Below are 142,512 nucleotides of genomic sequence, written 5' to 3'. Positions count from 1 at the left end.
TCAAGTTACAGATTGGAGAGTCATTTGGCATAAGATGGTTATTCAAACCACAAGAATGGGTGAAATAACCCAGAGAAGATTTCAGAACAGAAAAAGACTAACGGTGGGCTCTGGAAAAGCATCAAAGACACAAAAGGGCAGTTGGATGCAAGGGGACCAGGAGGAGCCACGGTAGGAGGAAATTGTGGGTGAGCTACCACCAAAGCTAAGGGGAGAAAAGGGTTTCAGGAAAGAAAAACTGGTCAATTCTGACATAAAATAAAATTTGGGAAGTGTTCATACATTTGAGATGAAGAAGTTGTGGTTGGCCCTGGGGGAAACTAAAGGAGCAGTGGGGATGGAAGCCAGATCAAAGTGTAGGTTAGGAGCATGTGGGAGGAAGGAGATGAAGATGGCACTTCTCAAGAAGCTTGGTTTTGGTGGAAGGCAAAGAATACAGGACCACGGGCTTTGTCTTGTGTTGTTGTTTTTTATTATTTTTCTCCATCACCATTTATCTCCCATTTACCATGTTCCACCTCCACGTGCCATCCCCCCCCCCCACAATCACCACACTGTTGTCTGTGTCTGTGAGTTCTTTCTCTTTCTTTTCTCTTTTGCTTAATCCCTTCATCTCCCTCCCTGCCACCCAACACCCAGCCTCCTACCACCAGAGCTGTCTGCCTGCTCTCTATGAATCTTTCTCTACTTTGCTTGTTATTTCGGTTTTTTCATTAGATTCCACATATGCGTGAAATCATATGGTACTTGTCTTTCCCTGACTGGCTTACTTCATGTAGTATAATGTGGTGTGTATGCTGTTGTTGTTTTTTGTTTGTTTTAATTTTTTTATTGATTTCAGAGAGGGAGAGAGAAAAACATCAATGATGAGAGAGAATCATTGATCAACTGCCTCCTGCACGCCCCCTACTGGGGATCGAGCCCACAACCAAGGTACATACCCTTGACCAGAATCGAACCCAGGACCCTGCTCCATCCACTGAGCCAAACCAGCTAGGGCTGCTGTTGTTTTTTTAATAAGAGAGACTTAGCATGATGTATTAGTTTCCTATTGCTGCTCTAACAAATTACCACAAAGTGAGTGACTTAACACAAATTTATTATTTTACAGTTCTGGAGATCAGAGGTCTTAAATGGGTTGTTAAGGCTGCATTCTCGTTGGGGGTTCTAGGGGAAAATCTATTTTCATGCCCTTCCTAGTTTCTAGAAGCTGCCTGTATTCATTGGATTGTGGCCCCTTCCTGATCTTCAAAATCAGCAATGTAGTACCTTCCAATCTCTCTCTCTCTTTCCCTCTGATGTTGTCACATTGCCTTCTGTCTGACTCATCGAAGTATCCTTCTGATTACATGTGGCCTATTCAGATAATCAAGTATAATATCCCCACTTAAAAATTCTTAATCATATCTGCAAAGTCCCTTTTACCATGTTAGATATATCCACAGATTTTGTGGATTAGGATGGAACATCAGTGGGGAGCCATTACACAGCCTACCACATATGGTATCTGTCTTGTCACAAAGTAAGTGTTCAATATGTTATTGCTACTAATAATATTAATATCTCTGTACTGAAGAGAAAGGGCTATTAATAGACATTACAAACACAGGAATTGGGGGAGAGAGAGAGTGACAGACAGACTGAGACTCTGAAGGAAAGCAAGTACTCTTGGGTCATAAGGGATGTGCCCAGAACACAGCATGAGGGAGGAACAATGTGGCTCCTGGTCATTAAGTGAGGTGCTATACACCTGTACACATGCCCCCAAATAATTTTTGAATCTAGCACTTGATACATATTTGATTTACTACCTTATTCCTTCCAGTGTGCCTACACTCCTGAAGGCCCATGGTATTGTCACTGCCTCAGCCTGACAACCCCACCATATGCTATCATATAACTCCCCAAATTTCACTCTCTTTTATCATTGCTTCTTCCAGAGCTCCTGACTCAGTTTCTTTTGCAAAATAGATGCTTAATAAATGTTGGGGAGGCATATATAAGTGAATAAATGAAACAATAAATGAACAAATTTAAAGGACTGAAAAATACTGATTTAAGGTGATCAGAATATAGCAGCTCCCATTGGTGAATAGATAATTCCTGCAGAAAGGCTTCAGCTGAGTGGAAAGGAGAAGGCATAAAGAACAGAAAGGGAGGCCCTAGCTGGTTTGGCTCAGTGGATAAAGTGTTGGCCTGTGGACTGAAGGGTCCCAGGTTCAATTCCGGTCAAGGGCACATGCCTGGGTTGCAGGCTGGGTCCCCAGTGGGGGGTGTAGGAGGTGGCCAATCGGTGATTCTCTTTCATCATTGATGCTTCTATCTCTCTCTCCCTCTCCCTTCCTCTCTGAAATCAATGGAAAATATATTTCAAAGAAAAAGAACAGAAAGGGAGGTATTACAAGTGGAAGGAATTCTTCAGTGGTAGGAACGGGAAAGATAGCAGTGTTATTTGGAAGTCAAGTTAAACCCCCTCGTGTAAACACTTGCTGGAGTAATTGAGGAGCTAATCAGTAAAGGGAGTTACAAGCCCCTACGAATAGTTTGTATTGATAAAAAATAAATTCATAATTACTCGAGGTTTCTGAAAGATATAACAGTACTACATTGGAATAAAAAGAGCACTGGGTTGATTTTTTTTTAATCTAAAGTTAGATACCTGGTTCTATAACCAACGTCTGTATGACCTTCTTATTCAGTCTCTTTGAGGCTTAGTTGCCTGAGAGGATTAAGCCAGCTGATGCAGGTGTAGCTCTTAGCCCAGTAGCTGATGTAAAGAAAGAAAGAATGCAATAAATTATTGCTGTTACTGTCTCGAGTTATTTTTTTTAGAGAAACATTTATTTGTTCCACTTATTTATGCGTTCATTGGTTGTTTCGTATATGTGCTCTGACCCAGGATCACACCCACAACCTTGGTGTATCATGACGAAACTCTAACCAACTGAGCTACTAGCCAGGATTTGAATTATTGTTTTAAATAAAATAACATGTCAAAGCACGAAGGATGGTGCCTTAACAAAGGCTCATTAAATTTTAATTTCCTCTTTTCCATATTAGAAATTTAAACTAAATGCTCTCCATAAACAAGGCAGGAGAGATGCTGAAAGCTGGGAGGCTCTTGAGACCCTGCTACAGTAATCTAGGTGAGAACATGCATGTAGTAGTCAGGGTTCTCCAGAGAAACAGACCCAGTAGTACACATATGAGTGTGCATATGTGTGTTTTACAAGAATTGGCTCATGCAATAATGGAGGCTCAGAAGTCTCATGACCTGCAATCTTCAAGCTGGAGATTCAGGAAAGCCAGTGATATAATTCAGCCCAAGTCTGAAGGCCTGAGAACCATGAGCACTGATGTCCAAGGGCAGGAGAAGATGGACGTCCCAACTCAGGCAGAGAACAGATTCATCCTTCTTCCACCTTTCTATACTATTAAGACCCTCAACAGATTGGGGGATGCCCACCCTCAGTGGTGAGGGTTACCTTTTTTTATTCAGTCTACTGACTCAGATGCTGATCTTTTGTGGAAATATCCTCATAGACGCACTCAGAAATAATGTTTACTGAGAGATCAACCAAAGGACTTTGTATGCATGCAAATAAGCCTAACCAATGGACACAGACAACAGTGAGGTGAGGGTATGTGGGGGGGGATGGGGGATAGTGGAAGAAGGACACATATGTAACACCTTAATCAATAAAGAAATTTAAAAAAAAAGAAAGAAAGAAAGACTGTTTACCAGCTTCTGGGCACCCCTTAGTCCAGTCAAGGTGACACATAAAGGCAGCCATCATAACTCGGGACTCCCAGAGTTTATGGAGGACTCATGTGTTTGGGATTTACGTGGTCAGTACATAACACCTCCTGTTTTCCCACCTGAGTACATATAGGTCTCTTTTCCTCATCCAAGTTCTGAACAGTGATTATGAGAAATGAGGCAAATGGCAAAACTCACCTTTGTAACTGATGAAGACCATATTGGCCTACAGGGCTTGGGTTTGCAGCCACAACGTGCTTCCTAACAGGGAAATTCAGAAGTAGACTGACTCACCTTCCCACCCTAATTATCAATGGAAAGCCACAGGCCTCTCACTCATGGGGATGTGCCCCTGTAAAACTTAGAGAAAGCAGATCCAAGTAGATGCTCTCTGTACCTGGCCGGGGTGGGGGGGGGGGACGGTGTGAAGGGATTGAAAGCCAGAGTGGAGAAAGTCCAGGAGTGTTAGTATGGTTTCTGCCCCCCAAAAGAAAGCATCAGAAATGTGGAGAAAGTCTTCTTCCAATACCATGTCCTATTTCTGTTTCTCTCCCTAGGCTTTCAGACGCCACCATCGGGGACATACAGAGATGCTGGCCCCAGCCAGTGGTAAACTTTACCTCAACAGTGTAGTGGCTAAGCTCTAGCTGTTTTGGCTCAGTACATAATAGTGTCAGCCTGTGGACTGAAGGGTCCCAGGTTCTATTCTGGTCAAGGATACTTACTTCAGTTGCAGGCTCCATCCCTGGCCCTGGACAGGGCATGGTGCGGGAGGCAACCAATTGATTTATCTCACATCAAGGTTTCTCTCAGTCTCTTCTCCTTCCCTCTCACTCACTCTAAAATGGAAACATATTCTCGGGTGAGGATTAATAAGAACAAAAACACAGTGGTGAGTCAGTGGATTTCTCCTGGGCACTGGAGGGAGCTCAAACTGTTCAGCTATTCAGCGTGACTGTTTTGGGGCCCTGCCTCTCAAGGAACAAAGGGAGAACAGTTCCGTCTGGTTCAGGGAATGGTGAGTTGTTTGTATCCAACAGGTCCACAACCTAACCAGGAGCACTAAGGAAACTACCAAGTCCAGTGCTCTCCCAGACTCCTCAGTACCGCATCTAACAGGAGTGAGGGGGACCCAATCAGCCACAGCCCCAAGGGAAGATCAGGATAGGGACTCAGAGAAGAGCACTAAAGATAAGGGGTTGAGATGGATATGCCTGATATAAGGAGCCATAAGGGATAGAAACAGGAATGCTAATGGGTACAAAGTTTCTTCTGAGGGGAGATGAAAATATCCTCAAATTAGATTCTGATGATGTTTGAACAACCCTGTTAATATACCAAAAAAAAAAAAAAAAAAAAAAAAATGAAGCTGTACACTCTAAAGGAAGGAATTTGTGGTATCTGTCCTGGGCATTTGGTTGTGCCCTGAGGGGTCCAGAAAAAAAGGGAAGTTACTAGTTACCCTGACATTTCAACAATATGTTATCATAGAGCAAAAAGACAATAGCCTCAGTTAAGGTAAAGATTGACCTTGTCAGGGAAGATGCCAGCCTAGGACGTGACTACCCACCATAACTGCGTTTAGTTAAAATTTAATTTCAGACCATCCTTTGTGGTTACTTTAGGTCTTTGAGTTTGCAAGACCGCCATGCAGGCCTTCCCTGAGCTTGTCAGGTCAGCATGTGGCCCCTTTCGTCCACACTATAGATCTAAAATTTCTATTTTGGAATACAAGCTGAATTTCCTTGTGTAGATACAGCCTAGTAGAGTGGAATGAGGAAACAATAAAAATCTAGCCCTGGCCAAAAGAAAAAATAAAATTATTTCAAAATGAGAAATAAAAAACATAACAGAGTATTGCAGGGGCATTTTCACAGGGTAGCAGTTTCTGAACTAGAACCTTCCCTTCAGATCCTAGCCTCACCTTCAAGTGACATCATAAAGCCTCAGAAGCCCCACCCACCACCCCGCAGTTTGGCCAATTGGACTGTTGTCTCAGGACTCTGATTGCATTGGAAGCAGTTGTTCAACCTTGCTGAACGGATGTCTCTGCCTGCTGTGTGAGCAACGGGATCCATAGATGCATGGCCACGGCTCCACAGCCATTCCTGGGATATAACAAAGCAAGTCCAGTTCTCTTGGTATTTCCTTCATTGTTAGGGCAGTCTGCTTATACCACACATCCCTTTTTGAGAAACCTATGTCTTTCCCACAATTTCCAGCCATCTTATGGGGCAAGAGTTCACTCACCACGTCCACATCTGATCCTGTTTACATAGTAAAAGTTCTCTTCTTCATTACACTCCTGATGACCCTGGTCACGCTCTTCATCCTAGCCTATAGAGTATTCAGAAGCAAAAGCTATTGAACAAGAACCTAGAGCCAGACGCAAGAAAGGGGTCAACACTGCTGCCATGAAAGTCTCCAGTTCTTGGTGGAGACAGCACTGAGGTGAAGAGTTGGAGACCCAAGAGGCCGGGCCACCTTGGAGCCATCTTAGAGCTAGAGCCTGGGAAGGAAGAACAGCTTTAGCCACCCAGTTCCCCCAGTGACAGATGCTTCCCCCGGCGTCATTTCCTTCTCTACCATGTCCTCCAGTATAATTCATACTCATGCTGCTGTTCTTTGACTTGTTCAGGCTCCTTGAGTTTGAATGTCCTTTCTCTGTGGATCTTCTAGAATGAAATTAGAAATGACTATCTGCAGTAACAGAGGAACAAATATGGAGAATTAAAAATTGGTTACAATGCTCAAATATTGTTTCTAATTGGGCATGTGTTGACTCTGGGATATTGAAATTATTGGAAGTTCACGACATCTCAGACTTTAACAAACCTGTACTAAAAGCTCAGTTTCAGAAGTTTCTTGGAATGGAACAGCTCACCTTTTCTGAATTCTGGGTTAAAAACAAATCTCTCTCCTGTTCATCTAATTCGGGAAATAGAGAGTACTATCTCTCCAAAAATTATTTCAAGCACCAACTTTGTGGGTTAGCAAATTTTTAAAAATATATTCTAAAATGATAATTTTATTTTGTCTTTTCTGAGTTTATAACAAGTTAACTCCCTTTTGAAATGAAATCTAAATTAAAGAGACAATGGTTTGAAAATCCATACTCATCCAATTAGGCCCGGGGTACCCTAAGGAGCATTTGACTATTTGTTAACTCTTCCTTCTAGTACCATCTATCAGGTATCCCTTTGTCTCCCTCTCACATGCACTTGACTCTGGAGTCTCAAGCCAAGAGCCCCTTCCTCAAAACTTTTCCCATTGTTTAGAATCCTGGGGCTGTGTACAGCCTCTCTACAAATAATCTTCCCTCCACCCTGCCACAGTATCTGGGCTATGGACTCTGCATTTCAACCCACGAGTCTTTCATTCACAGTGGTATATTGACATGAGCGAGTGTGGTTTCAAAGCATCTTTGTTGAGTTCCACAAAGGACCTGTGTATGCCTCAGAGTTGGCTGGAAGATCCTCAACTTCTAACATCTCCAGGTCTTTCTCTCCTATCCTGTAAGCACCTCTGTTCAACACGTTTACGGAGCTCTTGCTATGTAACAGGCTCTGTCCTTGGTGCTGGAGACACAAGAGAAAGGGGCCCATCTTCTCTCTCCCAGAGCCTATAGAGCATAGTGAGAGGTGGATGTTAATGAACATCACATAGATGAATACAGAAAAGTGCTCTGAATTTTATTTTTATTTTTTGCTTTATGAGGATATGTATCAAAGGAACCTGACCTAGACTGAAGAGGGCTTACTACCTGAGGATGTCATGCTTGGGCTAAGAGCTGAGGAACCCGTGGAAGTTAAACAGGTGAGGGGTGGGGACAGAAGGTCAGTCATTCTAGATAGAGATTAGTATGTGCAAAGGCTTGTAATGGAAGGAGTATTAATGGGATAGAAAGACTGGTTCTGGAGCCCAGAATGTGAGTATGAGACTGGAACATGAAGCTGGAGACATAGGTGGGTCTGGATCTCACAAGATCCTGGTTGACAATACTAATTGGAGGTGGTGATGGAGATGGGGTGGGGGCAGTCTCCAAGGTGCCTCCCTGCTAGGACAATCATTTATTTAACAGCTTTGTGCAGGTATTATAAAACTCCCAGCCTGGTGGGTCCATGCTTCCCAGGGATCTGAGTCACTCTCCTCCTATTGTCTTGTATCCTCCAGAATCTTCCCACTCCCCAGACTCCTCACACACCCCAATTCTATGCGTTATCCTTATTTGGAACTGACAAATCAGCCAGACTGCACTGTAAGCGTATGACCAGCTGGTGGTAGCAAAGGGTCAACAAACTTAGTCCCTGCAGTGACTGACTGTAAGGCAAAGGAATGCTCCCTCCCATACACTCTTGAGAGCTGGATAGTTCATCCATAAAGAGCTGTATCTATGTTATCCGGAATAATGAAAATCTCTTTACCAGAAGATGGGTTGGAAATTTCATAAATTTGAGAGCATATACTATATATTGAGCATCAATTATATGCTGGTTGTTAACATACAGTACCTCTATTCTGCCTAAGTACCCTATAAAAAGAACATTATTCCTCCTACAGATGGGAAGTTGAGGCTCAAAGGCTCAAACAGAGAGCTGTTATCGGCCAAAGTCTCACAGCAGAGCCAGCTTATCTTTCCCCTTCCAGGCTACCTCTGGCCTTTGCTGTGGAATGAGACATCCCCCGCTCCGAGGCAGGTCCTCTTTCCCTCTCAGAAGTCTTTGCTCTAAATGCCACTAGTATGAGTTTGTGTTCTCTTGTTATGGGGTGCCTGGGTCTTCCTTTGTTGCCTCCTGCTCTGGCTTCTCTCGGCATCTTTAGGGAGGTCTGTCTGTGGCCCCGAGTCCTGCACCTGTGGGGATCAAACCAACAAGTACCAGCCGCCATAATCCATCCGGTGGTAACAGAAACCAGAAGGAGAAGGCAGTGAAAAAAAGCCACTGCTCCTGTTGTGGCAGAATGCACGGGAGAACAATCCGCCAGCGCTCTGAGGGAGGAAAGTTGAACCTTTATTTCGCAGATCTGCTAGGCCAGGGGAATTCCAGATCTAAAGCCTGAACTGAACGCGTGGGGAGGCTCTGACCTATATATCTCCTCCTGTGGGGGGCCGCTGAGGGTCCCCACAGCTTTGCCCAGGTCAGTCTTGGCGGGGCCTTGGGGTCATGCTCCGCAGCTCCATCCAAGTCAGCTGTGGTGGGGCCCTGGATTTAGGCTCTGCAGCTCTGCCCAAGTCAGTTAGAGTGGGGAAGTAAGACTACAGTTTTAACCAGATACTGAGCTAGGCTGCAAGCCCACCCACCCCCCATTTTCCTTTTCACTCCCCCCTTCAGGGAGCTTCTGGTTCAGATGAGGCTGAGGGTTCCTCTTGGGCCAGTAACAATGCCAGGCAGTTTCTGGAAAAGGCCAAGGATGAAGTGCATATTGAAGCTTGGGGGTCCCCTCCGGGCTACATTAGTCAGCGAGGGCTTCCTGAAGCGGGAGGAATGTTTGGAAACAGACCGCCTGGATTTAGGACTGGAAGGGAGCATGTGTCGGGGATGACAAGGGACAGAGCCAGCCACATGCTGCATGTAGGGGAACAGTGGGGAATCAGGTTAAGAGAAGAGCACCAGCCAGTGGTAAAGGGCCTTGAATGCCAGACTGTGGTGTTCGGTTTCAACCCAGAAGGACCCAGGGGAGGTTTTTGACAAGGGGGGGCAACATGTGGAATAAATATTCAGAATTAATATGCAGTCAGTGTGTAGGACGAATGTGAGTGGGGCGAGACTAGTCAAGAAGGCCAGCTAGGTGCTCGTTGAATAACAAAACTTTCCAGAGTTCCTGGTACCTTTCTGTTTCAGCGACTGCCTGTTCTGTCTTCCACCTGAAATGCCCTTTTGTAAACATTTCTCTGCCCAGTAGTTTTTTCAAGGGTGTATGTGCGGAGGAAAGGAAAGTGGAACTTAGAGGGGTCTATCCTCAGGCTTTTGTCTAAAAGCAGGGATGGGGACGTGGCTCATTCCCATTCTGGCCTGAGGGCAGAGTGACAGTGTCAGGAGCTGAAACGGGTCTGACTCAGGTTGGGGGTGGGATGGGACACTTCTTTTCCTCTCTTTTTAAAATTTATTGATTTGAGAGAGAGAGAGAGAGAGAGAGAGAGAGAGAGAGATCCATTTGAGGATCTAAAGAGAGAGATACAAAGGACATTTGTGAAGTCTATAGTGCCCTTTAAGAATTTAACGCCTTAGGCAGGAAAAGCAAAGTAGGTTAGTCCTTATATACATATCTTCATTCATCTCATTAGTATGCAGAAAAACATATGTGTCTTGCTTGGGTCAGAAAGGAGCAGTGATTGAATAAGATCAAGTTCCTTGGAGTTTGCGAATCTCTGGGTTTAATTAACTCTTCCTCTCGTCACAAAAGAGATGGCTCTAGAGGAGAACCATAAATCTGTGGCCTCGGGAAAGGGGACTTTCTGGTAACAATAATGAGCACTTACTTAACATCTTAGAGTTTACAGAGCAGCTTTGTCCACATTACCCCCTGACTCCTGAGACCAGAAAAGACTCCCTTAGGAGTTGTCTTGAACAGTCGAGACAATGGTTCTAAGGAGTCAGGGAGCTTGCCCAAGCTCTCAAAGCAAATCAGGAGTGCAGGCTGATCCTGAGTCTCGGGCCGGCATTCTTTCGGTGGTGTGGCTCCCGGGGGCGTTACGTGGGCAGCGCCATTGCCAAAGGCCCAGTTTACCCAGCTGCCAGCCGAGAGCCAAGCGGGCTCCGGACCCCACTGCCTCACACCCGGTGAATGCCGGCAGCTTTGCCTTATCCCGCCTGAATGAGGAACCAGCCTTCCTGCCAGCTGGGAGGAGCTGCTGCCATTTCTCTGAGCCCGGCTCCCTCCTACCACCCAGACAGACCCTCCCAAGCCAAGCGGGATTCCTCACAGCTGTGCAGCAGTGAGCCACAGCCACTGAGCCATAGCCACCGGGGCTGGGGCACAGCGGTGAGGCCTGGGGAGCAGAGCTCAGCAGGGGAGAGCATGAGAAGGCTGACACGGTGAGGTGGAAACCGCCCAGCAGCGGAGTGGGGCTTTGGAAGTTTGAGCTGGCTTCTCTCTCCCTGGGGCTCTCCGGAGGTCACTTCACTGCCCCATTTGGGAAAATACCTTGACTTGTGTTCCAGAAAGGCCTCCTGGGCAGACCCAAGCCAAAGGAAGACCCGTATTCCGTCAAACCTCCTCTCTCCGAAGGGAGGTCTTATTTCATTACCCCAGTTGCCTACCTCTAAATTGCACTTTCTAATTCACATTAACAGTTTTAACCAATTTCTCCCACTCTAACCTGGGATTCATGGATGGATGCTGGCGGTCTGAGAACTTGGAGGAGGAGGGTGGGTACATTTCTGCTGCGGGTCTGCTGAAATTCCACCTACGCTCAGCCTCCCTGTGTGATGGGGCAAGCCCCCTCCTCCGTCTGAGGCCTCATCTCTACAGTGAGGATGAAAACACCGTGCCCCGGGGTTTTGTTGTGAGAATCAATGAAAAAAAAAAAACGTGTATAAAGCTTAGCATGGTGCCTGGTCCCCACAGGCTGTATCTTAAAACGTGGCTGCCTTCACTGTTCCAGAGAAGGGACTCGGGACATTGCATTTGTAGCTGCATGACAGTCTCTCCTTTGGAAGTGGTAGGCAACTCTTCCTCCGTCAGAAATGGCCACGAAATTTGTGTTTCTTTCCATCTCCTCATCCATGATCTCCTGGAGGCCGAAGTGGACCTCCCCACTCCTCCCCACGAGGAACTCGGGCTGAAAAGGGAAAGCACACGTGTGAGGGCCCGGGGAGAGCAGGGCGGGGGCCACAGTGAAGGCAGCCGCAGTCCTGGGCTCGCCCTAGCAGAGCTTTCCTTCCCGGAGCCGAGCCCGCCGGGGACGGAGGGCAAGACGGCACGGGTATCTCTGCGCATGTGTGTAGCTTATCTTCTTGCCTGCGGGGGGGGGGGGGGGGGGGGGGAGGGGTGCAGCCGGGTGTGGGGGGGCCTGGCGGGGGAGTTAAGGGGGAGGTGACTGGGGTTTCACAAGTTGTACCTGACAGATAATTACATAAAGATAAATTGGGCAACCTCCAGATTCTGTGTAAGGAGCAGGAGGGAGGGTGGAGGGCTGCAGGGTGCGGAACATCTGGAGGGGGAAGCACTGGGCCACGCTGGCCCATTAGTCATCCACCGGCTGGGTGGACAGTGGAGCCGGGAAGAGCTGGGGCGGACTCGGGCTGAGGCGGACTCTCCGGACTGGGCACTGGCTCTCTTAAAAGATGACAGAGGCAGAGAGAGTGGGGGCGCCCCGGGTGCCTGGTCCATACCCAGCTGCTCTAGGGAAGGTCAGACGCCAGACCTCCAGGGACCGCGCTGACCAGGCACAGAACTCTCTGCTGCGCCCCCTGGAGGAGGAGCCGCCCAGAGCCCCCAGCGGCCCCCACTGGAGCCCCTGGTTCTGCTCTGGGAGCTGATGGGAATTCCAGATTCTCAAGGGGGTTCCCCCTCCTCTCCTGGATTCCTGACCCCACTTTCTCCACTCTCGCTATCTTCTCCTTTTTCCTTCCCCGCTGATCAAAAGATTTTCTGTTGCATAACAGGATATGTTTAACGTTCCCAGGAGGACACGCAGAAGACATATAGCCTGCACATTGTTTTTTCAATTAAAATGGTAGCGATTTTCACTGTAATCTTGAATTTATAATTATTTTATGTTGACCAGCATGGAGGCTAATGAAAATAAATCAAACCTACAGACCTATTAAGCTTTTTTTGTTGTTGTTAAGAAAAACACAGACTGCTTAAGCCCAGGGATTCTGAGACTTTAGTATTAAATCCTCCCAAAGCTGAGAGGCCCCACTTCCTCATCAATAAAATGGGAAAAACGTCATCTTCCACAGAGAGTTACTGCTTGGTGCAAGGCACGCGGCTTCATTCCGTTACTTACTCCGGGAGCAAGTGCTGAGAACCAACGGATGTCTGGCACTGAACATGACATAGCCCGGTCCGTGCCATAAGCGAAAAGAGCCGAGCTGTAAGGATCCGTGGAGCCGCCGCTGAGGATAACTTACCTCTTCTCTCCAGGTTCAGTTCTGAAGAAAGAGAACATAATAATCTGGCCACTCAGTGTATGTTAAAGCATGCACCCCACATGCATGAGTACAGCCCTTCAAGCTGGTGGGGGCAGTGTTATGGTTTGAGGCATGTTTTCCTGGCATGATTTGGGCCCTTTAATTCATGTGGAACAACGTCTGAATAGCACAACATACCTAAGTATCATTGCTGATCAAGTTCACCCTATCATGTTGATGGCATGTTATTATTATTGACCAGAGAGGAAAGGAGAGGGAGAGAGAGATAGACACATCCATAATGAGAGAGAATCCTTCATCGGCTGCCTCCTGCACACCCCCTACTGGGGATCAGCCTGCAACCCGGGCATGTGCCCTGACCAGGAATTGAACCGTGTCCTCCTGGTATACATTGGTCAACGCGGAAACACTGAGCCACACCGGCCAGACAAGGCCATGTTCTTTAGCACAGAGCTTGACTCCTTGGTCCCTCAAAACAGATTGCTCCCTGCCACCCTGTCCCTCACTATATCTATACTACACACTGCACCTCAGTCAGTCCTCTGAACACCCAGGTGACATTAACCACTCCCCCCTTCATCTAGGTTCCCAGCGCCCCAGGCACTGGCTTTTAGCTCATAGTGAAATGACCTGTCCTTGTATCCGCTTCCCCACTGCAGGGGCCAGCACCACGCCTTCCCTCCCCAGCCACAGGCCCCACAGAGCAGGCACACACCATTACTGAGTGGATTCTTCCTGGATCAATCTCCATCTGGCTCTGTCATCCTCCTGCTTTTTCTCCCTCCTCCGTTCTCCTCCTCCATTTGGCTTCGGCTCCCCCTCCTCTCTGTTTACCTGCAGGCACTGCTCCTTCTCCTTTGTTCTCTTTCTTCAGAACTGTACCTGAAGAGAAGAGGTAAGTTATCCACATGAATTAAAGGGCCCAAATCATGCCAGGAAAACATGCCTCAAACCATAACACTGCCCCCACCAGCTTGAAGGGCTGTACTCATGCATGTGGGGTGCATGCTTTCATGCTGTTTCCGTGAAATTCTCACTCTGCCATCTGCATGATACAACTGGAAACATGATTCATTGGACCACATGACTTTTTTCCAATGCTCGACTGTCCAATCCTTGTGTTCCTGTGCGAATTGGTAACTGCAGACAGCAAAGGTGTTCGAACAGGCCTTCGGCTTCCATATCCCATCGATGCAGTGGATGGCTACTTTGCCTACAAACGTCAGGTAACCATAATAATCTGGCCACTCTGTAGTTTATAGAGCCTCAGAGTTCATCCAATGCAACCTCCTTATTTTACATGAGAGAACTGAACCTGGAGAGAAGAGGTAAGTTATCAAGAGCACACAGCATTACATTTATCTGAATATGATTGTAACTGAGATGCAGGTTCAGCTGCCTGCCTCAACAAAAGCCAAACTCGAGAGACAGCTGCTGGTGCAAAAGAAAGGAGGTTCGTTCAGGCGCTGTGGACTGGAAGAATGGTGGGCTCTGCCTCAAAGACCATCCTCCTTTTCCTGTGGTTCTTATAGGGATAGGGGAGGGAGGAATATTTTTTCTATCCAATTATTTTGCTAGCTTTGGGTGTGCTCAAGCCTATCCAATTCATCTTTCTAGTTTTTGGCATGCTCAGTGTAAGAACTTCCCCCCTGTGCCATCTTGGCCATGGGGGGAACTCCCCAGCGCTCCCTGACTGTCTAGTATCAGTGTCAGTGGGGCAGTGGGTGGCTGCAGGACCTACGTCAGGAAGCCTGGAGATGCTGCAACCCTCAGCCCACCCCCAGACACTGGCTATGGTGCCCATACATCCAGAGAAGCCAATTGGAGTCTGCAGGGCATGCCTGGATCCTGGCATGCCCACATTCTCTGCACATCCCCCTCACACCCATCCCTCCAGAGTGGCCAGCCAGCCCACATTCACCGTGCCCCCAGCTGCCCATGCTCTAACTCAGTGGTCGGCAAACTGCTGCTCGGGAGCCACATGCGGCTCTTTGGCCCCTTGAGTATGGCTCTTCCACAAAATACCACGTGCGGGCGCGCATGTACAGTGCGATTGAAACTTCATGGCCCATGTGCAGAAGTCGGTTTTCGGCTCTCAAAAGAAATTTCAGTCATTGTACTATTGATATTTGGCTCTGTTGACTAATGAATTTACCGACCACTGCTCTAACTGATTGTCTATGGCAGGGGTCCTCAAACTTTTAAACAGGGGGCCAGTTCACTGTCCCTCAGACCGTTGGAGGGCCGGACTATAGTTTAAAAAAAAAAAACTATGAACAAATTCCTATGCGCACTGCGGGCCCGGGACGAGTCGGCTGCTAAGCAGGACAGGCAGCGGCACCCGGCGGGCCGGATAAATGTCCTCGGCGGGCCGCATGTGGCCCGGGGGCCATAGTTTGAGGACGCCTGGTCTATGGTAACATGAATAGCATGCACCACTTGGGTTGTTCTAGTCAAGAATGAGACTGAGGCCATTGCAAGGTAGTTTGATTAACTTGGGGCAAGTAAAGGAGAGACAGGATTCACATCAAACTGAGCTCTGCTCACAAAGCTCTGTTTGCCTGACAGAGGCTTAGCCATTACTTATATACATTACTAGAGGCCCAGTGCACGGATTCATGTACTGCTGGGGTCCCTCAGCCTGGCCTGTGCCCTCTCACAATCAGGACCCCTCAGGGGATACCGGCAGTCTGACATCCCCCAAGGAATGTAACAGTGCGTGAAGCGGCAGGCGGTGCCTGCTGCCACCACTCAGTAGCGCTGCTGTGGAGGTGGGAGGGGCTGATGCCACCACAGCTGCACTCGCCAGCCCTGAGCCCAGCTTCTGGCTGAACGGTGCTCCTGCTGTGGAAGCACACTGACCACCAGGGGAAGCTCCTGCATTAAGCATCTGCCCCCTGGTGGTCAGTGCAAGTCATAGCTACTGATCAACAGGTCGCTTAGGCTTTTATATATATAGATTTGGTCAATTACACCATGATTTTCTCTTTGCAGTTGGCTACACTCACCTGCTTGAGTTACCTGCTTGAGTTCCACCCAGTGGGGCTTGACGGGGGACCTGAGACTGCACCGCCTCCCTCCTGGCGGGGCTTGACGGGGGACCTCAGGCCATGCCCCCCACCCTGGCACCAGGCCGAGGGACCTCAGACTGCACCCCCCTGCCTGGCTGGGCTTGACAAGGGACCTCGAGTCGTGCCCCCCACCCAGCGGGGCTTGACAGGGGACCTCAAGGTGCACCCCCAGTGCTTGGTTGGGGGAACTCAGGCCGTGTTCCTGCCCAGCGGGACTTGACAGGGGACCTGAGACTGTACTCCCCTGCCAGTGCTGGGCCGGGGGACCTGAGGTTGCGCCTCCCCGCCTGGCGGGGCTTGACGGGGGACCTCAGGCCATGCCCCCCACCCAGCAGGGCTTGATAGGGGATCTCAGGCCATGTCCCCCACCTGGTGGGGCTTGATGGAGGACCTCAAGGCATGCCCCCGCCCTGGTCTGGGCTGGGGGACCTCAGGCCATGCCCCCCGTCCTGAGGCTACACCCCCTGCCCAGCAGGGCTTGACAAGGGTGGGACTGACCAGGTCTGGATCTAGCCCAATTTAGGGGGGGCCGGCTGGGTCTGGGTCTCATGTGATTTTGAGGTGCATGTTGGTGGGCAGGGACTTGACTCTCGGTCCCATGGTGAGCCCAGAGTCTGACAGGGGGAAGGTTTTCATATACATTTTACTAATTTTCTTTCATCTCTGACACTTCTATTATAGAGAAAGGGCAAATAGCAATATTAAATTATTTTCTCTAATTAATCCCCTTTTAATGTGCATGAATTTCATGCACCGGGTCACTAGTGTGTATATAATATTATATAAATCCTATATAATAAAAGGCTAATATACAAATTGTCCCCTCCACCAGGAGTTTGAACAGTAGGCAGGCCGGCCAACTGCCCATGTCCCCACCCCCTGGCTAGGCTGGCTGGACCCTACCCATGCACAAATTTATGCACCGGGCCTCTAATATATATATATATATATATATATATATATATATATATATATATATACACACACTGAGTGGCCAGATTATTATGCGTTCAGAGATCATAATAATCTGGTCATTCAATGTATATAAAAGGGAGACAGGGAGTTCAATCACTTGCTATGACGTGTGCTGACCACCAGGGGGGCGGCGTAGAACATGGCAGGTGACCAGCTGCAGCTGAGGGAGCAAGGGAAGGAGGAGATGGGGAGGCTGGGAGGCAGGGAACTTAATGACCCTGATCACTGGCCAGGCCTAGGGACCCTACCCATGCATGAATTTCATGCACGGGGCCTGTAGTGTGTATAAATATATATATATATATATATATATATATATATATATATATATATATATATATATATTTATACACACACACACACACACACACACACACACACACTACAGGCCCCGTGCATGAATTCGTGCATGTGTGGGGTCCGGCCAGCCTGGGGAGGGGACATGGGCAGGTGGCTGGCCTGCCTGCTGATCAAACTCCTGGTCGAGGGGACAATTTGCATATTAGCCTTTTATTATATAGGATATACACTGAGTGGCCAGATTATTATGCATTCAGAGATCATAATAATCTGGCCACTCAGTGTATAGACATAGTAAGTCCCCACCCCTGGTCCCTGATTGCTACATCTTCATGCAAATGAGTACTCCACATCTTTGCAGTTTTGTTATTGGAAAGGGGACCTGGCCCTGGACCGGTCTGCCTAGGGCCAGCCAGTAGTGTGAGGGTTCTTGCCTTCTTGCAGGAAAATTTTCATAAGATGAGTCCAGGTGACTTTCAGAGGACGTTTATAAAGCTGGGGACAGTGAAGCAGGAAGGGCTGGGGAAATGAGTCCAGGCTGGACTGCTTTGGCTCACTAAGACGTCAGAGAAAAAGAGCCTTGGGACAGTTCAGGGGGGTTGTCTAGGATGAACTGCTGCCACCCATTGCTGCCCTGGTTGCAAGCCTTGTGGAATCCCTTAAAGTTCGGGCGATGCACATCTGTGGGGGAAGAAGGAGGAGAGGGGAGGCACAGGTGTGCTCCTGGGAGGAAGAACAGGAGCTGGGCCTTCGTTTTGAGGAGTTTTAAAGGGGTTTGGGGCATTTAGGGGAGATCTTACTGGAAGATCTCGATAGAATATTCACCACTTTTACACTGATGTACCAAAATGAGGTTTATTCTCTTAACTTCATCTGTCCTTGGGTGTGGTTGGCAAATGGCACTAATTGGATTTCTGATGTCTTCCTGAATAAGGTGGTTTAAGCTGTTTACCCTCTGGTTGGGGAGGAGAACTGAAAACCATTTACTCTTAAGTGTCCCTGGTTTGGGGAAGACAGGATTTACAGGGTGGCTGAAACTGCCTGGCATCTAGGTTTTCTAGATGGCTGCAAACTATTGTTTAACCACGTGTCTCAGTTTCCCTATTCTGTTTGCCTGCTTACCAGCCCTCTCAGTTTGCTTGACCCAAAAGGCACTTTCCTGATTGGTCAGAATGGAGCTTCCCTGATTGGTCAGTGAAGAAGCTAGCTGTGCAGCTCCAATTGGGCGGGAAGAGCCTCAGTCCCATTGGTTGAAATAGGATTCCAGGAACTCCTTTATAAGGGCTGGCTCAGATGGCAGAACCACAGTGCAGGCAGGCAGTTCAGTACAGACTTCTTCCTGAAGTGCAATTTGCATGGAAGGCCCCTGTGTAGAAATGGCTGCTAGTACCTGCAAGGGCTCCTGGTGGCTCAGTGGGCTCAAATTACACACACACACACACACACACACACACACACACACACACACACACAGCCTAGCAGCCATTTCTACACAGAGGCTTCAGGGTCCCAACAAGAGCTGAGAAACCCTCAACCAACTTGTTAGTGGGCTTAACTTTGACCCAATCTTGACAGGGGGCCGTGAAAGATTTCAGGGACACGAGTATCACATCAGATATGCATTTTAGAAGAATGATTTCAGCAACAGAGTCCAGTATGGATTAGAGCCGTTAGGCTAAAGGCAGGGAGGTCAGAGAGGAGGCTCTCGTTAACCCAGACGAGAAGTGCGGAAAGCCTGTACCTACGCAGCACAGTGGAAACGGAGGGGAGCAGCCCGGCTGGAGTGCGAGCAAGAGGCAGCACAGCAGGTCTTGGTGGCTGGCTGTGAGAGGTGCGAAGGCCAGAGAGACACGCCTGTCTCCCAGGGTTTAGATTGAGCATCTGGGTGAAAGGTGACACAATCCAAGGCAGAAAGGTGGGTTTGCAGGCAGAGCATGTTGTATCCGAGGTGCTGGGGAACATAAACACCTGCAGCCCGCAGCTGAGAAGGAGGCTGCGCGGGGGAGATGGAGGCTGAGAGTCACCAACATGACCGTGGTGGCTTAGAGAGAAAACAGTAGATGAGGTCACCCTTAAAGGAAGGGGCAGAGGGAGAAGGCCCGGGACAAACACCGAAGAATAGCTACACTTTTAAAACAATAGAAGAGGGGCCCACTTCTGCTGAGGCTGAATGTCAGGGAGGGGGAGGGAAATCCAAGGTGACAAAGCAAAACAACAGGAGGAGTCTCAGGAATGGTCCTGTGGACAAAAGGGGCAGCGTGACAAGCTCAGGGGAGGCCTGCATGGCAGCCTTGCAGACTCAGAGACTTACAGTAACCACATAGGATGGTCTGAAATTAAAACTTTTGAACGGCCCTGGCCAGTTTGGCACAGTGGATAGAGCGTCGGCCTACTGACCAAAGGGTCCCGGGTTCGATTCCGGTCAAGGGCACGTACCTTGGTTGCAGGGTCCTCCCCGGGCCGGGACTCATGTGGGAGGCAACCAATCAATGTGTTTCTCTCACATGGATGTGTCTCTCTGTCTTTACCTCTCTCTTCCACACTTCCTAAAAACATAAAATAAAAAATAAAATGGAAAAATATCCTTGGGTGAGGATTAACAAAAAATAAATAAATAAAAATTAGAATAAAAAAAAAAAAAACTTTTAAACTAAAAGCAGTTCATGGAGATTAGCCATGTCCTAAGGCAGTAATTTTCCCCAGGGGAGGTCAATCTTCACCTTAGTTAAGACTATCTGTTGTCTTTTTGCATCTAGGATAACATACCCGATAAACATGCCTTTGCAAAAAACAAAGGAGTTTCCCCTTTTCAGATCCCTCCCAGCACAGGCAGCGTACCAGAGTGGAGACCACAAATGCACTCCTTGTCATTGCTGTGTTCGTTGTTGACTGTTAACTGTCCTGTACCCACCTGTGTAAAGAAGGTCTGTGTCTATCATTTTGCTTTTTAGCCAACCCCAGAGGTTTCCCCACTTGGCTTCCTCCCGCCTCCCTCATCTATCACCAGTGGAGGTCACGTAACCCACTGGCAGCTTCTCTTTTGATTGTAATGTATAACGCAGAGTGCAGAGCTGCCATTTTCCGAGCATTGTCTCAATCCTTTCAGGTTTTGCTTTCCAGCAGTTGTGGTCAGTGTGGCTCACAGGAACTCATAAAGATTCTCTGCAGACAGGCTCGAGCATTCTTAGGCTGACAATCGTTGGTGTTAAATGCTGCAGAAAAGTCCAGGAAGTGTCAGGAAAGACTTTAAAGGGGGCGGAAAAAAAATAGATGTTCTGTCTAACTTTCCCATTGATTCCTGCCTTGGTCTATCAGCTATTTTGCAATCCTGTAAGTTGTAAAAAACTGATCATGAAAAAGGATTCTTGTCCATAGACATGCAAATTAGTTGTTTGTGGTAGAGGGCAATTGATTAGTGCCTTGTGGACAGATCACTTTCCATTTCCTGGCAAATTCATTTCAGAATTCCTTCTTGGCCCCTATCAGTGTGGTGTTCAGAATTTTTCTTTGAAACCATTAAAACATTGTACTGGATCTCTCCTTAATTAGATGATTAAACACCAGTTTTGATGCATGTTCACTTTATATTTGCATGAAAGTCATGATTTAAGTTTTGTTTGAAAAATGATTCGGTAACAGAAGAAAATCATCAAAAGGTGCCCATTGGATTTGGCAACTGGAGCAAGACCTGTTTGGAGGTTTGGCAGGAGCAGAAGACAGATTGTAGTGCGCTCGGGTGGGGCAGCAGAGGTGCGAGAGGCAGAGGCCGTGGGTCTAAAGATGCTTTGCTGCGAGTGGACAGGAGATTGGATATTAGTTGATGGCCATACTGTGGGAAGAAGGAAGGATTCCCTTTACAGCTGGCATCTCGATTCCTGTTTAAACTCTCAGTACCTTGGTAAGCTACCCTGGGCACATGGAGAGGGAGAGGGGCCGAGAAGGGGCCCTATGAGATGACAAGGGATGATGGACGGAGGACTTCCCTGAGGAGGTAACTGCTAATTGACTGTTTTCAAAATATTTTTTTGTAAATTTATTTGAGTGTGTGTGTGTGTGAGAGAGAGAGAGAGAGAGAGAAACATCGATTGTTTGCCTCCCAAACATGCCCTGACCAGGGATCTAACCCACAACCTGGGTATGTGACCTGACCAGCAATCAAACCTTTTGGTATACGGGATGACGCTCCAACCAACTGAGCCACATCAGCCAAGTTGATTGGTTCTTTAAACGAGGTGAGTCAAGTCTTGTTTGCTGTGATTATGGAGTCCCAGAGGAGTCAGAGATGTAACGAGTCAGTGCCAGAAGGAAGGAAACAAGCTGCAGTGGAACAGCCTTGGGGTCAGAAGCCTAGATCCTCCCTCTGGCCATTGATCTGCCGTGGGCATGTGAGAAGAAGGAGCCACGTGTTCTGAATGAAAAAATGGTGTAGAACATTGGAAGTGTATTCTCCTAAAAATCCAAGTTGCTTCGTTTCCACCAGTTTGGCACCCCTAAAATGCATCAATATCATGGACCCCAGGGGTCTAATCTCCTGCCTTTGACAATACCATTCTGGCCCTAGAACTTCTCTGATTTATGACAGATAGAAACGTGAATGCGCTTTCCCGCCCTCTGGGAACTTCAGCATTATTGACACACCGCCGACCCCTGAAGCAGACCAGCACAAGCAGCCCGTGTGCCTGAACCCAACACCAGGCTTTTCTCCTCAATTCACCAGGTTTGCACTGTTTCCTGAGATTCTTTTACCTGGATGGAGACTTTAATCCACGAGGAACCTGTGCCCACCACGGGAGAGCTGTGTCTCCCCATAAGATAGGGACAGCTCATTAGCCCTGAGGTCTGTCTTTTCCTACCTTGTTGAGGGGGCACTTTCAAAGGGGAATCTGGACTCCAGTTTCTTTTTGTGACATGTAGCCAGGACCAAAGAGCCAGGCATGAAAAAATGTGTTTTAATAAGTGAAGAGATCCCGGCTGGTGTGGCTCAGTGGTTGAGTGTCAACCTAGGGACCAAGAGGTCACGGTTCCATTCCCTGTTTGGGCACCTGCCCAGGTTGCAGACTCAATTCCCAGTTGGAGGCCTACAGGAGGCAGCCGATCGATGATTCTCTCTCATCACTGATGTTTCTATCTTTCTCCCTCTCCCTTCCTCTCTGAAATCAATAATTTTTTTTTTAATTCCGAGAAGGCCCACCACACAGAGCACTCCAAGTTTTTGGACGTACACAAAGAGAGCTAGGTTGTGGTGCCAGCATGGCCATAGCCAAGCTTCTGGACCTGGGAACCCCTCTTATTCTACCTCCAGGAATTTATGTCTGAAAATCTGGCACCACCGCCCATTGCCATGGAGGGAATGGCTCTCAGGGCCATTGGGAGGTTAAGGGGCCGCCACTCCCTCCTGGGGAAGAGCCAGAAGACAGTGTCTATACTTACTGAAGGTTAGGAGCACAGAGAATTGTGGACCCTGAGAAAAAAGGTGCCTCCTAAACAGGGATCCTGGTGGCTTAGCTGGGCTCAAATTTCAAAACAAAACAAAAAGTCAGAACCTGGCAGCCATTTCTGCACAGGTGCCTCTCACGCAAACTGCACGTCATGAATGAGCCTGCACTGGACCACCAGCCTCTGCACTGCCCTTTCTGCCTGCAGTTTCTGCCATCTGAGCCAGCCCTTATAAGGGAGTTCCTGGGATCCTATTTTAAGGACTAAGACTGAGGTTTTCCCCATCCAATTAGAGTTGTGCAGCTATATCCCCATTAGCTTCTTCACCAACCAATCAAAGCAGCTCCATTCTGACCAATCAGGAAAGTGCTTTTTGGACCAATCAAAGTGTGAGGATTTGGAGTCCTCATTTGCATGGCAGCAGCCCAATCAGGGATGGGTTTGGCAAGGGGGTGGGTAGGGACTTTTGTCTATATTAAGCCAGCTCCCATCTGGCTCTGGCAGCCACTTTCCCTTTTCACTGAAGACGGTGTTTCCCTGGCTGCGTTGAAACATCAAAGATGTCTCAGAGGAGCAGAGTGGAATAGGCCAACGCAGGCCACAGCAGACTGGCACAGAATGGACCAGACCAGAGCACAGTACAAAGCAGACCTGCATGGACCAGAGAAGAACAGTACAGCAGTGCTGTCTACCCTTAGAGGCCCCTGGCCCTTGGCTCCAGGGCCACCTCAGAGCCGAGCTATAAAAATTGAGCTGATTAAAGTTTCCTTCCTCACTGTACCCCAAGTCTGGATTCCTGTTGCAATGACCATTGGTTGACAGAACCTTAGTGGGTTGAGGTGGGGAGTTCTTATTGGGACCTGGGCACAGTGGAAAACACTGCCACGTCCTACCAATTGATTGAAACTCACTCAGAAGGCAGGGTGTGCACGATGAGGATTAGCCAGGAAACCGTATCATAAAATAAATGAAGACTCAGAAATATTTCACTCCGAAGAGACATGGCATCATGCCAACTCTGTTTCGTTATGAAAAGAGCTGCTTGGGGCAGGTTCTTCCCTCCACTCCTCGGTATTGCCCTGAAAACAGAGTGATAGCCATTGGGTGGAAATTGCAGGGAGACAGGGTTATACTCAATAGAAGAAATGTATTCCAATTAATCCTGACACGTAATAGGAAGTGGCAACAGCAAATCAGCAATACGGCATGTTTCCATCCATTAGGCTGAACCACATAAAATTTCTGATGTTCAAACATATCTGACCTACAAAACAGCAATTTCATGTGGCTTAACTTACTACATTTTGCCATTCCGGAATTATTTTCCAAGTTCTTTTCTTGTAAATTTTTTAAGAAGACACATTTATTCAGCATTCTGATCAGTCTATTACATTCAGCAATCAACAGCATGGTGCAAAAAAAAAAAAAAAAAAAAAAAAAAAAAAAAAAAGCCTCCATTAAGACCCTTTGTTGGAATGTGTTACATTTTCTTCAGAACAGAAACGAAAATAACCTGTTACACAATTAGTCACAAATACAGTCCTTGAGGCTTTCGCTCATTCACGTGAGTGTTGTCTAAACCGTGTCTGCTTTGTGGCAGGTAGGCCCTGCCCCCTCTGAGCTGGGCTGCGTTCACAAATCGCTGTAAGCTGTGGCTGCCCTGGCCCTTCGCCGGCTCTCCTCTCCTGCTAAGCGTTGTTTCTGGCAGCAATTCAAACCTTCGGCCACGGCCACGGCCACGGACACTGCTGCTGCCGGCACCGCCCAGCCACCTCGGTTGCGGGTTTGGCCAAGTGCGGCCTCCACCACCACAGGGGTCAGCGCTTCTGCCTCCCAGGTTTCCTCCTTTCATGGGTCCAACATTTGAAGTTTAATTGTAATTGCCGAAATCATTGTAGCCTCTGCCCCCTTCCAAACCACTTCCCTCGTTACCAAATCCGTTACAGCCATCCCCATGCCGCCACCACCATATCCACCACCACCCGCTGCCACCTCTGAAGTTTCCTCCACGGCCAGAGTTGTCATTCCCACCAAAACCACCCCCACGAGCAACACCGAAGTTTCCAGAACCGCTTTGGCTGGAGGAAGCACTGGCCGTCTCTGCTTAGACGGGTCTCTGCGTACTCCACGGCGGTGGCATTCGCAGTGTGGTGCTTCCGAACGGCAGCCTTGTCTAGAGTCACAGTCATCAAAGGTCACCCAAGCAAAGCCTCCTTCCTGCCACTGCCTCGGTCAGCCGTGATTTCAGTCACTTCAGTCTTCCCACGCTGTTCAAACAACCTCTCGGCGATGTTCTTCAGTTAAGCGGGCACCGGGTCTTTGAGAATTCTGTCTTGAGACAGCCCTCTCGGTCCCTCACTCTTCCGTCCACCCCGTGTGGCCCTCACTCATGGCTGCATCCACCTCCCCCACAGTGGCATCGTGACAAACCAGAGCTCCTGGAGCCCTTGGTGTTTGGGTCTCTCGACCCCACAGCCTGTGAGCGTCCCCATGGCTCAGGATGGCTCCTCGGCGCCCATCGGCTGTTTTCAAAGCTCAGAGCTCCTCAGCTGTTCCAGCTCTTTGGGGGACTGACTTAGACATGAGCACCGCGGGAGGAGAGACTCCCACAATGCTTACTCAGCAGCGTCCGCCAACAGAAAGGAGCCCCAAAGTTCTTTTAATGGCCTACAAATTACCCCCATCTCTTTAACAGGATTTCCTGCCACCTCTTCCCAGTTCCCCAGACAGACTCCTTGCTGGTCCTCAGCCCTCTAAACCCATTTCTGCCTCAGGGTTTTGCACTTGCTGTTCTCTCTACCTAGAATCCTTTCCCCAAGCTTCCCTGCCCTCCTGTCTGAGAGGCTTTTTCTGACCATCCAACGTAAAATAGCACACCCCTTTCCCACCATCCCCCACCATCTGCCTTACCTGCCCAGTGTCTCTCCACAACTCTTACCACTATCTGACACACTATTTGTTTACTGTTGGTGGTGAAAAGAGCTGGGTTTAGCAACTTTGGTACTTGAGTTCTGGCTAAGAAAGAATTCTGGGCCAAGACTCAAACTATAAGAGGAAGTTTATTTAGAAAGTCCCAGAGGTAGAAGAAGTGAACTGTAGAAGAAACTCGCTCAGGAAACAAGTTACAGAAGCAAAAGAAGGGCAGTTAGAGCTTGGGGGAAAGAGAGGCGGGGAAACATGCCGGGGTGGGGAGGGGGAGAGGCGCAGGCGTGCTCCATAGAAAGCTGTGTTGTCTTCTCCATCTTGAGCGTATTTGTCTGGAGGTCTCAGGGGAGGGTCCCAACAGAATATCCATCAGCTTTTCAGGTGTGTCCTTTTGGGGTCTCGGTCTCTGCTGATTGAGGCACCAGGGCAGAGGTCATGAGTCAATGCAGCTGGTCCTGAGGTCAGCCATGGGGTCACTTGGCCGGTTTTGCTGCTTTTCTGGGCCTGAAGCTGAAACACAACTGAGGCCTAGGTGTTGTCCGGAGGGGTTAATCCTCAAGGGCTATTCTCAGGCCCTCTTGCTTGTTCCCCCTCTGTGGGGGTTTCACCCACACGACTAGCAACAAGCCAAAGGAGGAAAGGGCAGGGGAGGGTCCAAGCCGCGTGACCAATGATAGCAAAGGTCAGAGGGTCTAAACCACATGACCAGCGATATGCTAGGGGAGGAAAGGTCACCTAGGGGTGAGGTCCTAGTTTTCCTCATTGTTAGGCACCTGGGGCTTTCTGCCTTGGTGACCTTCTGTACCTGGCCCACCCTCCCTGTTCTGCTCAGGCCTGCCTAACTGCCAGCACACCACCACTGTAGTGTTAAGTGCCTTTTGAGCAGGGACTTTGCGCTGTTTTCTGTTGTAACCCCAGGGCATGGAATAGTACTAGACCAGGGGTGGGCAAACTTTTTGACTCGAGGGCCACAATGGGTTCTTAAACTGGACCGGAGGGCCGGAACAAAAGCATGGATGGAGTGTTTGTGTGAACTAATATAAATTCAAAGTAAACATCATTACATAAAAGGGTACAGTCTTTTTTTTATTATTTCAATAGTTTTATTCATTTCAAACATTTTAACAAGAAGAATGTAAACACTAATTATTATAATTTGAAACTTCAAAAAATGGAGGAATCATAGCACAATAACATACCTTATATTGAAGATGGCAAAGGCAAAATAAAATTGCCTAACAAAGGAAAGGTACAAAAGCCTTTCAAATTAAACTTAAATATAATAAAATAATTTAAAACTAAAACAAATAGAAAAGAACAAAATGTGTAAACAGTAAATTAAACATTTTCTTTAGTGCAACTTCCAAATTATGCCCGGGACGTAGATGTAGATGGCAATGTAGACTGGGTTGAAAGGTTTTTGGTCTTGAAAACATCAACTTCAGTGGGAACAGTGTTGTTGGTCTCCTTTTTAGCTAATGCTCTGATACTGTGCTCTCCAGGGGCGTGTCTCCCTACATCACCACGATAACGTGTCTCCGCATTCCCGGGATGATGTCGGGGGACGTGTCCGTGGGCATTACCAGGAGCCTCTGGAAGATTGAGAGGTTGTTCCTTCTACTGAATGGGCGGATATAAATCCGCCCACTCAGAAGAAGGAGCTGCGGCCGTGTTTCCCGACGTTGCCATGTTAACACTGCTGCTGGTGAAGGAGCGGAGGGGAGAGCAAGAGAACCCTCCGCTCTTTCAGCTCCGTGGGCCGGATAGAACAGCCGAACAGGCCAGATCCGGCCCGCGGGCGTAGTTTGCCCAAGGCTGTACTAGACACATGGTAAATAGTCAATAAATACTTTTTGCGTGAACGAAGAAATGGTCTCCATAAATGAGGAGGCTGAGTCCCAAAGAGCTCAGGTCCTTTTCCCGAAGGCACAGAGACGGCGCCTGAAGAAGCTGGAGAGAAGCCCAGACACTCAGGCTCCCAAGTCCAAACTCCATAGACAGCTGCCCTGCTGTCCGCGTCCCCGATGGTCCCGATGCAGAGCCCGTCTGTCTCTGAGGCAGCAGAAGGGCTCCTGCATTGGGTCCAGGGTGCGGCCAGATGGCCCCTGAGGTGCCTTGCACTTTTGAGATTGCTGAGCATCCACAGTTGAGCATCTCTTCTCGTGAGGGCTCTGAGAAGACAAGGGTTGGTCATCCGTCAGGCTACAGCATGGCTGGGGTGCCAGACCAGGATATTGGCATGATACTGTTTAAAAAGAAGTCCCAACCACTGCCCTTTGGGGAGGTAAAGCATTCATGTGAGCCTCAAAATATGCACTATTCCCCTGTTTGCCAATGAACGCAGAATGTGTTTGCATAGCGACCATCAAGAGAGCAGTACTGTGTGGGGAGGAAAAACAGACAAAGCTCCTGGGTTCGATTCTGGGAGTGGATGGCTCTGATCTCCCCAGGAGACCGCTCTGCAGCTAATTACATGAGGAAGGAAATGGGAAAGTGAGTGTCCATGAAGTGATCCTTCTTCTCCTCCAGAAGCTTGCTTTGCAAAGAGCTGGTCTTTTGGTTTTCAAACCCTGGGGGCTGATAAGACAGGCTCTTGTGCTCATCTGGATTGCACATTCTCCTCCTACCAGGTCAGAGCTGGAGCTGCCAGCACACAGTGGGCGTGTGCAGGGGTGAGAGTGTTGGCGGCCGTGAGCTGTGTGGTGTGGGACGCTGCAGCGTGGGGATGGGCTGGGGTTGGGGTGATGCAAAGTGTTAATAGACCAAAGTAACCAACTCCCATTTGAGTAGCACTTAGTCGTTGGCAAAGGGTGCTTGTATATCTCATCTCCCTGAGTGCTCGAAACGTTTACAAATAAGGAAAAGCTCAGAAAGGTGTGCTGACCTGCCGTTCCATGAGGCGCTGCTGGGATTTTAACCAGAGTTCATGCCCTTTTCACAATCCCTGGACAACTGTTGACATCTTTCAGATGTCTCTAAGAAAAGGAGCACGGGGGAAGGGGGAAATACCCACCGCCCCCTCCCCCTTCCAGGCTAACAGAAGCTAATGTGTACGGAGTACTTCTGTGCTAGGAAATCAGCTAAGCACTGTACATGGGATAGGAGCTATTAGTCCATTTCACAGAGGAGAAAAGTGAGACGCAGAGAGGTAACGTAACTTGCCTAAGGTCAGGTAGGAGCAGACGGTGGCGCTCTGTATTGGTCAGGATATGTTACGTTGCAATATCAAACAACTCCAAAATGTCGGTACGTTAACGAAACAAAGATGCATTGCTATCTCAAAGGACATGTTCACCACGGGTTGGCATCATCTCTGCTTCACTCAGTCCCAGGCAGAGAGGGACCCACCATCATGGAGCTGCAGCGCCTGGAATAATGTGCTCCCGTTGCTATGGCGAACAGCCGGCAGGTCTCGCACTAGTGATTACATGCTTTGGTTTGGAAGTAACATGGAACTTCTCTTTATAGTGCATTGGCCCAGGTTAGTCAGGTAGGCCTTGCCAGGGGCCTCAGAGAGGGGGAACCCGATATTAGTAAGTCCTGCAAAGCCTATCAGTGTGGCTGAACGGCTTCATCAAGCATGGGACCCCTGGGTTAAACGGCCTGGATGCATTGCATGTATGAGTCTGTTCCCCCACCCCCCTTTTTTTCTCTCCCTCCATCCCCACATTCCTCTAGCACCATGGTCAGCAAACTGCGGCTCGCGAGCCACATGCGGCTCTTTGGCCCCTCGAGTGTGGCTCTTCCACAAAATACCACGGCCTGGGCGAGCCTATTTTGAAGAAGTGGCTTTAGAAGAAGTTTAAAAAATGTGGCTCTCCAAAGACATTTCCATCGTTGTACTGTTGATATTTGGCTCTGTTGACGAATGAGTTTGCCGACCACTGCTCTAGCACATATTGAGCAGCTATATGCCACTCGGTTGGATGATGAGGATACTAAAATAAATGATGCATGCTCTCTGCCTTTAAATGCCCTTATTTTAAGAAGTAAGTGCTAATGCTAATGTGTCATACACAGACCCCTGTGATGCAATCAGACAAGTTTAAGTGAGGTAAGCAGGAGACAGCCCACCTGTCCTGGGACTTGGGCAGGAGAGAGATGGCCTTTGAGTAAAGCAAGTCAAATGTGGACATGAAAAGGCAGAGGGGCCTGGGCATTCCAGGCTGGGGCAAGAGCTTGGCCAGAAGCACAGAGGGGCAGGCAAGGGCAAGGCTTACTCCAGACAAAGCACAACTCCATCGACTGTGTTGAGATGTGAGTAGCTGAAAGGGAAGGTAGAATGAGTGGATCCTTTGGGAATTAAGTTTCTTGGGGACCTTGAACTTGCACACTTTGGTGAAAAAGCGCAGACAGGAGCATGTCTGTGCTTAGGGCAGACTAACTACTAATGGGGTGGTTTTTAAAGCTGCAAAGAATGGTGACAAAGGGGTTGTTGGTGTCATTACTTATGCTCAGTCCAGGGTGACATAAAGGAGGGGCTTGGGGCCCTGGCACAGGAAGAGGCCTGATACAGGGCACACGCTCCTGTGGCCTGTCTTGCGCCTCGAGAAGAGAGTGGGTCTGGTTCCTGGGAGCCTCCTGTGGGGCCTACATAGCTCACAAACTTGTCCTCAAGTGCCTGCTGGCCCTGTCCTGGGCTTGGGGATGCAGCGAGGAATAAAACACGTCCTAGGTGGACACAGCCAGCATCCTAGCTAACACTCCTTGGCCTAACAGAATTCACCTGGGCCTCCATGTTTGCATAAACTGGCTTATTCTCCTGTTTGTCCCTCCCCGCCCCCGCCCCCGCACCACCACCATTCTGTTTGCTTTCAGATTCCAACTACCATGCCTTGTATTACCTGTGCCAGTTCAACTTACCTGGCTGCAGCCTCAGATTCACCCTGTACCTGGGCCTCTTTCCCAACCAGGTTGGACTTGCCTTGGGCTACCTACAGGCTCTTGGTCCTGGACACAGGCCTCCAAATTGCAGCCCCACAGCTCCCTGTTCCTCCCTCAGCAGTAGCTCGGGGCTATGAACACCAACCTTCTTGGAAATGGGTTGCATTACCTCAGAAGTATTTTTTCAGCTTTCACCCCCCTGTCTCCACGTCCCATGTCCTGTACGCACAAAGAAGCTACTGTGTAACAGCTCTAGTTTGGTGCTTGTTAACTGGATGAGAAAAACAACAAACCCTTTGTATCTCTCTAGTGATTTATAGCTTTCAAAAACATTATCTGCCATCGCCGGTCTTGCTCAATGGATAGAGCATTGGCCTGCCACTGATGGGTCCCAGGTTTGATTCCGGTCAAGGGCATGAATCTTGGTTGCAGGCTGGATCACCGGTTGGGGTGTGTGCTGGAGGCAACCAATCAATATGTCTCTCTCACATCGATGTGTCTGTCTCTCCCCGTCCCTTCCACTCTCTCTAAAAATCAATGGAAAAATCCCCTCCAGTGAGGATTAACAAAAACAAACAAAGAAAACAACTTGTAAAAAAATTATCCTGTAAAATGAGCAAAGAGAAATCCTTACAATCTCTACCAAAATAGAATTTGGAATTTCTCAGCAGAATGGCTTTTGTGTGTACACCATTTTTTTGTGTTGTTGTTTTTGTTTTCATTTTGTTTCACTACAAGTTCAAAGGTTGAGACCTGGTAACTTTGCTTTTTACCAAACCACTGCATTTTAATAAACGAACCCAATCCTGCCCCACCCCTACTCTCAAATCCTTTGGAATCTGGATCCCTGACTCAGCTTCCCCCTTTCCAATCCCATAATCAGACCTGGCATAGAACATTTGGATGCTGTGTCCCCAGAGCACGGGGCTGCAGCTGTTTGTCCCTGAGCTGCCATAGTCGGCCTCAGGGCTCTGCAGGTCACAAACCGCTGAGTAAAACGTGCTTGCCCAGCGCCTGGAGGTGACACAAATACGACATCTGCGATCTCAATCCAAAAATCTCCTCTCTCTCCCCAAAGTTTGGACCATTTCACCCCAAATCAGGCAAGCTTTTACATCTGGAACTGTTCATGCATGAATAACACAAAACATGGTGCTTTTTAGAACATTTATATTTATATATAAAAATTAAATATATATAATATATAGTGTGTTTGAGACTAAAAATATAGTACATAATATTTTTTAAAAAAGGAAAATGAAAAAAAGGCAGAATAGGAAAAGTTGTGAAGGACACACAGATACACATTGCTAAAAATCTACGATGGTCTGTCCTAACAAAAATATTTTTCTCTCTTCTTTTAATTATCATGGATCCATTTAGTATTGGGGTTCGCGTGGGGAAAATTCTTTTGGAGCCAGAAATGGAGGTTGTAATCCCAAGAACGGTTGGGGTAGAATGGGACTACAGGGAGCCCTGGGTCCCTTCCTGGTGACATTGGAAGCAGCCAAATCTTCTGAGTCACTATTGGTAGCAAGAGTGAGCGGAGTTTGACTGTACTGCACCGTGGCTGCTCTCGGCCCAGTTGGGGGTGTTCACGGGGGGCAGCATCTCAAGATCAGAAGTTCCCAGAGGAGCCATGGCCCACCCACACTTGCAAGACCCCTGGCTGGGGCCCTCAAAAAGCCAGCAGGGGCGGGAGACTGGTAAGAATGAGCGAGTTACATGCGAACGGGGTTGTTTTTAAGAGCAGGCTTGTACCGGTACCCCCATTATGCACAACAAATATTTCTCTGGGAGCAGGACCTGGCCTCACAGTGATGCAGGAAAATGGGATTCTGCTCCCCTCCGTCTCCCAAGCCGCGTCTTTCTGTCCTCTCCTCGAGGCCAGAGGTGAAAGGTCAGGACAAGCTGATCAAGGCGAGGCCTTTCAGGAGGCTGGCCTCCAGGAGACGAGAGAAAGGGGGGTTGGAGGAGCTGGGTAGGGAGAGGCAGAGAGAAGGGAATGAGATATTTAAATGCCAATTTTATAGCCTTTTCACAAAAATAAATGCCTTCCCAATGGCATTCCTGGGCCTGAGCACTTCAGTTCCGTGATCACTTCCTCGCTGGCCCCCCCGTGGCCAGGGGCTTCCCCGATACCTTCCGGGTGAGTCCCCAGCACGCGTGGCCTGCAGAGGCAGGGCGGTCACCTGGCTGGCACACTGAAGTGGCAGAGAAGCCAGGGGCTCTGAGGCTGGGCTGACCTTGGCAGTGTAGCAGTGGGGACAATGTCCACACAGCAGAGAGGCAGTGACTAAGCCAGGTCAGTCCAGCTGGGGTCTTGGTTTTAACATCATTTTCTTCAAACCCTATAGTGACAGACCACCTGATTCCATTTTAAGGAGCCCAGGACTTGCGGCCCCTGACAGAGTGCCAACTGGGTAATGAGAGGGCCCGGGCACAGAGACCCGGGGGTGGTGTGCTCCACCCTGGGAAGCAGAGGGGCTGCCTCATGGTGCTGGGTGAGGAGACACAGCGCTTGGAGACCTGGAGATGGTGGTCAAACCAACCATTTCATCCCGAGCAAAACAACAGCACTGCTCTAACCCCTGGCACTTTCCTCCCTGGCCTAAGGTTTTTGCTTAATGCCAACTCTGTGGGTGGGCTGAGGGGTCCCGGATTTAGGATGCAGGCGAGGTCCTCTGCAAAGGAACCGTGGCTCACCCAGCAGCACAAGAACCGCTTCCAGATCCAGAATTTGTCAGAAGTGCCGGACCACATGCCCTTCCTACAGGCCCCGTCACAGAGGGGTCAGCTGTCCTCTGGCCTTGCCCCCTGCACACACACCTCAGCCTACAGCCTTCACCTTGTAAGTGGTTGCTGGGCAGGAAAATGCCTCACTCACTTGGTACCCAGGAGGCCCCAGGGAAGGTTAAGGGACAGAGAACAGTGCAGCAGCTCCGTATCAGGCCTCAGAGGATGAATGGTCCCTCAACGTCAGCTGAGTGACCTAGTGACCTTGGCCCCCTCCTCTCCATCGTTTCAACAGAATGGACCCAACACTTCAACCAAAAAGAGGGAAAGAGGAGAATCTGACCAAACCCCAAACAAAAACGCCTTTTGGAATATTCCCGTTGTTTAACAGATTACCCATGACTTTTGGATTCTGTGAAAATAATCAATAGGCATGAATTTGCAGAGGAACCCGCATCCTTAAAGGCCTTCTCACTGAGCTCACATACAAGGACTGTGCAGGGAGGTGTCAGCTTCCAGGGGTGGATGTGAGTAGGAGCCTGGGGTTTTCAGAAGGGCAGGTCACTAGGGCTCTGGCCCCTCCTGGAGGACAGAGGTAGCTGTGAGGCCAGGAATGTCACTCCACAGACCCATCCAAAGGGTGCCGATGGCCCATGGCCGAGGAGCATGTAACTCGTTAAAGCGAACTTGATAATGAATGGCGACCACGAGAAAGGCCGATGCGCAGTCTGGGCATCACACAGGAGGCCCCACCTGTGTCGTCAGGGCTGAGCGAGTTGGGGGTGCACTCCAGACCCTGCTCTTGGGCGGGGGAGGTCCACACGGGTTTTCTTTGGAGTGCTGGTTCTCTTTGGTTAGCAGGTGGTGGCTGAGAGCCATGTGTGCGTGCATGTGTGGGTGTCAGCATGGGCCACGCCGCCTGCAGTGCCCTCTGGACCACCTTACCCAGTCTGCCCTTCCTTTTACCAGGACCCTTGACCCCTCTGTCCCCTAAAATCTGCAACACCTGACAGTGTCTGGGGCTCAGGATACACACTCCCTGCAAGTCTCCCACACAGGGCCGGCCAACCTGAGCTCAAGGCACTGCAAAGCGGAGGAATAGGATTGATCCAAGAGGGGGAAAAAGACGCTTAAGCAAAACCCGTGTAAAGAGCACATCTTCCCCGACCCCCCGGAAGGTGGCCTCTAGGCAGCTGTGGGCTTGGGGTGGTACAGGGTGTCCGAGAGCCAGGTCCCCTCCCTAAGCCTGTCAGAGCCCATCCACAGACAGGTCTCACCACCGGACGTTTAAAGATAGATTCAGAGTGCTCGGAGACAGAGTAATGGATGGTGCCAGGAAGCTGGTGCAGAAGAGCAGGTGCCCTCTGCTTCCCACCTGGGACTTGTATTTGGGTGGGGGAATCCCTACAGCTTTATTACTACCTTTTTTTTCCCCCAAATGAGATGTTTATTGTTGTTGGGGAGGGTGTTTTGTTTTTTCTTTGAAAAAATAGCCTATAGTACTCCTACCCTCTCACCCACATCTCCCCAGGCAGGAATTCAAACCAGGAAGTGGGGCAGATGGGAGAGAAAGGGGCTTGGGTGGGCTCCCCTAGCCTGGGTTCTGGAAACTGCTAGGTCACACACAGTTGTCTTGCTGGTGAGTCAGGACATGGTTCCTGGCCTTTCCTTCTTCCACCGTGACCTCTGACATGTCTGGCTAGCCCCGCACAGAGAAGGAAAGGGGGCGGCTAGGGGGACACCCGGATCCCTCTGTAGACTGACAGACGGGCGTCCGCCGCGGGCAGCCAGGATGGCGGGCATTTTCATCTCACCGGATGAGGGCTGGGTTTGAACTCGGGGCCAGGGCTGTTCTCTAGACAGAGGTAAAATCAATCCCAGGACCTTCTGCAGTCCCGAGGAAGGGGGTACACGGGGTATAAATGCAGATGACAGAGGACCGGCCACGCCACCCTGTTTCCACCTCTATGTGCCAGCGCCACTCACCCTAGACTGCATGTCCCCTAGGCCAGAGCCGACTCACTCCCACACGAACCCCCATCCACTCCTGGGAGACCAGAGGGGCGGGATAGGAAGGGACAAAAATGCCAAAAAGTGCCCCCTCTGCTCTCCACAACCTTCACCTTCCCAGCCCCACGCAGGGGCAGGTGCCAGAGACACACCCACCCTCCCGCGGCAGAGGGAAGGGCAGGCCCAGGAGGCTGGGCGGCACAGAGCACCTCGGGTGGGTGTTTCGGGGGAGACCTGTCCCCCACCTGCCACGGCGGAAGGAGTTAGGTTGGTTGGGGACAGGAGCGACGAGCAACGCCCCTGAATATCAGGGACCCGCTTCTCCTCTGCCCGCAGAGCGCTGCCCGCCGCCGGGGCTACACGTGCGTCTGCATGCGCTGCTGGAAGCGCTGCCCGTAGTCCGAGTGCTGCGACGTGTAGGAGAACCGCGTGGCCGTGGCGTACTTGCCGATGGGGTCATAGGCCTCGAAGGGGGTCCGCTCCAGGCCGGAGGGGGGCGCCTGGGGGTAGCCCAGTCGGTAGGTGGGGTACCCCGTCGCCCCGGGGAAGGGGTGGGAGCTGAACTTGTCGTAGTTGTCGTAGGACAGCTGGCTGGCCGTGTCGGTGCCCGCGGGCGTGGCGGGGCCGGGGGCTGCGGGCTCGGGGTAGTCGGCGGCGGGCGCCCGGCTGTAGGTGTTGAGCTGCGCGTAGCCGCTGGAGTGCGAGAGGCGGGAGGACGGGCGGCCGTCGAAGCGGGCGGGGCCGGGGGCGCGGTAGTCCGCGTAGAGCACTGCGCGGGAGGACGGCCGGTCCTCGTGGGCGCGTACGTTGTAGTAGCCATTGGTGGGGTCCTGGGCAGTGAGAGAGGCGGATGGAGGGCGCTCCCCCTGGTGGCGGGGTGTCGCCCCTCTCCGTGGCCCTCGGGGCTTCCTCGGTTCGCCCCTGTGTTCCCAGCAAATACCTCCTTCGCTCCTTCAGACCTCCTGGCCTTCCCTTCCTAGCCTGCCCTGCCCTTTCCCATCCTCAGCCCCCAGGACCCTCCCCCCCCCCCGCCCCCGTAACCGCCTCTGCCCCCAGCCCTCGGGCCCGGCCCCCTCCCCCTTCCCACCTTCATTTCATACTCCTCCCGGGTGTCGATGGTATCACAGCGCAGGTCCTGCTTCAAGTCCACGTCGTCCTTGAAGGACTGCAAAGCAGCAGGAGTGACCCTTAGGAGTCCCCTCTGTCCCCCCACGCACCCCATCCCCACACCCAGAGGCCATCCTTAACGGGAAAGGCCGGGGTCCTGGGTGGGCTTGAGGCTGGTACCCCCTCCCAGCGAAGACTTGAGATGTGGTGGGAAGAAGCCAGGGACCTGGCTCTAGCACAGTTCTGTCACTAACACACAACGTGCCCAGCGCTAGGTCATTGCCCCTCTCAGGATCCAGCCATGAGGCAGTTGGATGTGAAAAATTCTAGGGGTTTCCAATTCTGACACTGCAGGGAAAGGATGGGGCAAAGGAAGTCTGGGGGACCCGCCTGCCTATCCTCTGGTGGCAGGAAATCCGCCTGGAGGGTGTGTGAGCATGTGTGCATATGCGTGTGTGTGGACCAAGGCCAGCTGACCGAAGGAGGAGCGAGGGACAGTGGTTATTAGAGAACTAAGGGGGGAGGCAGTCCCTGGAGAGTGACGAGGGGAGTGGGCCAGAGCAGGGCAGGCCCCTTACTGAGTAGATGGCTTTCATGACGCGGGTTGCTGTGGAGACGCTGGCAGTGTCGTCCTCCCGGTCAGAATGCATGGTGAGTGGCTCCCGGTTCACTGTCTCCACCTTGATGTCCAGTTTCCTTAGGGTCACGTCCTTGCGACCTGGGACAGGGGAGACGGCCTGGACGCTCGCTGCCAGCCTCGCAGGGCTGATTTCTGGACCTGCCTTGACTGGGAAGTGCAATTGCCACACCCCGGGCCCCTCGGAGCAAGGCCCCGCCGCTGGAGGCCTGGGGTGGGCGGGGAGGGCCGTGCCCACGGGCCATACTCACTGCCTTTGCGCCGCCGGTAGAGGAAGAACACCAGGGCAATGAAGGAGAAGGTGAGCAGGATGCCCGCCCCGATGGTGGCTCCAGCGATGATGCCCACAGGTAGCACCTCTTCAGATAAGAAAGGAAAGGAGGTAAGGACGGAGCCCGACCTCCCTGGGGCTCTGAGCTCAGTGCTGGCCGAGGACCAGGCTGGCCACAGCCGCAGGCCCCCCAGCATCCCTGGATTGGGCTGGGGTTGCTTTACGTCAAGGTGGGATTTTAGAGGAAGGCCTGCATTGTGTTTGGGTTTGGGCCAGAGCTGAAGCTCTGGCCCAGAGTGGAGGGCGTGGTGAGACCTTATCCTAGCTGCTGGGGCATCCCCTTGACCCTGCCCTTGGTGGTCCATCTGTCCTGTCCCACCTTCCTATTAGCCTTGGTCTCTCCCTCCTGGCTGGGCTGTGTGAGGTCAGCTGTCTCCAAACTCTCCCATCTGCCACGTGTGTTCCGACCTCCTTCACCACCTCAGCATCGTGAAGGCCCCCTTTGCACCCACCCACCAGAACTCCAACAGCCCACGTTGGTTCCCCTGCCCCCCAGAGCTGAGAAGCACCTGGGACTCCGACTCCAGCTTTCTCTCCCCTTCCGAAGTCCTGGGCAGGTCAAGACCCCTCCCTGCAGAGCCTGGCCTGCTGAGCGCTGCCTTCCTCTCTGCTCTCTTCCTCCACCGCCTCCTTGCTGGCACCCTCAGCTGAGAGCTGATGAACCCCCAGTTACTCCCATCTCCCATGTCAAATGGCTAGTTATACATATGTATGTATCTGTGTGTGTGTGTGTGTGTGTGTGTGTATGTATATATATAAAAAAATAATAACAGAGTAATATGCTAATTAGACCAGACTACTTTCCGGACAAAGCTTCGGCAGCGGGGGCCGAGGCAGAGGCCTGCACTGGGGACCAAGCCCCTTGAACAGCATCGGGCCTCTGGTATATATATAAAAGCCTTTTCCCTCTTCAGACATGGAAACTTCCAAAGAAGTCAAAGGTCATGCCTGTTGTTGTTACACTAAAAGTGCCTCAGGGGAGGGGATGTGTCTCCCATCACACTAAGGATCCTTGAAGAGGTGGGGAACCCGAAATCCCTGGCATCTGTCATGCCAGGTATTTTATGAATACTCTCAGGTGACCCTCACACCAACCCAGGGAGGCAGGCGTTCCCTTTCACCGGTCACTCGCCGTTTCTCCCGCTGCAGTCATTTGCTGCCACCGTGTAAGCTCCTCCACTAACGTGCCTGAGGGCAGGGACCACGTGCACATTGGTCCCTGCAGCCCCGAGCACAGGGCCTGGCATATAACAGATGCACAACAAACGTTTCAAAAAGTGAGTGGATTTCCCCCGCTGAGCAATAAGCCAGGTTCCAGTGGGGAGGCCCAAGCCAGTGATCGCCCTCTGAGCCCAGCCCCGGAGAGAGGAGGGAGCAGGACCCCCAGGCTGTCCTGCGCCCCGGCCACCAGCCAGCACCGCTGTCACCTCGCTCCTCCAGCTGGATGATGGCGGTGCCCGGCCCGAAGCTGTTCCAGGCAGTGCAGTTATAGTGGGTCTGAAAGTCGGCCTCCATGACGTTGTTGATGGTGAGTGTGGACAGCACCCCGCTGCCGGAGTTGGTCCTCTCCACTGTGTAGCGTTCCAGGGTCCCCACCTCCAGGAAGTTCTCCTTCCATGCCCAAGCCTGTGGTGGGGAGGGGAGGGCAGGGGGGTGAGAGAGGGGCAGGAGGTAGGAACACCTCACCCTTCCGCAAGGCCTGTCTTGTGTGCCACTCAGCCCAGCCCACACACCCTGCAACAAGCCTAAGTCACTCTTACACCCACCGCCTCAGACCTTGGCATTGAACCTCCAGTCCTGGAGAAGCAGTGGCTCCCACACATGACTGAGACGTATGCCAGAGACATTCAGACGTATCTAGGGCCGTTCTTTAAAATGTCCATTCCTGGGACTTATCTCCTAAATAGGAGCCCCCCCTTTTTTTATCCTCACCCAGGAATATGTTCATTGATTTTTAGAGAGGGAGGAAGAGAGAGAGAAACGTTGGTGTAAGAGAGAAACTTCGGTCGGTTGCCTCCCATATGTATCCCTACCAAGGATCAAACCCGTAAACCAGCCGTGGGCAAACTATGGCCCGCGGGCCGGATCCGGCCCGTTCGGCTGTTCTATCCGGCCCGCGGAGCCGAAAGAGCGGAGGGTTCTCTTGCTCTCCCCTCCGCTCCTTTACTTTGAATTTATATTAGTTCACACAAACACTCCATCCATGCTTTTGTTCCAGCCCTCCGGTCCAGTTTAAGAACCCATTGTGGCCCTCGAGTCAAAAAGTTTGCCCACCCCTGCCGTAAACTCTTGGTGTGCGGGCCAACGCTCCACCCAACTGAGCCAGCAGCAAGGGCGGAATCTGTGTTTTTATAAGGGTCCCATGTGATGTATGTGACGTGAGTGCACCATTTGGGAACCCCTGATGTTCTAGAAAAAGCCCTGGGTGGGGGATGGGGAGGAGTCAAGAACACGGTGCTCCCTTCGAGTTCCCGTGTGGCCTCCCTTCCTCTCCAGGCTGTTTCCTCACCTGTGGAGTGAGAGGACCAGACTGGACAACAAGGTTTCTTCCACATAAGCCAGTCTTCAGTCCTGCCCTAACCCGGAGCCAGCTGCACGCAAACCTGCCACTGCCTCGGGAGACCCAGCCCCAGATGCTCATAATGGCAAAGAGCTACCACAGGAGAGGGGGTCCCAGGCTCTTTCACCCCCGAGCTCCCGGAGGGCGGCCCCCGTGTGTCCCCTCCCGGCGAGGAGAGCGTGAGGGGTGGTGATGGCTGAGAACTGGCTCCTGTCCAGGATCAGCTGTCCCCGCTCAGAAGCAAAGCCCCCGGGAGCGGAGCCACTCCCGGTTCGGCAGCCGTGGTAATGAAGTGTCCCTGGGCAGCCCTGCAGGCAGCCAAATGGTTATTAAATGTGATGAGGGGTTTGACGGTTAATGGCCACGGAAGGAATTAATGGCTCGTGGTGTGGGGAAGCGGAGAGAGGAGGGGGATGGTGCGGGAGCCGGTGGAGAGCAAGGAGAAGGGAGGGGAGTGGCTGTGGGACGGGGTGGGAAGGAGAGCTGCTGGGCAGGGCTGAGGGGAGAGGAAGAGGAGGGAGCAAGGAAAGATCAGGAGGAAAGGAAGGAGATGAGGGAGGAGAGCAAGAGTGGCTTAGTGGTTGAGCATCGACCTATGAACCAGCAGGTTATAGGTTCAATTCCCAGTCAGGGCGCATGCCGGTTGCGGGCTCGATCCCTAGTGTGGGGTGGGCAGGAGGCAACTGATCAATGATTCTCTCCCATCATTGATGTTTCTATCTCCTCCTCCCTTTCTGAAATCAATTTAAAAAAAAGAGAGAGACTGGTACCGTGGGAACTGACAGTGAACCTCGAGAGGACGCCCCCTGGCCTTCCAACCCTGCTGTTCCTGCTACTTGTCACGTGCTCCATGTTAGGGTGACACGGAGGTGCAAACACTAAGCAATTTGCTCAGGGTCACACAAGTCAGAGAGGTGGTGGGACAGAGCAAGGAAAGGGACAGAGGGACTAAAGTTGGAGGATGGGAAGTAGAGAGAAGTAGGAGCAGGGTCAGAGAGAGCGGGAGGAGACGGAGCAGAGCAGAGAGCAGGTGCTGAATGTCCACGCCCCGGGCGCCCCAGCACTCACAATGCGGTCTGGGGGAGGTGTGCTCCCGATGAAACACTCCACCTTGCCGCCGTCTCCCCGAACAGCGTACTGCACTGCCTCGCTGGAGATAATGGGGGGCCCTGCAAGCAGAAGACGCAGTCAGGGTCAGCTGGAACCCGCAGCGCCTGCCCCCCAGGCCCAGTCCCTCGCGGGCCACTCACCGTTCACGTAAAGCGGCACCTCCCGCTCAGCCACTCCGATGCGGGGCACGATGGCCCGGCAGGTGTAGGTGCCGGCGTCTGCCTGGGTCACCGACTTCAGCAGCAGCTGGTTGCTGTTGCTCAGGACCTGGGCAGAGAGAGCAGCCTCGGGTGGGGAGCCAGGAGGCCTGGGCCCCTAGGTCCGGGGGGCCCCGCATTGGATGTATTGGAGAGAAAGCAGGAAGGGCCACAAGTGAATTCCCGGAAGGGAAACAGGGTCAGGAGTCTGTCTGGTCCCTCCCCTGGCTCTAAACAGGTTGGCATTTAAACACACCAGCTCTGCACAGGTGGACAGAGGCAGGTGGGCCAGAGGGCGGATGAGGTCACAGAGGACGCCATCTCCCCAGATGACCTGACAATTTCACCCTGAAGTCCCTCTTCTGCCCAAACTGTTCAATGCCGGTCTCTGGAGGGCTGTGACTTCAGCCTTTCCCTCTCTCGTGACCTCTCCAGCCCCCCACCTTCCGATGCAGCATTCACCACATCCCTTGCCAGCCCAGAACCTCCTCAAAGGCCCTCCCCTTCCTCCCACACACACCAGCACGCTCCTCCCGCGGCCCCTGACCCGGACAGTTGTTCTTGGAGGAGGGGTGGGGATTGATCACAGGAACTGTCCTTGTCCTCTAAGTCCCAAGACCTTAGAAATATCCCAAGTTCAACTTGAAAACTAATGCTACCCCTCCCTAGAGAGCCCTTTCCTCCCAGCACCCGGGAGAGGCAGCAAGGGGCTTACCATGTTGGAGTCCTTCTTGGTCCAGGTGAGGGTGAGGGGGGGATTCCCAACCCAGACACAGGTGAGCGTCACATCAGAGCCAATGTCTGTAGTCGTAGGTTTAGGGTCAACCACAATCCGGGGGGCGACTGAGGTAGAAGGCAGCGGGTCGTTAGGGTCTCGGTGTCATCGGGGTCAGCTCCAATCAGCCTCCTCTTCTTTCTCCTGCCCTGCTACCTCCCCGAGTTTCTTCCCCATCTCCTCAGCTTCATGGAGCCTCCCAACTCCACCCCAGGCCCTTTATAGGCCCCTCCTTCCGCCCCATGTCCCACCCCTGCCCTCTGCCCCATGTCCCACCCCTGCCCTCCGCCCCATGTCCCACCCCTGCCCTCCGCCCCTGCCCCTGTACTTGCAGCTACTCACAGTGGACATTCACTAAAGTGCTGACATTGGTGCTGCCCACTTTGTTGTAAACCTCACAGGACACAGGCTCCGTGAAGAAGGAATAGTCAACATTTGTCTCGTAGCGACTCTCATGGGCATCTTCAATGGAGAAGCCGCCCTTGGCCCACCTGGGGGAAGAGGCAACATGGGGGGTGGGGGTGGGGGTGGGGTTAGGGCTTGGAGCCTCTCACACCCAGCGCCACTGCCCTCCCCAGAGTGCCCCATGCCCTGCTCCGCACACCTGTAGCCCAGGATCTCAGGGTTGGCTGTGGCCTGGCATGTAAAGACAACACGCTCACCCTCCTGTACCGTCTGTGGCTCGATGGACAGGGTCACCGTGGGAGGGTCTGCAAAGCAGGGGACAGGAAGTCAGGGTCTTTTCTGTACTCAGGTTTCCGTTTCTCTCCCTGGCACATCCCCTCGGGCGCCGTGTGCAGTGATCTGGGAGTCTGCGTTTGCAGTGTACCAGCTCCAATAAATAAACCTGTCTTCTTCATCTTTACCCACAGCCCCCATGGACTCTAGGGAGCCATCTAGAGTGACGATCAAGGATGATGCCAAAGGGACAAATTAGTCAATGGGTGTAAAGGCCAGTGGTGGCCACTAGATGTCAGTGTGGGCTCCCCTGGCTCATTAAAAGGGCTGGGGGCGGGGCATTTCTCCAATAGCTGCCCAGATCCAACCCTACCCAGGGCAGAGGTCATTTATCGAGCACATACCAGCTGGCAGACTCCATGCTAGAAGCTCTTACACTCTATATCATTTAACGCTCACAGCCCTGAGAAGCAGGTACAGGTTCACATTCCTTATCTGAAACCACTGAAACTGTGTGTTTCAGAATTTAGAATTTTTCAAATCTTAGAAAGGTAATAGTGTGCTTGGACTGTTTACCATGCAAGACCTCCAGCAGGGCCCAGGCAACACCCACGGCCACATACATTAATCCCTCTGCAGCGAAACGTATGGCTATTCAGATTAAGACTACGAAGAGCCTTAGGTTCAGGTTTTGCCACCCAATCTGTTATTTTGGAATTTTGGATAAGGAATTGTAGGCCTGCATTTTACTTTCTGCAGGTATACAGAATTGGAAACGGAGGCACAGAGAGATTAAATCATTGCCCAAAGCCACACTCTGGTTTAGACCCATGAACGGCTCGACTCATCGCTGCTGCCTCTTCACCAGTCCTCAGCGCCCCTGGGTCAAACCAGGGAGCCTTCACAGATGCAGACGGTGAGCCTGTCCTGGGCCCCCGGAGGATTCTGCTGGCTTCTCTGCAGTACCCACATCTCCCCTCCCTGCCCTCCCCTGCCCTCCCCCGGCCCCTGCTCCCCCCGGGCCCCAGCTCACGGTGCACATCAAGCTCAATGGAGGTCTCCCTGCCACTGGGGATGGCCTCGTTCATGCTGCGGCAGGTGAAGACGCGCCCGATGTCCAGGTCTGTGGGGTTGATGAGCAGCTGGCTGACGGTGGTCTCCCTCTTCCCGTCCTTCAGCAGCTCCTAGGGTGGGACCAGGTGGAAGGCAGGGTCAGGCTAAGAGCCCCCCTGCTCTCAGGATGGCAGACTCAGGGCCGGACTCCGCTGGAGGGTGCTCTAACCTAAAGCGCATCCCTGGCCCCAGACCCAACCTCGCCTTGGGTTTTGTTTTGTTTTTTTAATTAGTAAATTTTATTTTTTAGAAAAGTTTTAAATTTACCAAAACAATTTTGAAAGAGAATGCCCATGTGCCCTCCTCCCTCACCCCAGTTTCCCTGTTATTAACATGATCCAGGTAGTGTGATCTGTGTGTTACAACCAGTATTGACACGTTACTACTAACTACATTACTACTAACTCATGTCCATAGTTTACATCAGAGCTAATTCTGTGTGCTGCGGACTCTGCCTCGTGGTTTTGGTTGAGCCTGATTCCTGGAATTCTCTGAGTCTAGCTCAAGTCCCGCCTCTTCTGCTAAGTCTTCCTCGGCCACCTCAGCCCCCAGGACTCTCCCAGCCTGAACCCGTGCCCCTCGCAGGCAGTCTGTCCTGCACGAAGCTATGGGCGTGTTCCGCCCTGCCTCTCAGGCACTGGGCCTGAGTTTTTCTGAGTTGCGTCTCTCCTGCTGGTCCATAAACTCCTTGAGGGCAGGGAATGAGATCACAGGCCCTATGTCTCATGTCTCATACCTATCATACCGACTTGCTCTGTGGATCAAAGGCACCCTGGGGCTGTTCTCCTGTTGCAAGCTGGCCAAGGCATGCCACGCTATGAGCCGAAGTTGCACACCTCTCTCCCGGGTCCAAACTGTGGCTCCCTGTGCTGCCTGGCAGAGCCAGGTCTTTAATGAATGTCAGAGAGGGGGGTGGACAACAAATGCCACTAACAAATCAGCTTGTTTGGTTGCCAAAATATTTCAAAACATGTAGCCCTGAAGGAGGAAAGGAACAGAGTTCTTGGTGGTGAAAGAGTTAAGCACCACGGAGGCTAAATTCTCATTTGTCAAATGGTGAACCCGAGGCCAAGGAGAAGTGAGCTGTCCAAGGTGTCAAGGGCAGAGCTCGCCCTGGGGCCGTCCTCACAGGCACGCGGTGAGCATCTCTCCCACAAGGGGCGGTGTCTGCTGCAGCGCCTAGCAAAGGGCTGGGCACACACACGCTTGCCCGCAGCTGGCAGAAGGAACTCCAAACAGGAGATTCCCCGTGAACTCTGCCCGGTGATCCTGGGCAAGTCGCTTGCTGCTTTTCTCTGCCACAGGCTCATTCATGAAATGGACACGGTGATCCCTGCCTCCTCAGCCTGAGCCAACTAGAGGCTGGGAAGGAGGTCGAGGGGCAGGGCAGGCAGAGCACAGTCTGACCTAGGCACAAACCCAGCTCTGCCGCATGCCAGCTGTGTGACCTGGGGCAAGTCTCTCAACGTCTCTGACCTTCAGCTTCCTTGCTGTGAGCTGGAAATAACACCTAACTCCTGAAACTCCTGTGAGGGTCAGAATCGCTGTCCACAGAGAGCTTAGCATCCACAACGCCAACACAGCATGGGTGTTTCCTGGTGTAGCTGTTCTGACTACCGTTCTCGGTCTCCGCTCAGGACTGAATGGCATCATGAACCTGGAAATTCATTTCTCTTCTCTGGGTCTCTATTTTCCCAATCATATAACAAGACGGTTGGTCCAGATGACCTTGAAGGCCCCTTCTCTATCTGCATCCGAGTCAGTCTCAGGGAGGAAGGAAGGATGACCTGGGATGAGGCCCAGGACGGGGTGGGGAGCACGCAGGGTCTCACCGTGCTGGCCACAGCGCCCTCCTGCTGCGTCCCATCCCGGAACCAGGTGATGGTCGCCGCAGGCTTGGCATTAAAGGCTCGGCATGTGAGGTTGTAGGGGATGCCCGCTTGCAGCAGAAGTATGGGGCCTCCATCGATCCTGGTGTCCTCCGGGGGGACTGTGGAGAGAGTAGAGCCATCGGTCCAGGGTCCAGCACTGCCTTGATGGCCAAACCCCTGCCCTGGAGGCATCCCTCTCCTGGTATGTCCACCCTGGGGGAGGCAGTGCCACGGGCACCCCCTAAACGGAAGTCACTACACCTGTGCTGTCCTGTGGCTTCACCCAAGGCCCTCCGCTCGCAGCTTCCTGCCCTCCTTCAGCCATTCTTTTACAGCCTGGACCGTATCCTGATACTATATCCGGCATTCTCAAGGCTACATACAGATGAGGGGAGTGGCCTCAAATTAGGAAAGGGCGGGGCTAGCTCAGGGTTTGAGTACAGCTCCTATGGAGTCGGGGCGGGGGAGGGGGGGGGGCCTAACACAGAAAGATGCTACCCCCACAGTTTCTTCCGTCCATCCCCGCTATCTGCTCCTCTGCCCTGAGGCAGGCAGAGGAGCCAGTCTGCTCCAGCAGGTCCCAAGGGGCTCCTGACTCCAGGCCCTGCTGGCCCCGACCCGCCCATCACAGCCGGCAGGTTACTCTCTCCTCGACGGCGCAGCTAGGACTGGGCCCATCCCTCACTCACACACCTTCAGCGGCGACCATCCACCCATCCACCGTGGGCATGAGGCCCAACACCTCAGCCTGCTGCTCAGGGCTCCTCCTGCTCTCGCCCACCTCATCTTTGCTTTCACGCCTTTCCTTTCTGTTGAAGTGCTACCCATCCTATCTGCACCCTTCTTGCGGCACAAGGCCTTCCCTGCCATGTCCCCCCGCTCCCCCCCCCACACCACCTCGGTGATCCTGGCCAGCCACCCGGAGCTCCTCCCACCGTGCACCTTGTGCTTGGGTCACTGATGCTGATGACCCACCCCCCGCCCCACCAGAATCGTCATTCCTGGAAAAGCAGAGGCCGGTCTCACTGATGTTCACGGTCTCCAGTGCCCAGCACGTGGCTGAAGCAGGCTCTCGCTAAGTGCTTCAGAAATTGAGATACAGGAAATCGGGGACCCCCTCCCGGTCCTGTCCCCATAGCCCTCTACCTGCTCAGGTGAACTGGACCACGAGTGCCCTGAGGGCAGGGACTGCTGCCGCTGTTATCTTAAAGCTCCAGTGTCCAGCCCAGAGCGTGGTGGTGAGCAGATGCTCGGAGCTATTCCCTGAGTCACTGAGTACACGACCGATGAGAGGCAGGCGGACACATTTTGATTACAATCTTTCTGGTCCACGTGGTGTTCACTGGGCCAGAAACGCAAAGGGTTTTGCTTGTTGTTTGCTGGGAAAGACTCGGAGGGGCTGAGGGAACCCCACCTAGTGGCCCTGGGAGGCCCACGGAGTCAGGGGTGGGCAGGGCGTCCTGAAGTTTAGGAACCGGTGGTCTCCAGGCTGCAGTTCCAGCAGAAAGGAGTCTGTCCCAGGGTCCTGCTCCACTCACGCATGCGGAGTGGCAGAGGGAAAGCATGAAATGGGGAATCCGCTGCCCTGGTTCTAAACCCTGGCACCTCTATTATCTTATGATCTCGGGTGAGTCCCTCAAGTCACTGAGCCTTCGTTTCTTCAACAGAGACATGGCGTGCCTGCTCTGGGACTGCATGAAGGTCAGTGGGGCAGTGGGTGTGGGCTGGATGTGCAGGGCTCAGGAGACCTGGGAACGCGTTAGTTTTACCGGCTAGCGAATCGCCCACTGACTGCCTGGCTTCTCCTCTTGGCCCTCTGGTATACCCGGGTCCAGTGCAGGATGGGTGCAGATTTGGAAATGGTGGAAGAAGAGAAAAGTGGGAAGACAGATAGAGAGCTGCCACTCAGGGTCTCCTGCTCCGCCTGGGCCCTCCCAGCTCACACCTGCCATCACGTCCAGGAGGGAGGTCCTGGCTGAGCCCAGGCCCTGGTGTCCAGGGTGTGGGGTGGGAGGTGAGGGAAACTCCAGACACAGGAGTCCCTCCTGTGAGCAGGCTTCTCTTCCCACCGGCTCTCCCTTCCCCTGTACCCGTGGCCCTTTCGGGAAGACAGCCTATTTGTCACCTGCCACTTGCCCACCTTTCTCTGTGAATCTGGGGCAAAGAGAAATAGGTTGTTAACGTATCTGATCAGCCATAGGTGAGACAGCACCTGTTTGTTTACGAGCACATTTTTATGATTCCTGACCAATTTGCATATCCATGTGTACGTGTCGGTGGCCTCGGTTTCCTTGTTTGCATAATTGAAAAAAGAACACTGAGCCCTGGCTGGTGTGGCTCTGTTGGCTGAGCATTGCATGTGCACCAACGGGGTCGCAGGTTCGAGTCTGGTCAGGGCACCAGAAACAAAAGAACACTGACACCTATTCCCTAGGGCTGGTAGCGTGAAGGGAAACGAGGTCTGAGGTCAGGACTGCGACAGCCCCTGGGAACACGGTCACCTACACTGAATGCTCATCAGGTGTCAAGGTGCCTCGTGCATATGATGTCACAGAACCCTCACCACACACGTATGTCCTTAATCCTTTCACGGTAAATGCCATGACTCCCAATCTACAGAGAAGGTGCTGAGGCTCAGGGAGGTGAGCAGAGGTCTGAGCTAAAGGGCAGGACTGGGAGGCGGACCGGCCCGCCGAGCCCCAGCCAGGCTCCTCACGGCTGCACTGGAGCCGTCGCCGCTGTGAAGAACGAGGAGCGTAGGTCTGTAGATGGAGATGATGTCCTGTCTGTCTGCAGGGCTTGGAAGGCAGCTTTTCAAAGCCCCGCTGCAGGAAGACGGAAAGGCCGTTCCGTGAAGAGGCAGCCTGGGATGGGGCTTGGCGGAGAGAGCACGGAGGGCATGCTGCTGATGGGGGGTTGGAGGCCAGCCCCGTGCAGGGAGGCTGTTACCGGGCACGGCACACAGTCCACACTTGAATCTGTCCTGCCCAGTGTCTGCGCCCCAGGTTGCCGGGAGCAAAAGCTGCGTGTACGCAGGTAAGTGGGGAAGGATGTGAGAAATGTCCTGCCTTCTCACTGCCTCCCTGAGACCCGCAGGTGGCGGGTAGTTTGAGAATTGGAGAGAGACAAGGAGGAAAAGGAAGCGGTCAGACTAACCTTTCACCTTTTATGCCTGGGGCCTGTTCCTGCTCCCCTCGTCTGCCCAAGTCGCCCAGATGGCTACAAAGGTCCACACCCTCAGCACCAACCCTGCCCTCCCGACAGGCCAGTCAGCTCTCCCACTCATGTGCCTCACTGGCTTGCAAGCTTTTTAACAAGTGACTCCGCCCTGCAGGGCTCCCATTTATAGTCTCCTCTTCCAGTAAGCCTTCCTGGATTGAACCAAGCCCCTGGATACCACGATAAGCAAATGTCTAGGGCTTGGTTGGCCGTTCTTCATTTGTCTTTATTCCTGTAGTGCTCGGGTAGGAAAAGAAAGGGAAGGGAAGGGAATCAGATCTTCCAATTCGGACGGGAGCTCTCCAGGGCACCTATGCTAGCACCTAAAACAGAGGCGTCAGAAGGGGAATAGAAGAAGCCCAGGTTCCCCTGGAATGCCTGCTCCAGCATGGGGCTCACACCCTCTAGCCAGGGATGGAAGATGGCATCTCATCTTCCCACGCCCACCCCCGGCGGCCAACTAACACTGGCTCCCCAATCTCAGGCCTGCTCCTCGCGAATTCTTCCCATTCCGTCCTCACCAGAGAGGAAAAGCAAGTCACCCGCCAGCCTTCTGTCCTAGTCCTGCAGGGCCTTTGCATCCCACAGTACTGGCTGTGGGGCTCCTCTCTCGTTTGCCCAGACCCCACAGCTCACAGCTCCTTGCGCGGACCGCAGCAAAGCCACAGTTGCTAGGAAAAGGCCGCTTCATGATGCCACGTTACCGATAAGAAAACTACTGTCCAGAGGTCGTGACCTCTTCTGACGCTTGGTGCAAAAACGGCCCAGGTCTCCTGACTCCCAGTCCAGGGCTCTGCCTGCCACACTCAAAGTTTTCGCAAGCCTCCCCCGAACCCCAGGAAAAAACTTCCTTGTGTTCAAGCTCACTCATCTCATTACCTTGCTCCTTCCTCCTATCCCTCCTGGGGGCTTCCCCGACTTCAATGAATTCTGGTTAGAGGAAGAAAAGGAGAGGGAGCGGGGCAGATCAAACAGAGGCAGGAAGAAGGAAGGGACCGAGCTGATAACCAAAAGGAAGACAGAGGGTCACAGGCAGGTGGAAAACAAAGGCAGAGACAGAAACACGAGAGGCAGAGGCCCAGGGAGAGCCACTGAGCTTGAAGGGACAGAAAGATGGTGGAGCTGGAGGTCCTGCAAGAGAGGCCGGGCCTGCCCTAGCCGGTTTGGCTCAGTGGATAGAGCGCCGGCCTGTGGACTGAAGGGTCTCAGGTTCGATTCCGGCCAAGGGCACATGCCTGGGTTGCAGGCTCAATCCCCAGTAGGGGGCGTGCAGGAGGCAGCCGATCAATGATTCTCTCTCATCATTGATGTTTCTCTCTCTCTCTCTCCCTCTTCCTTCCTCTCTGAAATCAATAAAGAAATATATTTTTTAAAAGCAGAGAGGCCGGCAGTGGAGCAGGACACTCTGGCACTGTGTGGGGAGTGGCCCATCATCGTGGAAATGGCCCTGGTGCTGCCACAGAGGACCATGGGCTCTGTGCCTCTGGGGTGGCAGCTGAGAGACAGTGCCTCCTCCAGGGCCCTCCAGTCCTGCTCCCCTGCTCCCCGAGGAGGCGTCCAGGGGACTCTGAGGAGGAGGGTGAGTGCTGAGGAGGAAAGGAGGCGGAGGAGGGGGGAAGGGCTGAGTGCGGCTGAGGGGGAGCAAAGGGGCAGTTTCTGGGGTCGGAGACAGCAGAGTGGGAGAGGATGGGAGGAGCTCCTGGGAGAACAGGCAGGGCCTCCAGCCCAGCACTCTGCTCTGGCCCAGGGCGCCTGTGTCCTTGGACAGCCTGGGCACAGGTCCCTCCAGTGGCTGACCATGCCCCCATTTCACTTTCCTCAACTGGATCTGGCTTCAAAAGAAGCTGAAAGAACGCCCTAGCTGTGTGGCTCAGTGGATAGAGCGCCGGCCTGGTGACTGAAGGGTCCTGGGTTCGATTCCAGTCAAGGGCTCGGTCCCCAGTAGGGGGCGTGCAGGAGGCAGCCGATCAATGGTTCTCAATCATCATTGATATTTCTATCTCTCTCTCTCCCTCCCCCTTCCTCTCTGAAATCAATAAAAATATGTTAATAGAAGAAAAGAAGTTGAAAGAAGAAGGTGGGGAGGGAAGGCTAGGGGGAGAGAGGGACACGGGGCAGGCGTGAGGCCAGGAGCAGAGGGAGAAGGAAGGTGAAAGGGTGGAACAGGAGAAGCAGAGGGACTGCCAGATGCCAAGAGAAAGAGCAGGAGGAGTGGGCTGGGGGCACCGAGGGAGGTGGGGCTATTACTGAGCACGGTGAGCTTCGCCCGCCGGGAGCGCAGGGCGGCCTCCGTGGCCTGGCATTCGTAAGAGGCATCGTCAGAGAGCTCGGCGTCTGTGATCTCCAGGTTGTACTGCCCGGCGTCTGCGGAGCCCACGACCCGGTACCGCGGCCAGGCTGCAGGGACAGAAAGGGGGAGTCCAGCGTGAGCCCACCCCCACGTGGGAGCAGCCGGAATGACCCGTGCATATCCTCTGCCCGCTTCGCACCCCACACCAGGGTCCACATCCCATTCCGAGCCAACACGCCACCCTCCGCCCTCTCCTGAGAGCCCACCTCAGTGGACAGGGATGAGGCCCCAGATGTGGATGCCATGACGTCATAACCTCCCAGAGTGAGGCTGGGGGCCATGACGCAGGAGGAGGAGGGGCAGGGTGGAGACGGGAGGTGGGGGTGGAGGGGGGCGGAGAGCAGAGCAAATCTCTAAAGCAGTTTGCAGAAAATGGTCCCTCATAATAATAGGAAAGAGAAAAAATGTGACAACAGAGAAAGAAGAGGAAGAGAGGGGAGGTGTGGGACGTTGCAGCACAGACATGAGCTCGGGGGCCAGAGGGAGGCCAACGAAGCCAAGGCCTCACCCTCACTTCCCAGGGAGGGATGGTGAGGCAGGTCCTACCAGCTCCCTGCGGAGCCCGAAACCAGAGACCCTGTTCCCTGAAGAAGCCGTGGGCCTCAGCGAGTCGGACTCTGCAATTCAGTCTCCCTTGCTACTGCCCAGCCCCTCACTCCCTGCCCCCCTCCTGTGCCCCCACCTCAGCTCCCTCCCACCCTCTCCCTCTGTCCAGAGGCTATTGATTCTTCTCACTCCATATCCATTGATCTTTCTCTCTCCCCCAGTTTCTTTACCTTCCTATCATCAATAGATCCACCAGACCTATCTCTTCCCTTTAACCAGATTGCTTTACACAAACAAACCTCCCCCACCTGCATTCATACATGACACCCACAGCAAGTCATCTCACCCCCTCGGACAATAATAAACATATGCAGTCCCTCCCAGACTTCAGCCGTTACACGGCTTTATGATGAACAGCGTGTTTTCACAAAGTATATTCGCATTTGGTTCAAAACTCGCAAATGCACTTATAAGGCAGACAGGCCTGGGACTGTTTTACTATTTTCTCCGGTGGCAAGCAAGGCCCAGAGAGCTGCGGTGAACTTCCCGGGCCACCCAGCAGGGAGGTGGCCGAAGAGCACCCGCACCAGGGTCTGGATCCGCATCTCCTCTGCCAGGCGGCCTCCCGAAGAATCTTCACTGCCTTTGGAATTCAGGAGGCTGGGTTTTGGTTTATTTATTTGCCTGTTTATTTAACTTATTACCAACTTATATTTGCTTCCGCACTGGCTCCAGGGCTCTTAATAAAAGCTTGTTGAATAAATAGATAAATGAACAAGTGCTCAGGCTGATATTAGAGTGAGTTTTCAGCCTCTGAGCAGACATGGCTGGGCAGGGGCAAGGGCAGGGGCTGGAGCAAAGCCAGTGGCATAAACGTGGCCTGTCTCCCTCCTGCTCTGCAGGGAACGCTCCCAGCACCTCCTGCTTCCCCTCCTTCTGCCTAAAGCAGCTCTCCTGGTGTCTGTCTGTCTGACCGCTTTTACATGAAGATCTCCTGGTTTCCTTTGGTCTCGGGCTCCTCGTTGCCTTTCTGAGCGAGTCCATCGGAAGAAACCAAGAAGAGCAGGGACTGGGCAAAGCTGGGAGGAGAGGAGAGAGCCTGACACCCCCCCATCCCCCGCCGTCTGGAAGAGCCTGGAGCAGAGAAGGGAGGCCGAGGCCTGGGGTCTGTCCAGGCCTGGGGTCTGTCCGGGGGGCAGAGGGCGGTGGGTCCACAGATGGGATCGTCAGGATGCGGGGCTAGCTGGGTGACCCCACTCACCTTTGAGTCCCTGGCCCATGCCCAGCGCCAGCCCGTCCTTGGTCCATTGCACGATCCCCGAGTAGTTGAGCAGCACGCAGGGCAGCACAGCCCGCTGTCCGGCCACCACGGTCTGGTCGGCTGGCTCCTGGCTGAAGCGCGTCTGGGTCCCTGGCAAAGCCAAAGGTCGCACGGGGTAAGGAGATGCATGGGCAGAGGGGCTCCCCCAGAGGCAGCCATTCCCGGCTCCTGCTCCCGCCCTGCATCGGCTGGAGAGAGAGGAGGCCTGGGCCGAGGACCCTCCGTCTGCCCACTTCAGCCCCAGCACCTTCCCGGCAGGATGTCACACGCTCGCCCTGATCCCTTCCTCCCTCCGCGGCCCCCAGGAACGGTTTCAGGAGCCGAAGTGCTCAGCAATCAGAGGAAGTGGTACACCATTGCGCAAAGGCCTTGGAGACGGGGCTCGTCAAGCCCTCTCAGCTTACAGGGGAGGGCACTGAGGCCCTAACCGAGGACACCCAGTGGATTAAAGGCAGAGCTGGGATTCGAACCGGAGCCGCAGACCTCCGGGCCCCGGGCTCTTCTCTCCCACTGCCCCTCACGTGACACCCGTGTCAGCCAGCACTGGCTCACAGTGCTTCATAACGGCTTGTTGATAATAAATAAATAAGTGCTCAGACTGACATTATAATGGTGTTGGCCTCTGAGCAGACATTGCCTGGGCAGGAGGCAGAGAGAGACTGGAGCAAAGTAGGCGTAAAGCACATTCCAGTTCCAGGGAGCCCACGCCAGCGCTGCTGGTGACGTCGCGGTCCCCTTAGTCCTGAGGCATGAATACACCACTGCACCCTACTTGCACAGGCTCTGTGTGAGCCAATGTCAGGGAACACACATGTGCAACCATGTGGTCCCGCTCCCTATGAATGCGTCCAGCAAGTGCTAAGGGCAGCTTCTCTGGGGCAGGTGCGTCCACGTGTGCATAGTGGCCGGAGTGGCTGTGCATCCAAAACAAAGTGCCTCTGACCCTGCTTCGTGGCACACGCCCTGCCGTGTGTATGGAGCTGCACACGCTCGGCCCCCAGCTCTGCGGGAGCTGCATACAGCCACCCGCTGGCAGCCCGGCCTGGAGCACTTGATGAGAGAACCGCAGAGGAACTGCCTTTAATTGTGGAGCCTAAGTGGAGCAGGGAATTGGACGGCGGTTCCTTCTCCCCACCACTCCCTGCGCCCGCCTGCCGCCCGCTTGCCCAGCCCAGTGGTGGGCAGGCCCGGGCAGGAGCAGAGCCTCAGCTTCCGTGCAGGGCTGTGGGAAGGAGGGCAGAGATGGAGGGGCTGCGGGACAGCGAGGGAGAGGTCTTCGGCATCCTACCACGTCCCCAATCTGTCACACCACCATAACCCAAATCAATTTTCCCCAGGACTCCTTCCCCTTCTTTCCCTCTGTAGCTCCCCAGTCTTTACAGAGACCCCCTTCCAAATCCAACTGTTTCCAAACTAAGTTTTCCAAAACTTCTGATTCTCCTCTATTCTGTGTATAAGGAAGCAAATGAAACCTGTCCCTCCCCATTCCAAGATGTCCCTGTAAATAAAAACAGGATCCTAGTCTTGTCCCCCTCTTCTTTTTTTTCCTCCTCCAGCTTCATGTCTCCCCTTCTTTCCAAACCTGCTCCACTTCCAGGAAGTCCTCCAGGATTGGTCCCTTAGCTCCTTGGGCAAACACAGCTTGTCCCATCACTCAGCCCTGCTGTCACAGGCCTGTCCTTGGGATTTCAGAGAGTCTGTGCCCCTGCTTTTGTTTGTCATGGGATAGAGGGCCGTGGGTGGGGGGGTGTGTCTGCCCTAACTGTTTACCAGAATGAGAACGTCTGCTCAAGGCCAAGGGCTGTGATATCTTTCTCCTCTAAATTTCCCTGCATGTTTGACATCCAAATTGGTGCTGCGCATACAGGGACCAAGAAGAGGGGGCCGGGCCAGGAGTGACCGATGGCCAGCTTATGGTGTAATACACAGAGGAAGCATCTTTTGGTTAAGTGTGCAAATCTAGCTCCTTGGGTCTGCAGGGGATCAGGGAGTTAGAAACAGGGCTCCTCCCCCACCCCCGTGAGCAGCTCCCCAACTCTGCTGACCTGGCAGTCCACCCATGTCTTCCAAAGAGGCAAAGGATAGGCTCGCCCATATTTCCAGGGGAGGAGGTGGGTCAGGTGAGCAGCCAGCATTATTAATTCAGGCACTGTCCTCATTATTATTTAAATTTATTCATATCATTGCGCATTTCTCTAGTGTAGCTTCATGCTGCAAACTCTCCACACTCATGTTTCTCCTTCCACAGCCCCCAGAGCCTGAGTCAAGGGCTTGGGAGTGGGGCAGCCGGTGAGCCTTGGCTCGGAGATGGAATTGATATTCACAGCTTTCCTGCCTGGGGCTGGGACACCCTGGTTTCCTAGCGAAGTCTCCAAGGACAGGGAGAAGCTGGCTCCTTGTCCACTGAAGCAAGCAGGCGGCTGACCTGCAGTGGGACACTCAGCAGAAGCCCTTGGGGTCAGAGTCAGAGGCGGAGATCTTGCCGGAGGGCGGAGTCCGTGACCTTGGCCTGCCCCTCCCCTGTCTGGCCTGTGTGTGCTCACCTTTGCAATGACTCCAAAGACAAGTCGGGACTAAGAGCTGCAAAGGTCCCTTTTAAGAGCACAAGCTCAGGAGACAGACAGGCTCATGTAGTGCGTCTGCCCCTTCCTAGCTGTGTGACCTTGGCCAACTCACTTACTCTCTAAGCCTCATTGCCCTTATTGGTGAACTGAGGGATGCAAACACCCCCCGGAGCGCTGTGAAGACTGAACGGAGGAGGCTATGACATGCCAGGGGCATTCCTTGCGCATGCCACTAGTGGGAGCTGTGACCCCTGTCCCCCTGGGTGGGGTAAGTAGAGGGACTGCTGGAATCCTGAACAGTGACATGACAAAGAAGGTGTGTGTCCTGCTGGGGACTCTGCAGTAAAATGCCCTCTTGGTTTAGGCCTGGTGGGAGCAATTTGGTCTGGAGGCTGGAGAATGGAGGCAATGATGCTGAAGAGAGTCCAGAGAAGGGAAATGCAGGGTCTAGGGAATTGAACTCAATGGAAAGGCAGCCTAGATCCTGGCCCCAAATAGCTTCTGCAGCCAAGACAGAATGAGATAGAGTCCAATGCCCACAGGTTGGTCCATGACGGGGAGAAAGCCCCAAGCCTGCATCACCAGTCCCGTTCCCCCTATTCTGCACGCTCCACACCTTTGTCACCCCTCATGCCCGTGGCCAGGCCTTTCCAGGATGGGCCACTGCTCTCTCCCCTCCTTTGGGATTCAGATAGTCACCTCTCCTGTGAAGCCCTCAGTCACTGGCCTGCGAGCCTTCAGAGCCCTCTGCACTCCGGCCTCACCTCAGCTACAGAAGGTCCCCCCTGCACTGCTCACCCCCATCCCGGCCCTGCCCAAAGGGTGGGGACATTATGTCACTCGGAGCTCCAGCCCCATCACCTAGGGGGGCCTGGCTGCCAGTCACCCAGCAGGTGTTCTGAGCAGGTCTGTTGATTGACAGAATGAGAGTGAGCACATGCCTGGGTCAACGGTCCGACCTGAGAAACAAGGAAAGAAGGCAGAGCTCCCTGCCCAGGCCAGGCCACAGAGCCCGGCAGAGGCAGGGCCCAGGCAGGTGGAGGGACAGGAGAGGGTCCCCTGCAGGAGAGGAGAAGCATTGTGGGGCAGGGCTGGCAGTCCTAGGAGGCTCCCTGGAGGAGGGGGTAGCGGTAGGCCAGGTGGAGGATACAGAACTCTGGAAGCTTCTGATGCAATCATGGGGTGGTCATGAGAGAATATGGGGATGGTGAAGAAAAGCCTAGAAAGTGAGCCTCAGACTCGGGCCACTGTCCAAACCTGACCCCTGGGCCTCTCCATCTCCCCTTGACACTGTTCCCTCACCCAGGACACTTCTCTAGCACCCTCCCATCTCCTGTTCTCAACCCTGATCTTTCTGGGTGACGCCGCCTTCCAGCTTTGTTCGCCAACCCGCTCTTCCATCCTCAGCACCGCACTGGGGTCCAGAGGTAGACCGGGAGCCGGTCTCAGAGCCAGGCCTGCCTCAGCCTCTGTGTGTGAATACCTCTCCTGTCCCACCGGGCTTAGCCCTGGGGCTGGGACGCGGCTTCCCTACAAAGGCGCGGTGAAGACAGAGGAGTGGAATCCCGTTTTTGACGGAGAACTAAGTGACCTCTAACTCGACCACAGGAGGCCGAAGATGCTTACAGATTCTCAGACAGGCGTCGTATACTTCTCGTGAGCATACACATACTACCACACACAAGTGCGCATCCAACCCCCCCACCCCCCACACACACCCCTCTTCCATACCTGTGCGTTTATGTACATGTCTCTGCACCCCGTGGGCATCTGTCTGTGCCCATGTCAGGGTACATGTGCCCTGCAGTCATGCTGCCAAAGCCTTGCTGGCCAGGTTGCCAGGAACCGGAAGAGGAGTGGGGCCAAGCACACTAGCCCAGGAAGCCAGGCTGCAGGAGAGGGAAGGTGGAGGCCAGGCCCTGTCTCCCAGATTTACCCTGTGAGCGGTAATGAACCCCTGGGCTGAAGCAGTCCCACTCTCTCCACCCGAGATAGCTGCCCGTTCAAAGACAAGCCTTTGATTCACACTGACAGCGCTCAGATGGAACTAAATCTCTCCACACGCCACTCTTCCACCCTCGCTTTGCTCTCCCCACTCGTCCCGCCCCCAATGTTTCCCCCTCCAATCCCAGCCATTCCTGTCCTGTTCTATGAAAACTACAGCAGCCAGAGAGGGCGCCTCCCATTGGATCCTCTCACCAAGAAAGAGGATTGCCTTTCCTGGGCAGGGCCAGCAGAGAAAAGGAAAGAACGGGAGGTTAGCACTGGATAGACAGAAGGGAGGTTAGCACTGGATAGACAGAAGGGAGGTTAGCACTGGACAGACGGAAGGGAGGTTAGCACTGGACAGACAGAAGGTGGAGGAGAAGGGGGGATGAAGGGGGGAGGAGTGCTGGCAAGGGCCGGGCAGTGAGGACAGATAGGAGAGAAGGCCAGACACTGGCCGCTGGAGGCAAATGGAGAAGCAGGCTCCCAGTTCACCAGGACCTTGAGACCAGCAGCTCTTGGGAGGGAAGCACCAGCCCTGCCCAGCCCACAGGCATCAGGCCTGCGGATTCTGCCTCAGACAGAGCCCAGCCCAGAATCTGAAAATGTCAATGTGTGATGTGACTTCCTCTCCCAAAGACAAGTTTGCAAACATTCACAGACGATTAGCACCCCCACTCTTCGCCCACCAGTACTTTGCCTTCACTTCACAATTTGGAATGAAAATGACTCAGTGAAGCGTGGGGGCCTCAAATGCCTTGATTCAACGGGCCCAGCAACCTTTGCCACCTCCCCACGTGGGGTCCCCTCTCATCCCAGGAGGCCGCACTCATGGGCAGAAGGACCTGTGTCTCCTCCCTCCCACGACCGCTTGGCCAAACCTCCCTGGTGTCTGCCCCAAGGCTGGGGCTGGACAGGGGGTCTTCCCAGGGACCCGATGGGGTTTGAAAGTGGCCGCCATCGGCCTGGTTTTCTCGGGTTTGAGCAGACCACGGAGGCCGGCGACAGAGGCTGGCCACAGGCCTGGCGAGTACTCACAGTGACAGGGCATAGGAGTTGATTGGCCAGTAACAGTCACCCAAAGAGGCAGAAACAGAATCCGTATGAGGCATGGGACCTGGCCCGGTGCGGCCTGCAGGGACAGAGAACTCTGGGCCTAATCAGAAGGTGGGGGCTTGTTGGTCCTGGCTCTTACCCATCCAGCTGAGTGACCCCGGGGAGGTCACTTCACTTCTCTGGTCTCAGCTTCCTGAAACGCTAAAGAGAGGGAGCTGAATTACTTGGCCCCAAGGGTCTTTCCAGCCCTGATGTTCTAAGATTCTGCTCTCCTGGGACCTCAGCCAAACCTTGCTGATACACCTAAAGACTCACCCCATGCCTCGTCCCCCTCAGACTGTGAGGAAGAGCTGGTATACCTGGGGCCATCCTGGCATTTGTGTCTCCGCTGTCCCCCCCCAAACACCCCCCCACCCCCGCTCCCGCAGCCCTAGCGTGGCCATGGCGGGGCTTGGGGCTGCTGGGTGCTGGCCTCCCTGAGGGTTTGTGTCTTCGATCCGCCCCCCAGCAGCCCCAGCGCTGCCTGGCTGCTATGGGCGCCGCCATCTTTGTTGGGTCAATTTGCATACTCGCTCTGATTGGCATAGCGGAGTGATGGTTAATTTGCATGTTTCTCTTTTATTAGTGTAGATGACTGACAGGTGCAGCTGAAAACACTGCACCCATCCCCCTGACCCCATTGGAACCTCCACCCCCTCTATCCTGCACTTGGGCTAGACCTGATTTGGCAACTCGATGTAAATGGGCTCTGGCAGGGGACCCTGAAATGCTTTATGGAAAGGACAATGGCTTTGTGAGCTCAAGGGATGTGGGTATATAGCAGGTATGACAGGAGGGAGCAGAAAGGGAGGAGGCAGGGATGGTGGATGGCTCTGCTGAAAAAAACAGAACTTCATTCTGGCTTCAGCAGGCAAGAGAAGCCTGCAGGAGAGAGGAGGCAGGTGGCTGGCAAGGACTTCAGCTCATATGGGATAAGAGGTAAGAGAGCAAAAGACAGAAAGAGGGAAGGAGATGAGCAAACGTCAGCTAGGGCAGTCACGGAGCCACAGAAGGCTGGAAGCGTTGGAGAAGGCCACAGAAGCCAGGGTGGGAAGGCAGGAGAGGAAGAAATGGCCTGCCTGCCCGCCTCCCCCCAACCGAAAGAAGCAACAGAGGAGGAGCCCCAGTGCCAGCAGCCCCAGTCCACTGAGTGAGAGGAAAGAAACTGACACAGGACACTGAGAGATGGCCAACGTGCAAAGACAAATGAGAATACCACAGAGAATAGGACGGGAGAGAGTCACAGGCCCAACACAGAGAGCAAGGTAGATGAAGAGCGAGCTGGTGGCAGGGAGAGGAGAAAGAGGCTGTTTTAAAAGCAGGTAGGAAGGAGGAAGGAGCTAAGGTGACATTGGTATGAAAGAGGCAGACAGAGAATAAGATAAAGAGACAGGAAGGCGAAAGTGAAGAAAATTAAATTAGAAAGAGAATCTGAAGGTTAGAGCTAGAAAAGGCTTTGATCACCAACCCAACACATTTATTTTGAAGAAACTGAGGGTCAGCAGAAGAGAGAGATATCTGAGGCTGGCATGTCTCCAAATTTCTGGTGCCATCTGAGCCAGCCCCCCAAGTATAGAGGGCTCCCTTCCCCGGGGGCAGGGCACACCCCAAATCTGCTCGCCTTGTGTTGATGGTGGGGGTGAGATGGGGGGTAAGGGATGTACCTGGAACCCTCCCTCACTACAAGAAGGGAGCTAAAGGGGCATGTAGAGAAAAACTATGGAGAAGCCTGGAAAGGCAGATACAGAAAAAAGTAGCACGACCATCTGGGAGAGAGAAAATGAGAAGGACGGAGGAGAGAGGAACGAAATGGGAGAAGGCCTGGGGGCTGTGCGGACAGATGGGAGGGGAGTTCTGGAGCATTTAGGTCAAAGAAATGGAGTGAAATCCTTGAGAAATGAAAGGGATTTTTGAAGGATTAGCCAAGGGGCGGGAGGAGGAGACAAGAGGTGGGTTGTATCTGAGGTCATTCCAAAGGCACCTCAGGGCAGGGCCCTGGCCTCTCCCCCAAGAAGAATGTCCCAGGTGACTGCTTCCCCCTAAGGGCATCCTCAAGGGCTGGCCGGTCTTGGCTCCAGGCAGTGGGCCCTCGGGAAGGAGATCAATGAGTCACCCCTCTTCCCCACCACCCTGCCTTTTTAAGGGCAAACAAAAAGTCTGTCCTGGGGCCTAACTCCATTCCCTCCTCCTACAGTGACCCCTCCCCTCTCGCTCCTCCTCAGGCAGGTGGTTGTGCACAGGCCTCCACAGAGGAGTTCACGTTCTGCTCTGAAGGCCACCCTCTGGTTGCTTTCACACTCTCCATCACCACTGTCAGGAATATGGCTTCCAAGTACAATCTGAAAGTAGCCAGTATGACCCCCTGGGGCCCCTCAGTAGGCTCAATGCCCAGGAAGAGATGAAGCTGGTCCCCAGACCCTCTCCAAAGAGGTCTCCTAGCACTTTTAGAATCAGCTCCATGACGACACAGCCTTGCATCTGAGAAATCCAGAAGAGTGAGGGCTGGGGCCGCGGTAAGGAGGGCATTTTCTCCTTTACCTTGAAACCAAAGTGCCAGAGGGAAGCCCAGGTCTTCTGATACCAGCTAAAAGCTCTTAAGGACACTGCTCTACTTCTAAGTCAAATGAGCCTTTTAGTTTACTAGAGGTGCAGTGCACGAAAATCGTGCACAGGTGGGGTCCCTAGTGGCTGCACGTGGCGGGGGGGGGGGGGGGGGATGCGGCGGGGGGGGGGGGCTTTGCTTCGTTCCGTGCCACCCCCTGGTGGTCAGTGCACTTCATAGTGAGCAGGCGCACTCCCGGTTGGTCCAACTCCAGAGAGAACAATTTGCATATTAACCTTTTATTATATAGGATACTATGTCTCCACCTCCTCTCAGCCCCCTCTGGTCAGGGGAAGGAAGGCAATAAGAATAGGACCACAGACGATAGAGAAGAGGGTTTCTTACCGACCCTGGGGAACTGGAGGATGAGCTACAAGGGGGGAAACAGGGCTGTAGAAAGATGAGACTCCTCGGAGCCCAGAGGAGTCCATTACTCAGGAAAGAAAATACGTTTTGAGAACAAACCAAGGACAGGACCCGCTTTGATTTGGTTGCTGGGTCAGGACCCTGATCCCCTCTGGGAGTTTGCCTCAGGAACGCTGACCCTTCGCCAGTCCCAGGAACGGGCTGAGCTGGGTTTTAACACCATAGAAAACACCTTATTATCAGGCTTCAAGATCCTGGCAGGAGACCCACGGACCACAGACACACAACCCTTCTTCCTTATCCACCTGTAACCGGCCAGCCAGTAGGAGAGGGGAGAGCGGAATTTACAGGATGGCCTGCTGCTCTCCATGCTGCCGGCAGGATGGGAATAAACGCTCACATATGATTCAACCCTGTCTCTGCTCAATTTGACTCAAGTAGTGACAGGTGGCCTAGACCCGTTGTATCCAGTATCACTTCCCTTAAAATAAAATTTAAAAAAAAAATCAAAACAGCAGATCCAGGTGTTAGATCTTCATCTCCTCCCAGCGTCAGGAAGCCTGCCTCACAGATAGCTCTGCAGGCTCCCCAGCACTTGTAAGATGGACTGCCTGACTTACGAGCCAGGGGAGCAGCTAGTGCAGGAAGGCCCGGGCTCTGATGAATGCTCTTTAAATTGGCGCCGGCTCTCCACTCGCACCTCTGAGGAAGGCTGACTTGGCAGATGTGCTGCGCGCCTGTAACACAGGTGTGGCCCCAGGCCCCATTCCTGAGCCTTCATTACAAGCCCCCAGGACAGACATTAATGACTGTGGCTCCCCGGGCGGCGGATTTTTTGATTCGTATAAGAACCTTCTAATAGTACATGGCAGTGAGTGCCCCGTCACTAGCGGCGTTCGAGACCAGGGCAGACGAGCACCTGACAGCACCGTACCAGAGGCTCCGAGGCACACTCCAGGTCCCTTTCAGATCCGGCACTTTAAAAATTCTACCCACACACCTCACATATTGTCTCCTTACTTTGCATGCACACCTATCAAATAATCAATTTGTATCAGTTCGATCGAGGTAGACTGAAAGGATTTGCAGCACCGAAGTTTAAAGGAAGGAATTCTGAACAGAGCCATCTGCAGGGGAAAGAACAGTTCAAAAATGGTCTAGGATGGAGATCGAAGACATCAGTAAAGCTTTTGTCCCCTGGCAATTAATCAGGAAACGTCAATGAAATTCAGTGGGACCTGAACAGAATCCTGTTTTGTTCAGACCTATAGTTTAGTCTGTAGCTGCACTGTATTTTATTCTGGCTCCTTTTCACCTGACTAGATTGTGAGGCAACAGATGTGTCCTGGTTGTGCATCTTCCAAATTTACTAGTACAAAAGGCTTTGCACATAACAGGTACTCTCATTTGATTACCTAAATTCACAATGAATGGACAACGCACCGGCACTCAGAAAAAGTTAACTCCATTCAATACTCATTCATTCATGTAACAGACGTGTTTAGTGTCTACTACCTACCAGGCACCGTCCTGGGCTCTGGGTTTCAAAGTGGACAGGACAAGCCTGGTCCTGCATCTCCCAGCTGCCAGGTTAGTCAACAGACTCAGGTGCCTGGGCAGTCAGCAAATGGGTATCATGATGGAGCGAGACACAGGAAAGCACCTTTGACCAATGAGGGAATTGCATGTTTCACATGCCTGGCTCCCATACTGCCTTCCCTTGAGGTGAGACCCATATCTTGTTGGCCTTGGTTAGCTCGAGGCCCTTTCTTTCTCCCTTCCTCTCTTTCTATTTTTTATATATATTCTTGATTTCAGAGAGGGAGAGAGACAGAAACATCAATGATGAGAATCACTGATCGGCTGCCTCCTGCACGCCCCCCACTGAGGACTGAGCCGACAACCTGGGCATGTGCCCTGACTGGGAATCGAACCGTGACCTTCTGGTTTATAGGTCGATGTTCAACCACCGAGCCACGCCGGCCAGGCAGCTCTAGGCCCTTTCTACAGTCATACAGGTTGGACAATGGAGGCCTTGCTTGGCACAGAGCAGATATTAAAGAAATATACATTTACTTACTAAAACTGCATTGAGCCTTGAAGACGAGGAGGATTTTGACGGGGGGGGGGGGGGGGGGCGGCCTTCCAAAGGAAATGGCGTGAGCCAAGATACAGAGACATAAAAGACCAGTGAGCAGTTGGGAGTGCCTGGAATGCAGGCACATAAAGAAATTGGACCCGAGGTCATATCTCTTTAGAATCAGAATGAATAAGGCGGCTATTGGATGGTGTGAGTGTGCTTGTGTGTGTGTTTTGTGGTGCAACGTCTGTGTGTGGTGAGGTAACATGTCCTTGTTTGAATTCATGTGTCTAGTGAGCTTGTGTATGTCACTACATGTCTACATACAAGTGTTAATGTGTAACCACAAACAGAGAATGGGCACTTCTGCCTACAGCTAGGACTCTAGGCTTTTCTAATTAATCTCCATTAAAAAGATTTTCCACAACCTTGGCTGGTGAGGCTCAGTGGATAGAGCATTGGCCTGTGGACTAAAGGGTCCCGGGTTCGATTCCAGTCAAGGGCACATGCCCAAGTTGTGGGCTCGATCCCCGGCGGGGAGGGGGGTGTGCAAGAGGCAGCTGATCAATAATTCTCTCTCATCATTGATGTTTCTATCTCTCCCTCTCCCTTCCTCTCTGAAGTCAATAGAAATATATTTTTAAAAAGGAAAAAAAGAAATGCATATTTAAAAAAAAAAAGATTTCCTACAAAGGCGCTTCTAGGGGCCCCAGGTTAGGGTCATCCGATCAGCCCTGCTACAGTAAAAGCAGCCCCGACCAGCTGCTGGATCATCCACCCACCCTGGTTCAGCTTACCGGTGCGAGGGGCGTGGGGTGTTCACTCGCTGCAGGGAGCAGGGGGGCCTGCGAGGGGAGCTCTGTAACTGACAGCTGGAGACGAGGTTCCCCATCGGCAGGGGTTGCACAGGGGGAAGGGCCAGAGGGGGTCCTCCGGGGCTGGTGACCCTGGGGCTGGAGACTCGGGCTCTGTCTGCTCCGGGTGTTCCCTGTTCTGCAGAGGGCTCGTAAAGAAGGTATTGATTCCTCCCTCTGATCCCATTCACACCAGCTACTCTGACCTGCGCCCTCCTCTGCTTCTCACACGTACCCCTTTCAGCTCTTCTGCTCACCCCGAATTCCGCCGCTCTGGGGAGCCCCACTTTGCTTACTTGCTCATTTGTCCTGGGTCCGGTGTCAGCCTCGGGACTGGCCAGAGGCCAGAGGAGAAGCCCGGAGCACCTTGCTGAGGAAGATGCTCATAAGCGTCACAAAGGCGCATGCAGAGATGTGTGGGGAGGCCCGTGGCAGAGGGGGCAGACTGCAGCCAAAGACCCTGGGAGGGCAGCCTGCCTCTTCCCGCACATGCTCTCTGCTTCTCTGCTTCTTCCCTTTTCAATCTCCCTGTCACCCACCCCGTGAAACGAACGGGGAAGGTCTCTCCCTCCTTCACCTCTCTGGTCCTTACAGTAACCGAATGCTTTCCCGTTTAGCTGCCCAGGCCTTGGTGCGGGCAGGCTCCCTTTGATTGCTTGTGACACCAACCTCAACGCAAATTTAGCGCCTCGTTTCCTGGAGGAGCCAATATTCCTCCTCGATTATCTCCCTGCAGGGGGACAGACGCGTGCAGTCCAAGGAGTTTATGCCTTCCCCGATATGACAGGAGTCCACCAAGCTCACAGCCCTCAGAAGGAAGGATGAGGCGGGTGGGAGGGGCTTCTCAAGGGAACACATGGGGGCTCCAAGAACAAGGAAAGGGCGGGGGGTGGGGGGACAGGGCGGACTGTGGGGAGCAATCAGAGCCTCTGGACACCTGGCTTTCACCAAGTTTACGGGCAGATTCTCAAAAATGGAAGGTGGGGATAGGAGCAGCTTGACCTTTGCTCAGATAATTCTGGAACTTCCTTCCTAAGCCACTCCTGGAATCCTGGCTTTCCATTCAGCCACCCCCTACACAATGGGCATGGGCTAGCGGGGGAAGAAGAGGGTGACCTTAGAATCACGTCCTTCACCCTGGAATGCAACGGGGAAGGAGGAGGCGCCTCCCTGCTCAGGGCCTCTGCCCCAGCATTCCTCTACACCTCGTGTCTTTTCCTAACCAGACCACCTACTCCGGCTGGGAAGCCAGAGAGGCAGGCGTCCTCTGGGGGCTCTGCCCCACATCACAGGACTGATGAGGGGAGATGAGAAGGCATGCATCAGCCCAAGAGGCTGTGAGTTGGAGGGATGGGGCTGGAGGCTCTCTGAGGGAAGAGGATGGAGGAGGAAGGGCAGTCTGAAACAAGAGCCAAAGGGGCCGGCCAATGGGACCCGGGGAAATGGATGGAAGGAGGAGAGAGGGAGTGATAAGAACACAATGCTTTAGGGCAAGAGGGTAAAAGGGAACTCCCCTGGAGACTGAAGGGTCCCAAACGTGTGAAAGATGGAGTGTGAAAGCCTGGACCTGGGGTGCACGTGGCTCATCTGACTGCGGACCGAGATGGGGAGGGAAGGACTGGCTCAGAGACTCGCAGAGCCTGAGCTGAGAGAGAGGACAGGAGCCATCAGGCCCCGCCCCTCGGAATGCAGAACGCAGGCCTCCTGCCAGGAAAGGGGAAGGAGGATGCGGGAGGAAAGGGGCAGAGGCTGCCGGCTGAGGGGTGGCAGATGGTTGCTGTCATTAAATGGATTCCAGTGCGTCCAGGAAGCCCTGGAGCGGAGACAAGCTGGGGGAGCCGTGGGGAGAGAATGAGGGAGCAGAGCCTTGGAAGAAGGAACTTACACAGAAGCCCCACACCAGCCTGTGTAGGTTTTACCAATCTGATCCTCTTTCCTACATCAACAGTAACCCCTACCCCAACCTCAACCCCAAACCTAATCCTGACCGTCATTCTAACCCCAAATTCTAAATAGAACATGAGCTTCTTCCCGTCTCAAATGAACAAACCTCAGTGCCTGGCCGGCAGTAGGGATCAATAGATGTTAACTGAAAAAATGAGCACATCAACTAATGCTTAGCCCCCATCTTTAACAGTCACCCCTGCTTCAAGCCTGGCCCCTCCTTGCCTATCCCAGTACCCATACTGGCCACTGGTCAATCTCAAGCTCCAGTTCTGTCTAGATCCCTCCCCTAATCCTGAAAGCCACTGTCCGTAAGGACAACTTCCCTTCATTAACTCTCACCTCAGTGTGTTCAGTCCCCAGACCCCGGGGTAGATGGTTACAATTCATCTGGGCTGGCAAAGGGAGAGACAAACAGAAGCCATCAGTTCAACCTGCAGGCCAGTTCAAGGTGGCCACGGAGGCCGCTGTATTTTCAGGCTAATTATGGAAGGTGATTCCTGTCTCTAGCCCAGACACCCCGAGCGTTCTGCCCCAGGAGCTGGGTCCTAGAAAGGGGCTGAACAAGGCTATGAGGTTCAGGCCAAAAAGAACCAGGAGGAGCAAGTTAGATCTGAGGAGGCGGGTTTGAGCAGAGAGAAATGGGACACACTAAGGGAACAGACCCCAAGTCAGGAGGCAACCTGAGCTTCTTCCGCTCACAGCTGTGACCCTGGGATCCCTTGCTCAGACACAGGGCCCAGGAGCCCGCCATGGGGTGCCCCTGGGAACCCGCATGGGGAGGGTGCTGGGAGATTCTGCCTATTGCCACAGGACTCTGAAGCAGGCACCTCTCCCTCTTGGTCCTACCCCTCCCTCCTCGAAATTCCAAGGAGCACGGCTCTCCCATCTCTCAGGACTTGCGGCACCTGGGAGGGAGCTGAGTGTTCTGTTCTGTTCTTGCTGCAGCTCAATCTGATCCCTGGGGCGTGCGGTGGATGAGCTGGGTTTGGACCCCAGCTCAGGGCGAGGAATGAGGGGGCAGGTCTGTTCCTCTCTGATGTCATCTGGAAGGTGCTCACCTCAGACACGTCTCCCAGGGAGACTGTCAATCCCTCTCTGACCACTTCGTGGTATAAAGACCTTTTGGGGCACCAAAGCGCCTGCAAGCTCCCCGAGTTCTGCCAAAATCAGGACCAGGCCCTCAGGCCGAGAAGCCGGCCAGCCCTGGGTGAGACCCGCTGCCTCTGGCCAGCTGTCACCCCTGCAGGAGCCACTGCCTCTGCTTGGAGAGGGGCCTCCAGGCATTTCTCAGTGACAGACAGGGGCCTTGAAAGCCGGGGGCGGGGCGGGGGAAAGGAGAGAGAAAGACAGAATAATAATGAAGGATTTTTAATAACTCGTCAGCTGTGGTGTCAGCGGAACAGCAGTTTTCTGTTGGGAAAACTTGGTGAGGAATTGTCTTCCTAGGAGTGCGAGTCAGGACTGAGGGTGGGGGGAAGCGTGCTTCTCACCCCAGCCCCCCAAAGCTGTGAGTTAGCACCCGGCTGGCGGCTGGCGGTGAGGATGACGTGCAAACAGAATGGCAGAGCCTAGACCTGGCCCTCTGGGAGCTTCCACTCGGGGCCAGACCCCCCAGCCCAGACACAGCTGCAGACAGGAGCAATCAATCGCAGAAGACATTACCCAGCACAGGCAAGCCACCCTCCGGGAAACACAGCCTCCAGCCCGCTCCATGAGATCAATCAGCTGCAAGGCAATTGCATGCTTATCAAAGGGCTTCTTCTCTTTACCTAATAACCCACCAAGGAATTGCCTGAAGGAGGAGTGTCATCCAAGAATGTTCCAGAAAGCCCTGGGGACCACATTTCCAACGGCCTCATTTTTCAGATGAGGATGCTGAGGCCCGAAGATGCCGCAAACACAGTCGGTGACAGAGCAGGACTCCTGGGAACCAGAAATCCAGGTCTCCTAAAAATTGGTCTTTTACAGAAATAGAATTTCCATATACTTTTCACGTGGGCCCACGGCCAGTTCTCCAGTGTGTCCAGGGCAGCTGTCCCTTGGGTGGGAACAATGGGAAAACTCGGGGTAACCCACCATAACCACGATACATCTTCTCTTTTCCTCAGATCACTCTAGGAGGGCTTTCTGGGGGCAGTGGCTTTAGATGGAGGCTGGGAAATGGAGACATTCCCGAGCCTCTGGACTGACAGGCGGACAGTGGCTCAGTGACAAGGATAGAGGGGAGTATTCTAGGTCTGTGAAAAGCCCTGGAAAGGCATGGAAAATGGGGGTACTTATAACACACGTGTGAAAGGCACAGGGGCCATGATGGGAGGTCTTAGAAGGTCAAAGAACCTACAGGCTCGGTGGCTCTGAACAGACTATCGGGTCCACAGAAATGAGCTGGGTCCCCTCGAAGCCCTAGCAGCCAGCAGAGAGCACCCAACACCCGCACATGCCCCAAATAGAGAGAGAGAAGAGTGTCACCCCTCAGCTGCCGTCACTTTAGGCCACGGCGCTGGGAGCTGGGGACTCACGCCTCTATCCCATCCACACCCGAGCCCCAAAGGCAGTGGCACCTCTGCATCCCAGGCCTGGCACCCAGCAGGCACTGTCCTCGGGTTTGATGAGCAAAACTGTTGGGGCCTTTCCAGAAGGCACCTGAAGGAGAAAGGCAGGGCTGGAAGAAGTGGGGGGGTGGGGGGGGAGGTCCTGTCACACCCTGGCAGAAGGCCAGGACTGAAGGAGTCCTCTCTGTTTCAGAAAGAGAAACCAGGCACCTGGGATTAGGCACATAAACGTCCTGGTGGCGGCCCCACGGCCCCAGGCCCCGGCTGCCAACCCCCCCGCCCAGCCGCCGCTCTGGAAGATGTAAAGTGCTATCTAAACGTGATGCATTATTAACACTTTAGAAATCATATTTCACAGCCACCCAGCTGGAGCTGGGAAATGAATTCTTCCTTCTGCTCTCCGGCAGGGGAGTTATTGTTGGAACCGAATGTGACAGCTGTGACATGCAGCCGGGGGGCAGGGGAGGGCGGCGAAGGGCGGCAGTCACGGGCACTCGCCCGCCAGGTCCGGGTGCTTCTCTACCTGTGGCCTTGCATCAGACACTCGGCCTTGTATCAGACACTAGGGCCCTGCCCAGGCGAGGCGGCCAAGCTGACCCCTGCTTCTCCCACTTCACGGGGATCAAACCTTCAGGAGCACCCCCCCTCCCCCCCCGAAGAAGGCAGACAGAGCTGGGACGCAGTCTCTTATCCCCAGGCCACTGCTGCAGCACGCAGCCCCCACCCCCAGCCCCAGGTGCAGCACAGCACCTACCCTGCCTCCGGGAGGAGTTACACAGGGCGAAGGATGCTGGAACCCGAGGAGGGACACAGGGCAGGAAATAGATGGATGATGGACTTGACAGAAGAGCAGGGTCCAGAGCAGGCTGTGGAGGAGTGCAGTGCGGAAGGCTGAGCATGAGTGGCCTGTGAGGGTGGAGTGGCCTCCAGGCAGGCCCAGAGGTGACAAGGGGAATGGCACTGACCACAGGGACTGGTTGTGCCCAGCTGGGCTGGAAGGAAAGGACTGGGCAGGCCAGGGGTTTGGGGAGTATGCCTCGGGCAGAGGGAGGAAGCAGGCACTCGGCTGCATCCTGTCCCCACTGGAGAACCATCGGGCAGGACCAGGCCGTCAGGAGCGAGGGAGGAGAGTCCTGCCTGCGAAGACCAGCGCCTGCTCAGTGGTAAGGACGGAGGCCTCGCGTGGTGCCTGTGGAAGAGGGAAGCTGCCAGTCCCTGCCGTCCCTGCCATCCCTGCCCCGGACCCAGCCCTGGTCCCCCTGGAGGGGCTGGGCTCCTGTCCGTGGGCTCCATTCGCAGTGCAGGCAGCTTATAATTAGGCAGGGGGAGTCAATGAACTAATTTTCAGTTAAAACCTTAACTCAGGGGCACGTGGATGCAAATGCCAGGAGGCTTGAGACTTTTCTAAGCCAGCCTTCAACATCGCAGGGCCTACGAGATGCAGGGAGGGGGCCGAGGCAGCCCTGGTGTCGGATAAATTCTGCTCATAATTACACCACAAGATGCCAATGAAGGATTTGGAAGGCCCACAAATTAACCGCGCTGGTTCCCAAGGAGGTGCTAGGACAGCCAGGACACAGGGAGAAGGCCGCTGCATCTGCCCGTGAGTTTGGGGGCCCCAGGCTGCTGATGCAGACTCCTCCGTTTCTCAGCAAAGATCTATGCGACTCAGGTCTGGACCTCCAGCTCATCCCTCTGGGACCCCAGCTCTGGGGCAAGGAGAGTGGCTGTGAGCTACGGCACAGCTGTTGGCGGTGACAGCCAACGTCAGGAGAGAGGAGCTGAGGAGGGGCTCCCTCAGCCCCTGAGTCCGGTCTCTCTCCTCACTCCCACCTTACCCAGGAGCACCACCAGCAGCCTGGGCACCCTGGGCTGCGTCCCCCTCATTCACTCAGAGGGGAAGCAGGCGTCAGGCCCAAGTGGGTGGAGCTTAGGTTCCACCAGGTGCCAGCTCGGCCTCTCGGAGCCCAGTTTCATCACAGATAACACAGGGGGAGTGGGCGGGCCAAGAAAGGGGGCAGCAAGAGAGCACAAAGCCCTGAGGATGCTGTGGGAACGTACCCCACCACACCCCACCTCCACCCACACTTCGTGCAGTCACCGAGTCAAGGTCAGGAACCTCACCTTCTCCAGCTGTTGTCTCAGTGCTCCCCAGTACAGGCCTCACTGTAGGGGGTAGATATTTGATAAAATAAATATTCGTGGATGCCCCGGCCAGTGAGCTCAGTGGTTAGAGTGCCAGCCTGCGCACCAAAAGGTGGCGGGTTCGATTCCTGATCAAGAGCACATACCTGGGTTGTGGGTTTGATCCCCAGCCTGGTCGGGGCTTGTATGGGAGGCAACCGATCGATGTGTCTCTCTCACACAGATGTTCCTGTCTCTCCCACTGCTTCCCTCCCTTCCTATAAAACAATGGGGAAAATATCCTTGGGTAAGGGTTAACAAATAAATAAATAAATATTTGTTGAATTAAACAGAATGGAGGAAGATAGAGGATGAGGAATTCTAATGGAAATTTGGTGAGGGGAGATTTTAGCAGAGAGAGTCACAAAACACATCTTCTGGGAATCGGAAGAACTGGGTCTGCACTCCAGCCATTTACTCCCAGGGAGACCAGGGCGGAGCCACGGGCTCTGGGAGGCAGACTGGCACCCGATCAAACCTAAGCTCTCAAGGCCTGGTTTCCCCGCTGAAGGGCACGTACCAGGCAGATCTGTAAGACGCCTCCGACCCTTGGGAAGGTGTGGCCGGGAGTGCGTTCTGAGGACCGTGAGGAATTTCTGGCACAAACTTCGGTTGGTCATCAAGCACGTGACTTAGGACTCAGCATGCGGTTTGGGATGATCGAAAATTAAACAGCCGTAATAACGATGCTCCATAAGCACCCACAGGCCACTTGCTGGCAAGAAATCTTGGTGCTGTCACCATCATGCCCAAGAGAAAGGCTGAAGGGGATGCTAAGAGACAGAGCCAAGGTGAAGGGCAGACCAGAGATTTTCGAGGTTACCTGCTAAACCTGCTCCTGCAAAGGCCCCTGAAAAGAAGGGAGAGGAGGCACCAAAGGGGACACGGGGAAAGCGGAGGCTGGAGTTACCCGCAGAGAATGAGACGCCAACACGGAGCGGCCACGGAAGCTGAGGGCGAGGGAGGGGCTGCGTGGCGTGTGTGAGTCTTGGGACCCTGCTGCGCTCCTGCTGACTGTGCGGCCTGAAACACTGCGTTTACTCAGGTGTTAGCAAAACGCAGAGTTTCCTTCGGCTTTTTTTAAAAAATATATTTTATTGATTTTTTACAGAGAGGAAGGGAGAGGGACAGAGAGTTAGAAACATCAATGAGAGAGAAACATCGATCAGTTGCCTCCTGCACACCCCCTACTCGGGATGTGCCCGCAACCAAGGTACATGCCCTTGACCAGAATCAAACCTGGGACCCTTCAGTCCGCAGGCCGAGGCTCTATCCACTGAGCCAAACCGGTTACGGCTCTTTGACTTTTTTTTAAGCGATGTTGTTAGCACACGGAACACTTCATTGTTGCTTTGGGGAAGGACCTATGTCATAACAGAAAGTCTCCAAAGCTGGATTCTTGTGGGGAAAACACCTTTCCCTTCTGGTTTTGAATGACGTCCTCTTGGCTCCTCAGAGGAGGCAGCCCTTGCTGTAGACACACATTAGCCACCTTGGCACCAACACCTTGTGCTGAACTTGGTTCTTATGTCCTTCCCTCCCTCTCCACTTTAAACACAGCCTGGACTCCCTTTCGCCCCGACACCTGTGGGGACCGGACCCATAATGATTGGTTCCCAGCAGGTCGGGCAATTTGCACTTCCCAGTGTCACCACTGAGATGGCATCCCTCAAAAAAGCAGTTCCTGTTTTAAACTGTGGCTCCACAGATGGAGAATTCTGCCATTTCCACTCCACAGCCTGAAAGTCAAGGCAAGCTTGTGGAAAGTTGCTCACAAATTGCTTCAAGTGCAATGTCAGCCCTCGCTCCAAACTTTGCCTCCTCTGAGCATCAAGTAAGGGCTTCGTTGCATTTTAAAGGGGCTTTGAAGGTAAGGGAAGGGAGGGGTAAGGGGGAGAGTATAAGCCTAACCAATGGACACAGACACCAGGGGGGTGAGGGTATGAGTGGGGAAGATAGGGGGATAATGGGGGGATAAGGACACAGATGTAACACCTTAATCAATAAAGAAATTTAAAAAATTAAAATAAAAAACAAAATAAAGGGGCTTGTGATTTTGGTAGTCCATTGAAGAAGAGAGTTTGAAAGTTGCTGTATGCTGTTGACGATGGTCTGCCCAGCAGGTCCTGCTGAAATGCCATAACTGTGTATGGAAAGTCTCTTTACTAGAGCTACATACAGTCTGGCTTGAAAAAGCTCTTGTTTAAAACTCCTGTGGGAGAGTTTCTGTTAAGATGAAGCAGTCTGCCCTCTGCCTCCACCCTCACTCACCTCCGCGCCAACCCGTTCCCACCACTTTCTTGGTTACCTTTCCATCTGTGGTTCCAGCGAAAACTGGAAAAACTCTGGAACGTGGACACCAAGAAAGTGCCAAGTTCAATTCTACTCTATTCTAATTGGGGACCTACTATGTGACAGAGTTTATGCTCAGGCCAGTCATCAGCTTTGGTGTTCAGCGGCGAGATGATCCCTTCCAATGGTGGGAAAAGAGGAGGCAGGGAATATGAGAGGGGGCTGTGCAAGGGACACAATTAAGCCTCGAACCAGCAAATATGAAAGCAAAGCGATCCTAGGCACAAAGACCAATAAAGACAAAGGCAGGGAAGTGGACGATAGTCTAAGGAAGAAGGCGCATGGCTGGAGCTCTGGGTATTTATGGAAGGGCTGGGTCACTGATGTAATTATTAGTTTTCTTTTGTTTTGTTTTGTTTTAAATTTTTAATATATTTTTATTGATTTCAGAGAGAAAGGGAAAGGAAGAGAGACAGAAACATCAACGATGAGAGGGAATCATTGATCGGCCGCCTCCTGCGCACCCCCCACTGGGGACCAAGCCCAGAACCCAGGCATGTGCCCTTGACCGGAATCGAACCCAGGACCCCTGAGTCCGTAGGCCGACGCTCTATCCACTGAGCCAAACCAGCTAGGGCTAAGCAGATGTTCTTTCTCCCCAATGAAGTTTATGCTAAGGCAGGAGAAAGGGAAGGGAGGCATGAAGGACTTCCTGCTCTCAAGTTTTTGAGAATCAAGAAAAGACTTGGGGAAGTTTAGATAGCGAGGCCAGGGAAGTATCGAAAGGACAGCTGCACTCTTCGGAATCAGAAAGTGATCGGAACTGGCCTGATCCAGACGAAAAACCTGAGGCCCAAAGGGGTGAAGTGAGTGCCCCAAAGGCACAGAGCTGCTCAAAAGCTAACCCAGAAGCAGAACTTGGTCTGTTGGGACTTCGAATCAGGTGCCATCTCCACTCCCACCCCCACCCCAGTGCCCTGTCGCCATAAAGGCCCCTGATCCAGAGCATCTGCACCATAGTGTCGAGTGGACTCTCAGAATTGAGCGACTCCGTGTTTATGTGCTTCCTCGTCCTCCATCTGATTCCCGAGTCCCCGCAGAGCCCCGGATGGAGGGCGTTGGGGTTGGTCCTCTGTTCTCTCCAGGAGGTTGCTGTGTGGGGAGTGCTGCGGCCTGAGGTTCAGTACACATCAGTGTTGGAGCAGTCCCTGGAAGCCAGGCTAAAGGTTCTAGACTCTCTCTAACCACTCATCACATACATGTGCACACGCACACGCACACCCCTCTCCCCAACCCCCACCTCCAGACACTACGTTTTGGCTTTAACCTGAAAAACTGCCAAGTCCTTGGTTTTCACCCAAGGGATTGCCTTAGAATTGCTCACCAACATCTGAGACCAGCTCAGTCCATAAAAACTGTGACTGACTCTGGCCCTGGCTCACCAGCCTCCTGTGAACCAGGCATATTCAGCCTCAGTTCCTTGATCTTTCTACCCAATAACCTGCTCCTTCCCCACCCTCATTTAAACCGGGCTCCCATCCCAGACCCTCTCCTGTCTTATCAACATCCCTCCTGAATGTCCCAATTTTACCCCTCCCTCTCCCTTCCCACCTAGACTCCCTTGAAGTCTTAGCCATCGCTCTCCCGAACTACTGCAATAACCTCCTAATTGCTTCTCCTGCCTCCAGCCGAATTCACTTAAACCCACTCTGCACACAGTTGCCAGAATGATCTTTCTAAAACACAAATCTAACATCATCACCTTGAGAAAAACCCTTTAATGGCTCCCAGTCACTTCAGATGAAGTTCAAATTAGGTTAGGTCCTAATCACCTTTAGCATCATCTTCTGCTCTCTGCAATGTGCACTGCCCCTTCTAAAATCCCGGAGTGTCAGACATGCCTACACTCCAAGCTGCTTCCTACCTTTGCCCTCTGCCTCTGCCTGCTCCCCTCTCCCCCCACTTGGTTCCCTCCTCTTCATCCTTCAAGACCCGATCCAGGCTTAGTGCCCAGGAGTCTTCCTTAAAGCCCCAGCCTTGAGGTCAGATGCTGCATTTTTTTTTAAAAATAATTTTTATTGCCCTAACCAGGGGTCCTCAGACTTTTTAAACAGGGGGCCAGTTCACTGTCCCTCAGACCGTTGGAGGGCCGGACTATAGTTTAAAAAAAAAACTATGAACAAATTCCTATGCGCACTGCGGGCCCGGGATGAGTCGGCTGCTAAGCAGGACAGGCAGCGGCACCCGGCAGGCCGGATAAATGTCCTCGGCGGGCCGCATGTGGCCCACGGGCCGTAGTTTGAGGACGCCTGCAACCGGTTTGGCTCAGTGGACAGAGTGTCGGCCTATGGACTGAAAGGTCCCAGGTTCGATTCCGGTCAGGGCATGTACCTTGGTTGCGGGCACATCCCCAGTAGGAGGTGTGCAGGAGGCAGCTGATCAATGTTTCTAACGCTTTATCCTTCTCCCTCTCTGTAAAAAAGCAATAAAAATATATTTTTAAAAAAATAGTAATAATTTTTATTGATTTCAGAGAGGGAGGGAAAGGGAGAGGGAGAGAGAGAGAAACATCGATGAGAGAGAATCATCGATCGGCTGCCTCCTGCACGCCCCACAGTGAGGATCGAGCCCACAACCAGGGCATGCACCCCGACCGGGATTTGAACCATGACCTCCTGGTTCATAGGTCCATGCTCAACCACTGAGCCACGCCGGCCGGGCAACAGATGCTGTATTTTTAATTTATCCGTATACTGATCAAGGGCGGCTGGCTCTTAGTAGACTCTCAACTAACGTCTGTTGTATTGAACTGAACCCAAAAGTTGACCCTCCTGCTTTTCCACCTCCTACACCACCTTCCTCTACAAGTATGTTATTCATTCTGCCTCCTCACTTGCTAATCCAAGTTTTTCTTTTTCTTCAGTGCAACCCAAAGGCTCCTCTTCCAGGAAGTCTTTCCTGATAAGCCCCATATGACGGCTTCTCTTGGTATCTCTGAGCTCAGCCTGTATTACATCCCTTAGCATCTCTGCCTTACCTTTCACTTCTTCCGTAAGAGCAGGCTCTGCTCCTGTGAAGTTGGACTGCTCATTCTCTGTCAGAGACATGAAATGCTTTGCACTCTCAGTCAGTGCCATACTACTTCCTCCCCCGGCAACTCCCCCTCCAGCTGTGGGTCAGAGCCTTTGCCTCCCACCTGTGGCAGCAGCCAGCGCAATTTTTACTGTAACAGCCGCTCAGCTGTGCTTGTTAAGGGCCTGCGTTGAACTGCTGACTTGTATGTTTTGTGTTCTTTTTGTGTGTGCAAAGGTGTGTGTTCCCTTTTCCTTTCTTAGGCGTCTCACTTCACCTCCCTGGGTTGCAATTTGAACGACATCGCTGAGATCGCTTCCGCTTTGATGCTCTGTGATCCCGCAGCTGGGAGTTCACTGAGGGCAGGAACTGTCTTCCCCCACAGCCCCGGCACGGGAGGCTCAAAAACATCACGCTGCATGGACCGAATTCCCTCCCTAGTCCTTCCCCTCCTTTTTCCGCTTAAGGGAGGCAGCAGAGCATCACAGCTAAACATGTGGGCTCAGAAGCCAGTTCTGCTCCCCACCCTGGGGCAGTGTGCTTTCCTTCTCTGTGCCTCAGCTTCCTCATTGATAAAATGAAGATACTACAGTGCTTCCTTAGAGACAGTCAGCCAGAGGTGAGTTTTATTATTATTGTCCTATTCTTCTATCTCCTTATTTACATTTTTTGGTATCTCAGCCTCTTTCATTTGGTCTCACCAACATCAGAGGAACCTGAGGACCACTGATGAAGCCCAAGGAATCCCAATTTCAAGCCAATCTTGGGCCGCAGAGATCTGGAAATAAGAGAATATGAAGCAAGGTCAAGACGAAGGGGCGGGCTGTGGCCAGAGGGGAGGACCAGGAGAGAAAGTCCCAGGCAGAGGGCAGGAAACCGTCTGGCTTACAGATGAAAGCGTGAGGAGAACAGAAAAGTTCTAAGCAATCAGCGGAGGGGCACCGGCTAGGAAACATTTCATCAGAGACCCAAACCTGGGCCCCAACGCACTGCCGTTCATGGGTCAGAGCAGCTCGTAACCAGTGTGGCCGAGTGCTCGCTCAGCAGCTCGGGGAAGGGGGTGTACACAGCCCTGGGCTCCTGGACTCAGTCCTGGCCCCGTCTCCATCTGGATGATAATTATGTGACCTTAGGCAAGGCTCATGCTCTGCGCCTGAGTTAACCCAACTATAAAACGGATCATGGACCCATCCCGGCAGGGCCGTTGTGAGGATTAAATGTGCTCCGTGAATGATAAAGCACCACCCATCCCTCAGCCATCATTGCTATTAAGGCTGCGTCGACATGGCCTCGTCAGCCAGAAACCGTACCTGATAAATGAGGTTCAAGTAACTTGTCAGCCCCCTTTATTCAGGTCAAATGGGTCCTCAGTTGTCAAAAGGTGCAATATCCTCAGCCGACACCCATGGCTCCCTTGCCCAGCCTGACCTCCCCTGAACCCCGCCCCCCATTCTCTGCCCCTCCCCAGGCAGACACAGGGACTCTGGTCAGCTCTTTCTGCCGTGTGACAACTGTCTGCCTGTCTAGCGCTCCTCCACCAGCCAGAAGGAAGTGAGTCTATCATGACTCTGTCTCTGGTGCTCGTCACATAGTAGGCATTCAACATTAATTTCTTTAATGAATGAAATAAATGGATGCACGCAGTTCTTATTTAGGCTGCACTACAATCTTCCTCTTTATAGCTTCTGGCCATTGGTCCTAGTTCTTCTTTCTGAAGTTACATAAAATGAATCTACTTCTCTTCCATATGACAGTATTTTTTAAAAGTATATTTTTGTTGATTTTAGAGAGGAAGGGAGAGGGAGAGAGAGATAGAAGCATCAATGAGAATCATTGATCGGCTGCCTCTTACACTGGGGATTGAGCCCACAACCCAGGCATATGCCTTGACCGAGAATCGAACTGTGACCTCCTGGTTCATAGGTTGATGCTCAACCACTGAGCCACGCCAGCTGGGCCCATATGACAGTATCTGAAGCATGTGAGCAGTTATGACATGACCCCAGAGTCTCCCAAGCATCCCTAGTTTCTTAACCTGCTATTTCCTCTCCACTGGTATCCGCAAACAACTGGCTGCATTTTCTGCCCTCTTAAAAAGCCCTCTTGGTCCCATATCCAGCTACCGCCCCATCTCTCTGCTCCCCTTTATAGCAAGACTACTTAAGAGTAGTTTGTATAATAATTCTTCTCCTATTCTCTGAATTCACACCATAACTTTCCGGTCAAGGTCACCAGTGACTTCCAAATGGCTAAATCCAACATTAATCCTCATCTTAGCCTTCACCTTCTTGAAGGGTCAGCGGTATTTGTGTCAGTCCATCGCTGCCTCCTGGGCTTGCAGGACCCACGCTCCCTGGTTCTCTGCTCTCCTGCCCATTCATTCTCTTTTGCTGCTTCCTCCTTGTCTTCCTGTTGGAGTGAGCCAAGGTCCCAGGATCCTTTGCTCTCTTCTCTCTCCACTCGCTCCTTCAGTGAATTCATCCAGTTACATGGTTTTAAATACCAGCTCCATGTTGATGTTCCAGCAGAGGTGTCCCGTTCAGATCTTTCCCTCAATTTCCAGTCACGTCTGTCACTGTTTAAGGGACACCTCCACTTGGGTGTCTAATTGGCATCTCGTACCTGATCTTCCACCCTAAAACCTGATCCTCTCAGAAAATGACAACTTCCTCCAGGTCCTAAGACAAAACTTCAGAGCCACCCTCCGCCCCTCTCTTTCTCTCACCCTGCTCCATCCAGCAGGAAGTCCCACTAGTTCTGGTTCCAAAATAATTCCAAAGATGGACCTCAGGACAAAAAAGGAGTGGGCAATAAATCATAAATTCCTAAGTGGGCAGGTCATGATGGGCAGTCATGGCCCAGGCCTACAACTTCTTTAGTGAAAGTGTTTTAAGCCAGTCCTGTCCATTGTTCTATTTTTTTTTTAATTATCTGAATTTATTGGGGTGACATCGGTTCCCAAAACGATACAGGTTTCAAGTGTACAGAGTCAATAAAACATCTGCACACGGCATCGTGCATCTATCGCCCAAGCAGTCTCTTTCCGTCCCCATTAATCCGTGCTTTGCCCACCTCCACCCAGCCCCGCCTCACTCCCCTCTGCCTATAGCCATGCTGTTGTCTGTGTCTCCGGGTTATGCAAAAACGTTCTTTGCCTCATCCCTTCCTCTTCTTTCATCCAGTTCCCCCCTTCCCTCTGACAGCTGTCGGTCTGTTCCATGTATCCATGCCTCTGTTTCTGTTTTGCTCATTAGATTCCACATATAAGTGAGTGATATGGTACTTGTCTTTCTCTGACTGGCTTATTTCACTTATAATAATCTCCGGGTCGCTCCATGCTGGCGCAAAAGGTAAGATTTCCTTCATTTTTACGGTCCCGTAGTGTTCCATTGTGTAAATGTACCACAGCTTTTTTATCCATTCATCTACTGATGGGCACTTGGATTATTTTCAGATCTTGGCTGTTGTGAATAATGCTGCAATGTTTTGGGTTTCTTAGGATATATTTTCCCAGAAGTGGCATCACTGGGTCAAAAGGCAATTCCATTTTTTTATTTTTGTTAATCCTCACCCGAGGGATGGAGCCTGAAACTGAGGTACATGCCCTTGACTAGAATCGAACCCCGGACCCTTCAGTCCACAGGCTGACACTCTATTCGCTGAGGCAAACTGGGTAGGGGCTATTTTTAATTTTCTGAGGAAACTCCATACTGCTTTCCACAGTGGCTGCACTAACCTGCATTCTCACCAACAGTGCACGAGGGCTCCCTTTTCTCCACATCCTCCCGGCACTGTTGTTTGTTGATTTATTGATGACAGCCATTCTGACAGGTGTGAGGTGGTACCTCATTGTGGTTTCAATTTGCATCTCTGATGATTAGTGATGCTGAGTACTTTTTCAGGTCTATTGGCCATCTGTATGTTCTCTTTGGAGACGTGTCCATTCAGGTCCTTTGCCCACTTTAAATTTTTTTATTGATTGATTGATTTTAGAGAGAGGGGGGAAGGGAAAAAGAGAGAGAGAAACATTGATTTGTTGTTCCACTTATTTATGCATTCATTGGTTGATTTTCATATGTGCCCTGACCAAAGATCGGACCCGAAACCCTGGCATATCGGGACGATGCTCTAACCAACTGAGCTATTCCTTTGGCTATGTTTTAATTGAATTGTTTGTCTCCCTGGTATTGAGTTGTATAAATTCTTTATATATTTTGGAAATTAACCCCTTATCAAACATATCACTGGTAAATATGTTCTCCCATTCAGTGGGTTCCATTTTTGTTTTGTTGATGGTTTCTTTTGCTGTGCTAAAGTTTTAGTTTGATGTAATCCCATTTTTTTCCCTTTGTTTCCCTCGCCCGAGGACATATTATCAGCACAAATATTGCTATGATAGATGTCTGAGATTTTACTGTCTACCGTGTTTTTTTATAAATATGTTTCTATTGGTTTTAGAGAGAGAGGAAGGGAGAGAGAGAGAAACATCGATGTGAGAGAAAAACATCGATCCATTGCCTCCCATACACACCCCGACCAGGGACCGAACCTGCAACCAGGCTGGGCGTATGCCCTGACCCGGAACAAAGCAGCCACCTTTCAGTGCACAGGACCAAGTTCAACCAACGGAGCCACACAGGCCAGGGTCACTGTCTATGTTTTCGTCTACAATTTTTACGGTTTCACAACTTACAGTGAAGTCTTTTATCCTTAATTGGTGGTCTAGTTTCATTTTTTTGCATGAACTTGTTTAATTTTTCCAACACCATTTATTGAAGAGACTGTCTTTACTCCATTGCATGCTCTTGCTTCCTTTGTCAAATATTAACTGAACACAAAGGCACGGATTAATTGCTGGGCTCTCTGTTCCATTTCACTGATCTACATTCATGTTCTTATGCCAGTACCAGGCTGTTTTGATTATAATGACCTTGTCGTATAGTTTGATACCAGGTATGGGGATGCCTCCAACTTTGTTCTTACTAAAGATTGCTGAGGCTAGTGCACCTGGGTTAACATACCTTTGAAATGCCAAAAGGAATTCCCCTCAGAAAGAGATGATGGACAAGCCAACAAAATGCCCCTGAGTGCGTGACTACACACGAGACCACGTCATATTAACTAATCTGTAATGTAATCCAATCTCCACCTTGCTTTCTCCCACCTTCAAGGAACCCTCCTTAATTCAATATGCATTAAAGAAACGGCAGACTGTTATTCTCTGGCACATTTGAAATCTTGCTGCCCAGCAGATATCATCAATTTTGGCTCAAATAAACTCTTACAAAAATCCTCCATAGGTCTGGACGTTTCTTATGCGACAACCACTTTACAGGCCTCGCTGGTGCCATGGTCTCTGTTCGCTGCAGCAGCTGCCTAGTAGGTCTCTGGGCTTCCAGCCTTTCCGCACAGACCGTTCTTTTTGTTTTGTTCTGTTAATCCTCACCCAGGGGTATTTTTCCATTGCTTTTTAGAGAGAGTGGAAGGGAGGGGGACAGACAGAGAGAGAGCAACAACGGATGTGAGAGAGACACATTGATTGGTTGCCTCCCGCACACCCCCTGCCATAGAGCCTGCAGTCGGGGTATGCGCCCTTGACGGGAATCGAACCTGGGACCTCGCAGTCCGCAGGCCAGCGCTCTATCTACTGAGCCAAATCGGCTAGATCCACAGTCTATTCTTAATGTAACAGCCAGAGAGTCTCTGTTAAAAACAGAAATTATGTCACTTCTGCTGAAAACCTACAGACTTCCCGTCTCATTCAGTTAAAATCCAAAGCTCTGTGATTGTCAGAGTCCTGGTCCGGTCTCTGTCTTGGGTTCCCGGGACAGAGGTTCCAAAACCTTGGAATTTCCCAAAATTTAGGAGTGTCTTTGTTATTCATGGTAGCACACCACCCCGCAATCACACCTGGGTTTATGCTAATTAAGTGACTGGATGGAAGCTGGTCCGGCTGGGAATAGTGATTGGAGGGCTGGGTTGTGGGGCCACTGACACCAGCCTGACCCGCTGACCTCCAGGGAAAGGCAAGGAACTGAAAGACTCTCAGATCTCACCCTGTGTCTGTCTTTGTTTCGTTGGTCCTGAGTTTTATCCTTTGTGATAAAACTATCACTAAGTAGGACACTTCCACGATTCTGTGAATCGTTTCATCATATTATCAAACCTGAGGGGGCCATGATGGGAACCCTTGAATTTGTAGCCAGTTGGTCAGAAGTGTGGGTGGCCTGGGGGCTCCCAAACATGCAGCTGGCATCTGGAGTGGGGGCAGTCTTGCTGGGGGCTGTGCCTTACACCTGTGGAGTCTGCACTCACCCTGTGGGGTAATGGGTGGATAGCATCAGGATTGTAGTGCTGTATGATAGCCCTTCATGATCTGTGTGCGTGCACATGCACACACACACGCACACAATCACACACACACACACCGTATTTCTATTACTTGTGTGAGAAATGGCTCACCTGTCCGAGTTTCAAATGATGGACTAGGAAATAGAAGCATGGCGAAAATAAGACTTCTAATAGCACTCTCGAGAGTGGGCGCCCATTGTACAGGCACACACGTGGGGCATGGGACATGGCCTATTTATTTAATCCCTCCTCTGGTTCCTCATTGGCTGAGGACTATTTGGTCACCTGTTTCCTAATAGATCTCCCAGGTCTTGCTGTCTCCCATTGGGTTATTTAAAAAATGGACTGGGGCCTTTTCTAGTTGCCTCCACCTCCCTTTGTAGGGGTATCTTCCTAGAACATGTGCTATCAGCCACGCGTACAGCGCTCCCCCTCTCCCCACCCACCAACCCCACAACCTGTTTGCTCTGGGGAAATTCAGTAACAGCCTGGCCACATGCTGTTTCTTTTCTATGAAGATGAATCAGAGACGTGTTTCTTACACTTGACCCCTTGCTCACTTTACTACATTCCTATTGCATTTTCCTCAGACACCCCAGGCACACTCCAACCTCAGTCCCTTTGCACTTTCTGCTCCCCCCTTAATTTGTCTGCTTTCTGACCTTCTTTAGACCTTTTTCCCCATGCTCACCTTCTGAGTAAATTCTTCCCTAACCACACTACTGGAAACCACACCACATTTCTGATTCCCTGTTGCTGGGAATTCTCCCTGGTATGGACCAAATGGGCTAACCTGACAAGCTCAGGGAAGGCTTGCGTGGCAAGCCTGCAAACTCAGAGGCCAGGTAACCGCAAAGGATGGGCTGAATGAAAACCTTTTTAAACAAAAAAGCAGTTTATGGCAGGTAGTCATATCCTAGGCCAGTATCTTCCCTGACAAAGGTCAATCTTGACCTTAACTGCGTCTTTCTGTTGTCTTTTTGCATCTATGATAACATATCTTTGGAATGTCCAAGTAATTTCCTTTTTCTGGACCCCTCAAAGCACAGGCAACTGCTCTTCGGAGACCACAAATCCCCTCATTGTTATTGAGTTAATGGTTGACTGTTAACTCTCCTGCACCCACCTAAGTAAAAGGAATATGGTCTGTCCTTTTACTTTTTATCCAATCCCAGAGGTTCCACACGCTCCCTCCACCCCTCACCGCTTTGCCTTCTCCCACCTCCTAATCTATCACCAGTGGAATTCACATATATCTCCTCTTTTGATGTCATCCTATATAATAAAAGGCTAATATGAAAATTGATTGAACGGTGGAACAACCAGTCACTATGATGCGCACTGACCTCCAGGGGGCAGATGTTCAATGTAGGAGTTGCCCCCGGTGATCAGTGCACTCCCACGGGGGAACTCTGCTCAGCCACAAGCCGGGCTGCTGGGCCTAAGCCATCAGTCGGATATCCCCCAAGGACTCCTGGACTGCGAAAGTGTGCAGGCCGGGCTGAGGGACCTCCCCACCCCCACTAACCCCCACTCAGTGCACGAATGTCATGCACCGGGCCACTAGTATGTAAAATAAGGTGCAAAACTGCCATCCTCGGGAGCATCATCTCAATCCGATGAGAGATTCTGCTTCCCGACATTTACTGACAGTTTGGCTCAAATAAATTCACAAAAAATCTTCACAGGTTTGAATGTTTCTGATGTTGACAACAGCATATAGCAACACTCAACTTACCATGCGTTTTACTACTAATTTATTTACTGTCTCTGTCTCGGGAGCCTTACAAGGTCCAGGAGGGTAAGAATATTTTCCTCCTGTTTCCTTCATTGCTGTATCCTCAGCATGTAGAAAAATTACCTGGTACCTTAAAAACAGCGGATGAATAAATAAACGTTATGATTCCTAGAAGCTCTACCACTATCTTCCTTTAGGGGAGTCCAGTGTGCTCCCTTCCCATTAAAACAGGCATCCCGAAAGGATGGGGGCTCTGCTGGCTCGAACCCCGCCCCGCGCAGTGCAGAGGACTGGCCCTTTTGTGGGAGACAGGCAGAGAGGAACTTGCCCCCTATGGCGCTTTTTCCGGCTGCCTTTTACATAACGCTGCCTCTACACGGCACTAATCAGGCCCTGCAGACACTGCTTGCTTTCAGAAAGGCGGGCTCCATATCCATCTTGCTCACTTTTGTTTATCTAGCATGTAACGCAGCCCCGGAGTTGGCATTCACTTCACAGCTGCTAAATGAATGAATGAAAGCTCAAGACATTAAACTTGTTATTTCACATGGATTATCTCACTGAATCCTCAACACCTATCATTATGATACATATTAGTAACCCCATATTACAGATGGAAATGTGGAAGCTGAGAGAAATAAAGTAATTTGCCTAATGTCATAAAGCTAGTAATTTGCAGCGCTAGGATGCAAATATAGGAATAAACGGTGTCTGTTGGCATCAAGGAGCCGGGTCCTAACCTCAGTGCTGTATCGTCTCAGTGGAAATGTAAACAGAGATCAGAGCAGAAACCCCTGTGAGCCTCACTTTCTTCATCTATAAAATATGATCAAAGATTAGATGAACTAAAGCATGTGAAGTGCTTAGACATAGTAAATGCTATGCAAGCAGCAGCCATGAGCAATAATTATGACTGTAAATGGACGGAAAGTTGCACTAGCTTTTTTGTGATCTACACCATGGTTCTCTGCTCACCTGAAGAAACAACCGCCAGCCAACAGGCAGACTGCCAGGAGCACCAGCCCTCTCGGTAGCCCCACAGCTGGACGTGGTGGGAGAGCAGGTGGGGAGAGCAGGTGAGGAGGCCTTGGCCCCCTCAGTCCTCTGCAGTCTGCACATTTTCTGCTCTGTTTCCTCCTCGTCCCATTCGCAGGGACCCAGGAAAGCAGACACCTCCTCCGCAGCCCCTGACACTTAACCGTAATGAGGTACCCAGGGAGGGGAAGGCGATGAAGAGAAGTGACAATGGCTGGGAGAAAGGGTGTTTATTTGGGGGAGCCTGACTTCCCAAAGCTGCACCTCGAGCTCCCCTAAACAATTAGTGTTCCCAGACTCTATCCCCTGAAAGGGAGCAGCCAGGCAGAAAGACAAAGGCCATAGCTGACCCAGGCTGGGGCGGGTGCCACCGATTGGGGGAAGGGAGAGGTATGGAAGGGGCCAAGCAAAGGGGAGGTAAACATGAGCAGGAATGGGGGAGGGGTGGCCTGGAGTCAAGGGTATTTCTTTTTCAATATTCTTTATTGATTTTTAGAGAGAGAGATTGTTGTTCCGCTTACTTATGCATTCATTGGTTGATCCTTGTATGTGCCCTGACAGGGACTGAACTGGCAACCTTGGCGTGTTGGGGTGATGCTCTAGCCAACTGAACTACCCTGGCCAGGGCTCAAGTGTTCTTAAGAGGAGAGGAGATGCCAGCTGGTCAAAGGTATCTTGCATTTGTTACCTTTCTTCTCGCTATTTTTAAAATATATTTTTATTGATTTCCGAGAGAAAGGGAGAGAGAGAAACATCAATGATGAGAGAGAATCATTGATCCATTGCCTCTCCACTGGGGATGGAGCCCGCAACCTGGGCATATGCCCTGACCAGGATTCGAACTGTGACCTCCTGATTCATAGGTTGATGCTCAACCACTGAGCCATGCCAGCTCTTCTTATTTTTCACATAAGTGTGTGTTTTTTTAATCCTCACCGAGGATATGTTTTTATTGATTTTAGAGAGGAAGGGAAGGAAAGAGAAAGACAAAGAGAGAGAGAGAAACATCTATGTGAGAGAGAAACATCGATTGGTTGTCTCCCACACGCACCTCGACTGTGGATCGAACCCGAAACCTAGGTATGTGTCCTGAATGGGAATCAAAAGCCCGTGACCTTTCAGTGGACAGGACGACGATCCGATCAACGGAGCCACACTGGCCAGGGCTACCTTTCTAACGGTTAAGGAGCTTTCCATCCACTCTTTTCCAGTGTAGATGTCCAGGCCCATTCTGCATGCAGCCCTCCCAGGCTCCCCTCAGCCCACCTTCTGCAGCAGGTGTTGGAGCGCCTACCGTGATGAATAACCAACCATCCTTACACAACACGCAATAACACACCACACCAAGACCGTGCAGCTGGTGCTTCAGAGCACGGCACAGCCAGAGTGCCCGACCTGCTGCACCACCTGTGTGGACGTGCGTTTTCTCACCTGCAGAGTGGAGAGAATAACTGCACCTACCTCAGGTGTTGGGTGGAGATCCAACGAGCAATGTGTACAGAACAGTGCCTGGCTCTTAGGAAGCACTCAGCACATTAGCTATTGCTACGCGGTAGGGCAGACGAGCAAGTGCTTTCTTCTCCAGATCTCATGCACCTCGCTGCCAGCATGCTGTGAGGGAGGGGCCAGCATGCTGTGAGGGAGGGGCCAGCATGCTGTGAGGGAGGGGCTAGCAGGCTGTGAGGGAGGGGCTAGCATGCGTATCCTGTGGGGCTCAGGACAAGCCACCCAAGAGGTGCTTCTGTGGTATGCAGATTGTTTTGAGCTGAAGGCAATTTTAGCCTCTGGCTCAAGAGAAACTTTTGCCCCTCCCTTTAACTACCTAGAATAGTGGTCAGCAAACTGCGGCTCGCGAGCCGCGGTTTGCCGCTCTGTTGACTAATGAGTTTGCCGATCACTGACCTAGACTCTCGATTCTAATAATTACAGGCTGTTCTTGTTCCTTGTGATTAAGCCCCTATCCCAGTGGTCCGCAAACTCAGTCAACAGAGCGGCAAACCGCGGCTGGTGAGCCGGTTTGCCGACCACTGATCCTAGAAGAACTTGAATTAGGGGCCTTGCCATAGTAAGAGATTATCAGTGAAAACCTCTTTTGACCTATCTGTAGGGCAGGGCAAATTTCTGTTTACAAAATGTCTGCCTTTGTCAGCCTGCAATGAAGCTCTCAAGGCACCTGAGCTCATCCCTAGCTCAGAGGCTTATAACCTCAATACCCCTTTCTATCTCTGAACCTCTTGTGCATGTGGGGTCTCTGGCTCTCATGTATGTGGGGTTCCCATACATATGTACTAGTATGTAGTAAATTTGGTTATTTTCTCTTGTTCATCTGTCTCATTCTATTTGGTTAGACCAGCCAGAAGATCCTTGAGGGTGGAGGAAAGTTGTTCCCCCCCCCACATTACACATCACACACGAGGCTCAGGTGACAGAAAATTAGGTGGCAGCAATAGCCAAGGATGCACGTGCTTCTGGGCCCTTGGTAAGGATTCCTCCTGAATCTCCTAGCTGCCTCCTAACGAAACAAGAAGTGGTTGAAAGACACAACGGTCACCCGCTCCACGCCCTTATCTGGGACCCCCTCACCTGCATATTCACCTGGGAATCTTCAGTTACCAGTTCTCTCGTACACCCTCCTGTCCCCCAACACACACATATACTCTCGTCTTGGGGAAGGGCCATACCCCCACTTGTCTGCTCACTGGGCAGTGCAGCGAGTTCTCTCAGCTTCTGTGAAGGCTCTGAACTTTGTTCTTACCTCCTTCCCCAGAAAGTTCTGGAACAGACCAACGACCTAACCTCCTCCCCATCTCCAGCTCACCAACCCATTGCCTTCCACTGCAACCAAGCCCACCTGCTGCCCAAAATGATGACAGCTAAAACTTACCTAGATCAGCCCAGGGCTGTGCAATGTACAAAAAGCATTTCCCCCCCATTATCCCATCTCACAGAGGACAGGCAAATTTGCTCACCATCAGGCACTCATTAGTAGATAATGAAGGGGACATTGGAATCTGGTTCTTCTGAGGGAGGATGACTTTAGGGATTTGAAGGGACAGCCCAAGGAAGTGAGGGGAAAGCACCCCCGCCCTCAGCGTTAGGTTCTAAAGGTAAGAAGTGGTCTCAGCCTGAAGAGCCCAGACCCCAGTGCCTGCCCAAGGTGTGTGTCTCCAGCAGAGACCCCGCAGCCTGCTAGCCCCCCTCACCACTCCTGGCCCCTTCCTTATACTGGAGCTTAGTACCTGCGGAGACACTGTTCCTACAGGGCCGGGACCCATTCCTCTCCCGCAACCCTTATCTCAAACCAATCGTCAATTCCACTCCTGAACACTTTTCTACTCAATTCCACTCCTGAACACTTTTCTACTCAATTCCACTCCTGAACACTTTTCTACTCAATTCCACTCCTGAACACTTTTCTAAGTGAAATGCCTCCTCTTCTGAATTGTTGCTCCTTTGGTTCTAACTGGAACTCTCCCCTGGACAATTTCGATACCAGGACCGCCTGGTGTAATTGCTGGTATGAGTGACATCCTGGGAATCGGGCCCCGCATGCGCTGAGTATAGGTGAGTGAGAGGCCTTGTCCATAGCCTCGCCTATTAGCTGTCCCTCCCGCGGGCCTACGCACGACCCGTGCTTCTCTCCAGCACAGCTCTTCTCCCAGCTGATTGTCGTCTCCATTTCCCTGCCTCCCTCAGGAGCCCTATTTAATTCACCTTGGTAATCCAACAGTTAGCAGAGTGCCTGGCACATAATAGCTGCTCAATAAACTTTTGCTGAATGACTGCCTATAGTCTCTCTCTAGCCCACACCAAACCTGCTCTCTCTCCCCTATTCTATTCCTACTGCCACACTGCTCCCCAGTTATTATCCTAAAGCACAAAACTGATTCACATCACTTACTGTTTAAAAACCTCCATTATGCCCTGCTGTTTATAATAAAATTCAAATTTTATTTTATTAAACTCATATTTTAGATTTTGCTTTGGAGATAAAGAAGCTCTTCATTGTTTACAAGGTTATCTCTGAGTTGCCAAAACTCCATGTTTTCCCCCTGTATTCCTCCATTCAATCTTGGCTGCCACTATCAGACAGACAGAAAGCACAGACAAAGACCCTGTTTTCCTGCATCTGCAGTGGATAAAGCTCCAAATCTGTAGCTGGACACCCAAGGCTCTTCCCAGCCAAATCCCTAACCTCCTCCCCACCTATCTCCTGCCACCCACTCCACAGCACACACTTTAAAAAAAAAAAAAAAAAAATATATATATATATATATATATATATATATATATATTATTGATTTCAGAGAGGAAGGGAAAGGGTGAGAGAGACAGAAACATCAATGATGAGAAAGAATCATTGATTGGCTGCCTCCTGCATGCCCCACACTGGGGGGTCGAGCCCACAACCTGGGCATGTGCCCTGACCAGGAACCGAATTGTGACCTGATTCATAGGTTGACGTTCAACCACTGAGCCATGCTGGCTGGACCCTCTTTCTCTGAATAGGTCAGACCTTTTCTTTACTTAGCATTAGAGATGAAGGAAATACCTGTTCCCACTTTCTAGAATGTTCTTCCTCTCCATCTCCACTTGGACAATGGCTGTGTGCTATCAGACCAAGCTCCACAGCCGCCTCCATGGTGAAGCAAACTCCTCTCATATTCTTTCAGACAGCAGAGAAGAGGGATCCATACTTATAGGGTGCTGGCTCCATATTCCCTCATTTAATTCTCCCTCACAACGTTCTTAGAAGCTAGACATCATATCATCATTGTGCTAAACGTGGGCTCAAGAAGGGCACAAAACTAGGAAAAGCTAGAGTCAGATTTTGAATCCTGATCTGTCTGACTCTGAAGTCCCTGCTATTCCCTCTGTTTGATCACTGCCTCTACTATGAGGCCTCTTTGCTATGCTTTATGGCAGTGGTCAGCAAACTCATTAGTCAACAGAGCCAAATACCAACAGTACAACGATTGAAATTTCTTTTGAGAGACAAATTTTTTAAACTTCCAAACTTCTTCTAACGCCACTTCTTCAAAACAGACTCGCCCAGGCCGTGGTATCTTGTGGAAGAGCCACACTCAAGGGGCCAAAGAGCCGTATGTGGCTCGCGAGCCCCAGTTTGCCGACCACTGCTTTATGGCATTTACTGGTGTTCATGTCTGTTTCCCCGTTAGACGTATGGTTAGAGATTGGTTCTTACATATATCTACATTCCCAGAGGCCAAGCCAGGAATGGGCTCACAGAAGGCCCTCAATAAATGTAGCTAATTGAGCAGGTAAATGGGCGACTGAATGGGTGAACTGAGGGTTACATCACTCCTTCGGGCGAGCAGCAGGGAAGGAGCTGTCCAGAGGGAAAACACACAGGGAACCGGCCTTGTGCTCTGAGCGAGAGAAGCCCTTGAGCACCAACTGTCTCTCTCTTTGGAGCGCTATTTGGAAGCAAACCAACAGCCCTCCAGGAGATGGCCTGGTTGCCAAAAAACAAACATCAAACACATCAAAACAAACCGAAAAACATAACAACAGCACCCCGGGGTGACAAGCGCAGCTCCCTATAAAGAGCAAGACAGAGGCATCCTTTGCCTTCTGGGACCTCCCTCTGAGCCCCACACGCCAACACAGGTAGCGACACCTAGGCCACTTGGAAAGAGGCCTAGGAACAGAAACTCGTGGACAGACTGTATTACATCATCGGCCCATTAGGAGACATGTAGGAATGGGGAGGCCAGGGGAACACTGCACTCGGGCCCAGCTCCCCAAGACGGGGAGCTCAGGAACAATCAGCGAGGTTGGAGGAAAACCAGCCCGATGAATGGGTGGGGGGCATGCAGTGGGACAAAGGCAAAGGCAGCGTGAGTGCACGCTCACCGAGCCTCGCCATCCCGCCTGCCAAGCCCGCACCCAGCTCGGCCACGTTCTCATGCCCTGCAGCCTGCCACGAATTGCTCTCTTCGCTGGCCAACTGGTGGGAATGAGGGGCTATGAAGGCAGTAAACAGCACATGCCGTGAGTCCAGAAATTTTACTGTTGGCAATTTGATACAGAAAAATAAAACGGGGACTAAGCTGCAGGGTCAGGAAAGGGAAGTCTATTTCCAACCGACTTTCCCTTTTAGTGTTGAGTAGCCAGGACTCCTTTTTTTATTAATTTTTTTTTATTATTGATTTCAGGAGGAAGGGAAAGGGAGAGAGAGATAGAAACATCAATGATGGGAGAGAATCATTGATAGGCTGCCTCCTGCACACCCCCCACTGGGGATCGAGCCTGCAACCTTGAGCATGTGCCCTGACCAGGAATGGAACCGTGACCTCCTGGTTCACAAGTCAACGCTCAACCACTGAGCCATGCCAGCTGGGCACCAGGGCTCCTCTTCATGGACAATTCCATTTCAAGCAAGATGCAGGCACTGCCAGCACCGGGCAGGTGTTTATGATGCAAGACCAGACAGGCTGGGCCTGGGGACAAGTAGTGATGGAATGGCAGACCCTCCGTGTTAGAAGGGACAATGGCGATCACTGTCCACCTTCCTTCTCATTCAGAAGTCCCAGATCCAACAGGCCCAGCGTGTGGTCATCCAGGCCCTGCTTGAACCCTCCAGGGCAGCGGGGCTCACTACCTCATGAAGCAGCCCCCCTCTTTTTATAAAGGATAATGTTCTTGTTGATATACTTATTGTCCTCTACCCGCTCCCACCACCTCTAGCCAGCTCCCTCTGGCTACACAAGGGCAGAGCCGCTTTCCCTAACGATAACTAACATTTTTTCTTTGTTTTTATTGTTGACACTATTACAAATGTCCCCAATTCCCCCATGCCCTTTGCCTGCCTCCACCCAGCCCCCGCCCGCCCCCACCCACCCCCAGCCATCACCATGCTGTTGTCCTTGTCTATGGGTTATGCATACATGTTCTTTGTCTCTTCCCTTCACCTTCTTTCACCCAGTCCTCCCTCCCCTCTCCCCTCTGACAGCTGTCAGTCTGTTCCATGTATCCATGTCTGCTTTAATTTTTGTCATCAGTTTATTTTGTTCATTAGATTCCACATATAAGTGAGATCACATAGTATTTGTCTTTCTCTGACTGGCTCATTTCACTTAGCATGATACTCTCCAGGTCCCTCCATGATGCCTCAAAGAGTAAGAGATCCTTTTTCACGGCTGCATAGTATTCCATGGTATAAATGTACCACGTCTTTTTTTATCCACTCACCTACTGATGGGCATTTGGGCTGTCTCCAGATCTTGGCTATTGTAAATAGTGTGAAGCAGCCCTTTTTATTTGCTGGACAGCTCTGGCTCTTAAGAAGCACTTCTTTCTAGTCTATGGAGCTCTGCCTCTGTAATGCCACATTCATCCATCCCAGCTCAGGCTTCTGGAGCCAGTCCATGCTTATGAGGACCCACCACTATTCTAGTTCTGAAGTTATCGCCGGGAGCAAAACAGCGTCCCATGAAGTGCTCCTATCTACAAGATTTCCCCCTTCCCCAGACCCAACTGTGTTCAGTCTGCAGTTTATGAATTCTCTGAGGCTAAGATCAGGTGCCCCCGCTGTACACCAAGAGCCCTTCTTAAAAGAGGAAGAGAAAGTTTTAAAGGAACTGGAAGATGTCAATCTTTTTCCTGTCATCCTGCGTTATTTTCAAGATCATAACACTGATTTCAGTGGCTCTGGTTGATATGTTCTTGTTGATAGACTTACTGTCCTCTACCCACGCCACCACCACTGACCAGCTCTCTGGCTCCGCCAGGACAGAGCCTCGCTTGCCTCATCGTTGCTGATCACTAGGCTGAGAACAATGCCTGACACATAGTAGAGACTGAGTACACATTTGTTGAACCAATGGGGTCTCTGCAGAGACCTCTATCCCTCAGGCATCATCACCTGCCCAAGAAAGAAAGAGCTGGCTTCCTCCCGTCAACCAAGCAGATGGGCAGCAGGCCTGAGGGGCGCCTCCCAGGGACGTTTGAGGGCACAGAGCCAGGCCAATCCTCAACCAGAGCCACCGAGCAGCTGGCGTGCTAGTCTTGCCTGGTGTCTGTCTAGCTGACACAGATCCTGGGACTGTTTCCTGGTGGTGAGGAAACAAAAGTGAGCCGCAGGGAGTCAGTCAGTCCCCCAGGCTTATCCCAGGCCCTGTGGCAATCCGCTCTGGGCCTGAGCAGAGATGTGGGGAGAACAAGAGACAGGCCCTGGCTCTGGAGAGCATGTGTCTAGGACACTTGGGACAACAAGCCAACAGCTACTCAGGAACCCAAAGTAAGGCCACAAGAGCTGGTTCCATGTCCAAGAGCAACTGGAGTCCTGTGAGCTCAGTCAAAGGATGCTTCCGGGAAAGGGGAGTCGCAAATAAGGTTTAAAAGGAGAGAGGGGTGCCCGGATGGCATGGATCGGTGGTTGAGTGTCGACCTATGAACCAGGAGGTTGAAGTTCGATTCCTGGTTGGGGCACATGCCCAGGTTGCAGGCTCGATCCCCAGTGTGGGCTATGCGGGAGGCAGCCAATCAATGGTTCTCTCATCGTTGATGTTTCTGTCTCTCTCCCTCTCCCTTCCTAAAAAAAATAGAAGGGAAGAAAAGGAGAGAGGGGTTTGATAGCTAACAATTTCAAATAATATTCATATATTGAACAGTAAAGTATTCTGGTAATCACTTTATAGACACCAATCATTTAAGGCTCACAACACCCTAAAAAGTAGATATGATTAACCCCTTTCACAAACAGAGAAACAGAAACTTAGAGAGATTAAGTAACTTGGCTAAGGTCAAGGCTAGTCACTGGCAGCACCAGGATTTGAACCCACAGTGTCAAGGACTCCAAATCTGAACTCACTGCTGCGTGGCATCAGTGGGTCCCCTGGCACCAGTGTCATCATGGCATCAGTAGCCCCGGGGCACCCCCTGGGATTTCTCTGTTATAAGAAAGCCACGCCTCAAGGGCAGAGCTGAAACTGTACCGTCAACATCCAAAGCTCTCAAGTTCACTACAGACCTGCCAGGCCCTTCAGACACACAGGTCCAAGCCATGCCTCACAGCCCACCTGCCGTCACAGCCCGCACCCGAGGCCTCCCTGTCGTTGACCTGCTTTCGTGGGGCAGCCTTCCCGGTGTTTCTTCTGTAGCCTGACCGCTCTCCATCCCAACTGCCTTCTCCCCGCTTCAATCCCTAGAGCAGGGCACATGGAAGCCATCAGGAGGCCTTAGCGTCACCCAGCCCAATCCCCTCCCTTTCCAGTCGCGACATCAGCCCCAGCAGGCTGGCCCAGGTCCCACCAGCCTCTGCGCTCAGTGGGGTGACCGTCCCCTCTATGGAACCACCCCCCTCACACGGGTTATACCTTGTCTGGGAGAACCTGCACCATCTTTTGCTCCAGGAAGGTCTTGCCTAGGCCTGGAGAGCTACAGGCGGCCTCTCTGATTGCATTTTCTGTGCCCGTTGTTATGGGCTGGATTGTGCCCCCACCCTCTAACCCCCACCCAAATTTCATATGCTGAAGCCCTAGCTCCTGGTACCTTAGAATGTGACTGAATTTGAAAATCGGGCATTTAAAGAGGTAATTAAATTAAAATGAGCCCTAGCTGGTTTGGCTCAGTGGCAAGAGCATCAGCCTGTGGACCGAAGGGTCCCAGATTTGATCCCAGTCAAGGGCACATGCCCGGGTTGTGGGCTCAATCCCCAGTGGGGGGCGTGCAGGAGGCAGCCCATCGATGATTCTCTGTCATCATTGATGTTTCTGTCTCTCTCTCCCCTCTCCCTCCCTCTCTGAAATCAATAAAAACACATTTTTAAAAAAGTAAAATGAGGCCATTAGGGTGGGGTCTAATCCCTATGAGAAGAGGAGATTTGGACATGCATAAGAGATGCCAACGGTGTGACCCCAGCAGAAAGACCAGGTGAGGACAGAGAGGAGGCAGCCCTTTGCAAGCCAAGCAGAGACATTAACCCTGCCAACACTTTGATCTTGGACATCCAGCCTCCACAACTATGAGAAAGTAAATTTTTGTTGTTGAGGCCACCCATTCTCTGGTACTTCGTTATGGAGGTCCTAGCAAACACATACACCCCTTCGCCATTTGTAAAGACAGGTTACCCAAAAGATTGCCTTCTGCTACCTGAGCATGACGCGTGTCCCATCATGCCCTTGTCTGTGAAGGAGCTGTGCCTTTTCCATCCAGCACGGCTCCCTAAAACACCTAACTGTCCGCTGCTGCCCCGAACACCCCCAGCTGATGTGTATACTCAGCACGGCACGTTTCCCACAGTATCCACCTCCATACATCAAACAGGAAAATAAGGTGGAAACAATGATTTATAAAGCAATGATTAAATCACAACTCTGAAATTGCATACTCCGATTCTGTACTCCAGGGGATGCCACGTGCATTGTAGTCCATGTCCCTCGTCTTGCAATGTCAATGCCCACGCTTCCCTAACGTCTAAACCGGAGCGCAAACAAGCCACACACTTTCAGACTATCCCAGTATCTCTTGGTTTTAATTGGTGGTTTTAGGGAAGTATCTCTCCACACCTTAGTTCTCCGCAATTGTCGAGAATTGTGGGGGGACAGCACATGCTGTCTACATATGAATCTACCCCTGGAAACATCTGTCCCCTTGGCTCTGTAGTTCTGTGGGACTCTGTAGATTTCCAGGACTTTGGGGGTAGTAAACTGTCTTTTTAAGGGGCAAAGACATGTTCCTCCCAAATTATTGGCACTACTGCTGCCAGAATATAAACTGTGGCTGAAGTCACCCAAACCTCCACTTACTGTGATTAGCCACTCGGTCTCCATCTAGCAGGGATGTGCCTGTCTGCCGCATCAGAGCGGTTCTCCGAACCCTGAGAGACTGTGGACTGGCCACACGTGCTAGGACCTTGGGGTCAGAAAGTCTTGGTTTGAATCCCAGCTCCACCATCACCTCTCTGGGCCTTAACACCTCACGAGAAAATCAGGTTAACCGTCTTTATTTAACGGAGCTCCATGAGAATTACGTTAAGTGGGTCAACAGTAAGTAGACTATCTAGGAGGGTGTCTAGTGCAGAGTACATTCTCCCCTCCCCCTGGTTTTCTTCCTTCCTCTGTACCTACCCACCTAGTGAAGGTCAGGTTCTTCTAGTCTCCCTCCTGGTGGTACCTTTGCGCCTCCACTGATGGATGGAAGATGCCAGAGACAGGAGAGACAGCTCTGCAGTCCTCGCTGTCAGCATCCACAAATGCGGCTGCACAGCACCTGGACTCCCTTCTCTGGTGGACTCACTGCCCAAAGGGGCTGTTTTAGACAGGTTTCCTTCCAAATGAAAAAAGAAACTGAGGGATGATACGTAATTGATCCTTTACAAGAGGTAGGGAGGGCGTCTGAACAGACTACCAAGCTGGGAGGCAGGGAGGCTGGCTTCTATAGGTCCCTGCTTCAATGCCCAGATTCCAAGACACAATATACAACAAAAGAGGTGGAAGAGAAGGATACGAGCAAAACAAACAATGACAAAAACAAGTACACACACACACACACAGTTCAATATAAATGCTTGTTAAAGAATCTAAATGTTGGCATTCCTTAGCAAGCCTCAATTTCTTTAATGAAAAAGGGATATTCGTTTTTATCTGGTGGGATGAGAAACAATGTGTGATAACTGGTAGCCCTGTGTTATTTGAAAATGCCTAGTCTAGCTGCCCAACGTGTGGGTCATCAATAAGGGCCTCCTATCCCTCAACCCCGACTGACTGGGTAAGTGACAACAGGACTAACGTAGAATTTGCAAAACATAAGAATCCTTTACATCTGATGAACAGCTTTAGAATTCATCAGTCACTGTCATGTCCATTTTACATTTTAAACCACAAACCTCAGCCATGGGAAGCTGCATCTCAGAAAGGTTCGGTGACTTCCCTAAGGTCGTATAGCCAATAAGAAGGGGCTATGAACTTGACCCCACATCCCCTGACCCCTACCTAAGACATGCACTCACTCTTTTCACTGAGTCACAAGGGAGGAACATAACATCACGTGCCAGTGGCCCATGCACATGGGCACGCAGACCTGGTAAGGAGGTAACCGAGATTGGACAGCAACTTCCTCCTACTTGGGACCCTGCTCAGGATCCCATTAGAACCTGCGTTTCAGGGATATGACTGACGTATGCCAGGCACTTGAAACATATTAGTAAAACAGAATGAAAAATAGAGGGGAATCTATGGAAAACGAAGGTCCAAGAACCAAAGAGAAGGATAAAGAAAAACTTCATATTCTCTCTCTCAAGTGAGCTCCACAGGGCCAAGTGACCACCTGTCAAGGGCCCAGCAAGAGGAAATGGACTGCAGCAGTAGGCCTCGAGAGAAGGATCAAACTTCCGGATCGGGGGGGTGGTTGGAATGAACAAGAAAATGAGCTGAAAAGAAAGGAGTGATGATACCAAAAGGTTCACCCATCTGGTCCAAAACTCTGACGCGCTCTGAGAGTAGGAAGGTGGCCACTCACATTTCCTGCAAAGAAGCATCATAGGGATAGCGGGGGAGATGTGCTAAAAAAAAAAAAAAAAAAAGGGCAGAGATCTCCAATCCTAGCTTGAGGAAGATTTGTAAAGAGGCTGGGGACAGCCCGACCAGTGTGGCTCCGTGGTTGAGGTCGACCTATGCATCAGGAGGTCATGGTTCGATTCCAGGTCAGGACACATGCCCAGGTTACAGCTCCCTTCCCAGTAGTGGGTATGTGGGAGGCAGCTGATGGATGTTTCTCTCTCATCATTGATGTTTCTCTCTCTCTCTCCCTCTCTGAAATCAATAAAAATATATAAATATTTTTTTAAAAGACTAAGGACAACTAGGAAAAGGGTACTTTGTGTGTGTGTGGGGGGGGGGGGGGAGGTGTCTTACTCCTAAGGCAGACATGCCAGGAAGAACTTCCCTTTCCATAACCTACCCTCTGCATCCCATTCCTAAGGAAAAGGATTTTAAAAGTCTGCCTTCAATACACTGTGATCCCAGAGGCAGAGAGATGAGCTCCCAGTTCCCTTATAACTTATCACACATCAAATCCAATTCCATCCACTCACTGGAGCACCGATGATGTGCCAGGCACTGAGGTGCCAGGGAAGTCAGTCCTGCCCTCCCAACCAGCCCCTTACCGACACCGACCTCCTCCACCTGCTCAGGGTGGGTTTCTGCTTTGGCCACAGACCCAGCCTCCACCTCGGCCTCTCCCCATCATCTCCAGACTCTGTTTTAAGTGACTTCCTTCCCATGGCAAGAAAAATCCCTGCCCTCGACTTTCCCATCCTGCCCTGGTTCCGAAGCACACCCCACTCCCCCAGCTACCATCACATACCAAATGTTTAATACTAGCTTTTCCCTATCCTGTTCTCATTTGTCTTTTTTAAAAAAGATTCTTCGGGCTTCTGCAATCTCTCTCCCCATCAAATGGGAGCCCTCACAATGGGGCTCTTTTCCCTCGGTTCTTCCCACTCTGCCCACAGGGGGCGATCGGTGCAAGGAATTCGATGCCAGGCCACAAAGTGTTTCCAGATGTCGCCCAACCATTAGATTCGAGGAATATTTCTTGTGTACCAACTGAATACCCACGGGACTCAAGTATTCTATACCTTATTTTCTGATGAGACAACTAATTTGCAACGAAAGATGGTGACGGACAAAAAGGATTGCAACTGAGGTCTTGTGACAGGGTCTAGTCTCTTCATCCCCATCCTAGCCCCAAGCTTAAAGACCAGGGTACCTGCCTGGGCAACACCAACATTCCCTGGGCAGTTCAGGGCAGTGTCTGTAACAAGAACGGAATCCTAACGGTGCAAGCCTCATGGGCAGGACTGTGTGTGTGTGTGTGTGTGTGTGTGTGTGTGTGTGTGTGTGTGTGTTGCAGAGACGGGGCGGCAAGGGGCGGGGCGGACGGGGAAGAAATAAAGAGAAAGAAATGGGAAGACGAAGGAGGCCAGAGGACACAGGTAAAGGTGTCCGGCATCGAGGAAGTGGTGCTAGAAGCAAAGGGAACCGTTCTCCTTGTTCTTCGCTGTTAGGGAAAACGTCCCACCACGTTTCCCATTACTGCCCTCAATTCCCTTTCGATCAGGGGACCTGAAGCTCAGAGCTGCCTTGATGATTAGATTGAGCTTAATGCACTTGTGTAATATCCCTGTTCGAATGATGTCTAATTAACGCTTTTGTTGGAGGGAATAAAACCTCCCATAACCATTAACGAAAGGGGGAAGGAAAGGGAAGCCTTCCCAGGCAGCGGCCTCGGATCCGCCACGCGGCGCGCTGGCTCCATCTTACCGAAGTCTTAATGAGACGCGTCTTACAACAGGATTATCCCTCGCTTTGGACCAGGACAAGCAGATGGAGCTTAGATTTGATGACGGGATGCTCAATGCTACGTGACTCAGCACTCACACCTATTACTGGGCACCTTAATCCTGGGGGCCAAATCCAGAGAGGGCACCTGGCTGGATGGCTTCCACCAAGGACAGGCCTTCTCCAAGCCACTGGATAAGATTCCAAGGATGCGTTTTCTTTCTACTTCCCTCACTCCCTCCAAGCTTTGCAGGGAGAAGTAATACCTCAGATTTGTTTCTAACGCTGCAGTTTGGGAAACGAATTTATAAGTGTGCACAGAAAACTTGCTGGGGACAGAGAACACCAATCCCATTTAACAGGCGAGGAAAGTGAAGCGCAGAGGATTGAGGGACCTGACCAAGGTCGCGAAGCTAAGACAGGCCACGGCCAGGGGTGGCGTCCGTTCTTCTGGCTCCAGAACCCAGGCTTCCCTGTCTGCAGGCCCTGGGCATGTGTGTTGTTCTCCAAAGAGCAAATCCTGCTGAGAACATAAGGAAGGCCTCGGCAAGGTTTGGCTTCTAGTGGAAGAGAAACCATATAAAATTATGTGTGCGGGTCTGAATGGCATGAGGAAGTGTGGGGATCAATGGCTTTCCTAAGATTTTTTAAAGACTCTATGGCTTTAAAATCCTAAGATTCCGTAACCTGGAGTCCCATCTCTGACCACGCCTTCCGCTGTAAACTGTAGAATACAACAGGTTGGGTGATTATGGGGACCTGGGTTCTAAATTTACCATTTTAATCTGGGTCATCTGTGCTTTAACCCCTCTGGGCTTCAGTTTCCATTCCTGAAAAACAGAGATCAAACCCTGTCCTGCCTCCGACACAGAGATTGTGTGAGACCAAAGTACATAAGGAGAAGAGAAATGGTGGCTAGAAGGTAGCAGCATGAGAGATGTCACTGTTTTCCCTTCTGCATTTTTTAAATTTTGTGCTGTGTTCATTACCCACTAAAAACACAAAAGTAAAAACTGAGCACAAATGCACGAAGTCATCAGGTTATAGAAAGCTTTATACACACAATCTCACTTAATTCTCTCAAAGCCCTGCGCGGCAAAGGTAATTTCCCCGGTTGCACAAGAGGCGGCTGAGGTTCGGCAAACTTGCATAAGTTGCCCAATGTTCTGAGGTGACTCAGTAGTAACAGGTCTAGAATTAAAATTCACATTTCTCTGATTTCAGAGTTGCTATTTGGATCTCTCTTTTTCTCTGATATGACAGGTGTTCATTCTATCTCATAAAAGCTTGGCATTAAGAGATAAACTTGACATTTGATGTGTATTGGAGGAGAGTACATTTTACTACATTGCTACCGGAGAGCTCAAAGTTTCCCTACCGTTATCTAAACACAGGACTTCCATAACTACTTGCCCAATTGTACACGCACACACGCTTTTGTTAGAGCAAGAGGAGGATTGGGATGGGTACCCAGATGCCCTCCCCTGCCCGGGCACTGTGGAGGCCTGCCCAGGCAGCCTGGCAAGAGCCGTTCCTTCTGCCCCCTCCTAAGCACACTCACCCTGCCTCGCAGTGCTGTGGCTACCTGGCTGCTGATTCACGTTTGGGTTATTGTTTTCATGCCGCCGCCTACATGCCCTGCGCGGGATTATCCATGGCAGTGCCTTGGCTTAGGTTACAGCCCTGCAAGGCAGGGGCCGGGCCATATGTAGCTCTTCATATTTCATCCATCCCGAGCCAGACACAATTACGTGCTTAATAAAGATTGGAGCAGATGACCACAGAGATAAAGGTAATTTATTCCAACTAACAGAGAAATGAAGCCTGTAGGTGGAGTAATTTTTACCAGACAGGGCTGCGCAGTGAAATATGTACTGATACCCAGAGGAAGGGCCAGTTCTGCATCCTGGCTCTCCCCAGCTCCGCAGCGAGAGAGTTATCCTCCCTCCGGATCAGTGTGTCGGCCCACAGAAGGGAGGTACGAATACCTACTTCACGGGGCTGGGGCGAAGATTAAACAAAGGGACTGAGAAATGCTTAGTAAACGGAAGAGTGCTGTGGTATCTGCTACTTAGGAAAAGAGGGAGAAAAATAAATGAACACATTCACTGAACAAGCCCCTAAGATGCCACCGCGTACCTCCTGTGCTCTCCATCCCCGGTGACAAAAGCTGTCCTGTTCCCGGGGTCTCCTGGGCCTGGCTCAGGGCCTGGCACAGCAGCAATGGGAAGAATACTCCAAAGGTCCTTGCAAAAGCTTGAAAATCTACAATGAAGTTAGACTTCCACCCATGTCTGAACAGCCAAAGAGAAATTAAATAGCCCAAAGTCTCCCTAAATTTCACCTAAGTTGCATTAAACCATCTCCAGCCATTCTGGATGGTTTGTTCAAACAATAAACCAACTAGAACAAATGACCACGCAGCACACTGGGCACCCGGGCGCCGCGGAGACCCTGCGCAACAAAGCAAATACAGCCAGGATTCCCGCAGGAGTGCTGAGGCTGGTTCTGAGGAAGGTGGGGTGGAGTAACACAGGGCCTTCGGGTAGTGGCCCAGGACGCTCTCAGCCTGGAGGCGAGAGTGAGCAGGCCTCACCTCGGACCTGGCAGGAGTTGGGGGGATGCTGGGGGGGCGGGGGGAGTTTGCACGGGGGTTAGGAGAAATCAGTGTGGGAGTGCAGAGGGGAGGTAGGAGTGCTGGTCCTTTCTGCGCTGAGCTCTGTGGAATGTCATTCCTTCCCTGAGGGTGCCCTGCTCTCTCCCTAAGACTGAACTCCTGCTCTCCATGCAACCAAGCTCCCTGGGTGCACCCTAAAGACAAGGGACCTGTCCTGGCTTCGAGCTTCCCGGGGATGCTGCTCACACTGCTGCCTTGCTCCGAGATGGCACAGACACTCTGAGGACCTACTATGAGCCAAGCTCTTTCAGCAGCTCTAATCCCCCCCATAGCCCTTTGCTCAGTTGCATGAGCCCCATTTCAGAAAAAGTCCTGGGAGTATGGCGGTTAGCAGCGTGGTCTCCAGGCCAGACTTTCTGATGGCGGTCCCCGCAGCCCTGTCACACCTTAGCTGCCAGACTTTGGACAATCCGCTTACCTTCTCTGTACCTCGGATTTCTCTTCTGTGATATGGGCGGGGGAGGGGGGAAGGGGATGATAAAATGTCAGCCTCATAGGATCGCTGTGAGGATCGAATGCATCCTCACTTAGGGTGCCTGGCACGGGTTAGCGCAGCTGGGATTGTAACCGAGTATGTCCGCCTTCAAAAGCCACGCTCTTTCCACCGTCCCACAGGGTCCCACTCCCTCAGATCCCCTAAGTACACTGTCTCCCATTTCTCAGAAATCCCCTTGAGGTTACAAACTACTCCTGGGCCAGGGGTGGCCTCTGCTCACCCCTCTGGCCTCCACGCACCCAGAGCCTTAGATCAGTCTGAGCCTAGATGAGTAGGTGCAGGTGTTAGCGTAGTAAAGTCAGTGTCCACATGACCCAGCAGCACAGGCGCAGGGAGGAGCGTGAGCAGCCTGAGGCCGGAGGTTCACGTCCCCTGGTTTGCTAGCCCCCTGGTTTGCTAACCGTGATTTGAGGTTTAAAGGTGAAGCATTAGCGCTGGGTGGACGGGACTGGGCCGGGGAAAGGCCCCATGGAGGTGCTGGGGAGGCAACCCCTGCCTGCAGCGCCTTCCTCTCCTTCGCCCTCTCTCACGGCCTCTGCTCTCCTATGACTTCCCCAAGAGGACGCAGTGCCAGTGTGCTAAGTGGCATGGGGGTCCCCTATCCCCAGCCCCCTCCAGGCTGGCAGGGCGCCCCACCCTGTAAGGGAGGCCTGGCTGATCCCGGAAAGGGCTCCTCTGCCCTCCTGCGAGCTCAGCACTCCCACCTGCCCCTGCCCGGTGCCCCCTGCTGTTCTGCTTGGGGAGGGCATTTCTTCAGCCCTCCTGACCTCCTCCTGCCCAGGAGGAAGGAGGCATAATTAGCTGCGCTTCCCCGGGAAGTGGGAGAGGAGAGAGGCTCATTAAACCATCCGTGCGCGCCTCTCCTCAGCTCCCTGCCTGGTTTCTGCCGGGTCTGCAGCCCTCTCCTCTGGATCTCCTCCGTCCCACTTCCCTCTGCTGGTCCTCAGCCCCTCTGCCTCTCCTCCTTGTTCTCCCCTTTTCCTGGTTACATCTCTCCCTCCTCATCTCGATGTTGATCCTCTCTCTGCCCCGCTTCTATCTCTGCTTAGTCACCCCTGCCTTTCCCCCCAGGCTCCCAAGATCCCCTTTGCTGCGGTCCCTCCCCCTCCTCTCCTTTGTTTCCGGTCCCAGCTGCCTGCCTGGGCCACCTGTCCGGCTCCCGTGGCAGTCTTAGCCTTGTTCCTGGCCTCAGAAGCCTCATTTCCTTGCTGCTCTTCCTCTTTTGCTCCATCCCTTTCTCCTACTCCTTCCCGCCCCGCCCCCCCCCCCCCCAGCTCCTATTTCTTAGTCCATTTTCCCAATTTCTCTCTTTCTACTTTTCTTCCTGTGTCCCCTTCATTCAGTTCTCCTTCTATCCTCTCCCCTCTCCCACTCAGCGCTTCCACTACACGGGAAGAAATGTATATTTTGAGTAATTTGTATACATTCCATTCCTTTCCCAGTGGGAGGAGAGGCTGGGGGAAATGCAGGGGAGGGCACTGCTGGCTTTTCTCATCCTAAGTGCCCATCTGGGTTCCAAATCCGCTAGTTGGTTCCAAACATCAAGGCCAAGGAGGAAAACACAACGGATGAGGCCTTCTCCACAGGCTGGAGTGAGCTCTGGGTGGGAGTGACCAGGGGTCACCTCCGTGGCAGGGTGTCTGCCAGGCGCACCTGGGCTGCCCACAGCTGGTGCTGAGGGAATCTGAAGGGAGGACCTCTTTTTAAATCTGGTTTCCACAACCGAGGGCAAGCAGTTCCAACCTCTGAGAAATTACTGACTCGGTTTTGCCACACCACCCTTTCTCCTTCTAAAAATGCAGCTGGTGGTAAGCTGCCTTCAGCTCTGAGGTCAGGGCAATCCTGCCAAGCTGGGCGGGGGTGGGGGGAGGGGACACTTGCCTTATAGGGAAACCATCCAAACATCTGGATTCCCTCTGCCAGGTCTGTTTCAAGTTCCCCACCATGAAGCACTATGCCTTCAGGTATGATCTTCCACATCTGGGTCCAAAGGCCTTCCCGCACACATGCTCCAGGTTGACCAATTCCTACACTACGTGTTCACAACATCTGTTCAAAACCCTTGGTCTCCATTCTCTCCCCCCTCCACTCCTTCCCAGAAAATAACTCAATGTTTCCTTCCCATTTTTAAAAACAATATATATATATATTTTTTATTTCAGAGAAAGGAAGGGAAAGAGAGAGAGGGATAAAAACGTCAATGATGAAAGAGACTCACTGATGGGCTGTCTCCCACACACACCCTTACTGGGGATGGAGCCCACAACTTGGGCATGTGTCTGACCGGGAACTGAACCGTGACCTCCTGGTTTATAGGTGGATGCTCAACCACTGAGCCACACTGACCGGGCTCCTTCCCATTTTTTTAAACACTGACATAGCACTTCTTCCAGAAAGCCTTCCTAGATTGATTCCATCTTAAAGATGGAAGAGAACTAAGAATTTGTTTGATGGCACCTCATTTAGAGTTAGGACACTGAGTGCCCAGAGTAATTCGTTGATTTGCCTGATGCAAGTGTTTAGCACACGTTAAATGAGTGAATAGATCTAATTTCAAGACTCACTTTTAAGAATATTAATGGCAGCCCTAGCCAGTTTGGCTCAGCGGATAGAGTGTCGGCCTGTGGACTGAAGGGTCCCAGGTTCGATCCCGGCCAAGGGCATATGCCTAGGTTGCAGGCTCCATTCCCAGTAGGGGGTGTGCAGGAGGCAGCCAATGATTCTCTCTCATCATTGATGTTTCTCTTTCTCTCCCTCTCCCTTCCTTTCTGAAATCAATAAAAATATATTTTAAAACAAGAATATTAACGGCAATGCTGGGATTAGACACCCAAGTCTCCTAACTCCTACTCTTGTGCTCTTTTCCCCTTACGCCAAGGTGCCTTCTAATCAGAGAAGGGAGAACTGCTGGCAGGTCTGGTGGCCAGGGATGTCGCTTGTTCTCTATCCTCAAATACCTTTCCCTGTAGTCAGTCTCTGCTATGTCTGAGATGGGTGGTATGTTGGTCTTAAATAAAAATATTCTCACTTTTTGCCCGTGAAGGTCAAAGAGGAAGGCATCGCCTTCCAGGCCAGAACTTTGCAATTGCTTGGCCCACTTCATGGCTGCAGGTCCAAGAGCAGGGGCTACACAGGGCTCCAAAAGAACCTCAGAAGGTACCTGTGGGCCCTAGCATCATCTAGGGTGGTCGCTCCTGGCTCCTCCTGGACCAGATCCTGGCTTTTTCCTCACTTGCATGGGAATATGCAGATAATAGTCCACAGGAAGAAGAAGCAAGCTGGAAACAAGGCCTGGGCACTTTAGCAGGAGGCCTGCACGTGTCCTTACACTCTTCAAAGGAATACAGATGTGGATGGGCAAGAGAGGAGCTTAGGGGAACAGCACCTGGCTGAACACTTGGACCCTCTCCCTCCCTTCCGGTTAAGTTGTTGTGCAACCTGTGCAAGAGGCTGTGTGGGGAGTTCAAATCTCAGGCCTAGGATTTGGGTGTCTGGCAAAGGATCTGGGTAAACCCTAACTTTTGGCTACAGGGAGGCAGCATATCTATAGTAGAGATCCCGGATGTGTTACATCACTCTGCACCTAGGGGAACCCCTTAGGCACTAAACGCCAATTTAACGGGGAAATTGCAGTCCATGAATATGGGTGGCACTGAGCTGTGGTAGAAAGAGCACTGGAATAGGAGTCAGGAATCAGCTGGTCGGAATCAGCTGTGTGGCAGGGGCAGGTCCCATCCCTTATCTGGTCTTCAATTTCTTAACTCAAGGCATAGACCACCGCTAAGAAGGTCCTTCCAGAACTGATGCCCCAGAACATAGCAAGTGTTTAGCACATGTTCAATGAGTGAGCAGATCTAATTCCAAGACTCATTTTCTCCAGATATTTATAACGCTCTCACACTGTTCAGATCCCACTGGTCTCGTTCAGATAATGGTCCCTCAGCATCTTGCTTGCATTTTGGCCTTCTCTAATTTCATAAGCCCAGAAGCCTGACTGTAGTCTCTCAAACTTCATTCTGTGGGTCCACTTTCCAACAACCCACAAAGCTGACTACTGAGAACCCAGGTGTATAATAGGGTTTGCATAGCCGCCCACCAAGACCCAACCCCCAACCCCCAACCGTTACCCACCCACACACCTGGAGGGGCTTGCTTTCTCGCCTTCCCATCCATGCCATGTCTCCCCTCTCCGGACTCAGCCCTTTAAGGAAGGCTGGCCAAACTAGCAACATCTGTAACCATACTTAATGCTATTTCTTTCCCCTCAGCATTCAGCGCCTCAGGTTGCACTATATTTATCGGAAGTGGCATGTATGTGTGGTAAGCATAAGATACCTTCAAAGTCAACCTACGGGACTAAGTGAAGGCCCTTCAAAAAGCCCACAGAGCTGCCACGTCCACACAAGCGCTGGGGCCCTCTCAGTCTTCCTCAGGTTAAGGGAGGAAGGTTAAAAACATACGTTTTTATATAAATAAAAAAACAGCCCCGCCAGAACCGGTTTGGCTCAGTGGATAGAGCGTCGGCCTGCGGACTGAGGGGTCCCAGGTTCGATTCCGGTCAAGGGCATGTACAGTAGTTGCGGGCACATCCCCAGTGGGAGGTGTGCAGGAGGCAGCTGATCGATGTTTCTCTCTCATCGATGTTTCTAACTCTCTCTCCCTCTCCCTTCCTCTCTGTGAAAAATCAATAAAATATATCGATCAGCTGCCTCCTGCACACCTCCTACTGGGGATGTGTCCGCAACCAAGGTACATGCCCTTGACCGGAATCGAACCCGGGACCCTTCAGTCTGCAGGCCGACGCTCTATCCACTGAGCCAAACCGGTTAGGGCAATAAAATATATTTTAAAAAATACACCAAAAAACAAACAAACAAAAAACAGCTAAACTCAGCCTCAGCGTTTACCTAACCGAACCCCTCATGTTAGGGATGACGGAGGACCAGCGAGATCAGGCATCTGCTCCAAGTCAGAGCTGACCTAGCGGTTAGGAAGGAGCTGGGAGGTGGGGAACACCTTGCAGATGCGAGCCTTCCCCCACTGCCCGAATCAGTGGGACAAGGAGTCACGTGGGCAGCATGCAGCCAGCTGAAGTCTTTCCTGGTGGGGAATCTGCACTGAAGGGCCACCAAGGGCCTGCCCTGGTCACGGAAAAGAGTTCTCACAACAAAAGGGGACACCCGGGTCTGAAGAACTGAAAAGGTTTTATAATCCCAAGAAAGAATTGAACAGCCTGGGGTGACGCCCGGATACAGCGTTTTTTGCTGTGAATTTTTGAGGTTTTGGTGGAGACACTTCCTTGATTGCAGCCCACAGTGGACATTTTTAGGTTGCCGAGGGTGGGACCACCAACAGCACGTGCTCTGTCTAACGGAGAAGAATTATAGCGGCGCAGCAGCCTCCTCCTCCTACCCAGTGAGTCCACCCAGCTGCCCCGGCAGCCCACCACCAGCGACGACGATGAAAACGTTCACACCTCAGTTATCCACGCCCCCGAGGAAGGGCAGGGTTTACAGATAATACAAGAGCCACTTCCTTCTCGCTTCGGAAAGCATGATCGTGAATTTTTAGCAGGGTCTAGTCATGTTCTACGGAAGAGGACATGAAAACGTGTTTGCATTCTCTGAACACACATTGGGTGACAGGGTAAGGAGCAGATGTGGTTAGCCGGAAGAGGACGCAGACTTGGAATTGAACGTTCGTGATAGGGACCCAGCAAGAGGACAAACCATAGTGAAATGACTGCAATAGTCATTCAACAGGCGTGCATGTGTGCATGTGTGTGTGCGTGCGTGTGTGTGTGTGGACTTACTGAGTGGCAGGAACTCTGCTATGTGCTGGGCAGAAGAGGTAAGAGAAGGAAGTGAGTTATAAATATGAACAAGACTCCCTATCTCTGGAGTATTACAGACTGGTGGAGAGGCAGAGGTACATGGCTCGCTCTGATTAAGACAAAGGATAAGTATGCTGAAATTCAAGCAATTCTCTTTGGAAGCCGGAAGGAACCAGTATTTTATTCTTTGTGGGGAGTGAAGAATACCGTAAGAGAGAGACATATGAAAGTGCATCTTAAAGGCAAACCCGGATTTCAAAGGGCAAAAAAGGGGAAAAGGAGGTCATTTGGGCTGAAGGAGCATGGAGACGAGAAACTGACGGGGCTGTTCAGGGAGGAGTGAGGTGACCCGAGGAACAGCATCTGCGTTCACTTCCCCACCCAGTGCACCGGAGGCGACCCGACGGGCTTCCCCTCACAGCCAAAGGAAAACTGCAAACCCCAGGCCCCTTCTGATGCGCTCCCTGCTTGGTCACCGTTTATTTCTGCAAGACAGTTCCTGCTCAGGTTCTCCTAAAGCAAGTTCCTTCCCACTGGTTATTCTTCAGAGCTTTAAAAAAAAAAAAATCACCCTGGAAAATGCCCCAGTTCCCGTTCACAGCGGTGTTTTGCAACCTCAACCTTACTCAACTAAGAGCCCCTTTTTCTGGGATTCCCAGACCCGGGACTTTCTTGACGGTGGACTGTTACTGTGGGGGCCTGTCTCTGAGCCTCAGCCCCTCTAAACCCTTCTAGTCTGCTGCTGCTTTCAAGCTGCCAGGGAAAAAAGATGGAGGGAGGCAGCCCTCTGCGTCTCTCCCTTGCTCTGTGGTTAAGCTCAGCAATGATCCTACAAGCCTGGAATTTGAGGAATTTCCTGCCCTGTGCTCCCTGGAAGAGCTGAGAGAGACCTAGCAATTAGGCCTGGAGTTTCCACTCCTGCTCCCTCCACCCAGTCAAGTGCCCGGAGTGAACGGCCTGCTCCAAGGGGGCCGTGTGGAGCTGGGCCCGGGATGTGTCTGTGGCCTTAAAATTGCATTGGAACGTCACCCCCAGAAAGCCACCCCCACTGTCACCCCATCCAGCCTCCCAAAGTGCGTCTGCCACAATATTCACATCCTTTCCCTAGGTTGTGGAAACAATAATAATACAGGACATACATAAAGTCAGAGCCTTCCAGAATCCATCTTGTTCTTCCACAATGATCTCAGGATAACTCCCTGTGTTTTTTTCTTTCTCCCCCCACTCCTTCCACACACCACCACCCCCCCCACCCCCCCCCCCGCGCAAGGCCCGCTCTTTACTCCTCCCCCCTTTGATCTGTTCCTCTCTCTTGCCCTCTTCTCCCTTTTCCCACTTTGCTTGCACATTCATTATGCGCTGACTTGTTCGAGTGGTGCCCTGGCCCGGTGTCTGTCTGCAGGCTTGGGGTCTTCGAGCTGCTCCCTGGGACTTCTAGAGGGCAGGGGTGGAAGCTCTTGGCTTCTATTTCTTTGGTTCAAGCCAGAAACACGGGGACAGGGATAGGAAAAACCGCTCCTCAGTCATGAGAAGGAACCTTGTGTCACCTCTTTTCTGCAGCAGCTAGAACAGAAGTAAATTCTCTTCTTAATTATGTTTTGTTCAGGCTAATATTAAAATTGGTTCATATTCTCCTGTCACACATTAATCGATGGCTGGATACCAAGTGCCGGGCAAAAGCAGCCTGGGATTTAAAGACTTTCCACCAGTAATTCTCAAGCTGGCTCATCCACCATCAACATGGCATTCTGGGAAGGTGGGCATTTATAGGGGTCTAATGAGTGATGGGTCCCAGTGCCCTCTTTGTCCTTGCCTCTTTACTCCAGTGTTCTCTTGTGTTTTCATCCTCTCTAGTTGTTCCTTTTTAAAAAAAGTATATTTTTTTATTGATTTCAGAGAGGAAGGAAGAGGAAGAGAGAGATAGAAACATCAATGATGAGAGAGAATCATTGATTGGCTGCCTCCAGCACGGCCCTTACTGGGGATCTAGCCTGCAACCCAGGCCTATGCCCTTGACCCAGGACCCTTCAGCCTGCAGGCTGATGCTCTACCCACTGAGCCAAACCAGCTAGGGCCTAGTTGTTCCATTTTGACACCCTTCAATAATGCCCCACGCTACTCTTTGCTTTCACTCTTTTCAAATCAAAGAACATTTCTGAATCTTCTTCTTCCCCAAGTCCTAGGGAAGTTCTGACCCTTTGCAACCTTATTCTCCCCCTCACCCTCCCAGCCCCGCCCCCGCCGGCCCTTTCCCATCTCTGTCCACATAACACATACCTCTCATGCTCCATTCCCAGCTCAGCACCCATCTCTCCCCATCCCGACTCCATGGCAACACCACCGTGTGGCCTCCCACCTGCCCACAGGTCTCTCCTAGGGTTTCACTAGCCTCGCATCACCAGCCACGTGGGAGCAGTTCCCATGACTCTCCCATTGCACCTCAACTCTGCTCACTTCTCTCTTCTGTTCTCTCTTGGAAAGTGTGAGGGCAGGACCAGTGTTGCAGCGCACTGGGGCCCAAGGTTGAGGCCTCGGCTTGGTTTGTCAGGATCCTGACTCCGCCTCTGGACAACTCTGACCCAGGGTAACTTGAACACGGCAGTTCCCTGCTCCCCTCGCCTTCCCACCCCCAGTTCTCGGCAGCGTCCACAAGCCTCAAAAGGAGAAGACTCGGGTCAAAAAGGGAATCAAAGCTATTCCAATACTTCAGCGAGAATGCTCACTATCTCCAGATTCCCTTCAGCTCTCCAGATATTTGCCTTTTGAGGTTGAGGATTGTTATTTGCTGGTTCCCTCCTCCTCCCCCTGCGCATTCCCTTCAAACAAAGCTTTTCTGTCAGGTTTTTGACCCTGATCAAGATTTTTAACTGGAATCTCCCTCCCCCACCCCTTTCCTCTCCAATTCTGAAGGATCTTTTGTCTTCTGAGCAGAAGAACTGAGAGGTTGAGAGGGCTGTTTTTTTCCCTCTTGAAAGTAATTGGGGAAGAGTTACTTTAAAAAAAAAAAAAAGGATAGAAGACAGAAAAAAAGAGAAAAGACATTGAAAATGTGAAGGGAAACGGTCCTTGAAAGAGAGGGAGAGGTAACGGAGAAAGCTGGAGAGAGAGACCTTGAGGAAAGGAGAGGGAAGAGTTAGAGGCAGCAGGACCTTCAGAAAGGCATGCGCAGGGGGGAGGGGGGAGGAGGAAACCGGCTGAGCACTAGGAAAGAGGCCCCTCACCTGGGCTATCCATCCACCGAACAGTTCATCCAACCTAGACAAAGAGAGAAAGCTGGATCCTGCCTTTGGGAAGTCAAGAGCACTCTCCTCTCTCGCATACCCGACCACCCAGCAGTGCCTAGCAAACAGCAAGTGCTCAATAAATGCAGGGCCGAACCAAACAAGGCTGCCAGGAGCTGTTTTCTTTTTCCCTCAGGACCACGTGAAAGGTTGGTTGGAAACGAACAGACAAGAAAGAACCAAAGAACGCAGGGCCCACCGAACCTGGTCAAGCTCGGGCTGCGCACACGGCTCACGTTGTCTTACCCGGAGTTTCTTTCCCTTGGGGTCCGTTCTCTGCCTCCTCTGTAGGCACAACGCTGTTAGCTCTCAGTCCCTGGCACATACATGTCTCACTGTGGGCGTCATCCATGGAAAACCTTAATCTAGGCAGGCTGACTCCCTTTGCCACCCAGTCGTCAGTCTAAGTGTGAGCAGGGCATTGGAAATTCCTTCAAGTAAGAGTCCAACTCTAATAAGCAAGGCAAATCTGATTGCTATTATCGTTAGCATCACGATGCATTCTGAAGTTTAAAAAAAAAAAAAAAAGATTAAAACAATCAGTGACTGGGCATTATCCACGGGGTCGGGGCGGGGAGTTCTGGGTTCATTGGGAGTTAACTATTTACAGATGGCCATAAATCCAGGGACTTAGCTTCCCAGAGCCCTGGCCAGTGTGGCTCGGTTGGTTGAAGGGTTGTGCCATGTACCATTGGGTGTCCGGTTCGATTCCAGGTGGGGCACATGCCCAGGTTTCAGGTCCGGTCCCCAGTTGGGGCGTGTACATGGGGGAAGGCTGCTGATCGATGTTTCTCTCTTGTATCTCTCTCTCTCCCCCCTCCTCTCCCCACCCCCACCCCCCAATTCCCCTCTCTCTGGAAAAAAAAAAAAAAAAAGCTTCCTACAGGCTCCTCCCTCTCTCTCTCTCTCTCTCTCTCTCTCTCTCTCTCTCTCTCTCTTCCCTCTTCTCCCCCGCCCCAATTCCCCTCTCTCTGGAAAAAAAAAGAAAAGAAAAAGCTTCCTACAGGCTCCAGTCCACCTTTATGGCCCCTCTGAGGAAGATCAGAGACAATTTATATTATTTATTACCTAAAATAGCCGGCATTTAGGAGCTGCTTGCTTACTGTTTGCCTGGCCCTATCCTATCCATTTAATTAATTAATTTCTTCCATAAGACTTGAGGCAGAATACATAGACACATGTGGCCAATGACATAAACAATAAAGGAAAAGAAGACTATGGACATTGGGAGGGGCCGGGGTGATCACACAAGCTGGGAAAGAGAATGAGGACAGGAGGAATGAGCTGAGGTTGGGGTAACACTAAACAGATGGCACGAGATCCTGAATACAGCATCTCATCAGAGATGCGCTGCAAGGGCAGCCCTGAGCTTCCCAGCGGCCAGAGCAAAAAGGATCAACGTTAGGAACACAATGTACAGCGCCCATAAAATAAACACTGAACAGTATCCTAGAAAAAGTACCCCTACAGCCCTGGCCGGTTTGGCACAGAGCATCGGCCTGTGGACTGAAGGGTCCAGGGTCCAGGGTTCGATTCCTGTCGAGGGCACATTCCCCGGTTGCGGGCTCCATCCCCAGTGGGGCGCGTGCAGGAGGCAGCCGATCAATGATTCTCTCTCTCTCCCTCTCCCTTCCTCTCTGAAATCAATAAAAAATATATATATATTTTTAAAGTACCACTACAGAACTTTCTCCCGTGGATCCTCATGAGAGGACACGGTGATGTGCTGAGCCATGTCCCAGGCGGCATCCCTACCATCAACACAGTTAGGAGCTTCATCGGCTGCTCCTTAGAACATTCCTCAGCTGAGGCGGTGGCGCAGTGCCCAATGCTCTGCTCAGGAAAAGCAATTACTTGAGGGACCATTCGGTCTCCGTTTGCCACTCTCTGACGGTCTGGCTTAACCTACGGATAAAGTCTAGAGTAGGAGGAGGACTGGACTGGAGGTAGCTCCGAGCAGCGGGAGGGAAAGCTGCAGAAAGAAGATGGGACTCCTGCGACTTGGCTGCTTCGGCCTTTAGCTCAGAGCTGCACCCTGAGACCAGGGGTGGAAAAGAACACCAGCCTTCTGATATTCACAATCTTGGGGGGCATCTGAAGGCAGGGGAGGCAGCGCTCTAAATATGACTTCCCTGGGGAGCGGAGGCAGGGGCCAGCAGCTGTGGTGATGTCTGGGGTCAGAGTGACAAGACTGAGTGAGGCAAATTGTACTTTGGCATAAAAAAAAATTAGCCCTAGCTGGTTTGGCTCAGTGTATAGAGCATCGGCTTGTGGACTAAAGGGTCCCGGGTTCGATTCCGGTCCCTAGTTGGGGGCGTGCAGGAGGCAGCCAATCAATGATTCCCTCTCATCATTGATGTTTCTATCTCTCCCTCTCTGAAATCAATAAAACTATCTTTTTAAAAAAAATAACCCCAATATATCAGTTTAGCATTTGACCATGACGAAGCTTGGGAAGATTAAGCCTCCTGGAAAAATCCTAAGGGGCCTTAAAAAGGAAGTAAAAGTAGCCTTAAGCACGGTGAAGTAGCCCCAGCAGGTGAATTAGCCCCAGCAGGTGAAGTAGCCCCAGCAGGCGAAGTAGCCCCAGCAAAGCCCCCAGACCGTAATGTGCCTGCCCCTCTGACGGAAGCACCCGCGTCCCTAGCATTTCAGAGCCCAGGAGGCCACCAACCAGCACAGAGGTCAGTCTGGCAGTGACATCCGAATCTTCGACCCTGGAAATCACCCCGGGGAAGAGAATCCACCGCTTAATTACCCACCCAGAAATTAATTCCGTGTCCCGAAGTTCTCCCGTTTATCTGATCAAAGCCTTTTTTGTTGTTCTCCCTACAAAGACTGTATTTTCCCCAGCGGTTCAGGAGAGAAAGCCTTGGCCTGGGGATGGTGGGGCTGAAGTGAGAAGGGCCGTCCTTGATAAAGGGAAGCAGATTGGAGGGAGGGCGGGTGCTCCCTCGCTGCCACTTTGAAACCCTCGAGGTAAGGTGGGGGGGGGGGGGGCGCGCAGAGAATGGAGATGAGAGGCGAGCAGGCTGGCGTCTCAGGCCAAGTCCCCTGACAATGGGCAGGAGTCTGGAACCTGCAGCCTGTTAATCATCTCTCAGTGGTTTTTGTTCCTGGCTTTAAACATTTACCCCTACTGGGTTTGCGGGCTTCACAAGCTATCTCCTTTTCTTTGCCGTTGCCATGGCAACGACTCCAGGCATACAACTGCTCTCTGATTTTTAAATAAAAGTTGAGGTTTCTCTCTCTCTCTTCTTCCATCCCCCCCCCCCCCCGCCTCCTCCCTCCTTTTCTCTCAGGATAAATGAGGTTTCTCTCTCATCCCTTCTTTCCCTTCACCTCTCTCTCGGCCCAGCCCTCCCCCACCCCAGCTCTGTTTCCTTATCACTACATGATTCGCTCATTTCCTCCTTCCACCTGCCTCCCCTCCTTGTCCCACATTTTTGGGCTTCCAAGCTGGCCCTAATCCCCTGGTTGCCATGACAGCAAGAGTAGACCCCCTGAGGAGGGGGGAGGGGGGCAGAGGCCAAAGGATAAGGGCATGTCCGGGGAAGGTGGGGACCTGCTGGCAGTCTTAGGAGGAGTGTCCCCCATATTCTTTGGGGACCACCACCTTCCTCTATGGGCCTCAATTCCTTAGCAGATCCCTATGTCACTGACACCCAGAAAGGACTTTTTGATCTGTGCAGCTGACACTGGTGAGGGGGCGCAGGGAAGTCCTGGAGAAGCAGTGGCTCTCCAAGCTGATGAAAGAGGCGTGTGTGCTGGCGGGGACAGGGCAGGTCAACATGGAACTTCCAGTTCTACTGTCTGCTTTGGGGCAGTGAGTCACATACCCTCCAGAGTCTTGGTTTTCATTGGTAACTTTCGGGGTTGGATTAAATCTGTAATTTTTAAAGAATACTCTAAGGTGCCCTAGGCCATCTGAGAAGTCTCAGCAGCTAGAGCTGGTGGGGTCGGGGAGTGAAGGGAAGAGGTGAGAAAGGGGTGCAGAAGGCACCTGGGACCCAAAACAGTTAGTCCTATTGTCTGGCACCACAGGGGTCTTGCTTGTACGTACTTAAAGCAGAGATGTGCTAGACCTTCCAGAAATCCTTAACAGGACTTTAGATGGTTCTAGAACAGGGGTGGGCAAACTTTTTGACTCGAGGGCCACAATGGGTTCTTAAACTGGACCGGAGGGCCGGAACAAAAGCATGGATGGAGTGTTTGTGTGAACTAATATAAATTCAAAGTAAAGGAGCGGAGGGGAGAGCAAGAGAACCGGATAGAACAGCCGGATCCGGCCCGAGGGCCGTAGTTTGCCCACGGCTGTTCTAGAGGAACTCAGTGCCTCCATCCACCCACCCCACCCCCAGCCCGACCCACCCCGTGGCTTGTTCACCTGCTGGCTTCTTCCCTAGCCCCAGCCTTGGATAGAGGTTAAGTAATGGCTTCGGTGGAAACCTAATCATTTTTCAAATGGGCTGCAAGGTAAAATATTTTACTTTCTGCTCAACAACATAAACTCTCTTAATTTTATGGGACAGGGCCGAGGTTAAATATTTGGGTGGAGAGAGAAGTGGACAACAATGTGGTATTTTAGGAAGTGATGCTGATGGGAGTTGGAAGACCTGATTTCTAGGTCTAGCTCTTTGCTTAGCGCATGGTTCTCCACGGAGGGGATTTTATTCCGGGGAATATTCGGAAATGCCCAGAGACGTTTCGATGGTCACACCTGTGGGCAGGAGGGCTACTGGCTTCCAGTGAGTCAGGCCAGGGATGCCGCTGAACACCCTCCCGTTCACAGACCAGCCTCCATGACAAAGGGTTCACTAATCCATCTTGAGCAGATCCTTGTCCCATTCAGAGCCTCAGTTTCCTTGCTCATAGATGAAGTACCTTATACCCAGTCATTCATAGGACACACGTTTTCGGAGTGTCTGTGCCAGGCGCAGGGCATGGGGGTTGAGTGAGTAAATGCGAGACCAAGACAGAGAAGGTCCTTGTCCGCAAGGACTGTATGTTAACTTCTATTCACAGCCCCACGTGACCTTGTACAGGGTCACACAAAGTCAGGAAGGAAGCTGGGATCTGAACCCAGGTCTCCTGGCTACAAAGCCAGGGCTTTTGTTGCTGTTGTTGTGTTGTTACTCTTCACCACAGACTGTTGGGATTCGTCAACAATAAGCGCCACCATCTACTGCACAGTCACAGCCTCTCTGACCCTTGCCAGGCATTCCACACAGATTATTGAATGTGATCTTTTCCACCACCCTCTGAAGCAGATGCTGCTCTTCTACAAAAAGGCGGGAGGGGGAAAATAAAAGGTGAAAGGACTAGCACGCTGGTGGGAGGCAGTAGGTCCTGGATTCAACCTAGAGAAGCCTGTGTTCCAGATGCCGCTCTATCCCCGCGCTGAAGAGCACATCTGGGCTGCGGGTATGATCCGTAAGCTCCTTCCTGACCTTAGAGTTGAATAAGCGGAGGCCCTGAAGAGACGCGTGACTTGCCCAAGAAGAAACAGCCCAAGAAGAGTCAAGATGAAAACCCCAGTCATCTGACTCCCAGGCCAAACTCAACTGTAATATACCCTCAGACTCTCAATGTTTGTCCTCTTATTGAAGACAGGGAGGGGGATGTACACTATCAGCAACAAAGTCCAGCCCCGGCCAGTCTGGCTCAGTGGATAGAGTGGCCTGAGGACTGAAGGGTCCTGGGTTTGATTTTGGTCAAGGGCAGTTACCTCAGCTGCAGGCTCAATCCTCAGCCTTTGTCAGGGCATGTGCGGGAGACACCAATCAATGTGTCTCTCTCATATCGATGTTTCTCTCACTCTCCCCCTCCCTTCCACTCTCTCTAAAAATCAATGGAGAAATACCTTCGGGTGAGGATTAACATACATACATACATACATAAATAAATAAATAAATAAATATTTAAAAGGAAACAAAGTCCAAATGCCCAAGAATTAAAGTTTGAGGAAAGTGGGGTGGGAGTGGGAGAAACAGTTGGTTGTCAGAATTAAAAGAGCCGCCTCCCGACGGAGAACGAGAAATAGAGATTGCAAAGTTGGGTGGGGTGCAGGCCTCCGGGAGGGAGCTCAGCAGGAAGAAAGATGCTTAGGAGGAGAAGCCCAGGCCTGGAAGAGACCTGTGAGCATGGCTTCTAGCCACATCACCCCGTCTTCCCTAGCACCTCCTGCCTCCCCAGGGTAACCCCAGGTTCTGCTTCCTCCTGATCCGGCCACTCACCATGTCACCTCAGGCTGAGAGTCCCTGGCTCCTTCCCTCACCTTAAAACCCACCCTGGCCCTGGCACTGGTTGGAGAGTCGCCCCATACACCAAGAGGTTACAAGTTCAATCCCCAGTTGGAGTATGTACGAGAGGCCACCAATGGATGTTCCTCTCTCACATCGATGTTTCTCTCTCTCCCTTCCTCTATGTCTAAAATTAGTGGGGGGCAGGGGGCAGTCCTTGGGTCAGGATAAAAATAAAAAAATAAGACCCTGTCCCCCAGGCTAGGATCCCTCACCTCCACACCAGCGCCCACCCAGGACTTCTCCTGCTACCTTTCCTGACAACCAGCCCCCTGCCCGCACTGAGGGAGGGGGCATGAAGCCTGCCCCTGTCCCCCAGGCCTCCAACAGGACAGTCCTTTAGACCACCCTGACGTTCCCAACATAGAACACAGAGCAGAGTAGGCCCGGGGACCTACCAAGCTCCCCCCACCCCCCCCCCCCCAGGTCCTCTGGAGTCTCCTGCAGGTTCTGCTCATCTCTTCAAATCCATTTAAAAGGGAGGAAAACGGGTCCAGAAGCTCCTCTGGGGCCCTGACTTCCCCGAGAAGGTCCAGGCGTGACTTACGAAAGAGACTGGGGTTTGCTGTTGCGATTTGGGTTTTGTTTTTAACAAAACATAATCCGGGGCTTTGGGAACTTGCAATCTGGTAGAAAACTGAAAGGTCAGTGCCTCAAACGGAGCCTGTGGAATGAGATAAGGGGAGGGGAAGTGAGGAAGGGCCTGGGGGGTGGTAACCTTCTGAGCCTGGGATGCAGGAGGGAGGTGGAGGCACAGATGGAGAAGCGTGAGGAGCCCACGGCGCCGATTCCTGAGCGCTGGCTTCTGGTGGCCGGCTCTGGTTTTCATTCCTGCCCCTCCCCCACGGCTCGGCCCTGGTAGGCCTCCGAGATGATTAAAACCAAAAGAATTTTAAATGTCTGGAATTCACTTTTCACCACCGATGGCATTTGCCTATTTTCTCTCCCCTCCCTCCCGATCATTTCTCCTCCTGAGAGAGCCCTTTGCTTCAGTCCTTCCTTCTGGCCCAGTTTGCTCCGAGCTGGTTCCCAGTACCCACCAGTTCACTGTTTTCCTTTGGGGGAGAAGAGGCGAGGGGGATGGGTGCCTCAGGAAAAGGGGAGGGAGGCGAGGAGGGGGGAGGAGGCTTGATCTTGCTGCTGAAATTTCCCAGAAAAAGAAAGAAGAAATAGCTTTCAGGGAAAGGAACCTGCCAAATGTTTATGTTCCCACAGGACTCTGCTAAACCTTTTCATAGACCGAAAGCTAAAGTTCAAGGTAAAGCCAGAGCACGGTTTCTTCAGGGAGATACCCTTATCCACATGCACCCACACCCTGGCTCAGGACCCCCCCCCCCCCCCGCCACCTTCCTAGAGCAGCCCAGACTGTTCCCAAGACAGTGGGGTATTTGTGGGTGCAGGACCCCTGCTTCTCTGACCCCAAGTCCAGACCAGAGCTGAAGTGTATAAAACCTGTGCTTCCATCCTGGTTCCTGAACAAATGTGCTGACCCTGGGGTACCCCTGCTCCAGCCTTCTGGAATCAGCCCCTCCAGCTGTGCAAACCCAGTCAGCGCGATCCAGGCCTCGTTCAGGAAGAACCAGTCCCTTTTGTGAACTCCCACAGGATGGCAAAGAGCTGGGAAATGAATCTTCTCATTTTCTGTTCAGAAAACAGGCCAGCCCGGCCAGCGTGGCTCAGTGGTTGAGCATCAACCTATGAACCAGGAGGTCACGGTTCAATTCCAGGTCGGGGCCTATGTCTGGGTTGTGGGCTCGATCCCCAGTAGGGGCGTGCAAGAGGCAGCTGATCGATGATTCTCTCTAATCATCGATGTTTCTCGCTCTCTCTCCCTCTTCCTTCCTCTCTGCAATCAATAAAATATGTATTAAAAAAAAAACAACAGGCCCGATCACTGCATAAGGTCACCCCATTAGAGGCACCAACGGGGTTCAAATCCATAGCTCGACTCCCGCCACAGTGCTCTTTCTGCGTTGCCTCCTGAACACAGGTGTGCCTACTGTAACGCCCAGGAACCCCGGAACCGAGCTGAAGCTGTAAGCCACGCGAGATGACACGGTGAACACGGGCTCTGCTGCAGGCAGCAGGTGCAGTGGGCAGTCCGGAGCCTGCGGGGCAGTAATGGGAATATCAGCCCTGCCTGGAGCTGCTGGCAATAAGCTGTGCCCTGGAAGCAGCCCTGGAAGCAGCCCTGGCTCGGGCAGACGACTTACTTGTAGAAAGAAAACCTGGGACAGAGTGGCCTGGGCTTTGCACAACAGCACACCCAGGAGTGCAGGGCGGACACTCGGTGCCTTCCTTTCCTGGGGAAGCTGAGCTCAAGCACCCTCCATCCCTCACCAGCTTTCTACAAAATTAACTTGTGCGATGTGGTTTCTACTGGGTTAGGCTACGGGAGTGGTCGGCAAACTGAGGCTCGCGAGCCACATGCGGCTCTTTGGCCTCTTGAGTGTGGCTCTTCCACAAAATACCATGGCCTGGGCGACTCTATTTTGAAGAAGTGGCGTTAGAAGAAGTTTAAGTTTAAAAAATTTGGCTCTCAAAAGAAATGTCCATCGTTGTACTGTTGATATTTGGCTCTGTTGACGAATGAGTTTGCCGACCACTGGCCTAGGGACTCTCCTGGATAGTGGTAATACCACAGTTGTAATAGCAGTAACAGCAACTATTTGTTTAGAACCTATCAAACGCCGGGGACTCTGTTTTACATACCTTTTCAAGCTTTCCATTTACCAACAAAGAAACTAAGACCCAGGTTCTATCACAAGGTCAAGGTTGTACAGCTAGTTAATGGCAAAAAAGTAGTCCAATCCAACATATTTCCTTCTAAAGACCGAGCACATTGGGTTGGGTATTAAAGAAAAGTCAACCTAGAAAGAGAGAAAAGTAAACGGTCCCCATTCTCCATCACCTCCTCAGGACTGGTAGGAGCCCCGGCCACAGAGACACAATGATAAACAGGACTGAGGGGCAGACACCGGAGTCCACGCTAGAGCTTCATTCTAATCCTGCTGGTACCTAACTCTCTGGGTCAACTCTTGTGTCTCTTGAGCCTCTCACACCCATCGCCTGGACACCTGTCCTCTCCCCTTCTCTCTGGGCTGGGAGCCCAAGTAAAGCGCCAAGCCCCGTGGGGATGGCAGAACCGGAATCACGGTCTGTGGGGGAGGCCCAGCAGGAACAGTCTCTCTCCGTTTTCTCCGCATCTCCTTGCCCCACCCCTTTTCTCATCTCTAAGATGGGGGTGGTGAGCATCTTGTGAAAACGTGGTGTAGCGCCTACTGATGTAGGTGTGAATCACTGGTAGGTCTTTCCCTCTTCCTTTGATCACGTGACTAAGATCATTTGAGGTCGCTTCCATGGGTTTCAGACCCAGAGTGAGTGTCTCGCTCTGCTCCAAACAGAAACATCCCCAGACCGAGCCCTGGGTCCTGACTGGATGGTGGCCCTGCCCTTCCTGTCCTCGTCACCTCAGCTGGCCTCCCGTCCCAGCACATGGGTAAATGAACTTCACTTTGGATGATCTCCTGCTCAACCCCACCCCACCCCATAGGCCAAGGGACCCAGGGATGGGGCCCAGGCTGTGCCAGAGCTGGGGACCAGGTGGACCTTCCAGAGAGAACACTGCAGCCTCCCTGCCGCCCTGGCAGGGCCTCCTTGGGCCTGCTGGGCGGACCAGGGGTTCTGCTCACCACTCCACGTGTCCCCTTGCTGAGGCCCAGATGTCCCTTTCTTCTCCTCCTTCGGTCTCACCCACCTGCCACCCGCTTGCCCCCACCTTCCTTCAGCATCTCTCTCCCCACTCTGCTGCCCCACCCCCTACTTCCTCCCCATCCCCACCCCCTGCCAGCTTGGAATAGGAGGTTATGAAAATGAGCTTTGTATCCAGGAGACTGTAATTATCTGCTAAGTGTGAAAGCCAGAGTGATTAATTAAGAGATAATAAAAAGAAAAGGAGGGCAGGGAGGAGGGGGCAGCTCACAGCTTTGCTTTGATGACAGAACCTGAGGTGAGCCAAGCAATTAGGGGACTCTTTATCGAGAGTTAGCTATAATCCACCAATTATCAGGCACCAAATGCTCAGGAGCAGACACACTTCACTCCTGCAAGTGACGGGCAGACTGGGGCGCCCCCAGCTGCGGGCAGAGCAGCCCGGAGTCCTGGAACCCGTGGCTCTGCTGGTGGATGCCAGCCCGAGTGTGCTGCCCACGGGCCGTGCCAGGCTACCTACCGTCCAGGCTTCCAGGACCCCAGCCACAGCTGCCCTTGCAAAGGCAGCTGCCCACAGGCAGGCCCACGCTGGAGCCTGTAACGGTCCCTGTCTCCTCCGGGAGGACAGAGGGCAGGAGGCGAGCTCCTCTCTCCCCAGACCCAGCGCTCCTCCTCCCTGGAGGACTCGCATTCCCGGGCCTGAAGGGAGCCGAGCTGCTTCTCACATTCCTCTCTGGAGGTGCCCGCGCCTGTGTGCGCGGGGGAGTGTGTCACAAGGCCGCTGGAGGGAATGCTGCCGGGCTGCGACTTGACAAGGCGACACTGAAGCTCTTAGCAACTAGAGCCCCAGCCCACACAGCCCTAGCTGGCCCCTACTGTCCATCCACCCAGCCTCCACCAGGCCTCTTCTGCCTTCTGTTTCCAGGGGTCCTGCCTTCACAGTCCTTCCTCCCCGGTCCATTGTTCCCTCTGGCCTTTCCTGGAAGCTTCCTGAACCGATCCACCAGCTTCAGTATCTCTTTCCATCTTCTATGAAGATGCGCCACAGAATTCAAAACCCCCTCCCTTCGTTGAGATGATCTTGGTATGTGTGTAGACCCTAGGATGATGGGGAAACCTATCTCCCTATTACAATTAGCTATCCAATAGCAGAGACCAAGTCTCTTCCCTCAAGTTCAAGTGCAGAGTTAAGAGTCTGCACTGACCTCAAACGACCCAGCATCCCAGGAAGATGCCCCACTCCTTCATCAGACCAGGAGGTCTCCAAAAGCAGACACACCATTTCAGTATCCCCTCCCCTCCGTCTCTGCCCACACAGATGTCACTTGGGGTCCCTCCAGTCCACCTCAGCAAGGCTGGCAGAGGGCATTCCTGGGCGATTCCGAAAGAATATTCCTGCTCTGAAGCTCGATGAGTCCTGACTGCGGGGAGGCTCCAGGCCATTCCCCACCATGCCCCCCTTTTCTATAGGTTCCTGGTTCAGCAGAGATGCCAGGGCCCCTCTCAGCCTGAGCCCCATGAAGGGAGGAGGAGGGGCTCTCAGGTCGTCGGCTAGAGAAGATGTGAAGGACGTCAGAACCCTCCAGGCCCCAGCGGCTCTGAGAAGAGGACACTAGATAAGCAAGGGCATGGTGACTCAGCCAGGTTCCTGTGAACTGTCCTTCTGGGCCTGGCTGGGGACCCTGGGAGGACGCCTGGGTGGTTTCCTGGAAAACAGTCTGACCCCTAAGGAGACAGCCTGCTCTGGCTTACCTGGGCCCCAGAGGCCGTCTCCCCTAGCACCGCCCTGCGTTTGCCTCTCTGTTAGAAGGAATTTTGCCTTGAAGTGAGAGAAAATTAATCTACTGGGGAAAATGTTATTTATCCAGATACTGAGAATACTAGAGGCTTATTCAATTACAGTCCCTAATAAGACAGGGTTTTTTTTCATGCAAGAGAAGGAGGGGTCAGGTTAGACACGAAGAACTTCCTGCTTGCCAGGGATTATGAAATATAAAAGTGAGCAGGGAGAGCTAATAAGATTCCTTTCTCTTCAAGAAAAGGACAAACACCGATGTGTCAAGGTTGATTCAAATTTAGTCTTGCCTAAAGGAGGTATCTTGAGTGCCCGAAGATGGTGGGGTTCTTAAAGAATCAGCTCCCCATTTTCATTCCTGAGCCCAGGTTCTAGGTTCTAGGGAGCTAAATTGATTGACCCCACCTACTTCATTTACTCCGGAACCTCTCAGGATTTATGTGTGTAGTCTGCATAGGGCCCCATTTGCACGTGCAGATTGCAGAATGTGTCTGTTTTCTGGGGGACAGGAGAAGATGAAGGGCAATTAATGGGAGTTCCTGTCTCCCCTAGCGGACAGGATCCCCTAGATATAACGACCACGCTTCCCCTACTGAATCAGAACTCTGGAGGTTGAGGTTCTCTTTTTTTCTGGCCTGTGAATCTTCTCTACAGCCCACGGCTCTGCACACAGACAGGGAAGAGAGGGAAAGCCTGAGTTAGCTCATCACATTGGCCGAACAGCCATGAACTCTATGTGAGTGTGAGAAACTGACCTGTCCAGAGATGGTCCTCCATTGTTCCCCCCAAATCATGCTTCCAGTGAAGCCTGGGAACCACATTTCTTCCCCAATCACACAATTTGCTCATGACCCAATTTCCAAGCCAAAGCCCTGGCTAGCAGCTCGTGAAAAATAAAATTGAGTGCAAATGACCAACTAGCTCAGGCATGGAGGGGTTTCCATCAACATACCGGCTGGTTGCTGTTCAACTTTGCAGTTGCCAGCTACTGGCATGAGTGCACACTTAGTGCGGTGGGTTGGGGGAGGCTGAGGGCTTTGAGGTGGCAGGGAGGAGGCAGGGCAGGTTCATCTTGGGGTCAGAGATGGGCCCGGTGGCAAGCACTGTCCCTGCTCCTGCCCCACACACGTACAGACGCTCCTGAAGCAATGACCCCCCGCCGCCGGAGCTGTTAGACAACTAAGCTGCTGAAGAGTGAATTCCGTTCAGTGAATCCTATCCTTTCCTGCCTCCCATTAAAATGCTGAAGATCTATTTCCCTAGAGCCGTGGTCGGCAAACTGCGGCTCGCGAGCCACATGCGGCTCTTTGGCCCCTTGAGTGTGGCTCTTCCACAAAATACCACGGCCTGGGCGAGTCCATTTTGAAGAAGTGGGGTTAGAAGAAGTTTAAGTTTAAAAAATTTGGCTCTCAAAAGAAATTTCAATCGTTGTCCTGTTGATATTTGGCTCTGCTGACTAAGGAGTTTGCCGACCACTGGCCTAGAGGGAAGCTCCCTCTCACACTTCCCAGTGTGGGCCTCGGGCCAGCAGCATCAGCAGCATCGGGGAGTTTGGTGCTGATGCAGAAACTCCATCTGACGCTCGGATTCAGAGCGTGCACTTGAACAAGATCCCCAGGTGTCTCATCAGCAGGCGGAAGTTTGAGACATTGTTCTGACACGGTGGGGTGCAACCTTCTGGAGAGACAGGGCTAATGGAATGGCCATGCTTCCTGTGCACATCCTAGGGCTGCTTTTCCAGGACTTAAGGCAGAGGCCAGCGGCTGCTGTCACTCCATCTCCCAAATGAGGAAACTAAGCTCACAAAGGTGAAGGGGCCAATCTTCAGAGCCAGGACTCAGACCTAGCTCTACACAAAGGTGCTTCCCATTCTGCTGTGCCCGACTCTGAGCTCCCACTGCACTGCCAGCCAGAGACCTTACATCCAGGGCTAACACAGCACAGGTCGCCGCCCTCGGCACAGGTAACAGACGTATCTGTATCTGGACTATTTGTTCTTCACTCATCCTATCGTCTGCCTCCCTCAGACCCGCCTTAGCCTGTGAGCTGTAAAAAGCAGGCGCTGTGCAATATGAATAGCTGTGACTTACTGAATATTTAATGTGTTACAGATACTGTTTCTTAATATAGATTCCTTCATTCAGTCCTCACAGCACCTCTCTGGGGTAGGTATTACTGCGTCCATTTTATAGGTGAGAAAACTGAGGCCCCGGTATGGTGACTTGGTCACGATTGCAGAGGTGGCACCCCTGCTGAAAAGGAGGCTGGTTTACCCAGAGGCCCGCTGGCCAGGAGGTCCCTCCGCACTTGGTTACCCAATTCCTGGGCTGTGTTGAAAGAGACCGGTCTTATGACATGACCCTGGTACAGAAACCAGAGGCAGTGCACACGCTACAGCCCTCAGGTGCAGCTCCACAGGCACCCTCTCCACTGTCTGCATTGAGAGCAGCAGTGGCTCAGTGATCCAGAAGTCCCTTCACCTCGGTTTCGCAATGTATTCCCCTTCCTTCCTTCCTTCCTTCCTTCCTTCCTTCCTTCCTTCCTTCCTTCCTTCCTTCTTCTTTCCTTCCTTCCCTTCCCTTCTCCTCCCTCCCTTCCTTCCATCTTTCTTTCTTTCTTTCTTTTCTTTTTTTCTTTCTTTCTTTCTTTCTTTCTTTCCTTCCTTCCTTCCTTCCTTCTTTCTTTCCTTCTTTCTTTCTTTCTCTCTTTCCAAAGCCAGACTTTCCTTTCTAATTACATTCATTTCAAACTGACATTCAAATGCGTTTAGATTCTCACTTCACCCACGGCTGGTGAGGGGCGACTTCCCAGGCGTGTGCACCAGTGATGGGCACATCAGTCCAGGACCGAGCAGCATGCACACGGGAGCTGCCCAGGAGTTGGCCCACTGGAGCGGCAGCCCCAGCCGGTATGTATGTGGGAGAGGCAGGCAAAGGGGTGTCCCCCATCCCATCCCACAGTGAGGTCAAGCTGGCAGATTTCCAAGGAGGCTGGGCGTGAGACATAGAGCAGCAAGTCAAATGCTCAGGGTTTGGGATTGAAACCCAGGAGCCCTGCTGCGCAGAGGCAAGGCCTGGGTGACCAGGGAATCCAGAGGAAGAAAGCCCCGCCCCTCGCCCCCTCGTCCCCCGCCCCCCAACCCCCAACCCCCGCCAGCCTGCTTATCCTTGGCTTTTTGCTCCTTTGAATACACCTTCTGCCCTCCCTTTCCCTCTCCTCCTCTGCCCACACCTACCCATCTCAGTCCCTTGCCTTTGCATAATCTCCCAGTTGGGAAACAATGGGAAGGAGCCGTTAAAAGCACCTCCCGGCTTGGCAATACTGGGTAATGGAGCAAGCAGGGCCCCAGGGCTGATCCACTGAAACTTCAGGAAGGAGGCGAGAAAAGAAACTCAGCTAAACTGATTACAAAGGCAGAGTTAATTCAGAAATCAGCTCAGTTGAGTGGGGAGGGGTTGTGGGGGGGCAAGGAGGGAACAGTTGGACACAAGAGGTTGGGAGAGTTGGGAAGTGCGCTTCATGTAAACCGCCTTTGTTCCTGGAAATCCCAATCCTTGGGAGGAACCGCTTCTCCAGATTCCTCCGCTCCTTCCATCCGGAGCAGGGGCACAATCAGGGATTGTCCAGAGGCCCCAGCCTCAGCCCCTGGGCCCCACATCGGTGGGTCCCCTCCTCCTTCCAGGCCCCTCCTCCATCCTCTCCTCTCCTCTGCCTCTGTCTCTGTGTGGGACACTTAGACTTGGGCGTTTTTCACATCTCTCTCTCACAGCCTTTATCTCTCAGCATTGCCAGTATGTGCTTATACACCCACCTCCCACACCCACTGAGAGGCCTCCAGGAAAGGGACTAAATCTCACTTACCTTTTTACCCTGGTGCCCAGGTGAATGCCAGGCCCCGCCATTAAAAACCAAACAAAACACTGTTACCCCCCTGGTGGGCACCCTCTTTAAAGGTTTCCATTTGAAAAACCAGAGCTCACTTCCTTGCAGAGGTTTAAAAGCTTCTAGTCTCAACTCCCCAAATGAATACACATCGATGGCCACGGGCCAGAGGGAACAGCCCTCCTGACGCTGCAGGGACTGGGCCTCGGACTCTGCACCCCAGGACTCTGCGCCCCAGCTTCGGTGCGGAGCAGGCCTAGCCTCGGCTCCAGGGAACAATGAGAGACCTCAGGTATCCATCCGCAGGGCGCAGGGCTCTCCTCCGGGTTCCACCACTGAACGCTGCCTCCGGGCATCTTTATCTGCACCCGAGGCTTCTCGGAAAGGTAGCTTTTCTCCTCGTTCCAAGGCCTCCCAACTCAGCCACAGATCTGAGGCTTCCCCAGGGGGAGCTGATACTCCTCTGTGGCTTTGTGCTCACACCCCGATGGTCTGTCTACTTCACTTTTTTCTGCCTTTTTAATGGAAGGGGTTGAACATCTCTCCAGCAGCTCCAGCAGATGAGTTTAAGGAGGGTTGGTGCGGAATGAGTTAGGGAATCTTCCGGGTTTCTAACACATTCTTTGCTTTTAAGAACATAAAACCCTGGCTCTCTTCTTAAGGGAAAGTCTCTGGACGGGTGTTTCAAGGCCTCAGAGATCTGGCCCCAGTCTACTGCTCTGGATCACCTCATTATTTCTACCCCAGCTCCTCAGCGGCACCAGCCTCCAGGTACCCTGCGCATGCAGGCAGCCACACCAGGCAAGGGAAGGCCAGCCAGTCTAACAATCCATCTTCCTGTCACACCCACGTTCTGTCCATCCTTAGGTCCTCTTCCTCCTTGGAGCCTTCCCTGGTCTCTCCTGACTCCAGCTCTGCCCTTGCGCCCTGGCACAGGCACAGCTTAGCCTTTTTAAAAAATTCCCCATAAGCCTTCCAATATGTTTTCCACATTGGTAACATACATGTGCTGATTTGAAAAAAATAATAATTCTTCCCATTTCATGGAAGAGGAAACTAAGGTCTAACTGAAGTTCAGTCATTTGAACCTAAATCAGGAAGTGAGAACCTTAAGGGCAGGGACAGTATTTTTTTAAATATATTTTTATTGATTTCAGAGAGGAAGGGAGAGGGAGAGAGAGAGAGAAACATCCATGATGAGAGAGAATCATTGATCGGCTGCCTCCTGCAGGCCTCCCCACTGGGGATCGAGCCCGCAACCTGTGCATGTGCCCTGACGGGAGTCGAACTATGACCTCCTGGTTCAGAGGGGGAGGCTCAACCCCTGAGCCACACTGGTCGGGCAGGGACAGTATTTTATCCCTTTAGCAATCCCAGGGCCTGGCACATAATAAGCACACAACCGTTCCTGTTGAATGGAGTAACCAAGTCCTCACTCCCCCTCACATCTTCATGTTGCTCCAGAAGGAAATAGGGGCCGAGGTCCGGAAGGATCTAGGGTTCCTAACCTGGCCTGGGGTGGCGCAGCCGTGTGGCCACAGAGAGCCAGGGACTCAGGCTCCTACAGTCCTTTCCTGCTTCAAAGCCCACCCCCTGCCGTCCGGAGACTCTCCCATCACCTTCCCAGAGCCAGGCCCCGAGGAGCAAAGCCGCAGCATCATCTCTGGGGAACGAACAAAATTTGCTAGAAGTGCTAGATGCCCGGCCCCGGATTTAAGACCCTGCATCCTGAGGAGGCGGGCTGGGTGCAAGGCCCACTGGTTTCTTACAATCCCAATGTTGCTGAATGGGCTCTCGGAGGGCAGCGAGGAACGAGGCTGCGGCCCCTGCGGACCACGGAGGTTGGTGAGGTTGGTGAACGTTGCTGGGGAGAGGGGGGTGGAGGAAGGAGGCACTGGGAGCTTGGAGAGAGCTGATGAAGGGAGAGGGAGGTGGAAAAAGAAAAAACTCGTGATCATCAGCAATGTCTGGGAGCCACAGCTTTTATCCAAAGGACGTAATCAGGGTCACTGTCCGTGAGTCAGGGCCAGGAAGGTGTGCGCACTGGCTGCTGGAGGGAAAGGGACCAGAGTCAGAGAACGGGGAGCCCAGGGGGTCTGACTTCCTTAACCTGGTCACGTGCGCATCTGTCAGAGGGGATGCAGAACGTGCCGGACAAGACAAAAAAGTTGTGCCTTCAAAAAGTACTGATGGCCCTAGCCGGTGTGGCTCAGTGGATAGAGCGTCAGCCCTCGGACTGAAGGGTCTCGGGTCCGATTCCGGTCAAAAGCACGTACCCTGGCCCTCATTGGGGCATGTGCAGGAGGCAACCAGTCAATGTTTCTCTCTCTCTCTCTCTCTCTCTCTCTCTCTCCCCCCGCCTCTCCCTTCCACTCTCTAAAAATCAATGGAAAAATATCCTCAGGTGAGGATTAACAACAACAACAAAAAGTAGTGGTGGCTGCCATCGCTAGAAGTAAAACGATACACAGAAACGTGGCAGGCTGCGCACCGTGCTCTAGTGAATGGAAGGACTGGGGTAAAGGCCCAGGTATCTGTCCATAGGTGTATGGGGTGAGAAATGGCTACGTGTAAAATGTATGTAAGGGCATGTGTGAATCTATGCACCTGCATGTGGGCACACAGTGCACACAGACCATGTGTGCAGACTTGCGTGCAGGAGGGATGTGGGAGACATGCACTTGCCGGTCTTCAGGGCTTCCTTCTGGGAGTCATTCCCTTCGCCCCACGCCAGCTTCCTGCTTGGGGTCTAGCAGGCTCTGTCACTTACTAGCTGCATCATTGTAGACTTCGCTTCGATGGGTTTCTCTCCGTTCACTTATAAAATGAAGATAAGGCCTACTTTGAACAGATTGCTGTCGGTATTCAATTAACACGAAGCAGTCCCTCCACAAGCGTGAAGGGCTTTTCTCCATCGCGTGGAATGAGCCCATTCTCTGTCCTGATTGCTGAGACTGCCTCTTCTTGGCTTTACATTTCAGGATCAAGGACACGGCTGCCTGGCTCTCCTTCACTGCTGACCACCCGCCCACACCACTCAGCCCTTCAGGTCCACGCGTCCCAGGACTCTGCCCAGTAAATGGCCTGGAGGCCCTGGGAAAGGCCCGGGCAGGAGCCGATAGGTCGGGAGGGGAGGGAACAGCTTTCTCTGCTCTGGAGCCCTGGAGAGCATCCCCTCCCCCCACCCCACCCCCCACCCCCCCCACCCCCCGCCTCAGCTGGAAAGAGCCCCCAGACATTGATATTGGAGCAACTGCCCCTAGCCCCTCCCTGCAGTCCAACTTCCACCTCTTAGCAAGTCACTGAACCTCTTTGGGACTGTTTTCTCATCTATTAAATGGACACGTAACACCTACTCTGCCTAGCTCACGGGCTGGCTTATACATGTGATGGGACATGTGAAAAGGTTGCTAAAATTGGAAAGCACTTTCTAAAGTTAAAAGACTCGAAAGGGGCTGAGTTATGATAACCCTCCCTCTCCTGAGAGACCAGGGGTGGCTGTGGCCTTCTCCAGCCCACTGTGCAAAACAGTTATCGGAGCAGGGCACGGAGCCGGGTGTGGGCCGGGTGTCTTGGGGAAGAAGGCCGAGGGGCGCCAGGAGCCCGCCCGCCACCCAGGGAGGAGCAGGAGCAGGCCGCTCCCCCAGAGCTGCCTGGGCTGTGAGAGGCCCTGCCCGTGCTGTGGCCCGCGGTGGAGGGGCCTGCAGAGCCTGGGTTTTGTACTGAAACAGAGTTTAAATCTGGGGTCTGACACCCCAGGGATGGCCTTGAGCAGGTTAATTAAACTCCGCTTTGGTTTCCTCATCTACACAGTGGAAGTAACATTAACTCCACAAAGTCCTTTAAAAGAATAAGGAATGTGTGCACTGCTGGTGGGAATGCAGACTGGTGCAGCCACTGTGGGAAACAGTATGGAGTGTCCTCAAAAAAATTAAAAATGGAACTCCCATTTGCCCCAGTGATCCCACTTCTAGGAATATATCCCAAGAAACCAGAAACACCATCAGAAAGACTATACACACACCTATGTTCGTAGCAGTGCACTTTACCATAGCTAAGATTTGGAAACAGCCTAAGTGCCCACCAGCGGATGAGTGGATTAAAAACGGTGGTACATCTACACAATGGAATACTACGCTGCTGTAAAAAAGAGAAAGAAAGAATTCTTACCATTTGCAACGGTATGGAGGGACCTAGAGAGCATTATGCTAAGCAAATTAAGCCAGTCAGAGAAAGATAAATATCACATGATCTCACTCATTTGTGGAATATAATGAACATAAACTGATGAACTAAAATAGATCCAAAGACATAGAAGCAACCCAGAGACTGTCAAACCTCAGAGGGAAGGCAGGGGAGGGTGGGCAGGAGGGAGGAGATCAACCAATGAACTTGTGTGCATAGAGGCATAACCCAGGAACACAGACAATAGGGTGGTGAAGGCCTGGGTGGGGGACAGGGGCAGGCTGGGAGAGGTCAAGGGGGGCGGGGGCGGGGTGTGGATATGCAATACTTTCAATAATAAAGTTTTTTAAAGAAATAAAAGAACAATGAGTATGAAAAGCACAGTAGGAATTCAATAAAAAGCCATTTTAATGCTTTGGTATGGAGCTCACCTCCTACCAGAATAATCACTTTTCCCCACCAAGCCAAAGCAGGGCCTCCCATAGCCGATTGGGACAGGCCACCCCACACCCAGCCTCCACGTCTGCCAGGGCCTGGCTGCTTTGGAAGCTGACTGTCCTGGGATCTCCCCCAGGTCCCCACTGGGCGCTTCACCTCTGGAGGATTCTGGACCAGGAAAAACCCTGTGCGGGCCCAACATCCATTACTGCTGGCATGTGGGACCCCAGCAAAGGGGAAGGGTGCAGGCTCTGAGGTCAGCCGGTTCCCACAGCTGCCAGGAGGAGACTTAACCTGTCTGAACCTCAATTTCTCATCCATGAAATGGAGATCATTACAGAGCTGATCTCAGGGGGTCGTGGTATAGATTACATTAGATAATGCATATAAAGTAGTTAGCACAGGGCTCAATAAATGATCCGTGTTATTTCCAGACTCTGAAATGCTGCCACCTGGGGCTAGTGTCCCTCCCAATTCTCACTGGAGTGCCAACCTCTCCCCCTTTGCTCGCTCCCCAGTCCCCTTTCTTTTTTTTAAAAAAAAAATATATTTTATTGATTATCTACAGAGAGGAAGGGAGAGGGATAGAGAGTTAGAAACATCGATGAGAGAGAAACATCAACCAGCCGCCTCCTGCACACCCCCCACTGGAGACGTGCCCGCAACCAAGGCACGTGCCCTTGACCAGAATCAAACCTGGGACCCTTCAGTCTGCAGGCCGACGCTCTATCCACTGAGCCAAACCGGTTAGGGCCCCAGACCCCTTTCCTGACTGAGTTCTCCAACCAGGGAGAGGCTGGTCAGGTTCCCCTTCTGGGTCTGCCTGCCACAGCCCCGGCCTCTCCATGAGGCACAGAGGAGGCGCTGAAGCCCAGGATCAGCCATCTGGGCAGCTGGTGCAAGAAAACAAAAGAGAAGCATCAAAAATGAGGCACAGACAGCTCGACTGCGGTCCACCTATGTCCAGCCACAGGGTCCTAGCAAGCATTATGAGCATCTCTCTGTGCCAGACACGGTTCCATGCTCTTTCCAAGGATTAACATATTCAATTGCCATCGAGACCCTATGCGGTATTACATCTGTCTTCACTTTACAGATGAGCAGACTGAGGCAGAGAGAAGGCACATACCTTGTTTGAGCTGACGAAACTACCAAGGGGCCAAGGTGGGGTTAACCAGGGGGCTGTGATTCAATCACCGTTTAGTCTGCCTAACACCGCGGCACTCTCATCAGATCACCCAGACACGTGAGGGGCACTGACCATGTGCATAGCTCTGTGTCGGAAACTGAGAGGACATAAAGACATTAAGACTTGGTCTCCGAGGACAGAGAGGGCCATCAGAGCACTCAGTTCTCAGGTCAAGGGGGTGAATACTAGGACCAGAGAACGGCCTTCCTGGCCCCCACACCAGAGACCAAGGCAGCTCCCGTGGCAGCAGAAGGCGGGAAGGCTAGAGGCCTCCGTGACCTGCTGACCCAGGGCTGTGGCCATAGGCAACGCCAGGCACTGGGGGCTGGATGTGCACCCTCCCTTTAGGTCTGAGTGAGTGGAAGGTGGGAGTGCAATCAACGTCAAGAACGGGAGCCCCAAAAAATTAAATATGGAACTGCCATTTGACCCATTGATCCCACTTCTAGGAATATATCCTAAGGAAACCAAAACACCATTCAGAGAGAATGTACGCACCCATATGTTCTTAGCAGCGCCATTTACAATAGCTAAGATCTGGAAACAGCCCAAGTGCCCATCAGTAGATGGGTGGATAAAAAAGCTGTGGTACATGTACACAATGGAATACTAGGCAGCACTGAAAAAGAATCTCCTACCCTTTGGGACAGCACGGAGGGACCTGGAGAGTACTATGCTAATAAGCCAGCCAGAGAAAGACAAGTATCACATGATCTCACTCACATGTGGAATCTAATGAACAAAATAAACCCATGAATGGAGTGGATCCGGAGACGCGGAAGCATGGAACTGAGGGCAGAATCTCAGAGGGAAGTGGGGGGAGGGTGGGTGGGTGGGTGAAAAGTAATCAACCAAGGACCTTGTATGCATATATGCATAACCCATGGACACAGACAATAGGGTGCTAAAGGCCTGGGGTGCGGGCAGGGTCACTAGGAGAAAAGAGGGACATAGTAATACTTTCAATAACAAAGATTTTTTAAAAAGAAAAAGAAAAAAGAAGGGGAGTCCGATATCCTGATTTCTGCCTTGTCTCCCTGCCTCTTCCTAGCCCTCAAGGCCTGCTCTGGGCTAAGCAGGCCGCAGTGGGGCATGTGGACTGTGTGTGCCTGTGTGTGGTGTGGGGAGGGGAGACTCGATTCCCAACTACTCTCCTTTCCAGACCCATGTTCCCTGCCAGGATGTAGCTGTGTTCCGAGAGTTGAATCCTGGGAATTGGGAGAGCCTCGGGCCTCTTACCTCTACTTCTCACCCCCCTCCCAGTTGGTGGCAGGGATACCCAGGGGACCTCTGGGAGCTGAAGGAACAGATTTTGCTCCCCCCCCTTGGCCCTCCCCCCTGGACGCAGCTCCCACCCCGAGCCAGCCTGTCATCCCACATTGCTCTGATTAGCTATAATCTTTCTTTTTCAATTTCTCCTCTTCAAGACTGGGAGCGAGAAAATCGCCCAGAAAATGATTAAATATTTCAATTTTCGGCACAATCAGTCTGAGGAGCTGACGCATGATGGAAATGGGGGTAAGGATAATGGTTTTCATTTAGATAAGATACAGAAAATTATTTAGTGAAAAATGAAGATTGATGAAGCCCATTGGCATTCTTTAAAATGTGATTTTTATTTCTCTGCCTGAGCTCAGTCTCCCCTTCCCTCTCCTCTCTGCTCCCCTGTTTATGTGCTTTCTCCTGCCACCTTCTCCCATCTCCCACCCCCATCCCTCAGTCCCCTGGCAACCCCCTTTCCTTTCTCCCTGCCCCAGTCCCTGACCTGGAATTCCTTCTTTCTAAAGATGAGGCCACCAGAGGAGGTCCCAGCCTCCCTGCCACACCGTCGCCCCAGATGACCAGTCTCTGCCCCTGCCTCCACCCAGGCCTTGCTCCGCTTCCCAGAGCACTCCTAGTGACTCCTCTCCCCTCTGGTCTATTTTCTGTCTTTCTTTTCTTTGGCATTCACTCATCCTCCATCCCCCCACCCCCAGCACTTCTGCACACTTTCATCACGTCTTGCTTTCAGCCCTGCTGGAGGCAGGGACCAGGGTGCTCAGCTAACCTCTGACCCCGCCCCCCTTCCCAGAGGGAGAGGGGCACACAACACACTTCTCTCTTTCTGGCCATTTTCCTCCCCGATTCAATCCACATGTCTCTCCTGTGTCCTAACTGCAGCTTTTGTTTCTTGAAGCTCATTCGTGTCCATGTTGCTGACATGTAAGGGCTGCAGAGAAAGGACAGACATAGCTTGCCCCCAACACATACCAACACTGACCCAGCTGCCCCCCCCCACACACACACACACGTCTTTCTCCCTAGCAGCCTAGCCGAGCAAAATGAGAACTTCAGTCATCTTCCCAACTTTCTGCAAAGTGGCAGCCTGGCCAGTCAACCCCCAGGACCAGGCCTCCTTCCACCCCAGCACCAGTTCCTACTCGGCTCTAACCATGAGTGTGTGCCCTTCCCATATTCAAGTGTGTGTGTGGGGGGGGGGGGGGGGTAGGGGTGGCACAGATGCCCTATGGGGAAAGATTGATCAAGATCTACCCCCATTAACTCAGCCTCTGGAGCTTGGGAGGGGCCCCTCCAGGAGACAAGGGGTCCAGTATAACACTCCACCCCTAAACACACCCACAAACCCGGGAACAGCGCAGGGCATGACGATTGGGAATGTTCTATCCAAGCTGACTTTCCTCTTCTCAGATCCACGCCCCCCCCCAAAAAAAAGAGACCACCCCCTCTTCCATTTTGTAGTCTGTACATCTCCAGAGGTGTCTGACTATATGGATGGCTACTCGAGTTTCTTTGTTTGCTGGACGGTTGGTCTCTATGGCAGGTTTTCGGTGTGTGTGTGTGTGTTGTGTCCTGGTACATGCCTACATACGTGTACTGTGCCTATGAGTTTGATGTGTCTGGGTGCATGAATGTGCAAACGTGTCGCTGTGGAGAGGAATCTGTCTCCTCGGATGTGTCAGTGTCTTTGTGTAGATGTGTCTGTCTCGGTGTGGGCGATGCTTGTGGGTCTGTCTACCTCAGTAGGTGAGTAGGTGAGTAGTCTGCTTCAGTGTCTAGGACTATTTTGTGTGTGTGTGTGTGTGTGTGTGTGTGTGTGTGTGTGTGTGTGTCAGTTTCCATCAGCGCCGTTTTTGGAGGGCAGGGGCTCGCTCAGCAGTCTTAAATCTTCCTAAGAGTCAGAGGCACAAGGCCAGAACCCACCGCCACCGACCGCCAGTCCCGCCTGGAGTCTGGGCTCTTTATTTCCCCCGCCCCCGCCCCCGCCCCCAGAGGATACACTAACCTCGTTTCTTTCCACCTCTCCCTCCTCTCCAGCCTCTCCCCTGACAGTTCCAAATACGCTCACAACGTCAACACTTTCCTGACCCAAAGTGGGGGGTTAACCGACCCCTCCAAAATGCCCCTCCATATCGAGCCGGCCAGCAACTGCCTTTGGAACTCCACTCCCCAGCGAGCCTCCGGCGGGCGGGAGCCCGAGGCGCCCCCTTCCTCCAGACGGGCAGCCCCAGGCTCCCACTCGGTCCCCCGAGGGGCTAGGCTGGAGCAGGGGATTCCCTTCGCAACACCTTCCCGAGCCCGGGTCCCCAGCTTTCCGCGCCCCTCCCACCCCACCCCCAAATCTGAAACCCAGCCCTCCCCGCAGGCAGGACCCGCGGCCGGCCCGGCCTCAGAGGGTGGAGAGGCGGGTGGGCTGCCCGCGGCTCAGGAAGACTTTCACGTTCGGGTCCCTTCTTCCCTCCGTCCCCTCGCGCAGCCGAGGAAGCAACTTGGTCAGATCAACGGAAAAGTCCTCTCCAGCCCGGGTTCCGCGCCCGCGCCCCGGGCTCCGCGCGGGGACCCAGCGCTCGCCTCATGGCGCCGGGACCCCGGGGCCCCCCAGACTCCCTCGGCGAGGGCGCCCCCAGAGCGGGGCGGGAGCCCAGTCCCGGGCGGGCTGGAGCCTTACCTTGGGAGAAAGTGTCGGAGAGAGTGAGGATCCAGATGAGGAGGCTCAGCATGCTGTCCGCCCGCCGTGCGCCCCCGCGGCTGGGCCCGGAGTTGGCGAGGAGCAAGGAGCGGGCTGGGGAGGAGGAGCCGGCCCCCGCCCGCCCGCCCTGCACACGCGCGCACACGCACACACTCGTGCGCACAACTACTTCCCTTCCCTCCACTCGGCCCCTCTCTCCTCCCAGTCCGGTTCTTCGCTCTCTCTCGCCCCGCTCTCCTCCCCCTCTCGCTTTGATTATTTCTCGTCTCCAGCTTTATCTCTCTGGGTCTCTTTCATCTCTGCTCTCCCTTCCCTCCCTTCTCCTCTTTCCCTCCTCCCCCTGACGTCTACTCTTCCTCCAAGCCCCCCTCCTCCCCCGCCCCACGCGCGCGCGCACACTCGCACCCCGCGCTGGAACGGAGATGGAAAGAGAGCAAAGAGAAAGAGGGATCGAGGGCAAAGGCAAAGGGAGTGACGAGCGCGGGCGCCGGGACGGGGACGGCTGGGCACTGGCCACCCGCGCCTCCCTCCCCTGGATCTGCACAGCCTTGGTCCCGGGCTGCTGAACTCGGCGGGATGAGGGAGGCGGGGCATGGGCTGGGGACAAGCCTCCAGCCCGGCGGAGGACGGTGATGTGGGAGGAAGAGTGTGTGAGTGTATCTGGGTGTGAGTGTGTTGGGGCGAGGGGAGGGGGGGGCAGGCGGTGGTTCACGGAATCAAAAGGCATAAAATCCTTTTCTTGTGTTTTGTTTTCCTTGTTAATCCCACACCCAGAATCGAATCCCTAGGTTTCCCAAACTGGGAATTTTCAATGTACTAGTGAATGATTGCGGGGGATCCATTCCTCCCCCCGGAGCTGCGGAATCTGCTTCCTGGATCCGCCTGGAGCCCCTGCCGGGCGCCTCCCCAGCGCACAGCGAAGCCAGGCTAAGTCCCCCGCTGGCCCTCGGGGGGAAAGGGCAGCGGACTCCTGCCTCCACCCGGGGCATTTACCCTTCCCTTCCAGAAGGAGAAAGTAGCCAACTCCTCGCTTTGAAGGGACAAGGAGAGGACAGCCACAGGAGGACCTCTAGGCAGGAAGGAGTCGGATCCTATGGGGCTGAGAGAGCCAGGTACTGGGAGGGAGGGCATTCCGTAGGGGTCTCCTCCTCGGGAGCTCCTCTTCCAACCCCTACCCAGATGCTTTGCCCCCAGGGTTGCTGGTGATGCCAGGACGTCTGCGTCCCAGGGTATGAGTTGAGGAGAAATAACAGGAATTGCACAACTTTGCTGGTTTAGAGAGGCCTCCTCTTGTTTCCTCGCGGATTCTAGTCTCCTGGGTCCCTAACGCTACCCGCCAAGATTTCTCCATCTTAGCCCCCGTGCGGCTGCGCATGGCTCTCTGGTTCCCTCTGCTGGCACGAGGCGGCCACACTCTTTCTTCTAAGGATGAATGGTCCAGACACATCCACACACAACTGGAGGATACAGAAACACAGGCAGAAAAACATACAAGCTCACATTCAGAAGAACGTTATGCGCAGACCCAGAGAGTCCTTCATATGTTCAAAAACACATATGCAAAGGCAAACACAGAGTTTAAAAATAGAGTCATGTAATACTTTATGTAATACTTTAAACAATAAAGAATGTTTAAAATTAGCATAACCAATGGACACAGACACTTGGGGGGGGAGGAGGAAGGCTTGTGCTGGGGGGTGGGGGTGGCCAGGGAGATGTCAATGAGGGAAAAGGACACATATGTGATACTATATGTAATACTTTAAACAATAAAAAATTAAAGACAAAAATAAAAATAGTCATATCTAGCCCAAAGAAATAGGAATATAATCAAATATATACAGCCACACACCAGTGTGCATATACATAAGTGATTTTCATTTATTTGCATTCCACAAATGTGTACCTGCTTATGTTTCAGTCACAATTCTAGGCTTTGGAGATATAACAATGAAAAAAAATATTGACAGCCCTGCGGGTGTGGCTCAGTGGTTGAGTATCGGCCTATGAACCAGGAGGTCATGGTTCCATTCAATTCCAGGTCAGGGAACATGCCTGGGTTGCAGGCTCAATCCCAGTAGGGGGCATGCAAGAGGCAGCCCATCAATGATTCTCTCTTATCATTGGTGTTTCTCTCTCTCTCTTTCTGGCTCTGCCTCTCTGAAATAAAAATATATATATATGTTTAAAAACACAAAAATAAAAGAAAAAAATATTGAGAAAATTCCTCCATCATAGTGTTTCATTCTGTAGGAGATGAAGAGACAGTAGAAAAATATAAAAATATACCATGTTATAGTAAGTGCTGAGACAAAGAAAACATGACAAATGAATAGGGAGTGGGAGGGAGGGAGAGACTGATCTTATAGGCAGTCACAGAAAGTTGTTGTGCTAAAGTAACATTGGAGCAGACACCTGACGGAATTGGGGATTCGTGGACTCGGGCTTCTGAGGGGAGAATGGAGCAGGTAGGTGGTAACAGCCGTGCAAAGGCCCTGAGGTAGTGGTGCTCTGGGAGTATCAGTGAGGCAGCCTTTTCTTCTTTTCACTCTGCATGAAGGTTCAGGAAAGGGAGGCCCATGGTGAGAGTGACTGAGGAAAATGGTAAGAAAAAGTGCAGAAGCAGAGACTAGTCTTAGCATAGTGCTTCTTGCCCACCTTCCAGCTTCCGGTATTCAGGTTTGATGGTTATTCTCAGTGTGAGGTGGGGGCTGGATTATCAAAGCTTTTACTTCTCCTCTGGCCTCTTATCTCACCTCCAAACCCTAGCAACAGAGGAACCAAATTTCTCCAGATCCTTAGCAGCCAAAGCAGTAATCTCACCCCTCTCTCCGGCTCTCTTCACTTCCTGTCCCCTTCACTGCAATCCCAAACCCTTAACAGCTCAGTTCATAGTGTGAACTCTGAGAAAGAAGACACCTACTAAGAAGTGATCCTGGTGGCTAACTGGACTGAAGTTTTAAAAAAACAGCCTACCAGCCATTTGTACACAGGACCTCTCACTAAAACTGCACTTCCGGTAGAAGCCTGCGGTGAGCTATCTGCCTCAGCACTGAACTGCCTACCTGCACCGTCTGTCAGCTGAGCCAGCCTTTATAAAGGAGTTCCTGGAATCCTGTTTCAACCAATAGGACTGAGGCTTTCCCCATCCAATCTAAGCTGTGCAGCTCCGCCCAACCAGAACAGTTCTAACCAATCAGAACAGTGACTTTTGGACCAATCAAACTGTGAGCATTTGGAGTCTTCCTATGCTTGAGGGTGGACCAATCAGGGAGCAGGGGTGGGGACTTCTGTCTGTATAAGTCAGCTCTCCTCTGGCTTTGGGAGCAACTCTCCCTTTCCAGCAAAGACCAAAAACTGTGGCTGAGCTGAAACTCTGAAAATGTCTTGCTGGAACAGGCCCGTGCAGTGCAAAGCAGGCCAACACAGAACGGAGGGGAGCTGCCCCACAATTGAGCCGTTTTGTACTAAATAAAGTTTCCTTCTTCACTGCACCCAAACGGAGGGTTCCTATTGGTGTTGAATTGAATGGCGAACAACCGTAGGTTGAGAATAGCAAACACACTTCTCCAGAATCCCCTTCACATAAACCACTCAAAATCCCAGTTCCCGGAGCTGAAGACGCCAACTCCAGCTAGTGGTCCTCACCACCAGCTGTGTATTAGGACCTCCTGCTCGGCTTTTAATAACACCAGTGCCTTGGCCTCCCTCGGAGAGATTAATTGTTCTGGGGTGAAGTGCCAAGCATGACTATTGTTAAACACCCCCCTCTCGTTGCAGGTAATTCTAATGGGTGCGGGGATTGAGGATCCCTGAGCTGAGCAAACCCCTGCTCTCTGGGCATTGCCATCAGCAAGTCTGTTCCCCACAGGGGCCTTGCCCTCTGCCTTCCACCAGCAGTTCTGTCATTGCCAGTCCTGCATCACACTCCCCTCCGTCAGGGGAGAACGCCAATGAAGCTCCTTCAAAATTCGCTTCATTCTCATCTTTCTCACACCACTGTTCCCAGTTCAGTCCTGTTGGACTCACTGGCTCTATGGGGGTCTAATCAGAACCCTCATCAAGCTGGGAGCATTCTGGGCCTGAGGTCAGATACATGCTCCCAAATGCAAAGTCTGCCATCAGACTAGACACTCCCCCAGGAGAGGATATCTGCTTCCCCTATCAAACTTGGGGCTCCTTGGGGTCAAGGATTATGCTCCCTCGGTCTGAAGCTCCCTGAGGGCAGGGGGGAACCTGGGTACTCCCTATCAGAGAGGCAGCAGCAAACAAAGTCCCTGAGCCCCGAAACCAGCCCAAGGGGATTCGAACCCAGCGTCTGCCCCTTCCTGTCGGTGTGACCTTGGCAGTTTATTGGCCTAACCTGTCTAATCTTTGGTTATTTCATTGAAAAGAAAGATAATAATAGTACTTACTTTATGGGGTGGCCGTGGGAATTAAGTGGGTCGATGTCCACACAGCTCCTAGAGCAGTGCTGGGCGCGGAGGGAGTAGCAGATGATGGCTATGTTTATTCTCGGTTTGGGAGCGCCCCAGAATAGGCACCTTTCAAGTCTTCCTCTCGCAGAATTCATCTTCACCCCCATGGACAGGACCCTGTCCAGACAGAAGCTTGCAGCCATGGAGGCACAGGGAGAATCCCCAAGGATGCTACTTTACTCAGAAAAAGGGAGAGAAGCAGTCAAAGGTTGCATATGGAGTTAAGAGAAGTATGAATAACATT

At 52.1% G+C, this 142,512-nt stretch overlaps 1 protein-coding gene across 1 annotated transcript; it reads right to left on the bottom strand.

The window, feature by feature from the left end:
• Positions 1–31,666: 31,666 nt before the first annotated feature.
• KIRREL1 (kirre like nephrin family adhesion molecule 1) lies at positions 31,667–137,889 on the bottom strand. Its single transcript, XM_080647583.1, has 15 exons — positions 137,770–137,889; positions 52,951–53,100; positions 51,041–51,190; positions 45,536–45,693; positions 43,624–43,774; positions 42,517–42,622; positions 42,255–42,403; positions 41,853–41,980; positions 41,081–41,207; positions 40,899–40,999; positions 38,698–38,896; positions 37,191–37,298; positions 36,881–37,020; positions 36,283–36,360; positions 31,667–36,025 (listed from the first exon to the last, which is right to left on the bottom strand). The coding sequence occupies exons 1-15, from the start codon at positions 137,819–137,821 to the stop codon at positions 35,552–35,554; spliced, it is 2,271 nt and encodes a 756-aa protein (XP_080503709.1). The 5' UTR covers positions 137,822–137,889; the 3' UTR covers positions 31,667–35,551.
• Between the last annotated feature and the right edge of the window lie 4,623 nt (positions 137,890–142,512).

Source organism: Plecotus auritus, assembly GCF_963455305.1.
Source record: "Plecotus auritus genome assembly, chromosome: 12".
In the NCBI taxonomy this organism is placed as follows: Eukaryota; Metazoa; Chordata; class Mammalia; order Chiroptera; family Vespertilionidae; genus Plecotus; species Plecotus auritus.
The sequence above is the reverse complement of the archived record's forward strand: the minus strand, read 5'-3'. Positions and strand labels throughout refer to the sequence as shown.

Coding starts and splice junctions, on each gene's coding strand:
- KIRREL1 (XM_080647583.1), bottom strand. CDS start 137,821: ATGCTGAGCCTCCTCATCTGGATCCTCACTCTCTCCGACACTTTCTCC. Junction 42,404..42,516: donor CCTGAGATCCTGGGCTACAG/GTGTGCGGAGCA, acceptor CTCTTCCCCCAG/GTGGGCCAAGGGCGGCTTCT. Junction 41,000..41,080: donor GGTGCCGCTTTACGTGAACG/GTGAGTGGCCCG, acceptor TTCTGCTTGCAG/GGCCCCCCATTATCTCCAGC.